The sequence below is a fragment of the Tachypleus tridentatus genome, chromosome 13 (assembly GCF_004210375.1).
Source record: "Tachypleus tridentatus isolate NWPU-2018 chromosome 13, ASM421037v1, whole genome shotgun sequence".
Classification (NCBI taxonomy): domain Eukaryota; kingdom Metazoa; phylum Arthropoda; class Merostomata; order Xiphosura; family Limulidae; genus Tachypleus; species Tachypleus tridentatus.
In genome coordinates this window covers 175,727,897-175,872,075 of record NC_134837.1, presented here as the reverse complement: position 1 = coordinate 175,872,075, position 144,179 = coordinate 175,727,897, and the positions used below count along the sequence as shown (strand labels likewise).

At 35.5% G+C, this 144,179-nt stretch overlaps 4 protein-coding genes across 11 annotated transcripts in view; 1 reads left to right on the top strand and 3 right to left on the bottom strand.

The window, feature by feature from the left end:
* Window positions 1-998, bottom strand: part of LOC143239803 (DNA-directed RNA polymerase II subunit RPB1-like) — a 16,252-nt gene extending 15,254 nt beyond the window's left edge. For 2 of the 3 annotated variants that reach the window (XM_076481324.1, XM_076481325.1), the window contains exon 1: window positions 688-998. The gene's annotated coding sequence lies outside the window, so the exon portion shown is untranslated. The other variant, XR_013021371.1, reaches the window with a different exon arrangement.
* Window positions 1-11,269, top strand: part of LOC143239795 (protein ABHD14A-like) — a 93,367-nt gene extending 82,098 nt beyond the window's left edge. Inside the window, exons 3-4 of the transcript XR_013021367.1 lie at window positions 6,212-6,269; window positions 11,255-11,269. The gene's annotated coding sequence lies outside the window, so the exon portion shown is untranslated. The remainder of the gene's footprint in view (window positions 1-6,211; window positions 6,270-11,254) is intronic.
* Window positions 11,270-39,795: 28,526 nt separating this feature from the next.
* Window positions 39,796-138,607, bottom strand: LOC143240943 (uncharacterized). 6 transcript variants are annotated; one of them, XM_076484221.1, is made up of 13 exons: window positions 138,136-138,607; window positions 136,087-136,212; window positions 80,865-85,965; window positions 63,822-64,070; window positions 54,903-54,942; window positions 54,229-54,321; window positions 52,370-52,834; window positions 50,828-50,935; window positions 49,480-49,646; window positions 48,243-48,388; window positions 46,638-46,721; window positions 42,482-42,632; window positions 39,796-40,747 (listed from the first exon to the last, which is right to left on the bottom strand). In XM_076484221.1, exons 3-7 carry the CDS (start codon window positions 85,944-85,946, stop codon window positions 52,458-52,460), a joined length of 5,841 nt encoding a protein of 1,946 aa, XP_076340336.1. In that variant the 5' UTR covers window positions 85,947-85,965; window positions 136,087-136,212; window positions 138,136-138,607; the 3' UTR covers window positions 39,796-40,747; window positions 42,482-42,632; window positions 46,638-46,721; window positions 48,243-48,388; window positions 49,480-49,646; window positions 50,828-50,935; window positions 52,370-52,457. The 6 variants fall into 6 exon arrangements, with proteins under 6 accessions (XP_076340336.1, XP_076340337.1, XP_076340334.1 ...); XM_076484222.1 differs by lacking the exon at window positions 136,087-136,212 and having other exon boundaries at window positions 138,025-138,607; XM_076484219.1 differs by lacking the exon at window positions 136,087-136,212.
* Window positions 40,492-50,899, bottom strand: LOC143236380 (BCL-6 corepressor-like). Its single transcript, XM_076474645.1, has 6 exons — window positions 50,828-50,899; window positions 49,480-49,646; window positions 48,243-48,388; window positions 46,638-46,721; window positions 42,482-42,632; window positions 40,492-40,747 (listed from the first exon to the last, which is right to left on the bottom strand). Exons 1-6 carry the CDS (start codon window positions 50,897-50,899, stop codon window positions 40,492-40,494), a joined length of 876 nt encoding a protein of 291 aa, XP_076330760.1.
* Window positions 138,608-144,179: the final 5,572 nt, after the last annotated feature.

The following is a 144,179-nucleotide window of genomic DNA, read 5'->3' as shown; positions in this document are numbered from 1 at the left end:
CTTTTGAAAATGGTTATTAAATACAGTATATGAAATTAATTTAAAAGAGTATATGAGAAAACTTTATAGATACTTGATGATAAAAGCTGGCCTTAAATATTTTACTTTTAAACTAATGGTTGTGATGACCTAGATAAACCAATAGGTCACTTGTCTTTACACACATACACATTGTACAACTGCAGTTGAACTCCAGTTAGCTACCTAAATGTACTTATCTCAATGAAATATATTTGGGTGTTTATCCTTCATGTTATTTTGTAATCTCAGTTTTAACTCTAAAACATAGTATTTGAATTCATAATTGCTTACTTGATTGTTTTTTGTTTTCTTTAGGTGTAACAATGAAACATTAGAACCACACATTGAAAATTTTACCTATAATTCAACTTACTTAACAACTAACCTAGTTCTCTTCTAGGTAACAATGAAAAATGTTAGCAAGCGTATGAAGATGGCATATCCAGTTATTGTATTAATTTACTAAATCAATAAACGTTTCATTGTCACAGTTACTATGTTAGGCCTATCGTCAGATCAAGTCTTACACGAGTATATACTAAAACATACATAAACTTTATAATAATTTACTCAAAAATAACATCACATATAATTCCTTAATTGGTTGTTTAACCCTACCAAATGTATTAACAAAACTGAAATTTAGATACAAAACAATTTGACTACCAAATAACATCATCATCAAACAACAAAGTGACGGGTATTCCGATTTGACATTTTGCGCCTCAGGAAGAAACACAAAGCAATCGAGGGCGCTCAGAAGACTCCTTGTCTTCGCCCTACTCGCGAAGTTAAATTTGATACTGGGCTAGTGATTAAGAGCTAAACCGAAAGAATTTTAAGTTTACGAGAATGTGCTGTAGGCTGGTGGTTTGCGACAGGTTAAATATTGCTCCCCCCCCCAATATAGATGTGGGAGGAAAACGGGAGTACCCCGAAAAAACCAACTTTCACTAACCAGATGCCTAATAATAGTGCCTGAGCTTTGAACAAAAATGATAATTAGACATAATAAACATTACTAAATTCAGTTAGAAGACATTAGTAAATTGTGTTAAGTGTATTAAAGGATGAAATGTGTGTTTGCCAAGAGGAGGGGCTGGCTAATAAATCGGTGAATTGGGCTGTAAGCGAGTTACGGTTTACTGCTTTTTTTATAAAATTCAGTGGCTAGTCGGAGTAAACGTGTTTTTACAGGTAGTATATTATAGATTTTATCTAGGTAACAGTGGGGAATTTAGCAAATGAAAGGCAGTCATGATTGCCGTGTATTGTAATGCTGGTATTTTCTTATTTAAAGAGTCGGGCATGTTACAGAATAGCATGCAACCATACTCGACCAGGGGTCGAATGTATACTCTGTATATGAACATAATGGTGTGAGGGTTACAACCTTTGTTCATACCGCTGATCCTTCGAAGAAAGGAAATGCGGTGACTAATACGTGATGCAATTGTATTAATGTGGGTTGACAAGGTTAGTTGGGAATTAAAATGAATACCTAAAAATTTAACAGATTTAGAAAAGGGGTTAAGTATCATGAATTTTGATTTACACCTTGGACATTCATTCCTTTTCGAAGCATCTATAGAATCAAATCGCTTGTGATTTGTGGGGGTTCAGTGCTACCCGCCATTTGTCACACCAGTGTGTGATGGCGTTGATGGTATTCTGGACACGATGAGCGGCTATAACGGGGTTAGTAGACGTACTCCAGACAGCTAAGTCGTCGGTGTATTGTGAAGCATGAGTGTGAATAAAAGCGGGGAAAGGAATATCATTTACAAAGAGAATGTATAATAAGGGGCTAAGTATGGAGCCTTGGGGAACTCAGCTAGTACAGGGAACGAGTGAGAGAGTTCATTATTAACTCTGGCGAAACGGTTATTTAAAAAGCTAGCTAACCAGCGGATAAAGGTATTCGGAATGTTTATGGAGAACAGATTGAAAAGGAGAGCGTTATGCCACGCAAAATCGAAGGACCGTCTGACATCGAGGAATACACCCACGGCAATCTGGTTCTAGATAAATGCTTAGAATAGGGATTCGGTAAGTCTAACAAGGTGGTCAGCAGTTTGACGTTTTCGCCGGGAGGCGTTCTGGATATTAGATAAGAGGGTTATTAGTTTCAGCGAAGAAAGTAAGTCTTTTTTGTGATGATTTTCTCTAATAATTTGCCTAAGATATTGATGAGGCTAAGAAGTCTGTAGTTTGAAGGATCAAACAGGTTACATGAGGATTTGCGGATGACAGTGAAAGTGGCTGTTTTCCAGTAATTAGGGTAGTAGCCATGCAAAATGGAATAATCGCATATAGAAAGTAGATGATTTAGAAAGTTCAGGGGTAGATGTTTGATGACGTGGTTATTTATGCCATCTTCTCCAGGAGCGCTATTGCTTTTATGTCGTTTGATGGAATTTTCGAGTTCGGCTAGCGTGATTGTGAAAGGGAATATTGTAAAAAAGCGGAATCGGGGGTCTGTGAGGGACTGACGAAAATTAAGACTAGGGTGATGGGGGGAGTTATTATGAGTTAGTTCAGCTAAAATAGTTTCATTATGGAGCTGACTTGGAGGCTTCAAAATTTTAGTATTTAAGTTAGTTTTCTAAAGGAAAGCAAAGTCTCTAGTGAGGGCAGAATGGGAGACAGAAAATTTTATAATCAGGGAGGGTGAATAAATTATTGCTATTTATTAAGGTTTCATTAATGGAGATGATGTCAGAGTTTAGGGTGTTGCAGAAGTCGAAAAGCTCAAATTTCTCAAAGTAAAGGCCATCTTGAATATTTATGTGTAAGAATGAAACCATACTACTTACTGGCCTTTCTTGCTTGAATCCAGCGATACGTGGCGCTCGGATCTGAGTTACTGATGTTTAAGAAGAACTTGGCAGAGTGGCATATCCAGGAATACAGTTGGTGGAAGGGCTCGAGTTTGTTTTCTATCACCATGGAAGCAACATTAGCAACAAAGGTGCCAAGCCGTTCGTGAAAAGCATTATCAAAATCTCTGGGTTTCTTGGGGGTAAGCTCCGATCTTGTTGATAGTTGGGTTCTGGGTTTTCAGGGCTGCTGCATAGTTGACATGCTGAGCCTGGACAGATTTAGTGTTGGCAGCAGGAAGGTTGGTGAAATCACTCGAAGGTCCAACCGAGGGTGTCGGTTTGCCAAGTTTCAAATTTTTTAGTTCTAGCACTTGTTGGTATTTAGGAAATCCGTGATAGGAGGCAGCGTGATCACCACTGCAGTTGCTGCACGTAGTTTCCTGACGGCGTTCAAGAAACGTTCTTACGACACCTTTTATAGGATATAATGAAACACGGGGTTTACAAATATGTTTTCAAGTCCAATTCGACATCCTCTGGTGGAAATGTTATGACTTCTGAAATGTAGTCATAAGACGCGTTGAAACAACTATCCTGCCTCATTGTACCAAACGTATATCGAACAGGTCTATTCCCCAAGATATAATTCAACAATTTAATTTAAAAACAAAACGTTATATTAAAATGTGGGCTACACAATATTTATTAGCGATTTACTTCATTAATTACAGTTTAAAATTTGAATAAATTGTTTCAGAAAAAATAAATTTATTCGTATTATTGGTATTCAATAGTACATTTTTGTTTGTTCGATTTCACGCAAAGCTATTCATGGGCTATCTGTACTAGCTGTCCGTAATTTTAAAATGATAGCTTAAAATATATTTTTCAGACCGAATGGTGGATTTGATCATCATTCATATATCATAAACAATAGTGATTCATAATACGGGTCACAATGACTTGCACAAAACCCTAATAGAAAGTTCTGGCAAAAAGCAACTTAAACAGTAAATATTCAGTTCAAACATGTCTCTTGAAGCCCAGTAAAAGAAGAACGTCTTATCTAAATGTTCACTGCCTTTCACCTGTACAATGTTAGAGAAAAAAGTTACAACTTCGTGTCAATACGATCATGTAAGTGCAATAAAATATATAAACACATTAGTGTTTAACCCCTCCATACCTGGGTAGGTGCAATACATCTCGAAAGCAAAAGTTCACAATTGAACTGAAACATTATAGAAAATAAACTTATAGTCGTTTTTCACACAATGGAAAAACTTTAGAATTCAAATTTTATTATTTAAAAGTTTTGTTTATTTTTAATTTTCAAAATAAAAGTTTAAAAATCAAAATTTACTGTGAAATAATCTCAACATGCTCCCAACGGAATCATCAGTGTTTGGGAATTTCCCATACTTTTTTAGGCATTACATGTCGTTAGTAGCCTACAAGTGGTAAATTAATATAATTTTGAAAAGAAAAGTGATAAACTATAACTGTAACTTAAACACTAGTATAGCTATATTACTATTTAGCAGATCACTTTATCTCATCCTCGGTTGGTATTGTGTGAAGTAATTATCTCTACTTCAGGTTTGAGATGCTCCAGACAAATGGTTTAAAAACGACATGGAAACTCTTTTTTTTTAAATTGTTTTATCTTTAAGCTGTAAAAGTCGGTAGGTCTTCTACTTCATTAGAAGTGTGAGTGAGAATCCGAAAAGAAAGTGATTTGTTTGTTTAGAATTTCGCGCAAAGCTACACGAGGACTATCTCAATTAGCCGTCTCTAATTTAGCAGTATGAGACTAGAGGAAAGGCAGCTAGTCATCACCACTGCCAAATCATGAGCTACTCTTTTACCAGCGAATAGTGGAATTTACTATCACATTATAACAGCTCCAGGGCTGAAAGGGCGAGCGTGTTTACTATGAACCATTACGAGTATAGCGCCCTAACCAAGTGGCCATGCCAAGCTAAAGAAAATGATACGTAGTTTATGAAAAACATCAGTTACAATTATTAAAGTCCAGGTTTCCTGAAAGATTTTATATAGCATTTTATGCTTCATTTAAATTATAATGTTGAAGTATGATAGGAAAATAAATGTTTTTATGTTACAAAATGAGTCAGGCTTAGTCAAAAGTATTGTGAAATATAATGCATTTACTATTATATATCTATTTTAATATCTATGTTTGTTTCAGGTTAATATATATTTAAATATGCATGCAACTTATATTATTAAATATATATTGCGAAAGTCCCGCTTATTCTTTAAATCTGTAGAAGATTCTCAAGTGTAAGAATCAACAATATATATTTTACGAAAGCACTAGCATATCTTGGAATATTGTTGCCAACTGATCTTTTGAGAATATCACCCTAAAAGTTTATGAAACGACACGCCAAGAGACAGTTATATATTAATGTTGATTTGTTACAGTCAGTATACTAATAAACCTCGAAAGCTGTAACTGTAATAAAAGCTTAATAATCGGGAAACCACAGATATTTGACCAGGAACGTTTATAGATTTCTAACATTACAAACCGTTTAACGTCAGTGAATTAATTTCGGACATTAATATCTCTACAAGGACATTAAATATTTTCGTCGGGAAAAGACTCACGTTAAAGAACTTAACTAGTTTCCCGTCAAATGAAGTATATCTGTGTGTGACCATATAATTTGTTCGCTCGTTGTGAACCGACGACAAAACTTTTCATTTTCCGACCTAATAGAAGACTCATTGTTATTTGTAAGTTCGTAACAGTTTTGTATATAAATTATTATTTTTAATAACCGTTTTTATAAATTGTTTTCTTGTTTGTGTATTAAAATATATTTGTATTAAGAAAAAAAATGTGTATCGATTTGTTAGCAAATATCATAAATTTAACACATAATGACATTTAGTTGAAATTAGCTTCTAAATTAAAATTAAAATTTCAGGCTATTTGAAATTGTAATACGCAACATAATAAATCGGAAACTCGTTCGAGATAGATTATAATACGTAACAGCAGTTAACAGTCTCAAGTTTTGTTCCCCTCATGGCTGTCGTGTCAGGCCATAAAGGTTAAACTAACTGCTTGGATACATGAAGAAGATCGCTGAAAAGAAATGTAAAAAAAAAAATGCATATAAATTCATATAGATGGAAATTAAAATTTATTACATAGATAAAGTGAAACGTGATTGACAACACTTTGAAAAAAATGGTCTTGATTATAATTTTGGTATAGTAAACAACAGTAATTTTGATCGTATACCAATGATCATAAACCAGTGAGTTGTGCATAATATAACTGATATTACTTGGTCTACGAGCCATATAAACAGAGAGCCTTTTTGTTGTAGGTATACATTCCGGAAGAATGCTGCATAACGTCTGTGTTTTTAAGAAGAAGCTACGTAGGTAAGTAAGCTTTGATAATGTTGTGTTGATTTAAAGTAGTTTAAAATTAAAATTTATTGTAAGGTAAATTACCGACAGCTGAAGTCTTCCTCAGATCTTAGTGTGTTTACCCCACATAATGGAACTTCAGATTCTTTGGCTAGCATAAAAATGGAGGAGAGAGAAATTTAGTTGCCGAAGGAAACCCCAGAATAAACAGTTTAGCATTGTTTAGCACATGGGCGTAGTAACATGGTGTAGTAAAGGGCAGATTAATAAGTGTCAAGAAACACTATTCATTTCCAAAGGAAGGGAAACTTCATAAAATATGAGTGAAATCTGAACGCCATCAAAATTGTCAAAGTGCGGTCTGGGTTTTTTTTTTTCTCAACGTAACATATGCTTTCTTAATAAAATTATGATTATACACATGTGACAAATTTACTATCATGTATCTACTTAGATATTTATGTTTAAATTAAATTTATAATTAGAAATATACGTAACTTATACTGTTAAATTTGTTTAGCGAAATTTCCGTCTATTCACTGAAATTGTTCCCCTCGGTGGGCTCAGCAGATAGCTCGATGTAGCTATGCTATAAGAAAACACACACTAAAATTGTAAAAACTTCTCGAGTGCAACAATCAACTGTATATGTGTGTACGTAAACACTAATGCATCGTCCACATTGTTGAGTAAGATTAAGTTTCGAGAAACTATCCTCATGCTTGTTTGTTTTGGAATTTCGCACAAAGCTACTCCAGGGCTATCTGTGCTAGCCGTCCCTAATTTAGCAGTGTAAGACTAGAGGGAAGGCAGCTAGTCATCACCACCCACTGCCAACTCTTGGGCTACTCTTTTACCAACGAATAGTGGGATTGACCGTCACATTATAACGCCCCCACGGCTGGGAGGGCGAGCATGTTTGGCGCGACGCGGGCGCGACCCTCGGATTACGAGTCGCACGCCTTACGCGCTAGGCCATGCCAGGCCCCTATCCTCATCGTTATAAATATAACCAACTATATTACTAATATGCTATAGTTGGCGTGCTCTGAACCTCGGAGCCTAAAACCGTGATTGTTATAACGCTTATCAATTCAGAACTTCAGATATTTGACCAGGAACGTTTATAGGTTTGGTTTGTTTTGAATTTCGCGCAAAGCTACTCGAGGGCTATCTGCAGTAGCCATCTCTAATTTAGCAGTGTAAGACTAGAGGGAAGGCAGCTAGTCATCACCACCCACCGCCAACTCTTGAGCTACTCTTTTGCCAACAAATAGTGGGAGTGACCGTCACATTATATCGCCCCCACGGCTGAAAGGGTGAGTATGTTTGGTGTGACGGAGATTCGAACCCGCGATTCTCGGATTACGAGTCGAGTGCCTTAACCACCTGGCCATGCCGAGCCTGGAACGTTTACAGACTTCAAACATTACGAACCATTTGATTTCAGCAGTTTATATCGGACATTAGCACTTTTACGAAAACATTATATAACTTCATCCGTAGATCAGTTGACGTGTGCCCGGCGAAGAATGAAGAACGCAAAGGTAGTGAGCTCCCTGTTAAGTGAATTGAATCTATATCAACTCAAAATTAATTTGCTTATCGTGAATCCTTGATAAGACATCAGGAAGTTTTAGACCAAATAGAAGCCTTAGTATTATTTGTAATTTTATAAAACTTTTGTACATAGATCATTATTTGTAATAACCGTTATTGTAAATTGTTTTATTTGTATATTAAAATATATTTGTAATTTAAAAAACGGCGTTTGTATTAATCTTGCTAGCAACATTTATTTGACTTCTGAATCAAGATTATCATTTAATTCAAGTTCAGGCTATTCTAAATTATAATATGTTACGTAATAAAGTGGGGTTTCGTCCGGGATAAATTATAATACGTAATACATATCATAAGTATTGTAATATGTACTGTGTAAATTAACTTTTCCGACGTGGTATATGTGTCAGGATTGATGTTTTGTTTATCATATCAACGTTGTAGTGGCGTAATTCTCTCATAAGTCGGTTCTTTTTAATCATTTTGTGAAGACAATTTAATGTTCATTACAAGTAACAATAGTAAGTAACTTTTTCGTCCTTCAATGTTTTTACAAACTTGAATATTTATATACTGTCGTAAATTACTATTGATTTACCTTACAAATAACGTTAAACAACATAAAATAAATCAACTTTTACAACATAATCGTGATAACTAACACACTCTATCTTGAAAATAAATTACTATATTTATAAAACAACTCACTTTCTAGCAAGTCTAATGTCACTTTACAGAATGTTATATTTATAACCAAACTTTGAATATTCTAGAAAAAAACTCATTATATCCACATATTTAGAACTTTCTAAACGTTTTGTGTTTTCTAGTAAACAAATTACAACACTAAAAATACAGCTTATATCACAACCCTTTCCAAGATTGTCAAATTCTTTGAGCCACCTTAATACTAAAAAGTTAAATGCTACACCAAATTATATATTCACCGAGTTTTTTTTTATGGATTTTTCCTTCTTATAAATGGCTGGAATGGCGTTTTATCCCTTATTTTCATTGTCCATCCTGTTACTATAGGAGTTATTTCTGTGATATGGTTGGATGAATCAACTAGTGGGTGCAACCTTACAGCATACCTACCTTTTACTTTATCATAACTCAATTTAATGTTTTCTTGGGTGAATTCATATACAACATTTTAATTTTTCACATCAAGGAAAGCTCTTCCAGCTACCAGTCTTTATGTATGTGTTTTCTTACAGCAAAGCCACATCGGGCTATCTGCTGAGCTCACCGAGAGAAATCGAACCCCTGATTTTAGCGTTGTAAATCCGTAGACATACCGCTGTACTAGCGGGGCCACCAGTCTTTAGTATTCCACAATCAACTACCAGATGTTATTATCTCCTGATATGAGTATCTCTCTTGTTGGAGGTACAACGATCATTTTTCCTCGAATGTAGTAATTGCCACGTAATTCACAGAAATTTCTTGTAAAGCTATTTGAAGCTAACTTGACATCATATCAACGTTTCCAAATGAAATCAGTTCTCAACATGAACTCTTCTTCAATGTCATTTATTCACACATCATGAGTCAAAGAGAAGCTTCTCACAGTAAAGGTAACTTCCAATTTCCTTTTTCCTTGAACTTTATATCACATCAATCTCGCTTCTTTCTTTATCTCCAGAGGCAATTTTTTCATCTTTCACTAACAAATTAGAACTAAATATTGTATCTGCGGAACCAGTATCAATAAACAAACTTCAAGGTTTTCATAATAAGCCTATCGACTTGTGAAGGAGTTTCCTCAAATAATGAATTATAATTATTTTTCTCATTTGTGGTAAGTGTAATATTTCCAGCTGAACGTCACCCTGAACAACTTTATGGGTTTTGTTTTGTTTTTATATCTCATGAGCTCTGTGTTATTCTTTTGATCTGGTTAGGCCTCGTCTTCTTGGCTTGATAACACTGTTGTTCCGTTACATTTTAGTTGTAATAGCAAGGTTTCGTATAATCATTAAAGTAATCTCCTTCTGGTATACAAAATAATTTTAGGTTGTATATATGCATTTTAAAATAACAAAAAATCATAAATTACTATATCAATAACATAAAATTCCTCTAATGTACTAGAGTTACTAACTAATCTGTACAGTGGTATATCTGCACATTTACAATGCTAGAAACCGGTTTCGATACTTGTGGTAGGCAGAGCACAGGTACCCCATTGTGTAGCTTTGTGCTTAATTCCAAACAAACAAAGAAAACCATTCCATTTTACCTTTCCTCTGTGAATTTACAATGAAAAAGATGTCTTTTTTTTTTCCGTCGAAAACAATATCCAAAGGCTTAGAAAACCACTTAGAAAATTTTCTGAGTTTTCGGTTGGTTATAAACACGTCATAAGAATGAAATAGATGCACGCGAACAAGCAGATCCAAAAAAGGAAATAGCAGGGGCCATCTTGTCCGATTTGCTAAATATAATAATATCTCAGAAAATACAAAGGACAGGATATTCGCACTTTATGTTCTAGCTTATCAATATTGGTAATTTGAGTTTATATTTCGTCACAAATTATAGACAACACAAACATCTGATTTAAACCAAAGTTGGATTTAACATAACATGTGACACATGAAAATCGATATTTAGGAATTTTGTTGTAATATATACTTTTAATATAATAAATAATTTACAATAATAAAATTTGAATTATAATCTACAATTTGATACCAAACCTATTGCCATTGTTCATAAAATAGTAGTACAATAAAATTTTGAATGTAAATTTAAAATTTAATAATATAGCATTTGAGCTCTACAAGTTGGTTCTGAGAAATGCTCTACCCTAGTGGCCCAGCGGTATGTCTCGCACTGCTGAAAACAGGATTTCAATATCTATGGTGAGCAGAGCACAGATAGCCCATTGTATAGCTTTGTGCTTAATTCTAAACAAACAAACAAAATTCTGCGAAATACGTTAACCGATGTTTTGGAATTGTACAAAGACATAGATAATGGAACACTATAAAATGGACTACATCTTTATTTACTTTTTTAAATAACAGTGTTGCAAGTCTCAGGTTGTTACAACAAACGAAATATGATATTTCATGTATAGTGACCGACTTTACTGTAACAATATAATAATCAAAATATATATGCTAAAACTGTTGACTTTACACATATAATAGTAATTAAGTGTTTATTATTCTCATAAGAAATGTTGGCTTACATCTTTATTTTATTTTTTTTATATTTGTTCTCTAGTAGGTAGTATCTAAACTACTTTGCCAATGAGAATATTGCTGTAATTATTATATTGTATATAACAGGTTAATAACAGCAGTGCTCGTCATTGGGCAAATAGATGATATCAATAGGTTACAATCTTTATTTTGTTGTAAGAAAATGGCCAGATATGTGGTAATGCTCCAATTTCTGACAAATCTGACGTATTCTATTAGTTTAGAGCAATGAAGAAAAATCAGTCTACTTGGTCCATGCAATACGTCAACGGAAGACTTCTCAAGAGACAAAGTTTGTTGGCTGACAACGATGCTCTGAAAAGTAACTGTCCAGTGTCTACGCAAATATTTACACTGTTTTTGCTTTGCATCCAGTAAAGGCTGTGTTTCAATTAACCTCACATGCCAAGTCTGTTTATTTTCTTAGCTCAAACTCAGTCTTTGTTAAGTTAAAGTTAGATAGATAATAATTTTCTTGTTTATCTAATGATCGTGAAGAAACCTTTCACCTGACAACGTCATAATGGGCGTGGCACATATGAGCCAAAAACTTCAAGACCTTTACCAAGTTAACGTCTAATGTTTGCCAGGGAATTTTTTTTTTAAATTTACTTTCTATTTTGGAAGACTTCTAAAGCTTAGTTTAAAGACACTAAAAATAATGCCTGAATCAAGCACAACTCGAACAATGGTTAAGAAAGAGAATGAACTCATGAAATTTCATAACCTAAAAGTGGCTTCTTCAGGCATCACCAAGACAGTTAAACAACAGCGTTTCACTTTCTGTACTAATTAACTTATGATGACAACTTACATTTTCCAGCACTCAAATTACTTTAATAATACTAATCGAAATTACGTATAGACGATTTGATTACTGTCGTTAATGTGATCAGTATTATTTAGCCTTATTGTCTTAATTAAACTGTATATACCTTATTCCTGGCCCGGCATGGCCAGGTGGGTTAAGGCGTTCGACTCGTAATCTGAGAGTTGTGGGTTCAAATCCCCGTCACATCAAACATGCTCGTCCTTTCAGTCACGGAAGCGTTATAATGTTACGGTCAATCCCACTATTCGTTAGTAAAAGAGTAGCTCAAGAGTTGGCGGTGGGTGTTGATGACTAGCTGCCTTCCCTTTAGTCTTACACTGTTAAATTAGGGACAGCTAGCGCAGATAGCCCTCATGTAGCTTTGCGCCAGATTCAAAAATAAACCAAAACAAACAAAACCAAACCTTATTCCTGCATGCCTAGCTTCTCACCCTTTTATCTTGTCAATATGTATGTGCAGTATATGCCTTACATACATAAGTTTTTGTTTGGTTTGCTCGGAATTAAACACAAAGCTACACAATAGACTATCTGTGCTCTGCCCACCACGGGTATCAAAACCCTTTTCCTAGACTGCCACTAGGGGCTACATATTAAGAGTTCTGTTGTTGCTGTTTTTTACCTTATCTAAATTGTGTTACGGGCTATGAAAAATAAAATCAATAAAAAAGTTTAAGCCTTTAAAGCTGTTTTATTTATTTTTGTAAATTACTTAGTTCTTTGTTCGTCACGTTGATTCCTGATTATCGGACCAGAATATTAGCAGAAAATACATCGTTTTTTCTTAAAATTATCTAGACTAATAATATTATTTACAAATATAATTTAGATATTATTTGGGAAAAACAGAAAAATGAAATAAATATTCCATTGGGAGGTTAGAAACTCCAAACAAAAGCGTTTGTTCGTCCCCAGAGTATTTCTCTTATTGTTAAACTGACTACTATGCTGCAAACAAAACCTGTATTCATTCTGTCTCCGATGTGAGAGAATGAAAAACACATCATCTTCAAGCAGTAACCATTATACATGTTCAATGATGGCTTGTTTCAGGCACCTGATGGGTCAGCGGTGCGTTTCCGGTCCTACAAGTTATAATACAGAGTTTGATTCCCTGCGGTATATAGAGTGCAGCTAGCCCATTAAAAACAAACACAGCGGTCATTAACCCTAACATATTCCGAAGACCGTGCAGATAATAGTAGTTGTTTATAAGCCTGTAACAAATATATATAAATATATATCGTTTCCTTGAAATAATGAAATTATTTCATAAATCATCCAATAATAATCAGCATTTGAGGTGATTTTTTTATACCTGCTGTATCCAACGCAGATAATCGAGCCCCGGATTTTAGCGTTACGAGTCAGCAAACTTACCGCTGACCAGCCGGAGAACAGAAGTTACTCACAAAATATTTTTCTGTTCAACGACAAGTACAATGTATGTGGAGAATATTTATGGAATTCTTTAATATTTGCTGAAACGCTAATATGTTACTCTACTAGTTGTATTATATCTTGTTCAGAAATAGTAATATAATATAAGTTTGAAAATATTGTATATTTTCCACTATACATGTAAAAACGACTGGTATTGGTAAAGAAAGCACAATGCAGAGGAGCAAACAACGTTTCGACCTTCGGTCATCGTCAGGTTCGCAAAGTAAGAAAGAGGTCGAAACGTTGTTCGTTCATCTACATAGTGCTTTCTCTACCCATATCAGCCGTTTTTACATATATAATTTTCTCTACATGTGGGTTTTCTCGTCATCACTTATTATTGTATATTTTCCAATATATGTATATCTATCATAGTAAGTAAACTGTGTGTCCGGAAAAGTATTTGTTTGTGTATTTTTCTTATAGCAAAGCCAAATCGAGCTATCTGCTGAGTCCAGCGAGGGGAATCAAGCCCCTCATTTTAGCGTTGTAAATCCGTATACTTACTGTTATTCTAGCGGAGGGCATGTCCAGAAAAAATACATGGTCGTATATCTATCATTTGATATCTATTCCTCATTCGTTTCCACGTTTCTTGATCAATCAGCACCAAACTTAACACAGTGATACAGGATGACATGAAGAAGGTCATGTGGGTTTGTAACGGACTTACTATTATATATTTATTTTAATATCGATGTTTGTTTCAGTTACATATATATATTTATTAAGAAATGTGTGTAACTTATACGGTTAAATGTGTATTGCGAGATTCCCACCTTTTCACCAAAGATGTAGAAGATTCTCGAGTGTGAGAATCAATAATGTACTAATGTGTTTATGTAAATAGTAGTGACTGCCAGCATTTTTATCAACTGAAGTTTCGATAACCTCGCCTAATGATTATAAATTGTTGGTTTGCTACAGTTAGTATACTATAAACCTCAGAAGCTATAGCTGTGATTAACACTTATTAAACTACGGATATTTGACGAGAAACATTTATAGATTTCGAACATTACAAACCATTTAACTTCAGCAGATTGCAATCGGACGTTGGTATTTCTACGAAAACATTAGATACCTTCAGCGGCAATAAAATCACGCGTGATCTTTTAAAGAGCTAGCAGACTATGCATTAAGAGAATTGTACCAATATCAACTCGAAATTACCGTATTTTCCGACGTCAAAGATGCTATTTTTTACCCAAAATAAGTCTCAGAAATTTACTGTGCATCTTCAAGGACGAATATTACGTGTTCATAGGCCTAAACCTAAGCCTAGAGGAAGCGTTTTGATACTAGACAGTGATCCAAGCCCATCTATATGACCCAGAATGAAATGTACAAGTTATTTAGTATTAAATAAATAAACAAACAAGAAGTCACCGGACATATGGTGCTCTAACACCGGCACTCTTTTTAACTACCCAGGCTTAGAATAACGTTATTAGAGGTAATAATAGAGATATTCCAGTGATAATATAAGATATACATACACTTTGAAAGATAGATATGATAAGCATATAGCTCACAAAAAACGAGAAGTGGACAAGATGATTTTTGTACCGTAAGTCACTAAACAATCCACGATTGGTAAGATTGGTGGAAGTGTTGTGACCTTATTCTTATGTTTTCTTTATCTTTTCTCTTTTTCAAAATTTAGCTAATCAAAATGGGAAATACGGTAGTTCGTTCATCATGAACCGTCGATATAATATTTAGTTCTAGACCAGATAGAAGATGTTTGTTTGTTTTTTGAATTTCGCACAAAGTTACTCGAGGGCTATCTGTGCTAGCCGTCCCTAATTTAGCAGTGTAAGACTAGAGAGAAGGCAGCTAGTCATCACCACCCACCGCCAACTCTTGGACTACTCTTTTACCAACGAATAGTGGGATTGACCGTCACATTATAACGCCCCCACGGCTGAAAGGGCGAGCATGTTTGGCGTGAAGGGGATGCGAACCCGCGACCCTCAGATTACGAGTCGCACGCCTTAACACGCTTGGCCATGCCGGGCCTCCAGATAGAAGACTCGATCTTGTTTGTAAAACTCTTTTATGTAAATCATTATTTCAAATAATTGTTATTATAAATTGTATTATTGTTTTATATTAAAATATATTTGTCTTAAGGAAGAAAACTGTGTATATCAATCTTGTTGGCAAACATCATAAGTTTGATACAACCCGACATTGCATTAATTTCTAACTTTATAATACAATTTAACTCAGTTTTAGGCTATCTGAAATCGTAATATGTAACATAATAAATTGGAGGCTCGTCCAAGATAAATTGTAATGCGTAACTCAATAAACTGTGAAATTGTTTCCGAGATCCAAATCAGAGACTGTATGTTCGTGTGTGTTTTCTTATAGCAAAGCCACATCAGGCTATCTGTTGAGCCCACCGAGGGAGACCGAACCCCTGAGGTTAGCATTGTAAATTCGCAGACTTACCGCTGTACCAGTGGGGGACAAATCAGAGACAAAATTCGATCTGAATTAAAATTCAAATCTTAATTTAATTTATATTTATCAGTACCATCAAGATCTGATCATCGAGATTTTCTTGAATCACTCTCCCTCGAACAACTAGAAAGATATAACAAAAGTAAATTGCTAAAAATTGCCAAAGTTTTAGAATTAGAGGTTACAACATCAATGAGAAAAAAATGAACTAAAAAAGTGCATTGTCAAATACCAGTCGGTGATAATTTGTTGTCTGAGGAAGCAATAGCGGAATACTCTAGATTCTTCACTAGCCAATCATAGTTGAGTGATAAAGATAAGTTAGAAATTCAGGTAAGTCTTAAAAAATCGAGCTGAAACAAGCCCATACAGAAGCCGAGAAAGAACGAACTCGTATTAAAGCCGTAAAGGAGAATGAATAAGCTTGTATCGAAGGCTAAAAAGAAAAAGATATTAGGCTAAAAGAAATGGAAATTAAACTCAACTCCGCTTGATCAGGACAAAATGACATATCTGAACTCAATTTATATACGTAAATATCAACATTCAATGAAAATGAAGTTGATATATATTTCTAACATTTTAAGAAAGTTGTTCAAAGCATGAAATGGCCCACCTAAAATGGTTATTATTATTATTACAAAGTGTTTAAAATGGAAAAACACAAGAAGTTTATCCTGTTTTCTCTCCAGAAGACCCTACGTATTAGATGAGGTTGAAGCAGCTATTCTCAAAGCTTACGAGTTAGTACCGTAGGCTTATCGCCAAAAGTTTCGAAGTTATCGCAAGCAAAATAATCGAAGTCGTATGGAATTCGCCCATGAAAAAGATGTTTATATTGATAGATGGTACAATTTTATGTATACTGGCAACCATTTGGACAAAATAAACCAATTATGTCTAGTTGACGAATTTAAACGTTTTGTAAATAATGACCTAAAAAAATGGATGAAAACAAAGATAAAACACCACAGGAAGCAGCTGCAGAAATTTATACCATCTTAGCAAAATCCTATATCTGTTCAACCCACTAAAGGTGAGGATTCTTCTAAGAAATTAAACTTCTACAGCTCGAAATCTTCTTACACGTGGGATAAAACTTCATCAAAACCATCAAGGTCTGTCTGTCATTTTTATAAAAATCCTGGTCATGTTATGTCCGTTGGTGTTTGAATAAGAAAAAAAGAAAATGAGGCAACGTCTAGTGCATTTGTATCCACATATGAACGTTGTGCCCACATATGGACGTTATTTCATCAGATCACCCAGTGTTGTTGGTTTGGCCATTGATGTAAAGGCTGATGTAATCAGGAAGAAGTTTATACCTTTTGTATTTGTTGGTTCTGTGTCTTTAACAAATGACACTGCTAGTACCATACCCATACGTATTCTATGTGATACTGAGGCAACTCAATCATTGTTGTTAGAAGGTATACTGTTTTTAGATGTGAGATCTGCCATTGATGAGTCGGTTACTGCACAGAGGTTAAGAGTGGCTTTGTTAATATTCCTCTTCATAACTTCAATTAGCATCAGACCTAGTTTCGAGAACAGTTATGGGTGGAGTAAGACCTATTCTGCCAATTAATGGTGTATCACTAAAACTGGGAAATGATTTGGCTAAGGAAAACGTTGTAGCTGATCTCAAAATGGTTAGCGAATTAATTACTGTTTCATCTAAGGATGATATTTCTTTTCAGGAAAATACGAATGTATTTGTAAGTACATTTTGAATTTCCATAAAAACATAAAGTTGAAATGCTATAAAAGCATAAAAGCTGAGAATTAGCATTGTTTATATTTTAATGGCCTGTCGAAGAAAAACAGGAGTCAAAACATCTACAAACAAATAGAAATCATATTATGTTCTGTTCGCCACGGGTATCGAAATCTGTCGTTTAGCATTGTAAGTCTGTAGACATACTGCTGTGCCACTGGAGACTGAATGTTTAAAGAAAATAAGTTTATGAACTTAATATAACTTTAAAATATCAGTTGTTTATAATTAAGCACAAAACTATACAATGGGCTATTTGTGCTCTGCCCACCACGGGTATCGAAACCCAGTTTCTAGTAGTCATCATGTATAATAATAGAAACGCCACTATATTTTACCAAATACTAGTCTACTTAAACACAGCCAAGACAAGTCACTTTGTAAAAACTAAAGGTCAGTTTTATATTATTAGATATGATAATACGAACGCACTTGCACTGCGTCAATGCAAATTTTGTTCACAATAATATTTCATTTTTGTGTGTAGTTTTTTACTACAAATATGTTTTTGTTTTGTGTTTTTAATTTCACGCAAAGCTACTCGAAGGCTATCTGCGCTAGCCATCCTTAATTTAGCGGCGTAAGACTAGGAGAAGGCAGCCTAGTCATCACCACCTTTCGCCAACTCTTGGGCTACTCTTTTACCAACGAATAGTGGGATTGACCATCACGTTATAACGTTCTCATGGCTGGAAAGGCGGGCATGTTTGGTGTGACGGGGATTCGAACTTGGGACTTTCAGATTACGAGTCGAGCGTTTTAACCACCTGGCCATGCCGGGAAGTTTGAAACAATCGATGCTACTTATGTAGTACTTGAATGCTTTTGGTGTGCGGTTGAGGTGGTCTAATACAATGTCCCAAGGATAAGTTTAGTTTCACAGGTGATTCACGCGCTTCTCTGAATACTGAAATATTTTTATGCATACTAGACAATCGATTATTATGGGCATTATAATGCACCTTTAATCAGATAACTGTGAAAAATTTAATGCAGTAATGAATTCGATAAAACTGTTTACTACAAAACGTTCTACAATTATTGTACAGACTCAAGTGATTTAAGTTCTTATTTTAGGACAATTTGAACAATCAACAGACACTTAACCGTCAAAGTGGACGAAATTTACTCCAAACTATATAGCTAGTAAAGTTGTCAGCTGAAGACAAATATCACCAACTTATGATCTTTCCAGTTTCACAGACATTCATAAAGCCAGCTTATTTGGTGAAATACAGGTGTCATGAAAGAACTTTTCCTGCATGTTGTTAATTTGTAAGGTTATATATACCTACTGAAATACACACACAAGGGAAAAACAATAGATGACTAAAACTAAAAACAACCCTAGTTGTACCGTAGATCATTGAAGAAACGCAAACCATAGGTAACTTACATGAAGTACAGGCACAATCCCCACAGGGTTTGCATACAACTAATTCTAATAGCCTTTCAAAGTGATTAGGAAGTCAAGAACAGTCCAAAACGTAATTATTCCCTTCAGTTCGTATTGTTTATTTTTATTGTCAATTTCCTTATTCAGTTTATTGTCACCCTTGCTTAATGGCTCAGCTGTAGGATTTAGTGCTCAAAACGGTAAAAATCGAAGTTCTATTCTCAAAATGAGCACAGCAGAGATTGTCAATTTTACAGCTGAAACAAACAGTATCTGATTTCTTATGTTGATACCAAACAGAAATTTCTAGACCATTTTCTATCATGGCTTTTAATCATCTGTTATTGAAATGATTCACTTACTTTCACTGATGCAAGTTCTCAAATAAATATTTTTATTTTAACTAATACTATTGTATATAGCCATGCACACTTATGGAAGATGAGAGATCTTGCTTCGGTGTTTTCTTCTAGGAGCAAACACTACCATCAATAGTGTCGTTCCCCTACCATACACAGAAGAATGCTTATACATTATACACAGTGAAAAGTGTCCAGCTGCTGGGTTTTAGGAGGTCAAGGCAGGCAGAAGTAATCACCCTAAGATAGTCTTTATTAGTACTGTGGACTCTATGAATTCAAAGTTCGACATCTGACTATTGCATTGCAATGTCTAAAATTTATCCAAAGGAAAAATTACTTTTCAAAGCCTCCTGCGTTTATGAAAGATGTAAGCATTGCTTCAATTTTTGTTTGAAATATTAATAATTTAAATCGGCTATCTTCGGTTATTTTCTACAAAAAATATGAAGTATTGTTTTTCCTCACGAAACCTCGACAGATATCTTTTGAGTCGATTTTTGAGAGAGCAACAAATGTTGATTGCAACAGAAAAACAACAGAATGTTCATTAAATAATTGCTATGATCAACTACTAAAAAAATAGATTAAAGTACCCTAAGCTATGCTTCATGCATAGGCGATTTGTTTCAAAAATCCAATGCTTTTGTCTTTCCAGTAATTAAGATACTTGAATTAGGTATCTCCTGTTGAGTAAGCATATACTTGAGAAACTATGTATTGTTCATGTAACATCACCAGCCCTGGCGTAACTCAACCAGATTCATTTCAGCTAAGATGTAGATATTAGTAACATAAGATAGGAGCAAGCCTTTTCAAAGATTAGAATCAGGGTTACAATACAGTTGCTTAAGTCATTAGCATTCTGAGACACTTTCAAATGAATCACTTCAATAACACTAAAGAGATTGTGAGAGTATTTTTCCTCACTTATCACTAATATAATTGCTGACGTGGTCAAAACGCCATTTCATCAAGTTAAATATGATCACCAAAATGTAACAGACCTTTTCATCGACACCATCACACTCCCAACACGATCACAGCCAGTTGATGTTGGTATTATTGGTTAAAATCCATCTTATCTAGGTCTAAATTAGATTACAGTTAGGGTTAATGTTTTGTTTTGATGCGTAAATACTTCTGCAAGAAAGGAATGAAAAAAATGTATAAATATTTTACAAGATTAAAATTTTTATCAAAATGAAATTAACTTTGAAAATTTATTTTGCATGCGAAATCTTGTAATAGTTTTCTTTATTTTGAATTTCGCGCAAAGCTACACGAGAGATATCTGCGCTAGCCGTCCCTAATTTAGTAGTGTAAAACTAGATGGAAGACAACTAATCATCACCACCCACCTCCAACTCTTGGGCTACTCCTTACTAACGAATAGGAAGATGGACGGTCACATTATAACGGCTGAGAAGGTGAGCATGTTTGGTGAGACGGGGATTCGAACCCGGACCTTCAGATTATGCCATTAATTGAAAGTATCAAACTGCTCAGCTTAAACTGAGTTAGCCTACGTTTGGTGATTAGAAGGCATCTGTTATTGACTATATACCTCTAGAAATTTCCAATTTTACAAAAGTAAAGTTGTGTGTATAAACCAAGTGAAACCATATATGGTCAAAGAACAACCCAAACCCTGGATGCTAACACGAGACGAAGAAAACCTCTGAGAGAAAAATGTAAATTCTAAATGGGTCTTGCCAGGCATAAACACTAATGAAAAACTAGATGAAGAAATCAAAGAAGGATAACACAACATGAACTTGATTTTTTTAAAAACAAATGCGACGCCAAGACTCACGTGAAGAGGCCAAATAAATCTTGTGTGGCAGAAGAGGTTGGGCTGCTGCCGAATTTAAAGTACGCCATCTAGAGAGAAAGAAAAGCATCACTCATAGTGCTGGTGAAAAGTTGCTCGTTAAATTTAAGGGGACTGGCAGTGTTAACATTCACGGTGATGCGAATATGTTTTGAAATGTTCACAGAGAGTGGAAATACTGTCTCTAAACATACAAGGACAGCATGTGAAACAGATCCCGTAAAATTTGTTGAAGTCCTTATTGTTCTCAACTTTTCGAACACTCTGTACGTGGTGAAGAAATTACTTAAAAATATTTTTATTTAACCATCTCACGAATGCTTCTGTTCAACCTCATATTAATTACACTTCTTCTGGTTGTCTCTCAGTGGGACAGCGGTAAGTCTACGGACTTACAACGATTTTATCTAACGTTCTATTCCCCATAGAAGACACAGCAAATAGCTCAATTGTCTAAAACATACAAACAAATCTTTCTGGTTAAAACAGAGAAAGCAAAGTTCTACCATAGCCTCATAGTATGAGTTCTTAGCAGTTATAATCTATTCTTGATGACGAGAAACCCACTTGAAATAAAAAATGTGTCTCAGAACGGCTGGCGTGGGGGCGTTATAAAGTGACGGTCAATCCCACTATTCGTTGGTAAAAGAGGAGCCCAAGAGTTGGCGGTGGGTGGTGATGACTAGCTGCCTTCCCTCTACTCTTACACTGCTAAATTAGGGACGGCTAGCACAGATAGCCCTCGAGTAGCTTTGTGCGAAATTCCCAAACAAACAAACAGAACGGCTGGTATGGGTATTTAGATTTTTACTAATAAAGCAGTGTGCAACGTTTCGACCTTCTAATACCATCTTCAGGTTAACAAAACCTGTTGTTAATTTATTTCTAATGCTTGTGGGGTCCTCCGATGGGACAGAAGTAAGTCTACAGATTTAGGCGCTAAAATAAGGGGTTCGAATCCCCTCACTGGCCTTAGTAAATAACCCAATGTGTCTCTGCTATAAGAAAACGCAAAACTTACTTTTTGTGATGAGGATCATTCTCTGTTTGTTTTGTTGTTGTTTTTGTGATTACAGTGAAATTTTCATTCATATTATTTAAAGCCATCATACGCGTTGTTAAGTAATTAACATATTACCAAGAACAGACCATTGATACAGCATACTCTCTGTCCAGTACCATCATAGTTCTTTCATAGTCTTCCTTCCCTAGCGGTAGCATAGTGGTAAGTCTATAAAATACATGTAACCCTAAAAACCAGATTTCAGTACCCGTAGTGGGCGCACGACAGTTAGCTCATTGTACAGCTTTGTGTTTATCTACAAAGGAACAAACAAAATAGAAAGTCAACAAGTATTTGAGTCTGAGCTCTGTGGCGTAACACTACTCTGGTTTTAACTTAATATTTTTAGCTCACTTCATACCTGAGACAGATAGCTTATGTAATCAATCCACGTAGGACATCAGCCTTAAAGGTAAATTTTCAATAAATTTAATAATTGCTTTAGAAACTGTACTTTGGTTAGGTATAATTCCTGTGTGGTTTCCATATTTTTAAACACTTTAGATTTTGAGTAAAAAATGAAACAAAATATGCGGGTCCTCGAACTCAAGTTCCTCTCGGTCGTTTGGCTGCTTCCGTGACGTTTTACAACTATGACGTAATAGTTGCCAACATGCTTCGTTGCGCGCCGACCATTTTGTACCTTTCAGTGCTGGTGTTTTATGTAAATCGGTGCTTTTTTCGGATTACATACTTTGTGAGACTATCTTTTGTCTTGATATTGCTACTTTATGTTTGTTTTATGATAACATAGTTTACTGCGTTGCTTATGTTTGTAAAAACGGTTCGGCATCGGGCAAAAGCTTCTTTTCGTTTCCGTGCAAGGAGAAGGAACCGGCAAGGTGGCGACAATGGGTGTGGATGGTCAATAGAAAGAACTGGCTCCTTCACACCATGCAAAGCTTTATCAAGATCACTTTGAACGCTCATGTTTTGTATCGGATCCCACTGTTTTGGATTCCGTGGGTTTCAAGCCAGGCAAGTTGAGACTGAAAAAAACCATCGGCACAAGACAGGATCGTGTAGAGCTGAGGAATGATCTCAGCCTGCAGCGTACAGGTTCCACCCCTCTGAAGCCATCCCTTGCCATCACGAAAAGAACAAACTTAAAGGTATGTGTGCAGTATAAAGCGATAAACAATAACTAGTATAATATAATAAGTTAAAAAGTACAAGTTTTTGAAGAATGTAACTAGACATACACATTTCACATTCATGAGCGTGTTTTGTATTTGTGACACCTGAAAGTCAGTGAAACCTTGATTTCCTAGTCTAGGCAGTGGACAAATCTATCCCAAATAGAGTATATTCCAAGTTTAAAAGCTGGTAGATCATTCTGTAGATGTTTTTGTATCATTTTTACATATAGAAAAGTTTGAAGAATACCATTTTTCAAATTTAACATTTCAAGATAAATGAAATAAGACTATGTCTTGAACATGTTGAAGTAATAAAGTACATGTCATGTATTTAAAAAAAAAAACATTGTAGACTTGTAAACAATCAAATATAAACTCCATAACATATTTCCATGACTCATCATAATAAAATTAATCTTAACACAGCACTTTGACATTGTCATATTAAATGTAAATCTCATAAAGCATGTTGTTTTTATATATAATCTTATTTCTATAGTATCACTCACAGTTCCGCTACTCTCGCTCGTGGAACTGTCCTCATCACTAGAACTTGTCTAGTGTCAAAAGTAACTGTTCTAGGTTCGTTCAGAGTAGGTTCGAATTGATATGGCGCTACTCAACACTGTTCAGAACACAAAGTCAAAACAGACTCCTCCTCTGTTTCTCCGTATGCACTGGCCATGTTTATTTACATTCAACGCGCTGGCGTTGGCGGTTTGTTTGGCAACTATTACGTCACAGTACTTTTCCTAGCGGCAAACGTAAAAACTAAAACGTTCGGATTGCCACTTGGAAAGGGCTCTTTCTGCACCAAGTTCTATGTTTCATTTATTAGCACATATGTTTTATAAAAAAATGTAAACCTGCAAAATTAATCAGTATGAGTAGTTCTTTTGACTGCAAAGTTTTCTTTTATCTGTAAAATTCACCTTTAAATCTGGATCAGTTCTCGTATGTTTTATTAAGCCATCATCACTATTTTGCATGTGATTGATGTTTGACATTTGGTACAAGCGCGACACCTACCTTCATCCCCAGTGGCACAGCAATATGTCTGCGGACTCACATCGCTAGAAACCGGGTTTCGATACCTGTGGTGGGCAGATCACTGATAGCCCACTGTATAGCTTTCTGCTTAATTCCAAACAAACACAAGCTTGGCGTTTTGTTTCAGATCTGTGTTCAATATTACCTCTGAAGCATGGTTAAACAATATGTTATAATCTCTACCGCTTTAGGCTTAGTCTATAGAGATTGTATATTGAGGGCCTTCCATTTTTTTCTTTTGTCTGCAATTAATCGAACTTCCTATACTTTCGTTTTTAACATACTTCATAAGCCTATTAAGAGCTAGGTTCTGTAATCCTACGTTATTTGTTTTGCTGAACAGTAGGACACCATCAGTCCATGTCAAACATTGCCATTACACCGCATTTTGGTTTAGTTAAAATAATGGCTTTGTCGTTTTTCATAAAGTAGTTGGTGCTTGATTAGCCTTAAAGATATATCTTAGATCGTGTAGAACTTACTTTGTTTACCAGGAGCTGTCTTTTATCGATTGTCCTCACTCAGTTCAACCTGTCAGCTTTCAGAATCAATAATTATGGAGCTGAACTACCATATACCTGTCTTTAATAAAGAAAATATGTCCTTCTGAGTTGTCGTATTAAACCTAACTCTAACCATGGATGGGTTGTTAAGGATTATTTTGCCCTGATGACGATTTGCTCAGGGTGAATGTTATGTTGTTTGTGCATCAACACTATTATACCAGGGCTAACTAAACAAATTTCCTGAAGTTAGTTTTCTGCCAATTAAATCTGTTAAGCACACTTTAATATTAGTTCCATATGCTTCTGTCACTTTTCAGTATCTAAATTGCATTTTAGTCACTCTATCAGACGCTGTATATGATCAGAAGGACAGAGAGTAGGATTTTAAACGTTAATAAATATTGTCACATCGAATGTATCTTGATCGGGCTATTGTTACTTTGACTGGGCAATAATCTAACAGCATTAGAAGAAGTGATTTAATCTCTACTGACGTCAGTGCTTTAATACTGGCTGTCGTAATCAACAATTCTGCAGTTTGACTCTTGACTTTTTGGTTGATTGTTATTTTACCTGGACTGACTTTCAAAACTCATGAATCACAATTTATATTTATTGTGATACCAGGAAGGAAGATGGTAGTTACATTTGGCTCTTCCAGAGCTTAGAAAAACTAATAGCTAATTTTGCTCTGAACCGGAGATTATTAACATCCAATCCCTGATCTACTCCTACCTCTAATACACTCATGGCTAATCACAGGTTAGAAACTAGAAGTACAGTATTTCATTAGTCCAAGACTGAGTCAAACTTTCATTCTATCTTTATGTAAATCCAATCTTATTGACTGTGATAACACTTTGGTTGTTAGTGCCTGAGATCTGATGTAATTAACTGATGTCCTTTGTTTATTAATTAATGTCAGTAGATGTTTACGTATATTCATATATATAAGGCACAGAAGTCTGTGTTTCTGTCTTTTTGTTCTTTATCTATCAACTTCAAGGTTGTTGGACTACTCTCAAGCAAACTATATGAGATTATAATTTGAAACAAGGAGCATGTTACTGGGGGGTTAACAACCCTCTACATCCCCTTCCGTTGTTGTTATTTAGCATATATTATCTTTAACATTTATGGATAGCGCCACGACCTTACGTCAAGCAAATATTAAATTTTCAATAACCCAACATCCACAAAGTATGGGGAGGGAAACATCGTATGTATATATATCTCAAGAAGTGCCCTAGCGCTCCCCGTCACACCAAACATGCTCGTCCTTTCAGCCGTAAAGGTGTTATAAGGCTACGGTCAATCCTGTTGCTCGTTGGTAAAAGAGTAGCCTAAGAGTTGGCGGTGGGTGATGATTACTAGTTGTCTTTGCTAAATTAGGGATGGCTAGCCCTCGTGTAGCTTTGCGCGAAATTCAAAAACAAATAAACGTTACCACTCTCTACGGATGAATGCAATGAAACAATGGCCGCCACTATTGCAATAATATAAACACTCAACTGAAGTTTCTACCCCAATAGCCACCATAAAGTTGACATGAAGGGACGTTTCTTAATTTATACCCACTTCCTACTTTAACCAATGACATCTGAACATCGACCCTTAAAACACTTCTGCTGTCAATAACCGTTAATTAATTAATCACATTATACACTGTGAAAGGACATCAAGAGCTAGGTGTTGACATCGGGTAACAGAAAGTTCCCCAGATACTGCTTAATACAAAGTCGGCCTGACCATTGCACAATGTATAAGATGTTTTAAGTATATACATAATGAGTTTTTTAAACCATGTGCAAAACGTTTGGTGAATAAATTATGTAATAAAATGTTATAAATAAATTTTGTGAAAGTTAGTAGTTGTGGATTATTTATCATGACATTTACTCCCACATTTATTTAGTTTAAGTTCATAACCTGAACAAATGACAGGTACTTATATAAATTTATTTCACATAGACGACGGTTCTTTTATTTCATTGTTTTGGTTAAATCAAATTTAAGTACTATCTCAAGCGTTTTGATGGTGGTCTAAATAAAGCCTACAGTAGATCCTCTTTCTTTTTTCACATATAAGTTTTATCCACAAAAACAATCTTTTACTAAATAAAATTTTAACTCCATACTTAAAAGATATCCGATAAGACTATTAAAAAATAACACTATGTAAGACAAATTTTGTTCCTGGGTAGTACGTGTTATTTCTTAATTGCTTATGTTGTAAAAGTGCATAAAATGACCATTATTCCCTTTAAACTTTGCTTTTTGATCTGGATAATGTAATTTAGAAATTTACATATTTTCTATGTAAAACGGGCAAATCTACACATTTTCATTTACATAAGGTCTGAATAAAACAACGTATGAATCAAGATTTATATGTATTTATGCTAAAGCTATACAAAAATGTTTAGAAGTGAGTAGTTTTTGAGATTTGCGACTCTAATGTAAATCACTTTCACGTATAAGTCCCCAAATATAGCCTCTCGTCACGTTTTCGATATACGCTCTTTGGTAGCAGCATTCCATAGTCCAGTATATCTTGGTGGAAGCGCTCGCCTTGCTCCTCTGAGTATGCTCCCATGTTCTCCTTGAATTTATCAAGATGAGCGTCAAGGATATGGACTTTCGGGGACATCCTGCAGCCCATTTTGATGTAGTTCTTCACCAGAGCCTCATAATTTTCGGCCTTGTGAACCACTACGACAAAGCTACCACAAGCTTTTTTTTCCTTCCTACTGAGCTTCTTAGGGAATTCTGTGCACTCCAGGATCTTTTTTATTTGTGGTCCAACGTAAACACCAGTTTGACCTTTACCTCAGACAGCTTAGCGAAGAAGTCTCGAAGGTACTTAAAGACTGCAGACTCCTTATCAAGAGCTGTGAGAAATTGTTCCATGAAACCCAATTTTATGTGCAATGGTGGAAACAACACCTTCTGAAGATCTACTAGTGGCTCACACATTCGGTCCATTGTGGCCAGTGCGTCCTGTTATAGTGCGCTGCGGTGTCCCTGCTGTCCCAAAGGCAAAGATAGCAGGGAAACTTGGTAAAGCCTCCTTGGGGACCCAACAGAAATGCCACCATTTTGAAGTTTCCGATAACCTCCCAGCTATACTCATCATACTTCAAGGCTACTAGCAAGGTCTTGACGCTGTTGTATTCCTCTTTGAGGTGCACCGAATAAGCCGGTGGAAGAGTAGGATACTTATTCCAATTATGGAACAGCACAGTTTTGAGGCTTCTGCATGAGCTATCAAGGAAAAGGCGCCACTCGTTTGGGGTACAGGCAATTTCAATTGCTTCGCACAGACCGGATACATTGTGGCAGAAGCAGAGCCCATCTTGACGAGTGAAAAAGCTTGAAAAATGTCGGTGACGCTTCCTCTGACTTCCGACTTGCACACTTTTATTCTCGAGAATTCTTGTAAGTTCTACAACATTCTAGAAAGTTCTTGAAAATTCTTGTAAATTCGAGAAAAATTCTCTATCAGCTACTCAACACTGAATCTACCTGGAATGTTCTGGAAAATGGATAAATTTGAAAATTTCATTACCTGGGTCACAGAAGCAAAGTTTGAAGAGAAAATAGGTGTTTTCCATTTACTTTAGGCATAAGCAATTGGGAAATAACACTTTATGCCCAGGAACAAGAAAACGTAAAAATTTTGTTACATAGTGTAATATAACCACTGTAGATCCATTCTTTTTTTCTAAATTCGGCCATGGTCTTACATTTCTCAGTTACTTGTTTATTTTTCATTTGGAAATAAAAACCTTTTCTTGCATGTGTCCGAAAACTTGCATGGCCAAGTGGTTAAGGCGCTCGACTCTTACTCCGAGCGTAGTGGGTTCGAATCCCCGTCACACCAAACATGCTCGCCCTTTCACCAGTGGGGGCGTTATAATATTATGGTCAATCCCACTATTCGTTGGTAAAAGAGTAGCCCAAGAGTTGGCGGTGGATGATGATGACTAGCTGCCTTTCCTCTAGTTTTACATTGCTAAATTAGGGACGGCTAGTGCAGATAGCCCTCGTGTAGATTTGTGCAAAATTCAAAACAAACATAAAAGTTTATCAAGCTCCCCCCTCTATCTCTCTCTTGGTTTGGACTTTTGTTCAACTATTTTTAATATTTTCATAATCAACATTTATTTGTAATTTTCATTCAGTCCGTCATTGTGGTGTATTCAGCTCAGAGGGCCAACACTGCACAGGAATAGGTGTGTGTGTTCTACTTATTTAGTCATATAGTTTCGTTCTATGAATTTTTTAATGCATGTCTTATATTATGCACTTCAACCATCTAAGAGTGTGACATGTTGTGCAGATTTGTACGCCACCTACATGGACAACATCATATTCCTGATCACCTTTCATGGACTTTCAACATAACCAAGAGATCTACTGGATATAAAATATCACAAAACACAGCCTATTGTTCTGATATGGAATCATATTGTCACAAATGAAATGTCCATATTAAAAGGAACCTTGTTCTTGGGAATACTCATTTCTGGAGTCTATTTTCCCAAGTTGATTTTAGAAAGTAATACACGGCATTGTAAGTTGTATATTTGTACTTTATGGGATTAATAATCAAATTTTGGTGGGTAATGTAAAGTAGCTCAGAACCAGGTCTTTCGTTACCATCTACAGAATCTAACAACATATTGACTGTCCAGAATATACAACAACCATACTCCCGGCTATACCCTAAATACAGGTTAAGATGAGATGATTGGTATGCAGACAGAAACTTCACCGTGTTTGCAAAACAAGCAGTTGCCGTCCATTCTACAAAGTTTCATCATGAATACACTACCTAAACAATCTATCAAAAATGAAGTAATAGTTATTTTTATAAAACAATAAAACTGGAAGGGTAAACATGTAGAGTTGTATCGCCAACCAGATATATTGTTGGTTAAACTCTTGAGACTGACGATACAAAATATATTCTTCTAAACGTGGAGGAACTTCATACATTATTTACCGAAACTATGATGGCCTTTCATTATCCACCACATTTTTAATATTTTATATAAAACTGTGGAATAACTGGTACAAGGATAAAACTGACAATGAACAGACAGTGGTATGAAATGTTCGTTGTTAGGCACAAAGCTACAAAATGGGTTATCCGTTCTGTGTCCACCATGGTTATCGAAACCGAGGTTTTTAGTGTCATAAGCTTTCAGATTTACCACTAAGCTACTGAGGAATGTGGTATGCATAAACTATATATATTTATAAAGTTAGATAGGAAGATCCACGCTTCCTTTTTGTTGTTGTTCGGGTAACGTGTGAAGTAAACTGTTACCGCTGTTCACAACATATATTCGGACTCAAATGTTTGGGACCCAGCTTAACGATACGTAAGAAACTACAAAGTTGATCGCAGATTAAGAAACCGTTCATTTCAGAGCAACAAATTTCCAAAAGTAATTAACATTATCTACAAGGTTGTTTGTTTGTTTTTATAAACAACGTAAAATAAAAACAAGTGTTATTGAGAGTTTCAAAATTCCACTGAAGTGAGCAAAGTATATGCAATAAGAAATGGACAAAAATATATCGTATAACTACAAAATATTTTCAGGGTTACTGATAAATAGTGGAATTCTACGAAACTAGTACAACCCAATAACACTTTAACCAAATTGCAGATTGCACTGGACCTTCCTTAAACCTAGACTTCGAAATTAAACAATTTTCGGAATACTAAGTTAATTCACTAACAAAATATGAATTATACATCTAAACGAATATTTATGTCTACAGATCAAACATAATTTGCAATAACGGGTGAAAAGAAGCATTTAATACCACTATTAATATGAAGTAGATAGGCATGGATCAAAGTTTAAAGTTATTCTCCAACTACAGTTAATGCCTTCTTTATTAGTAACCTCCATAATATGGGAATGACCATTTTTTGTTACGGTAACTGTTAAGGATTGAGTTGATGTCTGTAGAGAACTATAATGTTTAAATGCGTCTTAAAAATTCTCAGTTAGATTGAGGTCCCGTACATGTGCTGGCAAAGTAAGGTAGCTGGAACCATTTTCTTGCTCTTTGAATCAATTTCAGACAATAAGACTGTGCCAGGTTTTGTATGTATTATTGTGACGACGAAATCATTGTCCACTAGGGTAAAAACAATGCAGCATATATAGGGTAAATTTATTCGGTTCAAATGTTTAGATACACTGTGGATGTTACACACATCCAAAGCACATCATACTTTTCCAGTTGTTCATCATGCACACCCCACTTTCTGAGCTCTGCTGTGACTTTGTTATTCTGTTTGCACCTTTGAGATAGGAACTTTTTAGGCTGGCTGCGACAAACGAATAACGTATTTTGTTACATTCTTCGCAGTAGATGTTTAGAAAGTGTTAAACTGGTCTAGTAAATCTGTCAGTCGAGAAGCAGCCTCATGTCATATTAGTTTTATATTGCCACTGTTTATAGAATACTGCTACGTATGCCAGTCAAAGAAACAGTATTTGACTAGATGTACCTATACAAGTCCTCAAAAGTGTTTTCTTCCAAGAGTGATTATAAACCAAAATTAATAGTAAAAAATGTAGTTAAGTTGTCTTGGTCACTGAACTATATTGTAATGTAACACTCATGTTTTAGGAAACTGTTTCAGAAACTCCGTTATTTTTTGTTTTGAATTTCGCGCAAAGCTACACGATGGGTATCTATGCTAGCCGCCTCTAATTTAGCAGTATAAGACCAGAAGGAAGGCAGCTAGTCATCACCACCCATCGCCAACTCTTGGGCTGCTCTTTTACCAACGATTAGTGGGATTGACCATTACATTATAAAACTCTCACAGCTGAAAGTGTAAACATGTGTGGTGTGACTGGATTCGAGCCCTCGACCCTCATATTACGAGTCCAGTGCCTTAACTACCTGGCCATGCCGGGTCATTTTTGTTGTTGTTGATGTTGTTTTTCTGGGAGGTTAGAAGATCACAAAATCAACTCCACCGATATAAATAACTTTACCTATTAGCAATGAATCAAAAATTAGTCCATCACTATACACTTACTAATTAAGCATAACATATTTATATACACAATCAAAATAATTAGTTGTACTTCTGAAGTTTTTCCGAAAGTGTTCTGTTTCAAGATTAAATAAAACGAAAATTAAAAGTAACAAATATTTTTCTTTTTTTCTTTTGAAGTTCATGTGTCATGTTGTGTTATAGCCTACAGGATGCATAATTCTTCTCGTGATTCGTGGCATGCGCACGTTTTACTCACGGCACAACAGTACAAATTGCAACATTTGACATCGTTTTTAGGGTATACTGGCAGACAACACACTACTGTATAATGATAGGAGTGGTTAAAACAGGTAATCCCTACAGATGACCTTCAGCATATACGGATTAAAGGTATGTTTTACAAATATATGTAGGAAGATCTTTATAAAGGTGTCTGTCTGATGCCTCATTGTTGTTCTGCTGAAATATATAAATAATTTGTTTTAAAGTATTTATTTTCATGGCATCCACAACTATTTTCTGGTATTATTACAGAGAATTTTTGTTCTATTTCTATTTCTCAAAAGCGATAACTCACATACACTGTGAAACATCCGAGTCCAATTTCCTAATGTTATTCAAAGGAATTTTAGAAATATTCCAAAATGGTTTAATATTTGACCAGTATCCTTCCTGTAGATTCAGTCAATTTCTGTCACATTCTTATATAAAAAAAAAGATAATTCAGACTCAGATTTATAAATCTTTATTATTAGTCCGCCGTGTAATATTTTATGGAATGTAAGCACGTGTGTTGAAAACTTTGTCTTTTCCAGATACGAGCATTTCATATTTATGTTATTTTAATTTCATCTCATGTTACTGAGTAATTCATATGTTTAAAATTAAGTTTTCGTCGACAGTTATTAACAGTTTCGGTTATCTTGTGGTATTTATTAAGATGACAATTTTTCAAATTACGTTCACAAAAAATATTCAATGTTTATTTCTAGTATAAGTACCATTCGAATCGTTCAAACACATGTGTATGTATGGCGTCAAGGGTAATAAATTAGAAAACCAAACTGGGCAACAGGATAGATAGGTTTGTTTAACCTTTCGAGTCATATCGTTGTGACGTCATTCAACATACTTTGACAAACACGGTTTGAATAAGTTATTAACACTTATGAATAAATTAAAACGTACGACACGAAATAACTGTAGCTATCGGTGCTGTGTACGATTAAGTAGTGTGCTGGATAGTGTACTTGAATTCTACTGTAATATAAATACTTTCCAAGCAGCGCAACAGAACGTCACAGATTATCCCCAGACTTTCGAATCTGACGTACCTCTATCCAAATTCACCACAATGTTGGACTAAAAATAAATATTTTTGCGTGTTTTATCTAAACAATTATTTTTAACGGTGTTCGCTTGTCCTTTTCACTCTATTTTATTTTGTTTTTTATGAATTAATTTTATCTTAGTTTTACCCTTTCATTTCTTCTCAGAATATATTACCACATTTAGAGAAACACTGATCCAGTCATTATTTTGCGTCAACAAGCTTATTTCTTGTAACTACGAGTGTTTTAAAAAAAATTCTTTATTACTTCTGATTCGATATATATATACACATTAGTCAAAGGTTTGAATTTGCTGTTTTGAACGCGGTCCTTCCTTTTGATTTTGTTTACTTAACTTTATCAGTTTTAAGTTTCTCTGTTATATATATATGTGTGTGAGTATGTGTACAAATTTCTGTCTTAAAGTAACTTCATCAAAGGATCCTATACATAAAGACCTAATGTGAACTTATTAAAATTAGCATCTTTTATTATCCTTCAAAATCCACATATTTTAAAACAACATCTATATTTAGCTTAAGTTACAAAATATTAAGTGAGGCTGTAACTCAAAATCTACAAAAACTAAAGTTTGAACGCGACGGCTCCCTAAAATCATCAGCATGTTGACATTTGAGAGTTTACAAAAGTAACGGTGAGTCTAGCCTCCGGGGAATCGCGTATCCTTGAATATAACGCGTCTTTAAAACGCGGCGAAGTTAAACAATTATTCGAGGGACTAGAAGTTATTTCTTGTTGTTCAATGATCTGAGAAACTCAGCTTTCGATCCCAACGCAACAAGGTCTTTCAGTTTGCACCTTTTCTTCTCTTATGTACCTTTGTTTGCTAGCAACTGGTAACCAAACATTATTCCAACATTTTCCGGAAATATTGACATTTCACGTGTACGATTCGTGAATGATACGCAAAGTCATTCGCGAAATCATAGACACGAAATGTGTCAACACTTCTCTTACTTAGTATGGCATTAAGGAAAGCTAATCAGAAACTATTTCCGATTATTTTAATTTATAAAATCTCATTGGGGACCACCATCTCATTGTTTCAATTGTTTTATATATTTTCTAATTAAATATTCATAAACGGTTTCCATGTACTCGTCTGACTTTCTTGACTGATAAGCCCAAAACTGTAGGATGGGCTTTTTGTGGTGTACCCATTAAGAGATAGAACTGCAATTTTTAGCTCTTAATCATTTAAGTTTATCGCTGAGCTACCGAGTGCCAGTGAGTTGTTTTTACACAAAAGTAGTACCTCTCATGGTGTTTACAAAATGAACATCTTATTGCGGTTAGTCCTTGTGGCATTATTTAAAACAATGAAAAAAGATGTATATGAACCATAATAGTTGTTTTCTAATGTTTGAAGTTATTCTTTCGAAACCATTTATATCATTTTTGCTTCAAGCAAGCCGTAAGTTTCTAATACAAACCTTGGCATTAATTAGAATGCCTATAATTATGTTTCGGTACCAAAAAGCGACCGTGAATTTCCAGTTTTGCTCCCCGGACGACACTGTCTGGAGCTCTAGTAACAGCTAGAAGCTCTTGGCATTTCTTCAAGGCTGTCGTCGTGATGTCATGAACTCGAATTTGGAATGACTTCTTTTCTATGTGCACGTGAGATTAACCCAGACTTTCCAAGGAGCACAGAGCCTACGCACGTGAAATGAATGATTCTCTCGTGGCTATAGCCCACCTGCAGGTTTGAGAGTAATATTATGGGGAAGAAACTGCCCAAGTTGAACCAAGACGAGGCAGTCTTATGGCATTGAACGTAGGCGTTTCAACTTTTCATAGATATTTAATAGTAGCTTAAGTTCATACAGCCATGACTGTCAATGATTGTTGTCTGGTTTATTTGTTCCAGTTATAATATTTTTCACCAACAGTTTTAATACCAAGCAGCAAGTACAATGTATTGTTTGGAAGATAAACAGCTGAAGATATAATTAAAATATCTTATTATATTTATATACATTGTAAATGAAATGTGCAAAGAAGAAAATAGTGGCTCTATTATTTTTCCAAAAATAGATGAGAGAAAATAATGTTCATAATACGAAAAATAATTCACTACACTTCTAAGTGTTACAGACGACATAGAGAACCCTAACTTTATTCATAGAGCCTACTGCTGAGTTCATGTGAAAATACTTGCATGTTTTGTGTGTATATATATATACACAGCTATTCAAAATTAACATGATAATATTCTGATGAAAATAACGAGACAAGTATTATATTCCATCGCTACATCGGAGAAATCAGGGGCACATCAACAATGGGTTACCCTAAATTTTTGCGAGTTTCCTCTTCTACTTGATTTTATAATTACAAAAAAAGAAGAAAAAAAAAAGGATATTTTAGCCGAAAATAAAACATGGGAGAGAAGTGAAAGTTAAAAGTAAATGAAGTTCGTAAGATCGCCCCAGTAGTATATCTGTGGACCACTATTAGAAAACGGGTTTCGATACTTGTGAGGTGGGGTGAGGCAGAGTGCAGATAGCCCATTGTATAGTTTGTGCTCAACTCAAACAAACAAGTTTGTAAGAGATATTATCAAGAGTGTAAAATTTTGCAAGACATATCTGTTGGTTTCCAAATGTCTAAAATATGGCGCCAAAATCTTTATGGTCTTCGGGTTTTTTGTTGTTTTTTCATTTTTCATCACCGTTATACGAAACATACACGTCCCTGTAATCTCGAATTTACGAGAAGCAAGATATATAAGTTGGGCCTATTGTAAAAGGTCGAACTTCCGATTGTAAAGGTAAGGCGTGGTTGATTGATTGTACAATCTGTTTAATTAATAACTTACGTGAACAAACACGTTATCAACTATGCCAGTGCTCATTATACAAATGACTAAAATTTACAAATGTTAGACTGACAAAGTAATTATAAAGCAATATTTCTTTTATATATCATCTTGTTCAGAAGGTACGAGTTCATTGCCGAGTACTGTTGTTTTATTTGCTATTTGTAACATACACTTCGGGCGTGTACCAGCGGTGAATGAGTTTAATAATTATAGATATTAACAGTGGATAAGTTTCGTAATTAGAGATGATATAGACAGTAGATGAGTGTCATAATTAGAGATGATATTGACAGTAGATGAGTGTCATAATTAGAGATGATATAGACAGTAGATGAGTGTCATAATTAGAGATGATATAGACAGTAGATGAGTGTCATAATTAAAGATGATATAGACAGTAGATGAGTGTCATAATTAAAGATGATATTGACAGTAGATGAGTGTCATAATTAAAGATGATATTGACAGTAGATGAGTGTCATAATTAAATATGATATAGACAGTAGATGAGTGTCATAATTAAAGATGATATAGACAGTAGATGAGTGTCATAATTAAAGATGATATAGACAGTAGATGAGTGTCATAATTAAATATGATATAGACAGTAGATGAGTGTCATAATTAAATATGATATTGACAGTAGATGAGTGTCATAATTAAATATGATATTGACAGTAGATGAGTGTCATAATTAAATATATTAACAGTAGATGAGTGTCATAATTAAATATGATATTGACAGTAGATGAGTGTCATAATTAAAGATGATATAGACAGTAGATGAGTGTCATAATTAAATATGATATAGACAGTAGATGAGTGTCATAATTAAATATGATATAGACAGTAGATGAGTGTCATAATTAAATATGATATTGACAGTAGATGAGTGTCATAATTAAATATGATATTGACAGTAGATGAGTGTCATAATTAAATATGATATTGACAGTAGATGAGTGTCATAATTAAAGATGATATAGACAGTAGATGAGTGTCATAATTAAATATGATATAGACAGTAGATGAGTGTCATAATTAAGGATAATACTGACAGCGTATAAGTTTCATATTAGAGATAATATTAATAAATATAAAAATATATCGAAATTGCTTTAATTGCGATTTTTTTTAGAAATATGTATATATATATATATATATTTGAAGCTATTTGAAATTAGACCAAACACAACTGAAAGATTTAGTGTTAACGTGGGTGCAGCCTATTAATTCTTATTGATGAAGCCAAAATGAATTTATTTTTTATCTTGGGTTCAGAGAGTTTTATTATTGATCTGTAGACCATGATATTGTGAAAATACTCAAACAAATCGAAGTTGGTTTTCTTTGAAATGAAAAACACGCGTAAACAAGTTAAGTGATATTATGCGTGTGTGTGTGTGTTTTTATTACTGCAAAGCCACATCGGTCTATCTCCTGAGTCCACCAATAAGTGATATTGACAAACTGCTAGTTAAACTCAACTTTATTGTTTAGAAGTTACCTAAAAGATGGCGGTGTTTTAATATTAGAATATACCGTATTTTGTATCTTTTTACATTATTTATAGGGGTTTTAGTGATACGTTAATTATGTCTACACGGTTTAGTACAGAAATGCATCTCTAGGGGATTTCTCCTACCATAGTAATGGGGTTTTGATACGCTAATTCATATAGTAACAAAGATGATGGATACCATGATAAAATATATCTTGCTCTTTCAATCGGGTATGGTATCTCAATGGATATGACATCCAATTGTAATAGCGCTTCCACTCTAGTGCTTTGACTAATTTTTTTACAAAACCAAAAAAAGTACTTGTCACGACGGCCATCTTCGATATGCAATCTCACTAGTCAAAAGGGTGTGGAATCTATACATATGAACAGAATGAGCATCCAGCCATTCACAGTTGGAGATTTATTGTATTAACATATAAATTCAGATAGAGGGCTTTGTATCTACTAATTCAAGTACGTGGAAACATAATTGCAAAAAGACTCAAATCCTTGCTTGTAACTCTGTGTACGACCCTTCATTTATTGACTCTTGCTTTCTCTAACCTAAATTAAACCATGGACTTTCCAGAATAGTGTTCTGAGGTTTCCATAATCAATAGTGTTTACATGTAATATAAAAATAATCTTGATTAATAAGTTGTGGTATTATAATTTAGTGTGCAGAGAGTACAAATAGAGGAATTGCGAAATAACTTTTACGGTTAAATCGACCTCGTAATGACGCAATACAAAGTTCGCCGTATCCTATCATATTATCTATCAGTTTAATCTTTATCAGAAGAGTTCTTTCATATTTCCGCAGCTTATCTACCGGTTAAAATAATCACTTTTCTAATTATTCCGTGTACATTGGGATACATACAGGTGAGACAAGAAACTCACAGTGCAATCAGTAGGCCGAACCTCCATGAGTATATATAGATACATGAGTGAGCATTAAAGACTCATTTCATGCCCTGAACGCAAAGGCGTAAACGTAATCAATAAAATATATTTACGACCTATTGTACATTTGTCGAACTTTCTGGAGTATATTATACACCTATCTGTATGAGTACTAAGTTACAAACCAGTGTATCGTTGGTCTTCTTTTTTACTGAAGACCATTTTATTTACGATTTTTATACGACATCAACAAAATGATCATCCCTATGAACTTTACATTACTCTAGTTTCCTTTTTTAACATGTTCTCACTACATTTCAAAATTCGACCAATCAAGGTTTACGCTCCGGTAGCAGATGACAAATGTCATTATACCTTCTGGTGTCGTGTAATTAACAAGTCGCTCAATAGAAAGTTTTCTTACATGCTTGTTCAACGTGTGTTTAAGGAAATGCGAGTTAAGTGTATTAAGTTTGCCAGAATGTGAACGGAAATTGTGGAGCATGTCCTACCCTCCCACTATAAGTACACTTATAATTTTAAAGATAAGCATTTTAAGAAACGATTTTTTTTTACCTTTATCTTTTCGACTCACTATCTACAGTTACTAAATTCATTATTCATTTTAAATATTTTTCTGTTCATAGTGTAATGATTTAGTATTTCGAAAAAAAAAACGTATTTCAGGATGGGGAAGTCACAAGTTATGAAAAATTAATGAGGGGGCCGAAATAGGCACTGGCCTCTCATGTACTGGAAGAAACTGAAAACCTTGGCACCCCTTATTCCGGCACCTATGATTTTATTCCTCAAAGTCTGTCTGGTATCCAGAAAAGAAAAGGGAAAAAAAAAGCTGGTAATATATAATTTACTGTAAAAGTAAATAATTGAATAAAAAGCAACTGTAATAATTGAATAAAAAGCAACTGTGTAATTCGTAACTCCATTTGAAACAAATGTAGCTTCCTTCCCTATTGTTTTTCTAAGAAATATGGTTTATTGAGTTGTTTTCTTGAAACTAATCTACAATGGACTAACTTTGGTGCGTACGCAGTCATCTAGGCTGGAAAACGATATAAAAAATCTTCACTGTACTTCTATGTTAACTTTCTTTACAAATTTGAAATATTTACCATCTGAAATATTTTGAGTGAAAATAGTGTTTGGTGAAACGGAATACTTAAGTATTCGCTTCCGTAATTAATCAAGTTAAAACTTATCGAAAGAAAGTTTTATAATGGCCACTCCAAACAAGTCTCATGTATATGAAAACGACTTTTAATGTAGCACAACCAACGAGAAAAGAATGTCGTAAATTATCATTATTCAGGGAACATGATAACATATAGGTTTTTTTCTAACTCTTATTTACATATGTACATCCAAACTCAATGTAATGCCACCTAACAAATGGTGTGAATAAATCTCCATATCCTTCTTAATTAATTATACCTATAAAGCAAAACAAAACTAAAACCTTCCTTTGCTTTTCACAACAATGACATAATCGGTCGCATTCCGTATTAAAGATTTAAGAAAAAGTCTGATATCACGGGAGGAAGGGTCTAAATTGACCACATATGGAGCACAAAAGACAACAACAACCAGTCAGTGAAAATGACATATAATTACTATATGTCTAGGGGACTCGCATTTTCCAGACAATTATATCGTCAGCTGTCCAAGTGTTCGCATAGGCATAATCTAACACGCAGTGCCCATGGCAACTTAAATAAATTTGTAGTTACTACTATAACGTGACATGCGCAGTTAGTCGCTTCTTCTTCTAGCATCACTTCTTCGTATACCTGGCTTCATTCCAAGAAACATACTATATGCAATATTTAATAAAGGTGTCACATTCCAAAACCCACATTGAGCACCAGCAGAAACAAATAACGCCCTGTTCCATGCCAAGATAAGTTTTAAATTACTCTGTCCGCCATTTCCTGGCAGTGCGCTACCTAAGGGTTACTAGCTCGATTCCAAGAACTTCCCTTATATCATTGTTCAAGCTGAGAACATCGATTGTGGCTTTCCCGTTATCCTCGGAGACCAGTTTCGTGCCAGCCATGAACTGCCTGCAGGTGGCGCTTCCATCAAATTCGTGCCTGGGGATTGAAAAGATCTTAATATTGCGGTAGAACTGAACGAATTCGTCCTTGGTAAGTCCGATTCGTCGAAGCACATCGTTAAGACGTAAGCAATTCGAAAGTCTGTTGGGATAAAACAAATATTTAAGTTAGGTATTTCTTTCACACTGAATAGCTGCCACGAAAATATTTTAAAAATAACACCCTTGTAAGTTATAAATGTTTCTTTATGGCTATCATGGAAAAATATTTTAATACATATTACCAATACTCTGTTGAAATATGTTTGTATTAACGTGTCTAATTATGCCTACAAATTGTTGTGGCTCATATATACAAATTGATTTCCATAAGACAATACCTACAAAATAGACCTCTTTTAGACAAATGATAAAACACCACAAAGATGGAAAAAGAACTATGTGATCTTTTATTACTCTGATCTGATATTGTTAGGTTAAAAAATATATTTCAGAAGAAAAAAATGCAACTGAACTATAATAATATTTAAAGATTATCACATTCCACTTACTGTTTTTTTTTTGTTGTTGTTTTTCGCAAAGAACTACCATAAGAGAGAAAATATTTTCTACAAAAATTGAAACGTAAGAGCTAAATATCGTGTGGCAAGTGGAAACATCTTAAGCATTTCTTTCAATGGGGTAAAGTACCAATTCAATAACCTTTCGACATCCCTTGATACGCTCTCTTCCAGAATGTAGCAGTAATGATAACATTCCACGAAATCACTTAAGCCTAATTTGATTTTTAAAACGAATCAAAACAACACATTTATCGGAAAACTGAATGACAATAAACGTAAGTTCTTGATTTTGTTTGTAGTTTGAGTTTTGGATTAATTAAAAATCGTTTTATTTGCATTTGAAGAGATATTCATGACTTTGCTTTTGCATCTAAAATTTGTACAAGTCATTACAGTGTGAAAGGAAATCGTATACTCAAGCCTACCTCAATAATAAGACCAAATACGCAAAAACAATATCAAATACACAAACTAACTGTAACCAAGAAAATAAAAACACGCAAATTCACTGTAATAAAGAATATATAAATATTTAAACCTACTATAACTAACAAAATCAAATACATTACTCCTTCGAGTTATAATAATACGAAATATACAAACCAACCGTAACCAAGGAAATAGAAGAGTAAAGTTTACTGTGACAAAAATTATATGAACACGAACAGTGAGTGACGAAATGGAAAACAACAATTTTCGCAGTATTTGTGTATTATAAACGATCCCCTCACTTGTAGTATATAAAAACTCGGAATACCCTTTTAATGCAGATCAATGGGATGGAAGCAACCAAAATTAATCCACAGCGGACCACTCGTGCAGCCCTCAAGGGGTCGCTACACGCTTTTTAGCAATTATAAGCCAAACACATACACACGTGTGTGTGTGTGTGTGTGTGTGTGTGTGTGTAGCTCTTTTTTAACTCAAAAATGCCTGAATCAACAGACTATTTATCACAAGAACGGATTCAGAAGAAAAAAAATGGATTTTATATTGACGTATGTAAAAATCTAAAAACCTCGTACATACATACATACCACAATAGTAACTATAATAATTTATCTCAGTTTAGTAATCGAATCCCGAAAACGTCATATAGTTTCAATATAAAAGTTATTTAGACTAGGCTACGAGGCTTTTGCGACTTAGGAAATTGAAGATCATATTATGATTAACTGCTACAGATCGTCAGAGACTTCCCCGGTTAAGAGCATGCGCAATTCTTGTCCTCTGCTGACCCCGACTATAATATATACAGCGAAGATAAACAAAATTTAACAAACAAATCACGTGCCCTGCGTGAGCACACTTACACCTTATTGTCGTTGCCAGGCAACTGAAGGCGGAAAGTTGGGAGATGGGGTGTGTCGCTAACCTCGAACAGGAAGTCGTCCTTGTCTTTATCCTCGCTCTCAGACTCTAACGGAAGGCCTTCCCAGATATCGTAGCCAACTTCTTCCAAGTCTGTATGGGGTAGAAAAAAAACAAACACTGTTTAACATTACGTAAAGTGGCTCCGATTTCTACATATAGCACGTGCCCAAGGATAAATTTATTCCGTATATCTTTCGATGTAAATAAACCAATTGCCAAGGGGCTGTTAAGAACGAACATCATGTAACACTGTTTATTTTTGCAAAAGAAAAACCTCTTGTGTTTTATACAAGTACTGATCATTATTAAGTTGATGGGTAATCTAGCTTAATCCATCATCTATATACAGTTTTATCCATTAATCTGTCATCCGTTACTTGAGACCTAGTAATTATAAAAGAACACCAACACCGTGAACAAAATCCCGCAATTTCTTGCACGGAAATCCCGTTATTCCTGGCCTTCAGTGTGAATATCGCTAAATTGTAAAGATCACACATCACCGCTTCTGCTAACAATTTTGTGCTGTATAAATATTTTACACAGAAGCTTAAAACCCTAAGTATCCAAAACATGGACGAAATCTTCAACGGCGCAAAATTAATGATAGCAAATATATTAATAACTCATATCTTCATGAAAACACAGAATAATGGAGGATAGGGTGTGGGGCGTAAACAAACATTTACTCTTGTTTGTTTCATCCCCAAACAACATGAAGTTCAATTATTTGTATTATTGTGCTTCCCCCAAAAGAAATAAAAAAGATACAAGACAGATTACCAAACTATTGACAATTCACAAAGTACAACTAAGCCAAACCATGAAAACAGATTAATAAACGAGGCTAACGATGAGTGGTCAAAGCAGAGTTCCAAATCACTAGTTAGAGCAATTCGTGTGCTTAGATCAAAACTGAACATAAACCTGTATATCATTTGGGCTAATTAAATGTACTTCTCTTATACTTCTTGTTATAAAAAAAATAGACTGCGTTACTTCCTCAGTACCGCATTTTCGGCTTTTATCCCAAAACATACCTAACAAGATTCAGCCAGCTGAGGGGTTTATGTTAGCCCTAAATACGTGTATATTAAGCTAACAATGTCAAACATTCTCTGTAATAAAAGTATAACTTTAAAAATAGAAAATAATGACATTTGGTGTATTAAATTGCATAATCAGTACTGTTAATAGAAGTAACAATACTTACGGAACACAAAAATACACACAAGCTGAGAGCTTGAACTAACGTCATAAAAGTATATTTCATTAAAAAACGCACCTTGGTATAACATGCCCGATTGTTCACAAACCTCTCTAACACGTTTTTCGATGAAAGAACTTAGTAAACCATACCTACTGTCTAACAGCAGAGAACAATAATAAACATATGGTGACCCATTATTGCTTAAATTGTGTCCAGTTAATAAAAATAATTTTCCCTACCATACGACCAAAAACTAATGCTAACAAAGAAACAAAATAATAAAAATAAGAATAACGCCAGAACTGTCTGTCACAAAATAAGATTGTTTGATTGGTTTGAATTTCGCGCAAATTTACACGAGGGCTATCTGCGTAACCCATCCATAAATTAGCAGTGTAAGACTAGAGGGAAGGCAAGTAGTCATCACCACCCACCGCCAACTCTTGGGCTACTCTTTTACCAACGAATAGTGGGATTGACCGTTACATTATAACGCCCCCACGGCTGAAATGGCAAGCATGTTTGGTGTGACGGGGATACGAACCCGCGACCCTCAGATTACAAGTCGAACGCCTTAACCCACGTGGCCATGCCGGGCTACATGACAACGAATTAAATGAAAGACTCCTTGGCAATGCGATGTAGATAACCCACGCAACTGTTTCTGAATTTTCCACAATTTCTCAGAGTTGAAGTAATGAAATTTGTCCTATCTGGACGAAAAAGGCCACATTTTTAAAATACCATTTACTAAACACGTGCACACATACTTTAATTTCTGAAATAACTTTCTTTAAATAAATTATAAAAGAAAACACTGAAGGTAAAGAACAAAACGTTAGACTGAAACACAGTTTTTTTTCTTTGAAAAAATTGTTGAGCTTCACCAGTACGGTGTACGTCAGTACTCCATTTTTTCATGTACATTTGGACAAATAGTTGGCCCGGCATGACCACGTGGGTTAAGGCGTTTGACTCCAAATCTGAATGTCGCGGGTTCAAATCCCCATCGCACCAAACATGCTCGCCCTTTCAGCCGTGGGGGCGTTATAATGTTACGGTCAATCCCACTATTTGTTGGTAAAAGAGTAGCTCAAGAGTTGGCGGTGGGTGGTGATGACTAGCTGCCTTCTCTCTAGTCTTACACTGTTAAATTAGGGACGGCTAGCGCAGGTAGCCCTCGTGTAGCTTTGCGCGAAATTCAAAAACAAATAAATAGTCTCATCAACTGTCAAGTACTCTCAGTTTAAAATGTTCGAACTGATACACTTACCAGAGAATTTTTGAATAGAAATATTTTTGAAAGGAACTGCTTGTCAGGTAAACATATTAATGAAAACACACAAACATACAACATTTACATTGCATGCTAAACCCACACACTACTAAACGTTGAAAGAATATCAGTTAATAAGCTTTCGGTTTTTACCACGTCAATTGTTTTTCATAACATTATTAAAGTATTTTCAAATATTCTGAATAAATTCGCAATCAAACAAATCCCCACTTTATTGGAAATAATAAAATAAACATATCTTAACTGTAGAAATTATTATTATATACAAACATACAAATAAATACACAACGTGTAAAATGTTTTAACTAAATAACCAGTACCAATAACAGTCATCATCAGGTGTATATCGTAAATCATAGTTCATTAATAGACAATTTTAAATAAGTAATAACGTTAAATCGTTTGACAACCAACATTCATTTTTATACTACCGGATAAAAACACAAACTGATTTAATAACACAATAAAAGAAAAAATATAGTGAAAAAAAATTGGCTGTTTCTGCTTTTTCTTTAACACAATTATTCATGAGCTTGGTGCCGAGGCTAAGAAAAATTAGGTGATGCGCATATACAAATAGTACAGAAAAGATAATTTTACGTAACGACACTTACTATAGAAACAAATAATATTTAGTTACGTTACTTAATGTATTTATTGTTAGAGTGCTCTTTGATCAGTTTATTGTTATGTACAAAGCTAAAGAAAGGGATATCTGTGCTACGCTTATCGTTGGTGTCGAAACCCGGTGCATAGCATTTTCAGCCGAGCTAATGGGAAAGGGCAGCAATGACCTGGTGGTAGGGGGCTTGACTCGCAATCTGCGAGTCAAGAGTTCGAATCTTGTCCTCTGAAATTGCTCGCCTTTTAAGCACGTGTAAGCGTCAATCGACGACGCTTAATGGTGGTAAAACAGTAACGCAAAATTTGCGGTGGTTGATGTTGATTAACTGCCTTCCATCTGACGTATCATTCCAAAAGTAGAGACGGCTAGTGCAGATGGCCCTTGAGTAGCTTTGTGCGAAATTCAAACACAAGACAAAATCAAAATCCGCGTAGAGGTTGATTAGAGACAACATAAAACACGAAAGGTAAACAGCACAAACACACGACACATTTTTGACTTTTTTATTTCGAAAACACGATTTAATGAACAGGCTTGGAGAATTTAAAGTATTTGGATTCACTGAAGAATACGTATTTTTAACGTAATTTTTAAAATTAAATTGCAGAATCAAATCTACAGTAACTATTTTAACAAAACGCTGCTTTCCGGGTGTGTGCATTGATTACTCAGTTTTTATTTGTATACCTCAGGCATTGTTAGGCTTAGGTCATTCCTTAAAAGTAAGGAAAAATATTTTCAAATTGTATAAACTACACCTTACAAACTTTACTGAAAATATACAGTTCTTAACACTTCGCTTAAAAATTTCTTAAGTTCTATAAACGTTACTAATTATGTTTTTTATAATAAAATTAACTGGCAATTTATTACTTTCGTAACGATAATTCATAGAATTTAGACATCGTTAGATGAGCAAGATATTTGTGGACTGAATGAATTGGAAACGCTGAAGAGACTCACCGAGACACACCGCTGATCCTAGAAATTGCCATTTCCTGGTGCAGCCGTTGAACGAAGTCTCTCCGGTAACATCACTCATATAATCTGCAAAATGTTTCGAAGTACTCAGTAAACTAGTTTTACCCTTAATACAAACACGTTTTACACTAAACTTGGTCTGTCGTGGCATTAACACACACATTTATTTTCAATAGGAAATTTTACCAATTCCAACGTAAAAGCCACTGTTTAAAACACTACAGGATTTTGGATTCTGTGAATTTTCAAACTCCAAAATCCCTTTTTAATACTGCTTCTGTCCTTTACTGTAATGACACCAGTAACATAAAGTACGTTTACGCAAGTTAAAAACTAAAAGATTATTTACTTTTTATTACGAGGGTGAAACAAAGGTTTATTGCAAGGGTGAGGGGAATAATTATTAGATGGGTGACGAGCACCATAATTAAAAGAAACATGTAAAAGATTATGGAAAAAGGTATCAGACATCCTACCTCACAAATGTCTGGACATATATCGTACAAAATATACATAAAACAGTGGTTCACCCTCTGAAGTTTGAAGACTATGTGTTTTTGACTAACAAAAATTAAAAGATAGTTCTCGTTTGGCTATATTTATAAAGAGTGTATATATTATGTTACAAATGATAATTAGTATTTTATTTTAGAAAATTAATATTTTATGTAGATGGCGTATCAACAATTAGGTCAATTTAATTTCGTGATTCAAAATAACTAATTTGGAAATGGACTCCTAGTTATACGCTAACTGTAAAATTTAGACTTTGAAAGAAGTCGAAGAAACTAAGATGTTTTATTTGTAAAACTTTGATAAACACATGTGAAACATTTCAGTTACGACTCAAGTAGGTCCAAAACTACCACGTGTACTTAGTACTAAACATCAACCTAAACCCGTCGCTCATTTAAATGAGTGAAACTTTTATTTTTAACTTTATTTATCTAACAGTTACTTTTTTACGCTCTCTTCCAGTTTATTACCTATCATTTCTCTATCTCCTCCATCAGCGTCTCTTGTCTTGTTAACTTTACTAGCTCTTGTACTGTAACATGAAATTCCTACTTTCACAGCCAACGCCTCGTGGTGTTTTATATTAATATAAAACTAAAGACCAAGGATTAATTTCTGGGAATTATTTTTTTATTGATTCACTTAATCTTGTTTATGTGAATTTGAATTCACGCTTAATGCAAAATATATCACTTCAACATTAAAAATAACACTGTTAACGATCTAAGTAGCAACATACTAACTAAACTGCTGCTAGCCTTCTCGCTTTATTACTTTAAAAAACAACAAAAAACTCAGGTGGATTTCAAATGATTCCTGTTCCCCTCAGACTTTGTTTTTGGTATGCAGAGAATCCTCGTGAAAAAATAAATCCATAACATTATAACGTTTGTTATATATCGTTTTCGCTGTTTGTTCTGAACGTAGGAAAAAGAAACAGTGAGGAAATGAACTCGGGTGTTTCACTTTATGTTTCAGTGAGGAATGAACTCAGGTGTTTCACTTTATGTTTCAGTCCAAATTACTAGGGTGTTTTTTTTTGTTTTTTTGCTTTTTATTAAGTTCACACACCTTTCAATAATTCTTCCATAAGAGCTGACTTGGAGAGTTTGATGGGCGTTAGGCCTGAATAAGTGGCTATAAAGGGGTCTGCACCATGCGACAAGAGCAGTCTAACGATTTCCAACTGGTCATGTTCCACTGCGTCATGAAGCGGCCTAACCAAAAAGTGAAAATAAGTAAAACACAAGCCAAAGTCAGTAGTTTCTTTTGTATGCTTTTTTATGTATCTATAAACGTCCAGGCACATCTCGAATAATAATTCCCTTTTTTTACGTCTCAAAGAAACTCGGGCTTTCTGGGATGTTAAAACACATCGTACTAACAAACAATGTACAAATTCCTTTATAATAATGATGACATATACAATAGTACAACAACGTATCAATCACTTGTTTGTTATCCTGGTACATCGTAATGATTAAGAAAGAGCTGGTACATTGTTGTACTACTATATGTCATCATTCGTAAGAATGATACATTGTTGTACTATGTATGACATGTAATCATTCGTAAGAATGATGGAATATAGTAGTACAACAATATACCAGCTCTTTCTTAATCATTACGATATAACATGACAACAAACAATGCGTATCATAACAACCACCAATGTTTCAGTTTCTTCTTAATCATAACGTTATATAATAGTGCAACAAACGAGGCGTATCATAGCAACAACAAATGAGTTTCCTCTGACCATTATCGTGCATAATATCTCTACTTCGAGACGTAAAACTGTGTTGTATGTTATTTCCAAAGTACAAATGCAGATACCAAAACAATTCTGTATTCAACCTAGCAACATTTATTCATCTTAAATATTTCAGTTTTAGCGTTAACGTACGCTCTCACTATCTTTATAGAATTTCTTGCTGAATAACATTGATATTCATCAATAAAAATAAATAAAATTTATTGACTTAATTTATATAATTATTCACAATAGATCTATCAAAAAATATTCCATATGAATGGTTATACAAGCAAACAAATTATCAAAACAAAGACTTCACACAGTCGATATTTCGGAAAATCAAATTACTCAAAGCTATTGGAACGACAGGTTTCAAACAAAATACCCATTTTGTTTTTGTCTTAAAAGAGTTTAGTTTCGAAGACACCGGAAAAATCTGTCACCCTATACTGACTGACAAGTTTCATGCTGTGCCTGTTACAATTGAAAAAATATTAATACTGCCTTAGATTTCATTCTAGTGGGTAAGAAAACAAACGGGCGTACAAGTACCTTATTCCTCCTACTGCACTCGCACTGACGTCACCGCCGAACTGAACAAGTGCGTTTGCTATCTCAAGGTTTCCACGCGAACAGCACTCGTGTAGAGGCGTGTAACCGGCGTTGTCACGAGAGTTGACATCACAGTAGTTTGTTTCAAGGCAATATAACACAACTTCCTGTCAATTACACATAAAAGTTACACTACGCAACAATTTGAGTAAGGTAACTAATGTTACGAAGTTTTAGAGTAATTGTTGGTTATTTAAAGGGAAATAACCATCTTGGTATAGAAAACATCAAACCGCTCTGCTTATGTAAAGGAAATGAAAACATTTTATAGCAAATGCAAAGACTTTTTTTCGTCGACCGTTCCTTGTTTAACACACACACACAAAAGTGAAATCCTCAATAGCCGTGGTTCACACACACACACACAAAAGTGAAATCCTCAATAGCCGTGGTTCACACACACACACACACACAAAAGTGAAATCCTCAATAGCCGTGGTTCACACACACATACACAAAAGTGAAATCCTCAATAGCCGTGGTTCACACACACAAACACAAAAGTGAAATCCTCAATAGCCGTGGTTCTCACACAAACACAAAAGTGAAATCATCAATAGCCGTGGTTCACACACACATACACAAAAGTGAAATCATCAATAGCCGTGGTTCACACACACATACACAAAAGTGAAATCCTCAATAGCCGTGGTTCACACACACACACACACAAAAGTGAAATCCTCAATAGCCGTGGTTCACACACACATACACAAAAGTGAAATCCTCAATAGCCGTGGTTCACACACTCATACACAAAAGTGAAATCCTCAATAGCCGTGGTTCACACACACATACACAAAAGTGAAATCCTCAATAGCCGTTGCACTTGAAATTATTTTAGGCAAGATTAAACTAATTTCCTGTAACTTTTTAAAGTTTTTATTAGCTATATTTTTCTGCACCAAAAATAACAAATGTGGAGCGAGTGCATTTCCCAGTTCAATTTTATTACTCATCAAGATCTCTACAAGCCTACTATCAAATTCAAATTATTTTAGACAAGATTACAGTAAATTAACCTATGAGACTTTAGACATGATCATATACATCAATAGAAATGGTTTGAACGTATGAGTTTAAAACTGTAATTAGAACTAAAATTGGTCAAGAGATGACGGAGCTATGAGCTAAAAGTTTGTCCTTAAAAAAAAGTCAGGGTCGACCTACGAGCCACTTTGCCGCGGCTAAAAGAGAGAGAGAGAGAAGCAAAATAAATACAGTGAAGTAGATTTCTCAGTCTTATATCACAGAACCAATGGGATCAATACGAAGAATTCCTACTTACCACATAGCCAAGCCTGGCAGCTCGATGAAGAATAGTTTCCCCCAGAGCCTTGTTCACCACTAACCGTTTCATTTCGGGTGGGGCGCCGTTTGGAAAATCGAAGGAGAACTAGGATGTACAAGAGAGAGAGAAGAAATGAAAGGTTAAAAAATAAAGTATTTATATCTAAACATTTCTAACTGCACTGTTAATATTAGTTAATGTGAGAATGCAAAGTCGGGAAATGTTAATGCAATATACAGTTTATCACTGCCTGTTTTTACAATTCATTAAAGTTCCATATGGTTCTCTATCATTCGAACTTTGCAACGTGAACGGCACTTCAAGCGTAAGATACAGAGTCGATTCCGTTATCCATATCACTTAGGTACGGCAATCCTAATTACTAACCAGAAGGAAGGTAGTCACCCAGAATGCTCATCTTTCTGTGAGGGTTCGAGAAACGCTTCTTAAACAGATATTGTAACAAAATAAGTTTGTGGGTATTATAAAAACTCAGCTTGACGTAGCTATATGAGATTGATTGTTAAGCATTGTTGAATGCCTCATATAAACTCGCCTTGACGTTTATCTGTTTAGAATTAAGCACCAAGTTACAAAATGGGCTATCTGTGCTCTGCCTACCACGGGTATCGAAGCACGGTGTTTAGCGATGCGAGTTCGCAGATATTGTGCTGTGCCACTGAGGGGCCAGTTGACGTAGGTATATGACATTGATTGTTAACTGTTGTTTAATGCGTTATATAAAAAAAAACACTGAGTTTGACGTAGGTATATGACATTGATTGTTAACTGTTGTTTAATGTGTTATATAAAAAAACACTCAGTTTGACGTGGGTATATGACATTGAATCTATTCATACAGATTCCTAGAACTCCTGTTAGCCTTAAACGTTTCCAGGTAAGCTAATCCAGCCTTGACCACAGTACAAACAACTTGTTTCTTTACGGAAAACAAAGTAATGAGAATGGGAAAGCAAAGACGGGGTCAAATATTTATTATACGATAGGACATTGGCTTATTTCAGATTTAAAAACAAGTTCAAAAAGATATGTTCTCCTTTAGCAACACGTTTAACAACTCGCCTCTACAAATATAAGGTTGATACATAACTAGGTACAGACTTACAAGGTTCAACTTAACTCCAAATTTCTGTTTGAATCGCGCAAAATTACTCAAAGGCCATTCGTTTTAGTTGTCCCTAATTTCAAACTAAGAGGAAGGCGCCCAGTTAACAGCACTCAACGCCAACATCTGGGTTAAAGTAGAGTTAATCGTTACCCTTATAACTCACTCATGGCCCCAAATTGCGGGAGGGAAGGAAAAGGTAACGAGAAACAAGGTCGGGATTCGCAGATTCATAATTCGGCATGCTTATCACAGGGTCCCATTCTATTATAGAATAACAGAACTGAACATTTATAATTCATTATTTGACCGTTAAACTAGAAGAGGTAGAGTTTATAAAAAAAAAAAACCCAACAACATCTGTATATATATATATATATATATTTTACTGTTACTTAGAGTCTAGAACTCACCTTATTATAGTTATATTTTTTTCCCTTGTTTTTCACTGGAGTACTAGATATCTCACGTTCGTCGCTCGCTCCTTTGTTTATTGGTTGCTTAAGCTTTACTAATTTTGTTTTCCTTTTTTTTGTACGGCTTTGGTATCATATCGAGTCCTGATTTTAATCGTTTTCTTCGAACCACGTGGCGACCTGTCTGTTTATTTTGTCTGGAATGCCATGTTGACGGTCTTCGAAAATTGTGTGTGCTTTCTTTGGTGACTTTAGCTCCTAACTTGGAATTCTCGTCCAAAGGTTTTTTCGCTGTAGTTTCCTCTTCAGAGCTGTTCTCCTCCTTGTATACCCTCGCCAGCAGATGGTTTCGGAGCCTTCTGTCAGTTTTAGCCCCGTGTAATACTTTATTGTCTCGTTTTCTTGTATTGACAGACTTATTACTGTTTCTGTGATTTCTAAACGTTAGGTTTCCGTTTCGCCCTAACAGAAAAAAAAGAAAGAAACGTTAAATATTTCTTACTTACTAACTACGCACAACGTAAACTATAAAAACATCGATAGTTGTTTGGTTTCATGAATTTTCCCCCAAAACTACTCAAGAGCTACTTGCACGAGCCATATTTAATTTTGAAGTGATAGACTAGAGGGAAGACAGCTAGTCAACACCACCCACAGCCAACTCTTCGTGCTACTCTTTACCAAAGAATGGGACCTAAATGTCTCATTATAGCCCCTGATGGGTTAATGAGCGAGAATGTGAAGCGGCGGCGGGTTTCGATCCCGTAACACTCAGATTGTGAGTCGAGAGCCTAATTGCTAGACCCAAGGAAAATTGAATAGACCTATTTATACTACATATCATGTAGCAAGATTCGACATAATCAAATAAGAAGTGATAAGCTGCATCTAAAAAGTTTTAGACCAGAATGTACATCTTATATCAATGTTAATTTATTTCATAAAATCATAAATCCATCAAAACTAATCAAATTTATTGTTAACTATATAATCAACTACCAGTGTATTACAAGTGTATTTCGTAATTTACAAAATGATCATAATTTATTCAGTTATTTTAACTACTACTGACCCCGTATTCCTGTTTTAACAGGTTGATTTTATAATTTGAAAAAAAATTGGGGGGATTACAATTTATAACTTTATTCAAACTAATCGTAAAGTAAACCTTAGCGATTAGCATAGCCTAATATATACCTACTGCTTTCGTTAAGTGTAGGTATAAGCTTCTTTTAACGTACCATTTGTGATACATTTATGCGTAATATGACGGTCATGCACTTTTTTACAGTTATGTTATTAAATCTACTGGTAGCAAAATGCGATCTACAATTAGCTGTAAGGAGTGTATGTGTGTTTTCTATCTGCTTTGCCTACCGAGGGGAAGTTTCAAGGAAAAGAATTGAGCATGTCTGTAGATTTAGGCCCACCTAACTAAATCTTCAAAAACCACTTTACAACAACACAAAAACATTGAATAAAAACAGGTAATATGGATTGTAGTGTCATCTGTACAAAGAGTAGATATTACAAATATCACGTAAAAAACACTCATTGCCAAACCATCTAAATTAGTAGTGAAAAGAGCACAAAAAGTAAACGAACATAAAGAGTTTATTACAAGATAACTGTAAAAAATAAAGTGTTGATTACGAAATAAGCCACTGTATAAACATCCGTACCTGGTATTTTCTATATACAAGTTCGCCACTATGTCAGTTTCGCGTAAAGTAGACAAAAAATACAATCTTAAGTACAGACAAATTTTCTCTTAGTTAGAAAGTTTTCAATTTAAGCTAAAAAATCACTGGACAGCATATATTACAAATATAAAAAGGAATTATCACATTTCTAACCGGTTTGGGTTCTGGTTCTAGCTCCTAATACTCGTGGTTGAAAATCTACGAACTGGTTTCGATGATGCTGGGCCCTGGTGTTCACGTGTTTATCTGAAGAATAGAACGTGCACAGACAAAAGTTAAATGACAATCTTTGAAAGTTTATAATACAACGTGAGAATTGTACGGTTGGTTATGTTTGAATAACAAAATATGTGTATAGTTACATAACAAAAATGCAAGTTAGGCAATGATAAGGTTGATAATAGAACGTGATAAAAATGTTTGCAAAATGAGTACATATAATTCCTGAAAGGGTTCCTAGTATGTAAGACAAAACATTTATAAAAGTCCCAGAAAAAGTACAATGTTATTAAAAATAAATCATTTTTAGTTGTCTTATTATTTTAACACGTATTTCAAGACTGCAATTTCATGTTTATGTTATAGTGGCGAATTTTTAAACGTGTCGCAATTGTTGTTCACATACACGACTCATTATGTTCAAAAACATGAAATCGATTTCTGTTCTCTTGAAAAATACTCTGTTTATTTATAACAATCTTTAGAGAAAAAAAAAATTGTTACTGATTTTTACAGCGCCATCTATTTAGATTTAATATTACGTAACTAACTACACAAGAGTGTCAAATAGAATCGTTATTTGGAATATACTACGAAGAGTGACCTACTTTTTGTTAATGAATCCACGTTTGTTAAACCTGAGAATTCCTACGGAAAAAAGAAAGATAGCATTTAGTTATAGAAATGTGTTTATATTATTTCTTACAAAATATACCGAAATTCACATTGAACATCAGTCATCAAGTGTGATATTTAAATTCAGTAAATACATCTTTTAGCATATGATATTTTGTCGACAAGAGGGAGCTTCACTAATTTCAATGAATGCTTATATAATACTAAAATAGAATAAATATCCACAATATTTCAACAAACAATAATGTGTGCTGTCTCAAACGGGGGTTTCATCACAATTCAACAATTATTATTGTTAACTTACTCAAAAGCAACCTTCACAGTATTTAACACAGTAGTTTGATTCTGATTGAAACTCTCACGATAACAGATAATTTTCATACTGTACAATTTAAAATCTATTTAACTCTAAATGTCCTAATATATTATATATAAAAAGAGAGAGAGAATTTGTCATAAAGAAAAATCAAAAACGCTGCACTAATCGATAAGATACCCAAGTTACAGGCTACAACGTGGGATAACAGTTTACCCTAGGTTTCAGGGGTGACTGAAGAAGTAGGGCTCTCATTGCAGTGGGGATACACCGTCTATCAGTTTTAACTTCCATTTGCCAGTCTCACAAAATGAATAATTAAATAATAAATAATCAAAGGAATAGAAATAGAAATTAGAAGAGCGAGATATGGGTGCTCAAGCTCACAACGTCACACATCTATATCACCTTCCACTTCCTGCAGACAGTTGTAGAAAGATGGCTGTTCTCCAAAGTAAAGAATAAGAAAATAAAAAACAAATAAAATGGCATTACCACTTGGGGATAAGTAAGTTAAATATAAACTTACCTTCTGAAGTTGAAATTCCAGCCTCCATTATGGAGATAAAGCAGTAATTAGTAGCCCAGTGGAGAGCCAAACCAGTTATCAAAACTAACTAGTATAATTCCCAAACACCATCCATTAAGTCCACTATAACTACTAATTCTCAGATTTAAACAAGCTTTTATATACAATAAGGTATTAATCCGCATAAAATAGTGCCAAGTTGTTCAAATTACTTTATTAACAACTAAAAATAATTACTACACACTTTTCATCAAATTTTCTTAATTTTTACTTCTCTATATTTATTTAAACATTCTTATATATAGCTGAAACTCTCTCTTTTCACCCTCTTTCCCTGGATAGCACAGACTCGGTTCCCAGCATACTGATTTTACTCTTTACCATGGTCATATTTCATTACCTACGTAGGTCTGACGAAGTAGAAAGGAAATTTCACAAAATGTGATCCGAAAAATTGAAACTTTTTAAAACTGCACGGTAAAAACAGCCTTTCGGTTTCTAAGTAAAACAGCCTAATCCAATTTACGATAAACATATTACGTAATCAAGTCCACCATAAAGATACAGAAAAAGGGTGAGCTTGTCTTGCTAAACTAACTTCGCTTGAACTGATGCACAATAAATATATTTCTTCTCAACTATTACCTCGTCCTTAAAAATATATGAGAAAGATGTTACAACAGTTATCTGTATATTTTTGAGTATAAACAGAAACACATACACCAGTAAATATCGTACAATACTTTTGAATCCTTCATCATCACAACAGTTCTAGCTCAAATAACAGGGAATCCTTCATCATCATAACAGTTCTAGCTCAAATAACAGGGAATTCTTCATTATCACAACAGTTCTAGCTCAAATAACGAGTAATCCATCATCATCACAACAGTTCTAGCTCAAATAACGGGGAATCCATCATTATCACAACAATTCTAGCTCAAATAACAAGAAATCCATCATTATCATAACAGTTCTAGCTCAAATAACAGGGAATCCATCATCATCATAACAGTTCTAGCTCAAATAACGGGGAATCCATCATCATCATAACAGTTCTAGCTCAAATAACGGGGAATCCTTCATCATCATAACAGTTCTAGCTCAAATAACGGGGAATCCATCATCATCACAACAGTTCTAGCTCAAATAACGGGAATCCATCATTATCACAACAGTTCTAGCTCAAATAACAAGGAATCCATCATCATCACAACAGTTCTAGCTCAAATAACGGGGAATCCATCATCATCACAACAGTTCTAGCTCAAATAACGGGAATCCATCATCATCACAACAGTTCTAGCTCAAATAACAGGGAATCCTTCATCATCACAACAGTTCTAGCTCAAATAACAGGGAATCCTTCATCATCACCACAGTTCTAGTTCAAATAACGGGAATCCTTCATCATCACAACAGTTCTAGCTCAAATAACGGGGAATCCTTCATCATCACAACAATTATAGCTCAAATAACGGGGAATCCTTAATCATCACAACAGTTCTAACACATATAACACAGATTTCTTAACATTGCTACAATTATAGTTCGAAAAATTGGGTATCTTTTATCTTAGAACAACAGTTCTAGTTCAAATAACGGGAAATCCTTCATCACAACAGTTCTAGCTCAAATAACAGGGAATCCTTCATCATCACCACAGTTCTAGCTCAAATAACGGGGAATCCATCATCATCACAACAGTTCTAGCTCAAATAACGGGAAATCCTTGATCATCACAACAGTTCTAGCTCAAATAACAGGGAATCCTTGATCATCACAACAGTTCTAGCTCAAATAACAGGGAATCCTTCATCATCAACAGTTCTAGCTCAAATAACAGGGAATCCTTCATCATCACCACAGTTCTAGTTCAAATAACGGGAAATCCTTCATCATCACAACAGTTCTAGCTCAAATAACGGGAAATCCTTCATCATCACAACAATTCTAGCTCAAATAACGGGAAATCCTTCATCATCACAACAATTCTAGCTCAAATAACGGGAAATCCTTCATCATCACAACAGTTCTAGCTCAAATAACGGGGAATCCTTCATCATCACAACAATTATAGCTTAAATAACGGGGAATCCTTCATCATCACAACAATTATAGCTCAAATAACGGGGAATCCTTAATCATCACAACAGTTCTAATACATATAACACAGTTTTCTTAACATTGCTACAAATATAGTTCGAAAAATTGGGTATCTTTTATCTTAGAACAACAGTTCTAGCTCAAATAACGGGGAATCCATCATCATCACAACAGTTCTAGCTCAAATAACGGGAAATCCTTGATCATCACAACAGTTCTAGCTCAAATAACAGGGAATCCTTGATCATCACAACAGTTCTAGCTCAAATAACAGGTAATCCTTCATCATCATAACAGTTCTAGCTCAAATAACAGGGAATCCTTCATCATCACCACAGTTCTAGTTCAAATAACGGGAAATCCTTCATCATCACAACAGTTCTAGCTCAAATAACGGGAAATCCTTCATCATCACAACAATTCTAGCTCAAATAACGGGAAATCCTTCATCATCACAACAGTTCTAGCTCAAATAACGGGGAATCCTTCATCATCACAACAATTATAGCTTAAATAACGGGGAATCCTTCATCATCACAACAATTATAGCTCAAATAACGGGAAATCCTTAATCATCACAACAGTTCTAATACATATAACACAGTTTTCTTAACATTGCTAAAAATTGGGTATCTTTTATCTTAGAACAACAGTTCTAGTTCAAAAATTGGGTATCTTTTATCTCCTTCATCACAACAGTTCTAGCTCAAATAACGGGAAATCCTTCATCATCACAACAGTTCTAGCTCAAATAACGGGAATCCTTCATCATCAGTTCTAGCTCAAATAACGGGAATCCTTCATCCTTAATAACAATCACAACAGTTCTAATACATATAACACAGTTTTCTTAACATTGCTACAATTCTAGTTCGAAAAATTGGGTATCTTTTATCTTAGAACAACAGTTCTAGCTCAAATAACGGGGAATCCTTCATCATCACCACAGCTCTAGCTCAAATAAAGGGGAATCCTTCAACATCACAACAGTTCTAGCTCAAATAACGGGAAATCCTTCATCACAACAGTTCTAGCTCAAATAACGGGGAATCCTTCGTCATCACAACAATTCTAACACATATAACATAGATTTCTTAACATTGCTACAATTATAGCTTGAATAATTAGGTATTTTTTATCTTAGAACAATAGTTCTAGCTCAAATAAGGGGAATCCATCATCACAACAATTCTAACACATATAGCACAGATTTCTTAAGATTGCTACAATTATAGTTCGAATAATTGGGTATCCTTTATCTTACTTTTTACTTCTGACATGAAAGGTCAGATTGTATTGGCACTATCCTGTCCAACGTTTCTCAGACACGTGGTTTCAATACAAGTTTCTCGACGTTAAAGATGAAGAAGCATGTTTCTTTTCTTCATTCAATTACGATTCTTACTGAAGCGTTGTTTCAGACTACACTTAATCGGCGAGTATATCGATAAGGGTTATAAACATTTCATTAACTCTTTCATTATCAACACGTGTATAGTATAAACAACTCTCATATTGGGTCATAAGTTTTCACTGAATATACCGTACTTCTTGATTATAAGAACCAATTAGAAATTGACCGTTAGGGTTGTTGTTGTTTTTTTTATCACATACCATAGATACGATACAAAAAAAACAGCAATCAGTAACCGTACTAAAAAAACTGGCTAAATACGTCTGACATATTGGCAGTTTGGGTTTGTTTAGAATTTCACGCAAAACTACCTGGGGCTATCAGTGCTAGCCGTACCTAATTTAGCAGTGTAAGATCAGAAGGAAGGCAACTGGTCACCACCATCCAACGCCAACTCTTGAGCTGCTCTTTTATCAACGAATAGTGGGATTGATCATCACATTATAATGCTCCCACGGCTGAAAGAGCGAGCATGTTTGGTGTGAGGGGGATTCGAACTCGCGACCATCAGATTACGAGTCGAGTGCCTTAACCAATTGGCCATGCCGGGCAAGGCTACTCTTTTTCTAATAGCTTGCGAGCTGAGTGTCCTAATCACCAGCCCATACCAGGACAGAGGTGAACCTTATATTACAATGAAAGCTTTATTCATGCCTAATGACCTACGTTATGCGGGTTTGCAAAGATGGAAGATTAGACTGGAAATTAATACTCTTTCATTGTCCAATGAGAATGTATATTTCATACAACCTAAACGTTTCTTGGGGGTCACACTTTTACGATTGATAAACACCTTACTTACACTTTCTTTATATTTGCACAAGAAATTTGAAAACTCTTTGAACGGTTACCAAGAACATAGGTTTTTTGTTATTGGTGTTTGTTTTTTTACAATGTTAAAAGTGGTCATGTATCTATCAATACCAGAATTTCTTCTCACATAATTATAATAATTACATTATAAAGTGCTTTAAAGTAACTACACGTCGAGCATCCTCAACCACCTGGCCATAGCACGACTGGCAGCATAGTAGTTAATTAACTACACGTCGAGTATCCTCAACCACCTGGCCATAGCACGACTGGTAGCATAGTAGTTAAGTAAGTGCACGTCGAGCATCCCCAACCACTTGGCCACAGCACGACTGGCAGCATAGCAGTTAAGTAAGTGCACGTCGAGCATCCTCAACCACCTGGCCATAGCACGACTGGCAGCATAACAGTTAAGGAAGTGCACGTCGAGCATCCTCAACCATCTGGCCATAGCACGACTGGCAGCATAACAGTTAAGGAACTACACGTCGAGCATCCTTAACCACCTGGCCATAGCACGACTGGTAGCATAGTAGTTAAGTAAGTGCACGTCGAGCATCCCCAACCACTTGGCCACAGCACGACTGGCAGCATAGCAGTTAAGTAAGTGCACGTCGAGCATCCTCAACCACCTGGCCATAGCACGACTGGCAGCATAACAGTTAAGGAACTACACGTCGAGCATCCTTAACCACCTGGCCATAGCACGACTGGCAGCATAGCAGTTAAGTTTTGAATCTTCATTTTATTCTGCAACATAATTTTTAAAAAATCCAAAATACAACACCATTAAAACTAACCTATTCAAATCTGGTTGAGATAACTAAGAAACTATTCGCTAATAAATGCAGTTTTGATTAGTTTCAAACTGACTTTTAACAGAGATGCCATCTATTTCAAATGACTGAGCGTAATGATTGTAGACAAAGCCCTTTATTATTTGCGGCTACTATGCCTAACCAATGTCTCTAAGCTGTTTATTATTATATTATTATTATAACTATTATTATTTATCACTGCTATAGATTGCTAATTTATGACTGTGTTTTGTGTATTTAATAAATAAATTTAAACAAAATATTTTCAACTTCTTTTTCATATTCTGAATTCTTACTCATAAATGTCGTTATCTGCATCGTGTTTGTCTTCGACTCAGCCTTTTGTTGATGAGATGCTGATTTTGTTTGTCTGGAACAATCGTTTATCCCGTCATGCGCCGCAGAAAAATCGATGTGACAAACTGTGCAAAACGCATGACTGTCACTGACTTTTGATGCAATGACCGGATATTTTGCACTATACTCTTTCCTAAATTTTTGATTCACAGTTTTAGCCCTTTTAGATTTGCCAGAAACAAGACAATCTGGTGAACGAGGCCTCTTTTCTTCCATCTTGTGAACAAACGCGTTGGTGTTTCTATGCCGCTTAGAAAACGAGAAATACTCATCTACGCGAGCGCTGATTGGCTGACAAGCACTGATGACGTAACTATGAATTCCCCACGTACCCACGTCGGAGATACAAATATTTTTTTATTATTTCAAGCACAAACATGATTATCGCAAGTAGCTATTTGGACTATGTCTTATTTATTATCAACATTTATTTGTATCTCACTAGAAATTTTCTTTTCACTCCTTTCCAGCCCTGGGGGAACAATTTATCACTTTATTGTATAGGCCTATATAATATATAATAATTTGGGAGTTGCAACAAGTCGTGATACTTTTCTGTATGAGCGTACAGTCGTAATGTATACACCAAAATCGTAATGATTACGATCAAATCGTAATGGTTGGCATCTCTGTTTTAGGTGGGATACAACCCTTGTCTCCTCAGTTACGAAATAAAAATCTTCAAATTTAGAAATAATAACGAAAGGTACTGAAAGCCCGTGTTTAATAAAAACAGCGGTAAAAATAATTACTTAACCTTTTCTCAACAGCGCATTCCTAAAAAGTTTGGAAAACTGAGAAAACATTTGTTTTTAAAAAATAATTAATTTTATATATTACTGATTAATAGAAATAAAAATAGCTGGGATCAGATGTACATCCCTTTGGTAATAAATGGGTTAAAGTTATACTCAAAGAAATAGATATAATTCAACATGTAAGGCATCCCTCATAAAATGTGCCCCCCTCCCCAATTGCAGAGCATACCGCTGGAGACTCACACCGCTCGAAACCGGATTTCGATACCCGTAGTGGGCAGAACACAAATAGCCCATTATGTAGTTTTGTGCTCAGTTCCAAACAAACCTAAAACGTGCAGTAATTTTTTCTCAATATATCTACTTAAATTCTACTTCCCTCTTATCTCAACTTGAAATTTCACACGGTACATGTTTCAATGTGTGAAAACATGGCTTTATGAAGACAAATACTGGAACTTTGTTGCTTCTTATTTTCACTGTGTGTCCTCACGCTACTATTTCAAAGTGAATACATCAAATATAGCAAAACAATATATAATTGAATGGTGTTTGACATTCCTCGCTAGACGTTTTTCAGTTCTCAGAGTTTACTTTGTGTTATAATTAAAATAAAAAGAAAGATTCATACTTGCATGTTTCATCTATCGTCGAATTACAATGGCATAGTTTCCTACGATACAGAAATACCCGATTTTACAAAACTAAATCCAACTTTATCCAGCTGTTTCATTTACCACAATGAGCCACAAAAATGTCAGGTGCTCACGTGACGATTTTAATCGGTTTTCCGTTTACTACGCTAAAACAACAAGATACATCATCTTTGTTCATTACAAAAAGAAACGCCAACACCGCCATACAACTAAGTAGCAGCATTTTGATTCCTAAATATTACGTCATTTTATTTGCTAAATTCACAAATAAACTACAAGCTCACGTCCATCGCACGTAGCTTCTGACTATAATTATAAGGATTATTGAACTTTTAAAAGTCAAGAGGCGTGATACCGTCAGTAGACGATGAAAAATATTATAATTAGTGTTAATGATTAATAATTCTTACTACTGGATTTAATCCAATATTTCTAACTAAATAAATCATTCTATCAGTTCAAGTTACGTTTTCGTACACCAAGACGCACACTAAAGATCAATAATGGTTGACAAACATATAACGAAGGCAAAGTTCGAGCATCTTGGTCACGTGCTTGAGAAACAACAACAACTGTACAATAGCAATTATCATTCCTAAAACCGACCCTAAGAGTTATGTTAAATTCGTCTTTTAGCACAAGTAACAACAAACGGACTTAAATGAGTCAACACATAAACCGGAACCTTTTTAAAACCACCTCAGCACTGACTTAGAACATATTAAGAGAAACGTTCACACCCGACACAAAAGGAATATCGTAGTTGAATGTATTATTACCTCTCTTCACAATACCACTGTTAACACATTGCCGGTGTGAACCTGGATCACGAACTCATTAAAAGGGGTTTATGACAAATGATTACGTGCGTACTATTACTGCAATTTAGAGTTCTTTGTTTAAAAATAGTTCACTGATTCGTAATTACTTCTTAGACGTATTTACGACGACGGTCATTCCACTCACTACTATACAAAACGTAAAGAGCCACTTGTGAAGTTTTTAAAGTGCGCCAAACATATATTTAAAGAAAATTGTCTATTTAAAAAAATTAGCTACTTTTCTAATTACAACTGAAAATCAATAATTATTATATAAGTTTAAAAATATATTAATGCTCTTACCTCTTTTTTCCTCGTAACTCTTCGAATGTCTTGTTTAGGCCTAATAGTGGACTGCACTGGCTGATGCTCTTCTTTTGATTTAACACTGTGTTTCACTGACTGATGCTGTGATTTAAGTTTAACAGTCGGTTGTACTGTTTTGCGCTCCTGTTTTGATTTAACAATGGGTTGAACTGACTGATGTTGAAATTTAGGCTTAGCAGAGGGTTGTACTGATTGATTCTGCTTCTTTACCAGTTCAGTCTTACGCTAGAAGCAAAATAGTTAACAACAAACGAGATGTATATTTCTATATGTTGATATAAATGAACGATTATTATATTTACTTATATTCTACAGAGCTTAAATCAAGTGTAGATTGCAAATGACGCTTCACAGAATAAAATAAAAGTAATATATATGTTTGTTCAAAAACATTTCAGGATCATTACTTTATAAATAAATTAAAAATATTACAAAAACGCATTAAAACAGTACTGGACTACAGTGAAATATACAGCTATATTAAAACAACTTTGCATGTGCAAAACAAAAATTGACGTAGACACTCACAGTTGATATAAGGCTTCAATGGAATATCATACATAAAAACAACATTTTGAAATTGTTTGGCTTTTCATAAGTGTTTTGTTGTTGTTGTTGTTGTTTTTTGTTGTTTTTTTGGGGAGTGATGGACTATAGCAATCAGCACTACCCTCCGTCAACCCTTGAGCTACTCTTTAATAAAGAAAAATAAAGTTTAGCGTTACCTTATAACGCCCCCAAGGCTAAAAGGCTGAATTTGGAAGAGTTTGTTTTGAATTTCGGGCAAAGCTACTCAAGGACTATCTGCGCTAGCCGTCCCTAATTTAACAGTGTAAGACTAGAGATCACCAATGTAAGACCACCCACCTCCAACTCTTAAGCTACTCTTTTACCAACGAATAGTGGGATTGACCGTCACATTATAACGCCCCCTCGGCTGAAAGGGCGAGCATGTTTGGTGCAACGGGAATTCGAACCCGCCTCAACACACCTGGCCATGCCGGGCCTAAAAGGCTGAGCATGTTCAAGGAAGGGATTCGAACCCGCACACCTCAGATTGCGAATCAAGTGTCTTAATCACCAGGCTATACTAAGCGTATACTCATATTATAAAGCTATGTTCAGATCGAGTACTTTTTAAGACAGTGATACCGCTTATACTGAATAGCATTGGAAAACAAAGGAATATAACCAGTTTGGGGCACCGGGACCAACCAGAAAGAGACATGCAATTAATCGTATCTCAGTAAAAGTAAAAAAAAAAAAAATGTGACGACTTGCAACAAGCCAGAATCCACAACTACAAACATCATGGCAAAAATTGCTCACGTGCCATAGGCAACAGCAAACCATGTAATCACAAAGAATCTCCGTGAGAACAGAGTATGCAAATTATCAAAATGTTTACGCATGATGTTCAAGTGAAAGTCTCTTAATAAAAAACATATGTACAAACACATGATGTCACAGTTGATTGATGGTTTATTTTCTGGGCAACGTGAAAAATTACGTGAAAGCTACCTCTGATCTGACAGACTAGAGAGAAGCTGGTTGGCAAACATCACTAAGTGCCAACTTTTCTGCTCATTCTGATCGAATAGTGCGATTTGACCATCGCGAAATAGCGGCCCTAGGATTTAAGAATCCGGCATGTAAATCACTGGGCCACACCCGGCCCCTCACAGTTGAATGTGCGCAATATGATCAGGGACATAAAGCGGTTGGAGTATTGAACCTCATGATTCATATATTCTGGTACACTAACCTTTAAGCCACTAGTGACTAAAGTCATCCCCCCCCCGTCTTAATAATTGTTCACATTTCCGGGGAGGTCTGTGTGTGTGTGTGTGTGTATTTAAAATGTTCTTTCAACAGAGAAGCAAATCATGCATCTGTTTCAGACTAGGTATCAATGATATGTTTAAAATAGTCTTAAATAAGTCATTTTTTTCCTCCAGTTATACAGGCGAATAAATTTTAAAAGGAATAATGCCAAATTAAGGGTCATAAAAATATTTGCGAGTAAATAACACCATTCAACAAATACCAGTAAGTAACATACAAATACAAATATTTTAAATGGGGTTTGAAACAACTTTCCTTTAATGACGTTACGCCAGCTGTGAAGGATAAATGTTTCCGAAAAAAAAAAAAAATTCTATTTTTGATAAGTATTTTTCACCCCCACCGCATGCGAAACGACAGGCGATGTCAAAGCCTCCTCAGAACGATGCCAGGATGACACAGGACCGATGTCTGAAAAAAATTGATTCTGTATATGTCGTAGATATTATTGAACCCTAATTGTTTCTGAGAATTTTCGCGCGACAACTTACGGACCGAACAATCAGCGAACACCTTTAGTGCACGTGGTAACCAAGGTTTAAGGAATATCAAAAATGCAAATAGAAGAAAAGATTATAACTGAAAATCTCAACTGTACGACAAAATCATCACAACTACATACATCCACCTAACAAAAATCATATGGAAATCCATTTCAGATGAACTGGGTTTGCCTTAGATGCAAGTTATAACTATAGCTATAAATATGTCGGAAAATGCTCTTAGTCCTCTGTGTCAGCCAATTTCAAATTATGTCAGCATACATCATCAAGTATTTGGCAGTTTTCCCAAACAGTCGGATCTCAAGTGAATTGCCACTGGTATGAATAATAATTTTTCTACCGAAATATCGCGTCGGTCTAGGTAAAAATAGCGTAGCGTCCAATGTATAGACCTCAAATAGCAAAGTAGTTGTATCATGTGGAATTAGAAATTGAAAAAAACAAAAAGAAACAAACAAGTTACCGCATAAAATGTATATAATAATATGTAAAACTCACTTATTTTAAAAACGAATTCCACAGATCGGAAGGTTTTCAATTAAATGACATTCTATGTATTCCTAAGAACTCAAAACTTTACCATTTTCTCGTCTATGTGACTTTTTAACAATATTATTAAAATTATTAGAAATAATGATGAAGTAAAAACCAAAACACGAAGTCTTATTACTCTTTCAGAAAAGTAATATTTTTAACCAGCTAATGGTTTATTTCCAGAAATTCCAAGCACTCTCTCAAAGTATCCAGAAATGTAGTCACAAAGACTGGTGTCAGCAACCACTTTTCTCGATATAGCGAAACACTGTTGAACAAGTGGTCATATTCAATGAGACATACTACCAATTAATAGGTTCCAAGAAATATCTGATGTAGTTTGTCTACTAAGCTGGTTCTAAAATGCGAGAATTTTGTTTAAATTTAATTTGATGGTAAAGGGACTCGAACCACAGAAGCTCAGCTCCACAATCCGTCACGCTAACTACTTATGGCGCTGTTACTCGATCTGAAAAAGGGACACGGGCATACAGAACAGAGAATATCACCCTGCTGGAATAAAAAAAATTCCTAAAGGTGCTCATTAATTTACTTTAGTATCCGTCAGAATTAAAATACAAGGTCTCAGATTCAATGAAAAACAAAACATTCAGCCATCATTCGAAACGGAATAAAGAGGAAGACAACATTCTATAAAATTCGCGCCGAGTTATACAATCAGAGACGAGCATTCACGATGTGTGTGTGTGTGTGTGTTATAGTTTGAATATCCCGATTCTTTCGCATGCATAAACAGCACATTGCACTGACCTCGCATGTAATATCTGTTAATATGTGGACCACATTGGATGCACTAAATTTACAGAACCAGCAAAGCTTACTTTGTCCTCTCTCTCTCTCCTTCACGTGCGTACTCTAAGACGTTTCATAGTATCTTGGCCACATTTCAATACCACATACTGTCTTTTGAGGCTTACCACACTACTTATGCTCAATGAATATTATTATAGAACTTATTGAGCGGTTCGCAGCACATGTAATGGATGTCTAGATGTGTCTGTCTGTCTATCTGTGTGTCGTATGCTGTATTCATGAGCTTCAATACTCTTCAAACCAGTAAGGTCAGTATTGTTACATACTATTATAAAACAACAAAACTGAGAGTGAATACATCTGAAAGTTCCCTCTTGTTCTGAATAAAAAGCCCCATTTATTACGACAGAGTTCACTGGGAAGCAACTGATAACGGTAAACATTCCTTATATAATACAATTTTAACTACTTGTTAAAGTTAATTCTTTCATAATCTGCCCAGAGTGAAAAGTCAAAGGTTATGTATACAGTTCAGGAACAGAAACTTCAACAAACATCTCATTCTGCTGATCTGACAGATAATCAGATACTTTGTTGTTGTTGTTCTTTTTTAACCAATAGCATTTTACTACCGAAAATACGTAACTTTCAATAAGTAGTTTGTTGGATACATTTGTACAGATATTGTGACCACGTGATTCTCCGTTCCCCAAGTCATCACTCAAATTTTGCAACGATAAACAGTTTCCAGCCTCTTCTTCCGGCCGGATGGCTACCACCTGACTGTAGTTGTGAAAAGAAACTCGATATTTGGAAGGTTGTGTTGTATACTACGTTTCATTCATTTGAAACCAACTCTATTTGAGGCAAAGTAATCGCAAACTTTTGTGCCATTCTTTTTTGTATTCTAATATTTCCTGTTTTAAAATATTAATTAATACCGTGTTATGAAAATGTCAAATGTGCTTATAAGCTACTAAATATTTAATGAAATCAACTCAAAAGTTTTTCTGTATTATTTGAAAATTCAAAGTCAAACGTGTATTCGCCACCTCATCGTTCAGTGACGTAGAACATCATGTGCTTGTTACTCGTCCACGATTAAAAATGAGAAACTACAAAGATACTTATTTCCGGTCGTCAGTTCATAAACGGGAAAACAGTCAGTTCATGACAAATTGTCATATCCTATGGATGATTCCAAACAACTAAGACTGTTTATGTATTGATGACCATCAAACTGATAGGATTTAACCTAATTTTCCTGTCAAGTAGTGCAATAATTATTATTAGTATTTTTTATTTTATTTTATGAAAATAGCTTACACTTCAGTACGTGGTTATTGAGAGGAACCTGCCGTTTACTTAATAGGCCTACTATTTAGGCAAAGTCCATGTAACGATCCCTAAATATATCAACCCGCCTGATTAGACGTATAAAAATTAGTTTGCTTAAAAATAAGTATGGTCATCAGTATGATATGCTCTTACCTAAAAATCACCGAATCCAATTCACTGTATGCCATACAGCTAGATACAACTAAAACGAATATGAAGTCACAAGCTTAAAGTTTTCAGATAAATTTATCAAGATGGCCGCGAAGTACTGTTGTTTTACACTGATGAATGAGATTCCCGAGGCGAAATTGGCATATAATTTGGTAGAACATTTTTGGGTTGTTCAGCTGAAGAAATGGATACAATCACGAGATTCAAAGACAAGTGGAAATCGAAACGTATTAATTTCAGCATAAGTAAAATTAAAGCATTAGTTTTTATCCACAAACTGGAATTATGATGAAATCGATCGAACGTTTTCAGATGAATGGCGTCCCCGCTGGTACAGCGGTAAGTCTACGGACTTACAACGCTAAAATTAGGGGTTCGATTCTGCTCGGTAGACTCGGCAGATAGTCCCATGTGGCTTTGCTATAAAAAAATACACACAGAGGTGAACGGCATGAATAGAAGTTTTTAAAGTTCACTAAGGACGAAACATATATAAGATTGAATAATTCACAACTTGGTGATATTTGTGACACGTTGTAATGCTCTACAACTACAATTTAAATCCCGGCATTTTTGTTGCCTACTCTAACCTCATCAAACATGGCGCTTAGGTTTGGTGATCTGCAACTTATCTGTTTCTATAAATATATATTTATTTTAGTTTCAAAATTTTTATATCTTAAGTATGTTGATCACGTAGCACTGCTGTTTTTTGTTTTCTCTCTTTCTCTCTACATGTCGTAATGACTTGGTATGTTAACACTAAAACTATTATATCAAATATCTTAGGTTTCGTATTTAGAAGAAAAAAAAGTTGTGTGTATTATATACCAGAGGTCAATACAATAAATAATAATTATTTTAACGATAATAATTTAATCCGGAATAATGATTGTAAAATAAATAAGGTAAAATATCAAACGTTTCCATACGTATGCAACCTATATATTTCTGGAGTTTGTCCTAAAAAACATGGCGCCCATGCAAAATTTCTGGGTAAATTACTTCATATCTGTTTATAGTCATACAAGTAATACTTAGGTTGCGCTAGTAGCATCATGATTTCTAATTAATCCTGCCGTTTTTAGATTATAACATGGAACAACTGACAACGATTGCAGTACATTTACACGATAAGACTTACTTTAGCATAAAATGAATGGTTATATTCAAAACGGTCATTACGTTAGTGGGGTCACGAATCAAGGAACAATTTGCCTACACAGTCATGTCAGCAAAATGAGACAAAGTGCTCAAATCTAAGTTCTTACCAACCTTATAACTGTAGGTCCAGTGCCCAAGGCAAGTTTACTAACGAATGCACTCTCTAACTAGAGCGTTTTTATACCCTAACGAAAGTAAGATAATAATTATGACCACTTCACTTACAAAACATAAAACTGCATCATTCATACCTATATTACAACAACACCGCATTTATTATGTTAGATAAATTTATTGCATATATTCCTTCAACGTTTCTAAATTATAGCTCTTGGTTTTGGTTCCAGTTAATTTTTTTGAGATTCGCAAGTATTTCTCGTATGCTGCTTTTCACACAACGAGTTTACTGGGATTAGTGTAAAATGTCCAAACCAAAAATGATAAATAGCTTAAATAAACGTATTTTGCACTTATTATTCAAAACGTACCCCTAGTGAGGAGTTTTTAATTAAAACAAACCCATTTTTATTGGTAAGGAGAGAACAACGTTTCGACCTTTCTAGGTCATCTTTAGGTTAAGAAAGAGAAAGTTTGCAAGTGGCCTTTGTCGACACGTCTTAGGGACGCCCGTATAAATGGGTAAGGGATTGTAGGGGGCGTTGCAGTTGGATGTTAGGTTATTTATTAGTATAGTTTTAAAGGTATTATTTATACTGGTTTACTTTTGGTTTTAATTGCTGTATAAGTAGAGCTTCTTTGATTTTGCGTTTGCTTATATTTGTTTCCCTACTTAATATCTGGGTGTTTTCTATGGTTATGTTGTGTTTATTTGATTTGCAGTGTTAAAAAAAAAAACATCTTCACACGTTTTTGTTATTTGAATCTAGTTTCCATTTATCTGCTTGTTTCTCCAATATGGAAGTCGTGGCAGTTGTTGCATTGTACTTTATAAATTATGTTGGTGTTGTGTTTGTCCGTGTAGTTTTTACATAATATGGGCTTTGGTTTTGTACCTTGTTTTTGAATAAGCTTAGTGTTTACTGGAATGTTCTGTTTTGTTATAAGTTTTTTTCCAGATATTGGCAATTTTTTCGCTGATGTCAGGAACATCTGGTATGGAGCAGTATAAGGTTTCGTTGTTTGTTTGTTGTTGGTCTAGGTGTGTGCGTATAATTTTTTTCCACGGTTATTTTTGAGGAAATTTGTTGATGAAGTTTAGTTTTATTTTGTTAAACTCGAAATGATATATAGGACTAAATGACCTGCAGAAACAAAAAAAATGAATCTAGACTATCAACTGAACTTGTGCATTCATCCAGATATTTATGGACTCATACAACGCAGCATCAACAAACTCAATAGTAAGAACGGCAAGGAAAAGAAGGCCCGCCACAACAAGAAACTAGATAAACTAAGGTGCCAACAACAAAAAAGATGCCAACATGACGAACCAACAACAAACCTCGTAATTAATAGATCAGACCGAAAATTAAGCATTGAAAAAATACATCTACTCAACAAAGGACTCAACTTCACAGTAACACCTAGAAATATTCCATCCATCGAAATGAAAGCCTGCCTGGAAGACCTAGCTAGAAGATTAGTGATCCACTCTATACAAACTGAAAACAACGAAACACAAGCACCAGAAAGAAGACAACTTCGACAACAATTCCAGCGACAACCAACAACCTATCTTTCCAACTAGAACTGAAAACCTCTATTTACCTGAAACACCTACAAACAGTATTTTAAAACAAGCTTTTCAAAGAATTTTCACACTAAACTATCAACATAATTTCACAGAAAAGAAATCTAAAAAAACAACCTCACACAAAAAGATATTAATTCTATAAACAACTTAAGATAACACCACCAAAATTCTAAAGTAGATAAAGGCAATGCTATAGTTATAATGAACACAAATGAATAGATTTAAAAAAAATGAACATCTTATCAGATACAAACAAAATTAAACTACTAAACACAAATCCAACAAAAACACATGAAAACCAATTAAACAAAATACTACTATAAATGAAAAAACCAACACAATTTCAGAAAAGATTTATTCTTACCTACGAAAGACCGACTCACGCACACCACAACTATACGACACCCCCAAATCTCACAAACCCGATTGTCTACTACGACCCATAATGTCGACCTATGTATTATTTAACTACAACCTTGGTAAATTAGAGAGTGGACATTTCTAAATATGTAACATCACCCGGCTCCTTTTTCAGATACTCTTTCAACTTTAAATATATTCCTAAATCAACTAAATAGTGTTATGCCACAAAGCTGACAGTACTTAAACTTTATTAACAACAATTTTGTTCATGCAGCTGGTTGCTATACTGGCGACTTACATACTTCAAATCCTGTCTCTGTGCCTTCCTCAACACCAGACGTTTGTTGTTTCCTGAGCAAACGAGAGTACGTGAACTACGTAAGTACTCGGAGGAAGGGGGGGACAACAAAAAACATCGCATCATCTAACTTATTTATCCAAAAACACTGCGTCAGGTAGACACATGCGAAGGCAGAAAGCAAATGAAATGTTGTATTTGAAAATGGAGGTGAAGTAGGCCTAACGCTAATTTGGTTCGTCAATCAGTTCACTCTAGTCTCTCAGCGTGTCAAAGACCCTACAATGCCAAGAGAGTAAGTCCACTCAGCCCGAGACGTGTAATCAGAATAACAGCAACGCTCCAAGCGGCAGGTTTGACAGAAAACAGCTGCTGCTCAAATAGGTTACCGATAAGGAAACTTTTCGTGCATACACATATAATACACTGGTTATTTATACCAGAACAATACCTGACAGGGTTGTAACAAGCGTGATACACATTCCAATTAGCCATATAGCGTATAATAAAACATTGTCGTTCTCTCAATTTTGTTTTCCAAAAAAGGTTTATATGTTTAATAGCAAAACTAATTATCGATTACAATAAGTTTTTCCTCGTTTGAAATCATGTTCCTTCCCAACACTGGTTAAATATACTTTACTTTCTCGTCAGTTCATTACCTGAACGACAATTATCTATCAAGAAACAGCATGGTAGTTCAATTTTAACACAGAAATATACATGCACTATCAACAGGGACAGGTTATTTAACTTTCACAATAGCCACTCAGACGGAGTTCTAGCTTCACTGGTGTTTTCCGTCCGTCAAATGTTCATTTGCAAAACTTCGAATGTGTTATTACCTAGCCACTGTCTATGCGAAAGTCGGTTTGCAACACTCCTTACAAACAATTAATTATTCACTGTGTGTGTTTATGTTTGATAAACATGATGATATGTCTGGATATTTTATAAAGTTAAGCAAAAACAAAACTTCTAACCTAATGTGGAATAACACGCGATATGTTTCTTGTTTGTTTACTGTAAGCGGGATTCAAAATGCGAATTATAATTTCTTAAGACAGTTAAATATGGCCACTACTGATGATCCTGTGGTCAGGGCGTTCGAATCCTATCACCGAACGTTCCCGCCCTTTCAACCGTAAGAGCGTACAATGTGACTGTCAACACCTTTATTCGATTAAACCAACAAGCCTTGGCGGTGAATGTTGCTGCTTTTCTTCTAGCATGTCGCTTCTGAACAATTCATACGAGATGTTGAATAATACACAAACATATTTTCCAACCAGAAGGAAAACATTTCTAATTGTAGGCTATAAAGTCCCAAACATCTTATAAACTGTGTGGTTTGGCCAAATCTATCAAATCAACTGCCATGTGGTGTGGTTCAACTTTACACTTTTACAGACATGGTCCGCTTAATCTTAGCGAAAAGCCAAATAATATGTTCAGAGAATTGAACTTCGAGTTTTAACACTGTAAATCTTTAAACGTACATCTGACTCGTTTTTTTTTTTTTTTTTTAGGGGGGCGTAAATCTACAGAATGAGTCACCTTAAAGATATACAAGTTTTTGAGGAAGTCATATTCGGGGTCGCTTAACAATAAAGAGTTTAAGCTTGCTGTTAAAACTACCGATAACTTTTTATTAAATACCCTAAATTATCAGAGTAGTTCAACCTAAATACAAGTTCTTTAAAGTGGTTAAACCAGTGGCGGTTATAGTCCTAACTCAATTCTGCTATTGGAAAAGACATCATTGGGATCTATGAAACACAAAGGCAACCGGAAACTTATTCAGCATGGTACTAACCCGACTTTTCTTTGCGTCACAGCCGCCATGTTCAACTTAATTTATCGGCAAGCAAGATACAAAAACAAAAAGAAAAAAATTATGACGACATATCCGGCTGTCAGCCAACAAGATTCTCATGTTTGAGGCTTGTGTTCAAGTGTATCAGACTTCCCTGTACTAGACCAATTGCAAAATAATAAATTTTAGGTTAATGCGTAGACTTCCGGTACAGAATGAAATAATAATAATAATCAAGATTGCAATCATACAGAACACACACCAAAAATGTTCCCTTTAATATTTCCAATCTATGTGCAGAATGAATTTTTCATGTGCACCAGCATGTGTGGATGTCCTCTACCCTTTTTATGGGGGAGAGGAGGGAATGGGAAGGATAAGGGATAAACCAACCCTACTGAATCATTAGGTCGTTTTGCAAAGATACCAGTTGGTCATTTGAGCTTTAGGCGTATCGATTGCTAGGGTCATTAAGGCCGTCAACGTGTTGAGACTCCTCGCCAATACCGAGTATATGCGCGACATTTGATTGGTTGTTGAGCAGCCGCGCTGCTGTAGAGAGGGTAAAACTGTACACCACAAACCATATGTGCTCGCACATATTCTACCAAGTTTGATGATCATCTCTTGTCCACCAATAAACAAATACGATTAAACAGTAACCTAAAGTTTTATTTCAAACTTAATCACCTATAATATGTCGTACTATAATATGTAGCTACTATCTACATTCCACAATTTTCATATCCTTTTACTTTGGTTGAGGGTGGTGGTTAACACAGATCTTACGGCTGTTACATTCCGAAAAGGATAAACTGGTAAAAAAATGAAAATATCCGTTTAGGACAAGCTGTTAATACAAAATAGAAATGTAACTAGTTATAAAAATTATATTACTATAGGAAAGCAAATACTTATTGGGGATTCGATGTAATGTTACTTGCCTCTTGAGTGTGGAACCAAGGATTCATGGTTTACGACCCCTGCTGCCAAAACGTACATCGTACTTTAGGACCTTGGGTGCATTACAATAGTGACCCTCAAACCCCACCATTTGATCAGACATGAGTTAGTGTTAGTTATCTTCAGTCTGTCAGTTCAAAGTTAGGGACGGCTATACACAGGTAGCTATTCCGTAGCTTGGAGCGAAATTCTTAAGAAACAAGCAATACTTTCAAACATCTGATAAGTTTCATTGTTAACAATTTTAAAAGGTGTACGAAGCCTTTTCAGTCATTTGCTTTGCTCGGTTCTCAATCATATAACTGACTAATATTACTTGGAAACACTACAGTAATAGACGAAATATTAACAAAATGTTACAGATGACGAGTAACATCATATTATAACAAAACTGGATTTTGTAATATCTGCATGAACAAGAATCTTGTAAAATAAGTTCTCATACGGACTCTGGATAAATAAAATGGAATAACTGCTAACTGTAGATTTGAATCAAAAGTGTGTATCCGCAAATGAGCACCATGTCAGATTACAAGACAGTAAGAAGGAGACTGAAGATGACCAACCTGAATGTCAAACGTTCAAGATATGCATTGTCTTCAAAGCAAAGGACAATATAATAATGTCAAGATTATGTCCAGTGGATCAAAGATACACGAAACAATATTACTAAAGCTGACGCAGTTTTTACACAATATTAGAGATAGAAGGCATATCATGTTGGTGGGATTGAATATGGTTTGGTTCGGGGAATAAAACCCCGGGTTTTAACATTGTAATTCCATAGACTTTCCGTTGTAAGACAGAATTGGGAGAGAACAGACACAGCAGATAAGCCAATGAGGCTTTGCTCTAAATTAAATAAATGCATAGGAGTGATGGAAGTATACAATGTGAGAAAGTTCGGCTATTGGCGGACATACCAACTTCTATGTCTTCCAAAATGGTGCCGTTAAAGTGTCACATTATAGGAACAACATCAAACAGTTAGTTATGTGTCATATCGAGTATAACTTTTATTCCCACGGAATACACATTTACCTAACTTCGGTCTCGCTGACCATGCACAGGATAGTTTTGGTAGACATGTTACGCTGTACATCCTGTCATTGCTCTAGACATGCAAAATGCAATAGAATTTTTTTTTAAAAAGATGGGATCCAACCAACACCCCCTTCTAAAAATGCAACATTTACAAGCATAAGCTCAATAACCAATCATTTACCATTCACTTCATAGGAAGCATCAGCGTTTTGACAGAAGAGGAGTGATTATTTGCAAACTTGTGAACATTTTTGTATAGTTTGTTCATTTCTTTCTTCTGCACATTTAAACATGAAACTAGGAAAGTCGTGATACATTTCAATGTTGTTTTTTACGTTGTGAAAAAAATTGTATCAATAAAAAAAAAAGAGACAAATTTTCAATTACCAAAAACCAAGTCGGCTGAAAATTATGGGCACTAATTACTACCGCCATATTCACTTTCTTTAACATTTGCTTTAATTAGATCTCTAAAGATATAAATGATATTTTCATAAAACTTTTTAATGTACAATAAATAAAAATGTTTAATTCAAAAAGGGAAATAGAAATCTTCAAAAAGTATAGAAATAAGTTGAATTAAAACACAAAGATTATATTTTCAAACCTACAACTAGGGGCCTTAAAAAAAATAAACAACAAGGGCGGAACTAGTGTCTACATTACTTTATCAAGCTATAAATCCCTATTTTAACTCCATGTCTGCAGTTTATCAATTTTAGTAGGTATATGTATATATTCGGAGCAATATAGATAGGCTGCCTCATATAGTAGTTGCTCCATACGAACAAAAAAAGTGTGGCACCTGCCTTTTTATGCTAGAAGAACACAGACAAGTCAAACCCTAAATGGCACATTTTCGTGGCCGAACTTTGTTGAGAGGTGAGTTCTTTTGGCATTTAAGTTTGTTTGTTGGTTTTTGGCTAAGAGATCGAGGCATGTATCAAAGTTTTGGTTATGATTTGCCGTGACACCCCTTTATAACTCACCTGATCCCATAATTTATTCTCATCAATTCGAATAATAATTATTAAACACAATATAGGCTATTCTAACCTGCTATAGCAGGTTATAGAAACCTGAATTTTGGCGTTATAAATCCTCAAGTTTACATCGGAGTAACGAACAACACCTGTCATAGTAATACTGATACTAAAAATAAGTTGAACTTCGTTAACTTTACAGACTTACAACGCTAAAATCTATGGTTCAATATCCCTTTGTTTGTTAAGCACAAAGCTAACCATGGGCTAGTTATACTGCGCCCATCACGAGTATCGAAACTAGGTTTTTAGCGTGTGTCATCAGAGGAACTCCTATAGTGTAGCTCGGCGCTTAAAAACAAACGAACAAACTTAACTTTATTACGTTTGAGTTGCAATCGTACGTTGTAGAACAAATATAGTGATGAAAATATTATCAGGGTTATGAAATTGTATTACAAACAAACTCGTAGCTGCGTGTTATATGTAATAAATATTTCTGTTTAGTGCTACGTAATGAAACTGACAACGGCGTTGTTGATCGCTGTCATGGGATTAACGATATATACCAAAACACACCGAAAACAAATGTTTCTCTACGCAATAATTCACACACACATTAGCGCGTACAACTGCTACAAACATTGCAAATTTTACAGTTGAAACCCTATTACCAGTTATTTTTCAAACAGTATTTTGCTAAATTTATATAAAATTCACGAGATAAATTTAATGTCAGTAACTTGTTTTTACTGTCACCATGTCCCTGTGAAAGAACATAGTACCAAGTTTACATTAAAATGAAAGGGAGGAATTCCAAACCTTGCATATGCCCACCCCACATCTTTCCACTATCACCCCTATGTATCATTTCCTTCCTCCTTCATGTTGTTCACTGTACGTCACTTGCTACCATCAAATTGAATTTTATATCGAGAGTTTATCATTTTACCGAAATGAATATAATATGGATTTGACCTAGAAATATCAACAATGTTAGGATAGCTTTATGGGCATCAGTTAGGCCTTGCTAATAGATATTTGTATGATTTTTAGTAATTATTCCTCTCCATAGTATATGATCATAAATAATAAAGAACATATAAAGGTTCAATTTGAAACGTTATTACAAATATAGACGGCGAATTAAGTAAGTTCCATGAATCGTTACAATGTACCAAAATAGACTGACATATCCTTCTGTGGCACCACTGAAAAAACACGACAGTCACTATTCCATAAAGTTCACCAAGACACACAGTGAATGAAACGTCACGAAACAAATAGGTGTACGTCAAATTTATTTTATATCCTATTTATAAATTTTTATAGATGCATATAACTTATATAGTTATGGATTTTACTAATATTTCAATCTATATCTAGTATAACTGTTATGCATTACGATACATTAGGAACTTATTAATAAATTAAGTTTCCGTATTCTTGTTTGTTTGTTGTTTTAATTTCGCGCAAAGCTACACAATAGCTATCTGTGCTAGCCGTCCCTAATTTAACAGTGGAAGAATAGAGGGAAGGCAGCTAGTCATCACCACCCACCGCCAACCCTGAGGCTACTCTTTCAACAACGAATGGTGGGATTGACCGTCACATTATAACGCCCCCACGACTGATAGGGCGATCATGTTTAGTGTGACTGGGATTCGAACCCGCGACCCTCAGATTACGAGTCGAGTGCCTTAACCACCTGGCCAAGCCGGGCCTTCGGTATTCTTTCGTTTACGTTTTGTCTCCACCGCTTAAAAAAAGGTGAAGGTAAGAAGTTATAAAAATCCTACTTTTGTGGGGATTTTTTGACACACGATAAGTAGTAAATGGTTTTAATTTCCCTACCCACCATTTTCCAATCGTAGCTGTAAATCAAGATAATATTTTTTTATAAACGGTAATTTTTAACAAAAATCATAGTCAGTCGTTAGAACTAGTTAAGGTTTTTTTCAGTCAGTTCGTTCATTACAAAAAGTTAGTCAGACTGACAATGATGGTTTGAAAATACAGAACCTTCTACAAGTTTAATAATTTGAACGTTAGAGCATTACATTGTAATAACCTGTTTCAAGCTTTTTATTCAGTTACATTAAAAGTGAAATAAGCGAGAAATCCGCGAACGTTTTTCTCAAATATTATAAACAAATTGACATCACACAAAACACTCAATTCAAGTTCGTTTCTGCCCCCACCTTCCACCAATTCAATATACTTGATGTTAGAAATAAATTCACTCCTTTATTCATACACACTAATGCAATAAGCGAGTAAAAGCCATGAATGCCACTCTGTCTAATGTAACACGTACACATTTAATAAAATCGCAAAATTTCTCATGACAAACATGCGACTTCTGCAAAGAATGTTACTAGTAGTGTGTCTAATTAATTAAGAGCTGGCCAAACATAAGCTTTAATATGGAGAAACTTCAGTGTACAAAGTTTGAAAAAAATAATGTGGGGTAATAGAGTTTTTTGTTGTTTTTTTCTGTATAAATAAAGTTCAAGCAATTTGAAGAGACAACATACTTAAACCGCTCGACAGCCTGCACGCGCTATACAAGTCTCCATTGATTTCCGATGCGTGACGTACATGTGGTTTGGCTCATGATGCGATTTACACCTTGTCAGGTACGGTACAAACAGAAACCATACTGCTACACCGTACTGCTCACAAACATTAAAAGTAACATTTGCACCAGAGTGTTTTAAACGTATATGATGATGTACATTCTTAAAAAACAACAGAGTGATTCAATTCCATAAGACAATGTGGATGAAGCATATAGAGAAAATATCAAAAGTCAACACAGAACTGGGTGGGTCTTTCGACTTATTTTACTTTGCAAGAGCAAAAGGCATACTAAAAGTTATAGCGTTTGAAAGCTGAAATAGATTATTTGAACTAAAAGAGATAAAGTTTATTGTATATCCTCATATGTTTCAAATATTTACTTAATTGGATAAGACCTTCCAAGCGATACATTATGAATTAATAAAAAAGACAATTTTTTGTTACACTTTATGGCAAAGTTAGAATTACACTTTAAATAGTAAGTCAAACTATAACAATATCAGTTCTTACGGTCAGTGTTTGTTCTGTTTTTAACTTCATTTATATAACGTACTTTTAACAAGCCTTACAATCCCAGTATCATTGCAATGTACACTTCATTGGAAACCTTAACTAACATAACGATTTTTTTTCAATGCAAACAACAACACGCAAACAAATTAATATTTTTCTTTCACATTCGATCAAAATTACAACAGTTTATGTATCGTACATTTTGAGGATGTTATATAAGATTCTATTCTTAGAGTAACAAAAATTCAAATAATTATAACGCTCATATTCGGGGCGAAAATTTATACATACGGCTGAGTGTAGACAGGTCAACGTACAGCTTTGCGTTCACAAAACATGTAATTTATTAAGTATTACTATACATAGTTTAGTCATTTGACAATATTTAATTAATCGCTATCCCTCCAACCTACCTTTGGAACGCGTCTGTCTTGGCATCCCTCTTTGGTGGAATCCTGCATCATCGGCCGCTTTCTACAAATTTCTCGGCGCCACTTGATTCTATCGCTACCTTTGCTGTTCTTAATTTTGAGTGGTGATTGGCCAATGTTAGGTCCTCTCTTGCAGTTGATATGGCTAATAGACACTGGAAGACTATTGTCTGGAAGGTGAGATTGTGACGGTGAACTGGACAACAACTTATGAAGGACAGTGCTGTTTAACAAAGTTTTGGCGTTAGTGTTATCGACAGTGTAATTGTTTGATACTGACGAGCTGTTGGCTTTTATAGTTTCCAAGTTGTCATTCTGATAACTACCATCAGTTTTTAATTGACCCTGAACAGTTAAAGATAAATTGTCCGTTTCGGCGGTGCTGACATCTTCGTTAGTCCGATCTTCTGAAGATTCGATAGATGCTTTAGCAAGATCTTTTGCAACAGTATAATTTTGGTTTCCATCTGCAGATCCGTTTGCAGTCGTAAATATTACTGGTATGCTTGTAGTAACAGTAGATGCTGTTAGAGTATCCGACAGGGCAACACCCATTTTACTTGTTTCTAGTGCTGCCTTCTTAAGCCCTGAAGAAGGATGACTGGTGGTAATTGTAGATTGTGTGTCTCCTGATGCGACTGTACAGCTTGCCTGTGATCCTTGAAGTTTGTTGTCCTTTGAAAATGTAGAAACAAAGTCGTTACTTGTGTTGTGATACATAAATTTTCCATATACTTTGTTTTTCATGTCGTTAGTTTGGTTTTCGATGGATTTCCAAACAGGCACGTTTTCACTTCTAGAGTTTAAATCCCGATACCGACTACTAGGTGTGTTAGTATTTCCATTAGGTGAAGGTTTATTAAAATAACCATTGTTTAAAACTGGGGCACAACTGGATTGTGGATGGAGAAAATTCTGATGAACTACATGATTTAACAAAGAAACACTTTTATCTTCTTTGTTTGGAATTTTACAAAACGAATTGGTTATTTTAATATTCCTGCTAGATTCAGTACCAGCAATCTGACCATTTTTCTTATTTAACAAGAACTTTTTATTAGTCTGATCACTTAAGTCATGATTAGAGCTTCTTGACAAAACTGTTGTATTGATTTCATTGCATGTTAGTTGACGAGATTCACTGGCCCAAACACAATGTCCTTGATAGGAGACATTGTTTAACAAGGTTGATTTGTTGGTATCAATACGTGTGTCCTGATGTACGGTATTGTCTAACATAGGCTGTCTGTTTGCCTGAGTGAATGCAAACTTATAAGGTGTATTAAACGAATCTGTCCTGTGCGCCTCAGTATGCTGGACGTCATGATAATTGGTATTTGCCATTGGTGATACACGTGCTTCGTTACGTTGGATTTGTAGAGAAGTGGAATTTTGCAACACTGTTCTGGCAGGGTCAGTATCTGGAACTTGATAAAATGTATGTTTTGACTCAGGTGTTGTATCCGAGACATTACGTTGCATCTCTTGAGACGAGGTAATTGACAGAGATGTTCTGTTGATTTTGGCTAATTGGACTTGGTGAGACATATTTGTTAATGGAGTCATATTTGTCTCATTATGTTGGATCTGGTGAGATGAGACATTCGGCAAAAGTGTTCTGATGTTTTTGGTACATTGGACTTGATGCGACATATTATTTGCCAATGGTGTCATAATTCTCTCATTGTGTTGCATCTGATGAGATGAAACATTCGACAAAGGTGTTCTGGTGGTTTCAGTACATGGGACTTGGTGTGATGTATTTACCAGTGGTGTCATATTTATCGCATTATGTTGGATCTGATGAGATGAAGCGTTTGCCACATGTGTTCTGGGGGTTTCGGTATTTGAGACACGGTGTGATACATTATTTGCTAATGGTGTTATATTTGCCTCATTACGTTGAATGTGATGCGATGAGATGTTCGACAAAGGTCTCCTTCTGGCCTCAGTACTAGGATCTCGGTGTGGTATATTATTTGCCAAAGGCGTCATATTTGTATCGTTACGTTGAATCCGGTAGGATGAGACATTGGAGAAAGGTGCTCTAGAGGTATCGGTAATTGACGCTTGATGTGATGTGTTCTTCATGTGTAATATTTCGCTGTCATCTTTATACAAGACTGGATAAGATGTGTTACCAAATGACTGTTTCCCGCTTCTCTCAACATTTTGAGTTTGTATATTTTTGTTATTAAAAAAAGGTCTCCTGTTGGTAACACAGGTTGGTGGTTGATGAGACACACTGTTGAATACAGGTATATTGGTTGTTTCGACGTGTAGGGCTTGAGATGATGAACTAAACACTGGTACACTATTAGCTTCTATTCTCGTAACTCGATGCAACGCTACATTTTGTTCATGAAGTCTACTTGTTTCAGCACGTGAAACGTTACAATATGTCGGTTGTAAAAATGGCCAGCTATTTGCACTAGTGTGTACGATTTGACGATGGGTAGAAGTTGAAAGTGCGTTGCTTTCTTCACAACATGGAACTTGATGATGAGCACGATTTATAAATCCACCGTTTGTGTCTGTATGCAGCATCTGATGAGACACAGGATTCAATAAAGGTCCATTATTTTCCTCAGTCTGGGAGATCATATGATAATCAGTTCTTATCATAGATTCTAAAGATTTATCAACTTGAGGCAAAGGATTTAATAAAGACCTATTATTTGTTTTCATATGATGGGCTTCATGAAATTCGAGTTTTGCTTTGTTACAATAAACCTGATGCTGGTCAAGGCTTAATAGAGGTTCACTCTTTGTTTCATTGGCAGTGACCTTATGATGGATAGGGTTTATGGGGTGCAAGACCTGATGAGATACAGGATTAAATAAAGATTTGTCTTTTGAGTCTGAACAAAATACCTGATGCGAATAAGCATTTTTTGGATACATTTCTTTCTTGTCAGTATATGGTTTATTATGAGGTGATAATACCTTGTTTGGTACATTTGAGAGGTTGGTGTGAGAAATTTGCCTATGTGAATTGTTAAATACTGATCCATCTTTTAAGTTATTTGTTTTGCACGGGACTTGGGGGGAACAACTATACACTGGTATTTTACTACTGACCTCAGTTTGTGTGATTGAAGAGGATACACTACTTGAAAATGATACTTCATGTCCCTTGTAACAGGGATTCTGTTGAGTCAAACTGTTTGTCTGATAACAAATACCAATTTCAGTAGCTCTTTGTTGGGGTGTAGGGGTGGTCACATTACTCAAAGGTGATATACCATCAACTTCAGTATAAGATACTTGATGCGATTTCTTACCTAAAGATGTTCCCTTAACTTCTGAACCTGAAGGTTGATTAGATATAGAGTAAAACTTTTGATCTACACTATTAACGTGCGAGATGTTATTTGCTAACAGATTTCTTTCCACCACTGATGGCGTTGATGCATTTCTATCTTCTAAAACTTCTTGAAAGCTCTTACTTTCTCGCCTTGTATTATGAACAATGTCTGAAGTCAATGATTTAAAAGTGGTAGTGACATTTATATTCTGATATGGTTGTTTCTGAGAAATATTATTTAGATTAAAAGTTGGTTCTCCCTGTTCTTTGGCCTCATACATTACAGTCTTTGATAAAGAAAAACAATTCGAATCTCTACTCAAACAGTTTTCAACACCTTCTTTCTTTGCTTGATGAACAGCTGCCACCTTCGATGAAGAACTATGGGTCGTAGCATTGAACATTCCTGTCTGCGTCGTGGTTGCTATAGTTACTACAGCAGCTGTTAACGTTGGGGGATCAGGGTAAAGTACAAGATTTGTTTGACTGTCACTTTCATATGATTTATTTCCATGGAATGGTACCAAACGTGGCATTTTGGTAGCTGGGACACTAGCTTCATTATCTTCAATGCTGTATGGACGTTTGGTTGGTAGCAAGTGATGTCCACTGTTAGTCACATGAGATGGTACATCTCCGGACTCGTACTTTACTCGATTTTCCTGAATAGAAACACGTGGAGGCTGAGGATCGTCATCAATAACAATTACTTCATTAGTTATATTTTTGCTGCTCTTTGAACGAAATGTGCTGTTTAAATCTGGTGGCACATTCTTTCGAGTGCTAAGACTTTCGTTATTTTTATCATAAGTACCACTGTATAGCTGTTCTCTATACGTTTCACGTAGCGATGGTTGGTACAGCTGACTGGATCTTGAATCCATGTCTTCTTCTAATCTAGCCAATCCTCCCAAACTAGAGTAATAAGACTTCATAGTTAGTCCAACTGGATGGTTTTCTACAGATGCGCAGTTCCTTTCCTTTGTCCAACTAATCCAAGAATCTTGAGCTCTCGAGAGTGACGAAGAAGTTGAAGTTTGGTTTGTTCTCAAAACAGATGAGGTATCAGATGTAGCTGAACACTTCATGCGCCAACGAAACTGGGATTCATCAAGAGATGAATTGGACACGGACAGGGTGTCTCTTCCCGTTGTTGTAGCTGAGAAATCTTCTCTTTTCTCGTACACCGCTGGCGACAATACGTTCATAAAACGGTTCGGTGCTTGTCTGTAGAGAGAACTCGTGCCTAATTGCGTGTCTGTTGGAATCAATCTTTGCACGGAAGTAGGCGTGTGTGGATCTATATAGGGTGGTGCAAGTGCAGCTGAACATGGTTCGCCATTTTCCCGAAATTGGACTTTCCCAGCAGTGGAATATCTTCCTGGTGACGCAGGTTGAGGCCTTTCTTGGGTCGGAGGTACTGAATGTTTTCTAGAACACAGTGACGTAGCGGTGGGCATAATGTTAACTGAGCTATTTGTTGTATACCCTTCTCCGTACGGTTTGGGGTCTAAATGAAAAATGGAAGGGTCAATTACAGATCTAGATGCCACTGTATGGCTTAACCCCGATGCACGCAAGGCAGCTAATTTCTGCTGCTCGAAAAGCATAAAGTTCTCGGGGCGTGACGGTTGCTTCACAGAGAGGTCAAGGGGGATTTCTCGTTCTCGTCCTGTAGTTACCATAGATACATCCAACGAAGTAACTGGTCGAGATTCATAGGGATGAGCAGATGAGACGAAACTTTGATAGTACATGTCAACAGGATCAGTTGACCTAAAAAAGAAATTAAAATTATATATATTATATTGGTTACTTAGCAATAAATTAACTTCAAGTTAATGTGCAAGTAAAATGTGTATATTTATATATATATATATATATACACACGTTTCACGTCATGCATAAAAGAGAGGCATAACATAAGCTTATAAGGAAACTTTCTTCGTTTCTTCTAAAATTATAACGTGCTCCCTCACCCTGAATATATATTTAAAAAACAGTTTAGTTTTAGTGTACAAATATTTCATGAATGACTGTCACTCTTTTTATCTGAGTAGGTTTTTATTACTTGGTGCTAAACTCACGTTTTAGACTAATGGTATTTAATTATTGAATTTTGAAGCTAGAGCTACATTCTTGTGTAGACACTTTCGATATAACAAAAGATTTAAAAATCAACCAGCAGAGATCCACAAAACCGTTGTGGTCAAATCAGTATTTTTTACTACACGTCTTTTTTTTTCTTTTTTTTTTACACAAGATTTCTAGAATACTACAAAAGACTTCTGATTGGAGGTACTGAAATCCACAAGTATACTTGTCTTAGGCCAAACACCAATTAATCTTTTATTACATACGACCTCTAATTAGTAAAGATATAAATTAACAGTGCAACTTGTTTACATTTTCAACTTTGGTTTGGACTAAACTTCGGTACTTAATACCACCAACAAATAAATTCTACGACCGAATATTAGACATTAAAAAACCAAAAAAGATAAGCTTTTAATTAAAATATGGTGTACAAAATGTCTACTATATATATCCTGTTTGGCTGTTTACAATACTGTGTAAAAGTATTGGGACAATAGAATATTTTGTCATTGTTTTCATTTCGTGGGGCTAATTCTTCCATGCCATTGTAGAATGTAAATGTCAGCTTTATAGTTGTGTTCCACTGATTCATGTTGACAATTAACTGATCCAGGGTGAGAGTACTTATCCTATAGAATTACCATACGGTATACCAAGAGCATGTTATAATGGATCTACTGGAATTAACACAATGATTAAACTTAGGGTCTGAAATAACTGTCGTATAGGAAAGAAAGAGGCAGAACACCTAAACTTAATGATACTGATGTTAACTCGAGTCTTTTTGATACTGTAGATCTTGACACTTTCCTATAACTTGATCATGAGCACTTAAAACACTTTACTTCGATCTCCAACTATTGTCAAGAGACTGAAATATGCTAAAAAGTACAAAAACTGGTCTGTTGATGATTAGAAAAAGTGTTATGGACGGATAAGCGTAGATTGTTCATCTGACAGAAGAAAGGTAAAAGATACTTGCCTCAAGGAATATCACCTGTCATGAAACGTTGGGAAAGCAGTGTGATGGTTGGGAGGGGGGGGGGGTTCTGCTGAGCCGACAGGATATATTTGTAAAACAGATGAATAACCGACCAGTGAAAGTACCATCAGATACTGATCCGTTATGGTATACCCTTTGGTTTGTGTATTATTGGTTAAGAAATTTACTACTAAAAAGGCAATGATCCCAAACAGTCATTAATATTTGCATAAATTACTTGAGTAAGAAAGAAAGAAGCTGTTGGAGTCATTGAAATGATGGAATGCCCCCTACAGAACTCCGATTTTAACCCAATTGAGCAGATCTGAGATTTGATAGATCAAACACTCGGCAAATCAAAAACTATTTCTAAATAAACTTTATCGAAGCGTATTAAAGACATTTGGAGTAAAATCCTAAAGGAAGCTTTCATTAAATATGTTGCAACAATGTTTGAAAGAGAAAATATTAACTGTTTGCTGAACTCAAGCACTTCTAACGAGTTCCTGTTGTACTTAATATAAAGATTGATAAAGTTTTGATGTGTTTTACCTTCCACTGTTTTTTTTTGAAAGCCGCCTAAAACATAATTTTGACTTTGTATCAACATTTTTGCATAGAACTGTACATCCGTTGAAATAAAATGCACGCGCATTTTCAGTATTATTATAAAGAGATAACGGATAGTTAGGAAAACTTTCGAGAGTTTTTCTAATTTTTGTTTTCGCTGAAGGAACTCTTCGTAATCTGTCTAAATGTCGCTAAAGTAGAGTATTGATTACAAAAGAAATATTTAGCTTAACGAATTTAATTAACTATTGTTGACTGGGACTTTTGAGTACCGACTGCATCGATACATGAACACGTGCATACTTGTAACGAAATGTTTTACCGCAAATGTAACACGAGTAAAAAGGTGTTTGAGTTATTCTAAACCAATTTCGATCCCACCCAATGAAAATGAGAACAATGACATGTAAAGACGTGTTTGTTTTACACAGTCCTTTAAACAAAATTAAAACGTAAAGAATGTGGCCTGTAAAAAGGTGTTTGAGTCATTCTAAACCAATGTCAATCCCACCCAATGAAAATAAGAACAATGACATGTAAAGACGTGTTTGTTTTACACAGTCCTTTAAACAAAAATAAAACAAAGAATGTGGCCTGTAAAAAGGTATTTGAGTCATTTTAAATTAATGTCACTGTCATTTCGTTTATTTATTATGAGTTATTTGTGTTCTGCCCACCAAGAATATCGAAACACGGTTTCTAGCATTGTAAGAACGCAGACATTCATACCGCCGTGTCACTAGAGTGGCGGAAAATCAGAGGTTGCAAGCTTTGTTTGTTTGTTTGCTTGATGATAAACACAAAGCTACACAATGGGCTACGTGTGCTCTGCCCACCACGGATATCGAAACCAGGTTTCTAGCGTTAGACAAACTGATATATTAAGAAGCTGTGGAAAACACTCACCATGAATACTCTAGCCTAGACAGGTGTTTGGAAAAATGAAATAACTGAAAATTGTTTTACCAATACCACATCTTATTATTAAAGTTTACATATTAGGGCCTATTCAAAGAACAATAAGTTGTCGCCGCTTGTTCAACCAGTCAACACACCCGTGTATCGATTCCGTCACTATGCGCTCTTAAAATAATTTGTAATCACAGACGCTATCGTTATTGACTATAACGTTGTATCGCTGGCAAAAATATTAATGCTTCGAAAAATATTGTCACCCCTTCCCGATAATATATTATTTTTCTGTGAGCACATGTTGGTTTAAGATTGCTCAACATCAGACATCAAGGCCATTCTTGTGGTCGATAATACACATTAAAAATTTTGTGTTTGTTTGTAGTTAGGCGCAAAGCTACCCAATGAGCTATCTCTGCTGTCTTCACCACAGGTATCGAAACTCATTTCTAGCGTTATAAGAAGTTAGAGTTACCTCTGAGCCACTGGGAAGGGGACGTTGTTTCACATGCTCTGCAGTAGTTTAACACAACACAGTCGATACCCTTATCCCAACAAGAGTAAACTTTTTTCTCTCAAAATCTTTCACAGTACGATGGATGTGCCGCCTTTAATATTTATACATAAAAAACATGCGTTAGCTTACATATCTATATTTGAACAACCCTTCTAAAATTATAGTGATCTTCTTAGACCAATTTTGAAAGAAAGATTAGTTGTCAGCCAAGCATAGACTAAAAACATCTTTATCATAATACTACAAAGGTCAACGTTCAGTACGGTTCAATGACTCCGTCAAAGGAATCTTGTTATTGATTGTCCAAATGTTAATGGTCTATCTTCTGAAGAGAAACCAAACCTCGAGTTAAGATTCCACTAACTCCTACATGTAGAGGAGTTTATCTGTATACACATTCCATAGTGGAGAGCCAGCAAATGACTAGGTGTTTTCAGTAGCGCCTACTTATAAATTCGTTTCTAGGTGCATATGGGATACATTTCAAAACCAAATACTACCCTACAGACCGTCATGAAGTTCGGCAAACGCTGGTTCAAAACACCAATTACGTACCCATTTCTCCTTAACAAGTTTATTCTTCTTTCAATTTTTGAACTGAGTGATATTTTGGCCTTCTTCAATACTTTTGCTAATGAAATAAAGAGTTCATATCCCGGAACCAGAGTTTCTTGCAACCAACAAGAGAAACAAAACACTAGCACGTGGTCAGAATTACGAATTAATTACCAACATAATGAAGTGCGGCCGAGTGGGATCTTTGACACTGGAAAATTAGCTTTGTTTACTTTGAAATAAATTTATCGAATATTCTATTACTTACTAAATATGCGAGGTTTAAAAAATTAAACTAAATTACACAGTGACGGTCACGTCCCATTATTCTATGACCCAACAGCAATCCAGGAGTTGGCGGTGAATGCTGTTTAGTTGCATTTCCCCTCTAGTGTAGATTAAAATGAAATGGAGTAGGATATGCATAAGTAACCCTTGTGTAGTATTGCTCGAAAATTCTAAACCGAATTAAATATATATAAGATGTAGACGTTTATGTTCCATCTCATCCGCCATTTTTACGAGTTTGTATTAATGTAACAAAGACACCAACCAAAACGAACAAACTTGGCTTAATATTAAAGACGTTTCATCATCATGATGAATACCTTAATATTTAGTTTTAGATACGAAACGGCAGAACCCCTAGCTTTCTCGAACCATTTATTTGCATCCGTAACAGAACACAGTTGTTTGTCCTCGAAAATTCAGTTTAAACATGAATACACAAACACACTAGAAGAAAATTAAAACAATGCTAGCCAGTTAAAGAAACCATTGGATAAAGATTAGAAGACTTGCTGGCACCCCCAGTGGCTCAGTATGTCTGCGGACTTACAACGCTAAAAACCGGGTTTTGATACTCGTTGTGGACAAAGCACAAAGCTAGTCAACAACGACTTGCTGGCCAATTATGAATGCCATATACAACCCTGTTAAGTTCTTCAAGCCTGAAAATACAAATCTCTAGAAAATTATGAAAGAAAGATTAGAACTTTTCATTACATTAATCTTGTATGACAAAATCTTTTAATGCAAAACAATCAATGAATTCGTTAGGTCAACAATAACTGCACCTAAATCTTTCATTTGTTATAAACTAGCTGTTCATTAGCCTTACAACAGAGTATTAAACTCTTTAGTACTATGCACATCTTCCAGAACCACTTGATAAAACACTTAAACCAGTTATGGGCAAAACAGAGTCTGGTGACATTTGTCTCTGTATTCCGTACGTAGTTAAGAGGTAAAAATTAGGGCCAGGCGTGTCTACTTGGTTAGTTTGCCTGGACTGTGATTCCAAGGATTTAAAATTCGTATTCAATAACTTGCTCCGGACATTGGAACCGTAAATGCGTTACAAGAGTGGCTGTCAAATCCCCTATTTGGTGAAATAAGAGTAGTCCAATAGTTAGCGATAGATGTTGGAAATCCGCTGCCTTCTCTCTAGTCTTTCAGGTAAAACAGGAGACGGCCACATGCAGAGAGAGCCCTAGTGTAATTACGTACAGAATTAAAAAAAAAAACTACATATTTGTGATTTGAACCCATTACTCCGAAAAATTAGACCCGGCCTGGCCAGGTGGTTAAGGCACTCGACTCGTAATATGAGTGTCGCGGATTCGAATCCCCGTCACACCAAACATGTTCGCCCTTTCAGCAGTGCGGGCGTTATAATGTGACGATCAATTCCACAATTATTTGGTAAAAGAGCAGCCTATGCGATAGTGGTGGGTAGTGATGAATAGCTGCGTTGCCTCTTGTCTTACACCTGTAAATTAGGGACGGCTAGTGCAGATAGTCCTCGTGTAGCTTCGCGCGAAATTCAAAATAAACCAAACCGAAAAATTAATATTCCGTCTTTGCCAAACAAAATTATGCGAAACTTGCGGAAAGCGATTCGAGTTACTTTCGCAGAGCAGGGCACTGATAATAATATCTTATAGAAAACATTGATTGTACTTATTACGCTTAACGCTCTAATTTTACATGTTATGATAAAGTACGATTACGCCCGAGTCTGAATTTTTGTTGGGAAGGTAGGTGCTAAAACAACTATCGTATGATTCGTCCAAGCTGTCTTCTTATGGTAGCAGGTATAAGAATGACTACACAGGTTTGAGACCTTACAATAAATAATAAACGACAGGCGGAAGTATATCAAATAAAACTACACTCAGTCTTTATTGGTAGATGAGTTCATTTACAAATGTTTGAACGCTCTTCTTGATTCCTTTTATCCTTAATTGCATAAAAATTATATTTTTTCAGGCCTTGATAATTTCACTACTGGTTTATCAATATTATCGGACGGAGGAAAAGTGCAGGGGTGAGATTCTTTGAAGATAATATTTCTTCAGCGTAGTGAGGCAGAGCGAAAATATTTTTTAATGTTCAATGACCTCGAAGCGTTATAACTGAAGGTCAGATTACAACATCAGAAGGTTTTTAACATGGCTGGTTCAACCAATTCTGAGATGCGATGCTAACGTTATTTGAGAACTGAAATCATTGGAATCTGCTCCTTTCGGAAGTGCAATGCAGATATGTATTATTGACAATTATACAAGATTCGCAGTTGTTTTTATGCCGTAATCCACTGTGATAACTTGTAGATAATACTAATACTCTACACGAAGACAAACACAAGAATACACTTTCTGTTAGGGTGTATACTTTAATACATGTGCTGTTAAACAAAAATGAAGTACCAAGAAACGTAGGGTTTTTTGCACCTAATACGTAGACTAATAGAATAAACATACAAACAAGTTATCGAGAAAAACAAATGTAATCTACAATATATTTACCTTTTTCAGCTACCCACAATTGAATATCCACCAAATGCACCGATATAACAAAATAGTAGTTATATCTTATTCAGATATCACTGAACAAAAAAAAAAAATCTAATTCAAGCAATTTCTTCATTAGCTTCCACCGATGATGAACTTCGATAATCAATGCTGTTTGGTATATCGTCATGTGGCTCATCTCGTAATACATCTGTGTACACTATAAGGTTTCTTTCCTCATTCAGTTAAATGTTCGTGTATTTTGTACCTTGTGATTCTGTTTCCAATTTAAACACCAACTGACTCATTAGTGTGTATTGATAAAAACATATTCTGACGTCACTACAAGATTACTGGTCGCGTGATGTCATTCAAGAATCAAGCAGAAAGGAAACTTGGCAAACGAGGTCAATCATACGGCCATCACTCCAATTGAACTACCTACCCTTTACTTGACCTTATTTATTCCTAACTGCCGATTCAGATTCTAAAGCTACTTTGAGCTTACATTTTCAAATTAATTTATTACGTATAGTGGACAACTACTGGGTTGAAAAACTCATTTGTTGTTATCACGCTCTCTTTTTAAAGTCGCCACACACCTACTCACACTGTCAAAATAATTCTCCATATCTAACTAATTCATCTGTTAAATCATAAAATTACTTTGAGACAAGCAAAGCAATATGCTTAACTCAGCTTTCTAACACCATACAAGGAATAAAAACAAAACGCGAATCGATTCTGATATATTTTTTGAGACTAGACCACGTATGTGCTTAGTTGGACAAATAGGTGAGCCAATGAACTGTATATTACAGCATGAAGAAAACGACGTCTATATCAAAGATTGGATACTACAAAAGAACAATTTTTCGTGCTAAAAAACTATTCATGTAAAACTGGAACACGAATTAAGATAAACAGGTTATAAAACTGGGAAGGACACGATACAAAAGTTTAAAACGATCAAATAAGTACTATTGCAAAACCAAATCATAAATGCATTGTTTCTTCTTGTAAAAAATCTAAATTCTTATTGTTTCAGTGGTTGGTTTTGAAAAGTACTACTTCTGTGAATACTTCTCTCACATTTCTCTGAGGCACTCGGGCTATACATAAATTGGTGACTTATTGTTTTACACGTCAAGTCCATCTCAGTTTAACTACAACAGATAATACTTCCCTTAACAGATTTACATTTTTAGTGCCTTCGCTTGTTTCTGTATAGATTTCTTTTTTTGCATGTGACATATATTCTTGATTGTGTATTGCGCAAGTCACGCCTGTTCTCGAAATTTGTAGAAGATTATTGAGAATAAGAATCAACAATTTTTTTTGCGAAAAGGAGAACATTACTGAAATTTCTAGAGGCTCGCGTAATTGGTATATAAAAACCGACGCGCCGAGAAACAAATACTTAGTTTAGTATTGTTTAGCTACAGCCAGTGTGCTATAGGTCTTGGAAGCTATTAACGCCTATTAATCGGAAAACTACAGAATTAGACTTGGAACGTTTATAGATTTTGAACATTACAAACCGTTCAACTTCAGCGAGTAAGTTCGGATGTTAGAATTTCTATGAGGACATGAACTATCTCTTTCGCTAAAAGTCAGCTCATAAATTGTATTAAGCCAACTAACCTATCTCGCTTAAGGGAGGTGTGACAGTCTCAATTCAGAATTAATTTGTTCGTTGTGGACCTGAACCATGGATACAAATATTCAGTTCTAGACCAGATAGTATGTAAAACTCTTGTACATAAACCATCATTTGTAACAACTATTAGTAATAGCATTGCATTGTTTTTACGTTTATATATTAAAATATATTTGGTTAAAAAAGGAAACTGCGTGTATCAATCTTGTTAGCAAATAACAAATTTGATACATAAACATTTTCATTAACTTCTAAATTCAAAGTTCCGGCTACTTGAAATAGTAATACGTCCGAAATAAATAACATGCAACAACAGCAAAAATGTTTTCTCGTATCGACGTTTTTTGTTGTTTTTATATATATATATATATAAATATATATCAGAGAAACGCTCACAGAATTCAGAAAATTATATTATTACTCGGTATACTGCATTACTCGTAATCAGAGAGTAACAGTACTGATAAAACAAAATTGGTTCGACTAATATATGACACGGGACATATATCACCCAGCGCTATTCAAACAACCCTAAAATTACCACTAAGAACTTTTTAAAACACGTTTTACTAAATAATTTACGCTCTGAAGTCTCCGAGGGCTCATGACTCTAATATGAACCCTAAGAACACTAATCCAGAAGTCACAGAACACAAACTTACTCAATAATGAACTGTCATTAAAAGGTCGAAAAGCTGAAAGTTAAGGCATAAAGAACGCCATAAAATGCTGTCTAAAACACAACTAAAATGTTATATGTCAAAGTGAACAATGGATGTACATAATATACACAACTTTCCGCACAGCTCTCGATAATGAAAGAATAGGTAAAACAAAGTAAACATTGTACCATAATTCCATAAAGTACAACACTAAAAAAAATATATTAAAACTGCAGACAAAGAACCAGAAACTGTGAACTGAAGTACATGAGCTTTGGAGCCCTGAGAGACAGCTTAACTGGACAATAAGATGAGTATACTCAACACATTTAGAGAAACCAAAAAACGGGATCAACGAGTACAACGCGTTATCTTCAGAAACCGAACAACGGGGTGAACACACACAAAGCTAGATAGCTTTGGAAACCTAAACATCGGACTACCACAATCAGCAAAATTCGGGATAAATTCAGAAAAATCAATGTGAAAACCATAGTACAAAGTAGATTAATAAATGTGTACATGTGGAAAGTATGCTTTATCACGATATCAGCTAGCTTAAGACTGAACAATGGGAAGAACGTATCCAACACAATGTGGTACAAGTACAGAAACTGATCAATGAAAATAATATAACCCACCTCAAAACAGATTTAGAAAATGAGCATTGAACGAAACATACCCAACATAGCACCATATGCTTTCGAAAACTGAACAAAGGAGAGAACACAATAAACACCGTGTGATATAGATTAAAAACTAAACAATGGTGAGAATACACTCAATGTACTGAAAAGATAACACTTTATAAACATAATAAAAAAAAATCGTCATAGAATACAAGGCTGTCTAGACTTTTACTTCAGTAAGTTAAACATCTTCCATTTCTCTGTTGCAACTTCAATGGCAAGGAGCCAAGTTTAAAGCGACTGTGTAAAGTTTATAGGCTTCTTAATACAAAAATACAGTTAGCGTTATATAGGCCTGAAATCAAATTGATTGGTAACACGCGTTTATGTATTCACAAGTCTCGTACGTTAAAGCAGTGACGATCATTAAAAAAATTAATAGAATTGTATACAAGTTTCATTGAATAGCTAAATACATCGCAATTAGTTGGCTTGACAAATAATCTTATAATAGGAAGAGAAACGGCGATTTGAATTTGATAAGCAAGAGAAATTAGGTGAATTATGATGGATTGAATTCCCTCCATTTTCTTTTATTTTTATAGCGTCAGAGTTAAATAAATTTATATCACAAAACCTACGTATCCTTCTTTTCTATTTTGAAAATTAAATTACTTTGCTGGAAAGATAAAATATTTAAGAAGTGGAAGTTTTACATAAAATTAAAGAAAAATTCGGTGGATATTTAATGCTGTAAAAATCTGGCGGCGTCGCTTCAAAGTCTTTAAACTTTTCTTAAAGAAACGAATGGGACTCCAGCTTTTCAAACTCTTTCCTTCTCTTTTGTTGCGTGTTTCATTGCAATCAACAATTGTTTAAGCACAAAGTTACATAACTGTGCTCAAACCATAAATCGAGTCCCGAATTTTAGCATTAAGTTCTCAAGTTTACTGGTAACCAACTGGAAGGGTCTCCTTTATTAAGTAGTATATAACAATAGGGCAAAATGCTGAAAAACCTAGAATATATAGTGCTGTTGTATTTCAGTGAGAATAGCTGCTAAGTGCTACATGTTTCACAGCCCCTCATACCATCAAATTCATTTTTATCTGTGAAACAAAAATCTCGAATAAAAAATCAAATCAAATTGATTTATTGACATTTATTTAAACAAAACTGGATAAAATATTATACTTATTGTACCGGCTCAAAAATTAAAACTACAGAAATCCACCTTTACTTCCATTCATTAAAGCGAAATCGAAAACTGCTTATTTTCAGTGCAATTTCATGCTCAATCGATTTCGTTCCTTGCCTTGCGTTAAACTGTTTAATTTTGAGAGAAGCCTCTTTCCTACAGCTACAAAGGGGGAACGAGCAAAGTAAGTTGAATTTATAGTTGGTCAATGATGTTTAGAAACGACGATGTTAATTTATTCTCGTACGTATTTATTCAAATATATATTTCGGAATTATTTTATTCACTTTCAGTTAGAGGGCTCGCACAGTTTCGTTGGACTTAGATCAGTTGCCTCGCCACTTGATAAGCAGATTTCGAAAGTTACACAATGTTTCACAGCAAGCAAATTCCTTTGACTTATTTTCAACAAGTTGATAGTAAAGAAAAATGAACTTTGTTCCTCTACTTCTCTTCCAGATCCAACGGTTATGCGGATAGTTTTATTTGAGAAATTTATCTCAAAATTAGTTGATGGTCAAGAATATGTTTCTACAACTGTAATTTCAAATCTACGCATTTTGTTTTTCATAGATCGACTTGTTGTTTTCGTGAAACGTTCAAAAAAAATTCTTTTTTTTCTTTTTTGCAAACTCCCTTTTGTTTTTTAAGTTGTGAAATAACTCAGAACTCCATATCTCTTTAAACCTTTAAGAAATTTTGTGATAACCCTTTCTTTTGCAAACCTTTTTTTTTTAATTTGTGAAATAACCTGAAACTCCCTTTCTTTTGCAAATTCCTTTTTTCGAAGTTGTGGAACAACTTAAGGCATGACAAGATCACTCACTATTTTACAGACGTTTGCCCGATAGGTTGATCTCTTGCAACAAGTCGTGCCATATGAGAAGATTAGCCACAAGCTTGAAACACGGTGTCTTGGTAGTCATTGTTTTTGCTTTTGAACGCGACTTTGTGTTACTAGCTGCTCCGATGGGGTATTCTTCTGCATACAACGTTCTAGTCCCATATTCCAGCTGGAATTAGAGTGCACAAACAGCTTCAATTCTACTTTACATAATGTGTCATTCAACAGATCCACAGTGAAATATGCTGCAGAACTACTTTTCAAAGTAGCAAAAGAGTAGACATATATGCATTAAATCATATTGAAGAGTGTCACTTCCTCGGTGTAACAGCTAGATGCATCCTACAATAAGAGATACAAATGTGTTTGTATACTGCATAAATGAAAAACTGTTGGATTTAAAATATAATATAATATATATATATATATATATACACATACAGGCATTCTTTTAAGACGAACGTGTGCGTGTTTTCTTGTATCAAAACCACATCGGCTCTCTCCTGAGTCCACCGAGGGGAATCGAGCCCCTAATTTTAGCGTTGTAAATCAGTAGACTTATCGCTGTACCAGCGGGGAACTTTAACACGAATGATTTTACATTATATTTTGGCTGCAGTGTCACATTCTAAACATCTTAACATTTTCAAGGACTCCACCACTTAATAGTTTGCTCAGAATACCTTCAATCGTACCTGCACAACTTTACATCTTTCACCGGAAATACTCTTTAATATTTACCTCAAATTCTTCAGTCTCAGATGCCTTATTAGCTGGGACAAAACGTATGATCATTGGAATTTTTCTTCGTAGCTTATAGCTTCACTATAGTCGGGCACGATCAAATCATTTGATTTTGTTAACAGCTGTCAACACTCGTGTAGATCACCTAGAAACAGAATCTGTTCATTTACGAATTCCTGATCAAACTCTGCCAAATATTAAGACAAAGTATTTTCCCTTTCCGTGTGTAAAGAGCTTCTACGAGTAGAAATGTTTTGTGTTCCACAAAATTCATGCGCAAATTGTGAATGTTCGAAATCTTGTGTAATCAGGTGGTACAGATTAGCCATATCGATTGTTCGATTCGTTTTTAGTCAAGATTATACTCATTTTCACTCTCAATGCCATCAAATGACTCCTTGACTCCTATGTCCAGTAAGAGTAATGAATTTTCTTTTTCTATATATCTTTCAGTTTTATTTGGTAACAATGCAAAATTAACTACACCGAAAATCTTGGTTAGAAAACAAAATCCTTTATCATCTGTGACGTCATATTGGAGTCATTATCCTGGTACATCGACTGGCCGTTGTTATACTTTGTTGTTAAATTCATTCCCTTGTCACGTGTCCACACCTACCCTAATCCCACTTTAACCAACGACTGTCGCACCTTTCTGTCGACTTTCGGCCAAATACATGTGCACTTTTGTTTGCCTTACCTATCCTTTGTCATGATAACTGATATATTAATATCTGAAATAACGCAAGTCACAGAAACTGCGTTTTTTGTTGTTCATCTTTTCAGCAGCAACATTTTCACGATTCATTCTAACGGTACGTTATCGCCTTTCTTCCGATATTTTGCGTTGAACAAATCTTGAAAACAAACTCTCAGTGTTCCCATATCTGCTTTTCTTTTTCAGTCATTAAGTACCAATACCACTTCGTTCTCTAACGTTAACTCTAACCTTTTTTGAGTTACCGTCGTTTCCACAGCCACTTTTACCTCTCTTTCAGTTTTACAAACTTTAACATAATTCTGTGTGCGTGCGTAGAGGGAGACACTTGAATTTTTTTTCTTTAAACTTGCAAATTTCTGCTTCGTTAAACTACGTACAATGAAAGTCTGCGTGTGCGTTGTTCACTCGTGAAAACGGATTTCGGTTTCAAGCCTTTCTTTTGACACTTGGTATTTCATATGCTATGAACAAACATGCATGTATGGTGTATTTAGTTTGGTTGTTTAGCGCAAAGATATTCTCTGTGCTCTCTCCACAGAGTATTGAAACCTATTTTAGCGTTGCAAGTCAAAGACTCGTCACTGAGCCAATGAAAACATGGCTCGTTAAGTAAATTAGTAATGCATCCCAAATCCAAAATTTAAATCTGAAAAGTTTCGCTTAAAAATTTTGAGAAGGGGAAATCACAATATAAAATTAAACCCTACGTAAACTAGGATGATTTCCGGTAAATCCTTCGTCGTACACATGTATAGTGAAGCGCTCTCACGTCACAACTCCTTCCTACACTAATACTTTAACATCGTAATTAACAACTTACGGGGCCATAAAGTTTAATAAGTAGGAAATTTAAAATCATTTTTCCCATGTTTCAATCTATAAAGATTTTGTCAAGAAGAAAATTTGAACAATATATTTGAACAACAATATAAAAAGCCAAAATCTTAAACAACCAATACTTAAAAATGATAATTATACAGAAAAATGTTCCTGTGAAATATCAGAAACAGGATAGTCATTCTGCAAATACAAGTTGTAACTAGATTAACTAATTTTTAAAAAACGTGTTCGTAAAAAGTGTGTTTAGATAGAATTTTCAGAAGAAAAATTGATTATTGTTTGCCATCATTTGATGGGCATTCAGCTCGTAATAAAACCAAATTAGGACTAATATTAAATATTACATACCTTCAAGCTAGTCAGTTTGTACACGATGGTTCAGTTACACATAATGCAGTAAACCACCCCAAGGCTAAATTTTGTTCGATATTATTCATTAGAGAGGACAAATCGTTCACATAATTTAATTCCATTCTATATGATATAATCTAGTACAAGCATAACTGTAAGTCAAATAAAAGATGTATAACGCATACAAATTCAAGTACTAAACAAGGCCAAAACTCTTTTCATATTTTATTGTTTATTCCACTTCAAATTAAGAAAATATATAATCAGATGCTCTGATTAGCTTTCAATATACATAGGTAAACGCGAAAACAACGAGCACTGATTTCGAGGAACATAGTTACTTGTTCGTTTGCAATCTTTCTCAATATTCCTAAAAGCCGGATGGTGAAGGGTGCGCGTGGAAATGAGTCTACGAACACCAAACTTTCAACTTTTGTGTGGAAGTGTATAAACGGTAATTTATTTTGCATTATCACATGCTGACCGAAAATACTGTCCACCGGACAACGAATGTCCTATGAAGTCTTAAGACCTGGACCTACTGGCTAAAGGCACTTTCTTTGTGTAGCATAAACTGGGTTAATCGACGGTTAATGCACCTAAGATTATAATTATTAACAGTATCATTCATGATTTTTTTTTAACAATGGTTCACTCCTATTGTACGTTCCAACAATACCTACTACAATGGCCAGATTGTCTGTTAGGGTATTAAACAACAAAGTAACTCAACTTCATATGACTATTTCAGACTGCCAATAAAGTAGCGTTTCACCACAGGTACGAACCATGATGCCACAATTTGTTTTGAATTTCGCGCAAAGCTACACAAGGGCTATCTGCACTAGTTCTTTCTAATTTAGCAGTGTAAGACTAGAGGAAAGAAAAGTAGTCACCAATTACCATCCACCGTTAATTTTTAGGCTACTCTTACCAACGAACAGTGTAACTGACTGTCGTATTATAACGTCCCCACAACTGAAAGAGCGAGAGTGTTTCGTGAGACTGGAATTCGAGCCTCCCTTAATTCATCTATATTTGGTTTACAACGAATTCCTGACCAATCGAGAACACAGTCATTACAGCTGGAAAGGCATTAGAAACCCCTTTCAGTGAAGAGATACTATAACACAGTGAAATTATTAAAAGGTTGAAAAAGGATACAGCGTATTGAAAAGGAAAACATTTAATTTTCTCCACGGAATCTTTGTGAGAGCAACACCCTCAACCGCAAAGCGATTATGACAAAATGTATATAAGGAGCTGTACAACCGTAAAAAGCCATAGAAAATGACTGACAGTCAGCAATATGACGTGAAACGACGAAAACCAAAAGTTCGAAATCTTCTAGCCACACCTTGTAAGCAACGGTCGTTTTTACAAGAGATGTGATAAAAAAAATGCCATCACAGTAGTTTTATTCAACTAAATATATAAAATCATTCGATGCAGCTCTAGACGTCGCTGTATTTTTCATTTATTTTTTGATTTTCCTAAAAATCAGTGTTCACGTAATGCGAAATATCTGAAAATAATGTCAATATGAGAAGTCGTTAAAGCTGACATCAACACCATTGTTATAGTTAAGTTGCATAATGATGTGCAATCACGTCTATCAGTCTGACCTCGCTCAAAAATAGTACCAAAATAAAAACATCGCCATTGTTAACCTTAATACGAACTGTAACTAACCGTGAAAGCTCACACTAAATCGCGACTTGCATCATGGATAACCTACACCAATCATTACCAAGCTATCAATACAAATAAATACTGTTCATGAAAATAAAAATAGCTGTCACTAACTAACACGGCCAGGTCGGGGCAGTTAAGCCATTCGACTCGTAATCCAAGGGTCATGGGTTCGAATCCAAGTCACCACGAAACATGCCCGCCCTTTCAGCCGTGGGGGCGCTATAATGTGACGGTCAATCCAACTATTCGTTGGTAAAAGAGTAGCCCAAGAGTTGCTGATGAGTGGTGATGACTAGCTGCCTTCCCTCTAGGCTTACACTACTAAATTAGGGAGGGCTAGCGCAAATAGCCCTCGTGTAGCTTTGCGTGAAATTTAAAATAAACGAAACAAAGTAGCACCCGTGTTAAGCAAGCGTGACTTCTATAAGCACCATACGAAGAAGAAGCCATCAAAGTTTACTAATATTAATAAAAATCACATTAATTAAACTATTAATGACACAGTAGATAAAATGGCCCGATAGCTAACGACAATACCACAGCAGTTTATAGACTTTCTCTTCCGAAAATGTGAAAACATAAAATATGACTGGTTTAGAAAATTCAAATTTAAAACGGATAATCCATAGTGTTTCACACTTACGTTTTCTGATATGTTAACAAAATAAAACGCACCCATATCAAAGAACGTTGGTAAGTTATACCTGCTTGCTAACTAGCACAAGCAAAAAAAAAAAGTCACTTGATTTTGAGAAAGAAATTTTCACTGACTATGGAACTGTAAATAAAGTTATGAAACTAGTATTATAGCAACGAAAACTGCGCCGTTTAGCTCTTATTAACATAAAGAGTGAAAACAAACAGCGACTTTTAACTACTATCGGCTGATGGGCAGTAAACAATGTTAGAACAGGCAAGCTGCTAACAATAAGGAAGATCACCAAACCTTATGCACTCAGACATCAAAACTAGCTCCTGGTAGCACGCGATTTAAGAAAGACACTTAATCATTCTATTATTGTTCGTGCATTGTGAAGTGCAATGCTACATAATGGGTTACCCAAGTTGTATTCACCACGAGTATCGAAACCACGATTTTAGCGTTATAAGCCCTTCAGGCTTTACGTTAAGCTACTGGAAGGGGGAGGGGGGGGTCAGAATACCATTGATACCACAGAAAAACGTTACTTTCCGAAAACGTTCAGGATAAAAGATGGCACTGTGTGTGTGTGTGTGTGTGTGTGTGTGTGTGTGTGTTTCTTAGAGCAAAGCCACATCGGGCTATCTGCTGAGGACAAGAGGAATCGAACCTTTGATTTTAGCGTTGTAAAACCGTAGACTTACCGCTGTCCTAGCGGGGAGCGATGGCAATGTGAATCACAGGTGGTATTGAGTTGATGCGAATAACTTTCTGAACGTGCTCACGTTATGATGTGTTTATTGTACTGCGATTCATAGATATGCGGTATTCCTGGTTTACAGAATAATTAGCACACGGGTAAGTTAACTCAGAAAAATAGGTCGTTCAAAAGATTTCAGGTATGGAATGTAGTTTAATATCAAATGCAGAAAAGTGAACTTACTTCTTAATTTTGTTTCTTTTTTTGACATAAAGCCTAAAACACAAAAATGGACAAAAATGGATAAATAGAGAATATACCAAAAAAGTTCACATGTAGAAATAAATGTAAAAAAAAGGAGCAAATGATAACTGAAATTTACGAAAAATAAATCTGAGCCTAAATTTCGACACCCTGAACTAACTAACCAGATAAATCAATAAACAGATGAAAGTTTTCTCTGGATCGATGTCCTCTCCTAGATCACAAGGTCAGAATTGCTAGAAACTTTCCACATCGACCAAAAAGTTGACCAAACATATACATAGGTAATCATAGATTGCGACAACTCCCATCTTCCCTACAGAAACGTTGGGTCAGTAACCTCGAAAGACCAGTTTGGTGGTCACCAACATCGGTAGATCAATAAGACGACAGAAACTGTTCAGAGTTGCAACAACTATGGAGGTGACGAACGCTAAGGCCATGGTTATGAATCGACAATAGCAAATTTACCATTTCAATTAGAAACACGTGAAATTTACTGAAGGAATACTTAATTTTGAAAATATTAAAGTTTATTTTATGCTACAAGCATAACAACGAATTTATTTAGAAACAATTTTTTTTTATCGGCAAGTTTATAGCAACCATTAAATATTTTTTTCTTGTCATTCAGCGACGTATATTAAGATGCTTAGATTGTTGTTTTGAATTTCTATTTAAATAATTTTGAGGACGTAACGTGAATTTGTTCCTCAGCTAAAGATATGATCGTTAAGTTTATAAATACAAAAATGATAGCCCTTTCGTGTTTTACTTACCTCCTTTTTATACGTATCCTTCCGAGTGATGTAAAGCTAAAAACTTAAGAATTTTATAACTGAAGAGCGATCAGATTCTTAAGTTGACCACGGTATTCGTAGTTTATCTTATATAGGGATGGATATTGCAGCTCGGAGTAAGTGTCCACACATTTCTGTGTTGTTTTTGTTTGTTTGTTTGTTTAATATTATACGTCAATGATTGTGAGGTACAACATTACAAAAATGAGAGGAAAATAGACTTTAGGTGAGCTATGACCATGTTGGATATAGATATACGTGATTAATTAAACTTATGCAACATATTGAACTTACGATAAATAGCATTTGAATGTCTAACTTTAGTCATTTCTCAAATTTGGTAATAAGAATAAAAAGAAATCTAAGATCAACGTTTGCCAGATCGTAATTTCATATCACCTATAAAGAAAGACTGGAATATTTATGCCACAAAGTTCAAAGCAGTGATGTCATTGGTAATGAGTTTACAGTTAATTATTCGTATATAAAACAATTAATACAAAAAACTATTTTACAGGCTATTCTAATCAAATAATGGGACTTAACCGTCATTCTTATAAAGCACCCACGACCCCTAAGAGTATAGCACGATTTTGCGGCAGCCAAGTACAAACGACTTAGCCACACCTGGCCCACAACAAAAATGACTTGACAAGGATACATTATATAATATTTCGTTACATTCATACGAATTCAAAAAACTTGATGTTATTACGAAATATTTCTTAACTTAATTATACAACACACACACAAAGCTACTTAAATTATGACGACAATTGTTGAAACATATGTACATAACACACACATACAGCTGCAGGAACCACTCTTTTCGTACGTATTTAAAAAAAAAAAAAAAACGTTTGTAGTCTTAACTAAAAACCCTGTAAGCACTAGAAGTACATTTTCACTCAGGTTATTATGCTGAGTAATACACTATCAGTTGAGTACAAATTTAAAACGTTAACTACCACATTTAATTTCGTTCGGGCTGACAAAAAATTAGCCACCAAGCTCAAGCCCAATAAAACATATTCCTTTCTAAGCCTAATTCTTTCTCTCTTTCTAGGTTTATATTCTTAATTATTTTTATATGCTATCCAATATTCGGCAAAAAGTTAAAATAATCATTTAATTATATAACAATCTCCTTTCTAAGCCTAATTCTCTCCGTTTTAGGGCTTATATTCTTTATTGTTTCCATATCCAGATTCCACAAAGGAGGCTAAAATAATATGACGATTAGCCATTAAAATTCCCTGAAATGATAAATGAGATTTATATTCAAATGGGTGTTTCTGCTTTTATCCTGCGAGTCAATTACCAGTAATGGTATAATTTGGTTTAACGGTGTATTATAACGTTTTTTGTTGTTTTTTAAACAGGTTTTAACTGTGGCAACTCTATGATACATGATTACTCTCTTTAATCTCATTGCAAGAACGGATAAAATATACTTAGTTCAAACTTACGTTTCAGCATTGAACAGCTGAAAAGCCCAAACAACATAAAAATTAACGTCATATATGTATTTAACACACAATGAGTCTTTTCTTGAAGATTATTGGTGTAACTTATGAATACTTGCACAAAAACAGAAAATTTTTTTGGGTAAACATTTTTTGTCGTGTGTATGTTTCCTTGACTTTTAATAAATGCAGAGTGACTATTTTCCAAGCGACATCAATTTAAGTTCAACATAAAACCATCAATGACAGTTATTTATAAACACCAAAATAGTAGAGCAAAAAGTAATATCCTTGCTACACTTGTTAGGTGAAACAATAAAAATTATTCTATTTTCTTTGTATTACTTTTAGGCTTATTTATCTGTGAGGAGCAATGTATATCTACAAGAAATCAAACACAACTGTTAGCCAAGTCGGTTTATAATTGGCCAACTACAATAGAAGTTTCATCCCTGTAGATCCAATTTTAAAATGTCGAATTTTTAAAATACCTATTATATATATTACTATGTAGCGTAATCTCAAGTAAAAATAATCAAAGCGTGACAATAAGATATTTTGTTTTTCAATCATTTTCTAAAAGATTCAAAAACGTGTAAATTTAGAGCATAATCTCTAAAACCCGAAAATCTTTGAAATGTTAAGTGGCGAGATTTAACCATTATTCGCTTTATAAATATGGTCGTATACAACGCTTGTTTGTTGTTAAGCGCAAAGCTACACAATACACCAATTGTGTTCTTACCATTGCGGGTATTGAAAGCCGATTTTTTGCATTTTAAGCCCTTAGGCTTATCGCTGAACCACCGAGAAACGAAAGTTGTTCAATATAAAAACTACTACTTATTCACGGTGCGAGATAAAAAACAAAACGATTTTAGCCCTAAAAGGACGTAAACTCGTAAAGCTGTTATCGATCAGCACAAACGACATTTCTCCCACAAACGAAACATACTGCAAGTGTTAAGAAATATTTTCATTTGATATATACAAACTAAAGCTCAATGCTACAAAATGAGTAAATTAACTAATTCGATTTAACACGTGCCGTTACTCCAAAAAATTCTCCCAAAATTACGTCTACATTTTGGCTTACCTCTTGCATGTTTATTTGTACAATCGACAGATTCTTAGGCCTACAGCAGCGTGTTCTTTGAGCGAATATTTCCTCTTGTTTTTCCTTGTGCCTGAAATTTGTATAATCCATCTCGTTGAAAATAGCCGTTTTGTTATTCCGTTTTATTTTATAGCCTGTTGTTTTGTTATTTTCTTTTCGTTCCCTAATAGTACAAACACAAAGTGAAAACGTTACAAGTGAAGGACCTACCGTTTCTTAGCTCGATACATACTCCCCCCTCCTTTTTTGTACGTGATGGAACGGCACGTGACAGTGGGAAAAATCGATACTTCCAATTTTCTGATTACGAACACTTTGAAAACGACACAAAGATATCTTATAATGGTTAATGTTAAAATACGATATTGCTCCGATATCCAGCGCTATTGAACAACATGGAGTTTGAAAAGGACGTCATGTTGCTTATTATGCGTTCTGATTTCGCACATTCCTAAACAGGAAAGTTGTGCATTATTCCACCCAACTTCTCATTTACAGTTAAGCACAATGAAAAGTTTCTTTCCGAATTAATCTTGAATTTTACAAGAATTATGTACATATAAAAGGAAAGCAAGAGACTGTCAACAGTGACTTTCTAAAATACGTTTTCGAAAAAAAAAAAAAAATCTTCCACCAGAATCTATAAAATAAACACCCAGTCATCTCGTATTAAATTTAGTAATTTGTTCATGAGTATGCACCTAGACGTGTTAAAACTTGGCTTCAGATATTCCATCCCAGGGGCGTTTTTAAAAATTAACATATAAATTATTCAGTGGGTTAAACTCCAGTATCAGATAGAGTTACTACATACCCATCTATGTTTTTCCTTCTCACCTCTATTAACTATTATGAAACTGTCACCAGTAAGAGACTATTGAACAAAACAGTTCTATTATTTCCTTAAGTACGACTTGCTTTATTACTTTCCTTTAGAATTATAACGCTTAGGCTACTTATGGGATTGGATCGTCGTAACAAAAACACGTTTCTATTCCTCGTTAATTTGTGCCCCACAAAAACAGAAATACGCGCATGGTAACGAGAATGGTTTACAGCACTTTAAACAGGTAACATGAACTGAAGTCATCCAGACACGCATCTGGCAACAAGAAGATCAACAGAAATCTAGAGACCAGGTTGAAATACACCACATTGAAAGCAGACAACAACGTTGGAACCTGTCGCACTCAACTCAGCCAAATAATATTATGTTAAAAAAATTCGTTCAAAATACGACTGAACCCGCACACACGTGTGTGACAATAAGGTATTCTGTAATACTAAAAATGCGAACAAAACAAGATCAAAGAGAGACGTTAAAACAACACAACGTTTACAGTTCAACCAAGTTATACACCAACATGATAACGAGAAAAGGTTGAACCATACGCTGTTTCAGCACCAGACTGCAACAGTTTCCTACTTATACTAACTTTAGCACTCTTATATGTAAAGATGTATTTTGAGTATCAAAACTAAAATGGTAAATATTTATACGTTGTCATAAATCAACTACAGTACTTTTTCTTTTTGTTTGTTTGTTTGTTTTTGAATTACGCGCAAAGCTACACGAGGGCTATCTGTGGTAACCGTTCCTAATTCGGTGGTGTAAAACCAGATGGAAGGTAACTGGTCATCACCACCCACCGCCAATTCCTGGGCTACTCTTTTACCAATGAATAGTGGGATTGACAATAACACACCTACGGCTTAAAGGGCGAGCATATTTGATGTGACGGGGATTCGAGCCCGCGACCCTCAGATTACGAGTCGAGCGTCGTTAACCACCTGGCCATGCCGGGCCAGTAGTTTTAAGCACAGACACACGCACGCACGCACAGATCATTCCACTGGTCAATCCAAAGGTCGGCGCGAGGAGAGGATAATATTTTTCATTCCTTTCGGTAAAAATACGTTTCCCAATTACTAGACTGGACATGTAAATGAAAATTACTATTTGAAGCAAAGGATCCATGTATATTAACTAGTCCAAAACGCACAGAAAAACAAAAGCTAAGATGACAAATGAACGGTTACATAAACAAATACTAGTTACCAGAATGAAGCAGTACTGGTTGAGACAATAATAAGAAAGAATGACTTCTTAACCTAAGTGGGTCCATGACCATTGATTAAAAGGTCCCTAATAACAAACGAGTTTTACAAAATAAAGAACGATACCGACAATATTGCATTTATTCCGATTAACTTCTGCTGGGTCTTCCAGCGTATTTTAAACGGAAGACAACTGATTTCACCCATTTTTTATTTAGATCTTTTCATATTAGAGAAAATAAGTGAAAACACTAATTACGCACAGATCCTACTAGCAAAGTGATGGTTGGTTCCTAGATATGCAGTCTCATAATATACTCTTCAAAAAAAGAAACGCAAAAGGGATATTTTTGTTATTTTAAAGAGAAATATATGTAATAACGTTACAAGCTCAGAGTATGTGATGTTACACGTGTTAAGGCACTGACTGTCAGACCAAAATGACAATAAAAGTTGTGCACTTTGAAAACGGAGGAAAACATCGGATTTTTCGCCAAAACGCATTCGTGTCCAATAAATTTGTTTGAGAGATCTGCATGTTCTGCAAGTGCAACACGTGCAAAATCCCTATAAAAGTGACGGGTTCTCAGTTTCCATAGCTCAGTGTTAAGCCACCGACACGCAATACAGTTACGCCAAGACTGACTGAGGCACAACGCAACAACGCCATTTGTCACTTGGAAGCAGGCAAATCTCGATCAGATGTTGCCAGAGCTGTGAATGTTCACCCAAGCATCATCACAAGGCTATGGAATCGTCACCAACAACATGGATCAACTTGTGACCGTCCACGGTCTGGCAGACCTCGTGTAACCACGCCAGCACAAGATCGCTACATCCGGTTACGTCACCTTCGGGATAGGACCACCACTGCGACGTCTACTTCCTAAACCATAACAGGGCTGCGTACGAGTTCCGATCAGACCGTACGCAACCGTCGACGAGATTCTTAGGCCCCATGTACAACCCCATCATGGTGAACGTCAACGACGTTTTTCAACATGACAACGCCCGTCCTCACACAGCCCGACTCACCACTGTCTTCTTGAGACACCACAACAACGTTCTTCCCCTGGCCCTCCAGATCACCAGATTTAAACCCCATCGAACATCTTTGGGACAAGTTGGACCGACGTCTGCGACGGCGACAACCTCAACCGCAGACTCTACCTCAGCTTGCAGCAGCTTTGCAGGCTGAGTGGACAGCCATTCCACAGGATGTGATTCGTCATCTCATCACTTCCATGGGCAGGAGATGCCAAGCAGTTATTGATGCTCACGGGGGGTATACTCGTTATTGACATTGAGTGACGTTAAACTTCACCTAGTGAGCGTGGACTTCGCCTTTGCAGACTTTGGATGTTCAGCAGTGAATGTGCAAAGTTTCACACATGTCATACAGAACTACCCGGAATAAACTTGTTAACAATATGTCTCAAATTTTGCCTTTCTTTTTTTGAAGAGTATATTACGTGAATAACATTCAAGTTTAGGCTTAAAACAAGTAATTAGATTTCTAGAATTGGTCGCTGGATATCGCTGCCCGTTGGTTAATTCAACTTGATATCTACGCACTTCCATGTGAAAATCTTAGTTATAAGTTGTGATACACATTTATTGGGATGATAATAAATACGTTTCTCCAAGTGTTTAAATAAAGAATTTTTAGGTCTCCATTGCTTCAGCTTTACACAAGTTTCGAACTTTGATGAGTAGCGTTATTTTTTAGTTTCAGCTGATCACATATTCCTTGTAGGATCACAGAATGCCAAAGTTCATGTCTGGTTATGCAAACATTACGCTATTTTTAAGGATCGAGCCAATGTAAAATGGTACCTTCTCGATAATATTGTTAAGTTTCAAAGGAAAAAACAAAGTTAATTGCATCATATTTATGGCCTAAATGTGCCATAATAAGTTAACGTACATTAGAAAAGTAAAATACTTCGCGATAGGTTAACGAACACGATGAATATTCGAGTTACAATTGCTCAGAAACATTGGCGATGGGTAAGCCTTTTTTTATTATTTTTTAATCACAGAGTTATTATTTGGTTAGAATTTTATGCATATGTCGTACTAAATATTCGAAACTGACCGTTTTAAGCTATTTTTAAACGTAAAAAAATCTATTACAACGAAAAATATGGAAATTTTGTGAAAAGCCTCATTCCTCCTGTATGTACCCGAAATCAATCGCGAAGCTAAGTGTTTAGAAAACTAACTGTGATTATTATTTGATATAATTATATGACGTCAGAATCTGAGCATTAGGACAGATTCAGTTAGGTTTCCTCTTTAAGAAAAATGAAATAAGGAAATATTCAATTTGTTTTAAATACATAATAAATATATTCATTAACTACAAAACGGGTGTGGCAGTTGACCCCAGAATAGCCAATGAAACTTTGATTTTAGCTTATTCGTATTACGAGGAATTGGCACTCTAATATCGAGTATAATTCTCTTCAACCACAATAAGCTGAAAGCTTGCACACATTAAGAAGTGTAGGAACAAAACTTACTTCGACTCCAGAATATTAAACACTCCAAACGACAAAGGGAAATATCTGTTTCTGCGCAATCTGTACCATGCTCAAAGCGCAAGTTCTCGCATGTGTTAACCGGGGTACGTATATCTCATATTTAGGTCAGCGAAGAAAGCCATTTCTCCCGGCAGTAGAACTCTGCCAAAACACGAAAAAGAAAACTGATTTGCATCGTTCACAAGCTGTGACGGTTACTCACTAAACAGGGCAGACGATTTTACTACAGGAGGAATATTCTTAAGGTTACTACTGTCGTCTTCACTGAAATAATACTAAGAAAGAAACTACAAACTTTTGGTACTCTTTTTCAAGTGCGAAAGAAAAGCAAATTATGTTTCTCAAATACATTTGACCTTTTAGGTTACTGGAAAATAAACATACGAACTAGTTTACGATTAATAATGTTAAAGAGTGACGTATGTACAAACGTAGAATCTACATGTCATTTATTACACTGTTCACTTATAGATAATTAAAACTGAACTTTAAATCTATTCCTGGAATTGCGTACTGAAAACTACCAAAACATACACAAGTAAACCTATATAAAATTAACAAACATGCACCCGACAACTGTAGTAGTGGCGAATCGTTCTACAAAACAAGCTCTGTGAAACTAACTACATTTTCACGCGCTGGAATGGTGTTAAACAAAAACATATTTTACACAAACTAAATATCCTTGAATGTTGAGCCCGGTCCTTACTGTAGGGAAGAAGTTTCTCTTGAGCTTATTGAAACAATTAAGTTACACAAAAAGAAGGACCTAGTTTCAATTATATGGCTTGGTCACTGCCGTTTAGAGGCGGGTCTTCGGGTGCGAACATACCACCCCTTCCCTTATTTTGAACCTCCACTGCATTTTGATGGTCACGGGAGATGAAAGGTAGCGCTGTAAACGACTGTTGAATGTGACGTTATAATTTCATGTACATAACTTCTTTCGCTACTAATGTGTTTCTTTGATGTGACGCGAGCCAAGTAACTGCACTTATACAGCCTCGATGATTACTTGGACCTACACGTGTTATTTCTTAAACGACCACCCCTCTTCTGAAAATCTTGTGACGCCCATGATAAAAAACAATAACACTGTCCTCTCTCACATTCACACACACTTTTATACATTCATTATTATACGAGGAATTAAATGCATCTGAAAATTTTACTGTAAAAATGTATTTCTGACCCCCTGCCCGACTTCTGTGATGAATAGTTAAATATTTTCATTGTTGAAGAGGCAGCAAATTTGAGTAAGTTTAAAAGAAAGCTTTATAAATATATGAATGATAAAGGCTGGCTTTAAATTATTTATTTGTTTAATAGTTTCAGTTTGGCTTAGAGGACTGGACAACAGAGAATGACCAACAAGTCCCTTTTTGACCCTAAGAATTATGATGTTAATCCTGGTTTAAAATAAACTGGGTGAAAGTAATAATTAACAGCTTTAACTGGTATAATTGGGGTTTATTTGATTTGTTGGAAGGCTTTTATACTCTTCTCTTAAGAGTCCTGTAAATAACAAAATCAACCCCACAAACAACTTGGTACATAAATATTACCCCACCCCATGGCAGGTGTTAGGAGAAAATCGGTAAAAATCGGGTTTCGATACCTGCGGTGGACAGAGTACAGATAACCAAATGTAAATGTGTAACTTTGTGTTTAACCAACAAAAGAAGGCAAATCAAATATTATCATGAAAATGTGTTTACAAAGTAGTTCGGTGGCTTCTAGATCGCTAGTAATTCTGCCATTAGTATAACTTCGCTCTTTTGTATAGTTATTATTTCATGGAATTCAATGCTACGAAATAACAAATGAAAATAATAAGTAATTACACTTTCAACTGTGCGAAAGTTAATTCAAAATTCACTTCGATACTTAACTAGCAATTCGAGCTTCTTTAATACTAGTGTTGTTACACATTTCTACTATGCTCTTCCAACCATGGCTGTTAGTTTGATTCTGTAGTCTGAATATCTATTCGTGGATAACAGATTTAAATATTAATACGAAACACTGACCTAATGCAAGGGGACCATTCTCGCCCAAATTGTGGTGCTGAGCTGTCTATCATAGCTCAGAATTTGTCAGTCAGTACGAAGAAACATTTATCAAGGCCACATCTTATCAAAAACAAATCAGTTTTAGAAATACGTTCGATGGCAATATCTCGAATTAACCAGCCATGATTTTGTAGAGTTTAGAAGAACACAGCGTGTTAACACAACATTGTCACAGTGTCAAAGACTACGGTATATCACATGCAGTATTACTAAATCTATATACGAGAAAGAAGGTCATGTCGTCGAGTGCTGGCATCTTGCCAACCTTCACGTCCGTTTAATTTTTTGGTTAAGCAGTGGGCTTAGTATATGCTCTAGGCATTAACTTCAATTCAGGACGCAAGATAAAAGCTTTTTACTTTAAGCAACACGAATATCACGTGAGACAGTTCTTAAATAGATATAAGATCACATGGTTACACCTGCATAAATTACTTGAAAAACACATGTAAAAAGAGTTATCAACTTCCCAGAATTCGGTAATCAAAAGTTTTGTTTTGGACACAGTACAAATTAAGTGAAATAAATTATTCATATTCACAGAAAGTGTTCTTACAAAACAGTAATTTTATTTTTTAATTACGTATTAATTGCGCAATTTTACTCGGATATTTAGTGTTTAAAATGAACATACTTTGATGCAATATGAACTTACGTCATTATTGTCACATCTACTGACATTGGGTTTTACTGCGTATTTTCGCACCACTTTTAAACTATTGCGATAATTACAGACTAAAATTAGGTAAAATCACGATTAAATACTGTCTAATTTCGAAAAACATTTCTGTTACATCTTGAATGTCAAGCTTTTTGTCACACTTGGAGAAAGTTAATGTTGTGTTCGCGAGCGCTTTCTTATAGCAAAGCCACATTGAGCTATCTGCTGAGTCCACCGAGGGGAATCGAACCCCCTGATTTTAGTGTTGTAAATCCGAATACTTACCGCTGTACCAGCGGGGAACTGGACTACAACTTACCGCTGTACCAGCGGAGGACTGGACTACGTGAAATGGCAGTTTTTATTACAGACAAATACAGCGGTCAGATTAGGTCGAAGTATCTTTCGTGTATGACACCAAACCACTACGATGCCACATGCCCAAAGAAATAGTGTATTAAATATTACATCCTTACAATGTTTCTCTAAATTACAGATGTATAATTGTTTAACTACGCTATTAATATTCTAGTATCGTCTAATCTCACACACTGACCTACTGGTACATTGATCAATATATAATCTCATGCAAGTATCAACTATATCTACTATGTTAAAAAAACAGATTGTTCGTTAATTTAAGCCAGAGATCAACAAAAGTGACGAAACAATACATAGGAACAAAGCGTTTATATGTCACAGTTTTTGTCCACTTTCGTTAATTACAATTAGGGGACGCTTCGACTTTCACGTGTTTGGTGTATCGTATTTCACGATAACCACTACAAAAGAACTAACTATGAACAATCATCGTAGCTGTGGAATGTTCCAGTTATTTAGTGGAAATAGGGGTCGCTGTTTATCTTCACGTTCGTTCAATTGGCACCGCAGCCCTATTTTCACTCAGGGGATAAGAGAGTATGATTTCAGCTATTCTGGCAAAACTCTAAACATTGAGTTGTTTATCCTTTAAATCGCTCCCTCTACACGTCAATATACAATTGGCATCTCTGCATTTACAGTAACTTATGCATCTTTCACATGATTATCACTCTTAGTTATTTAATTCCGATTTCTGTTGTCGCTTTCTGCCACTGCTTCTTTATGTTCCTGGACACGTACATCGGTTGTCGTGTTCTACCACTGCTTCTTTATGTTCCTGGACACGTACATCGGTTGTCGTGTTCTACCACTGCTTTTTTTATGTTCCTGGACACGTACATCGGTTGTCGTGTTCTACCACTGCTTTTTGTCGTGTTCTACCACTGCTTTTTTTATGTTCCTGGACACGTACATCGGTTGTCGTGTTCTACCACTGCTTTTTTTATGTTCCTGGACACGTACATCGGTTGTCGTGTTCTACCACTGCTTTTTTTATGTCCCTGGACACGTACATCGGTTGTCGTGTTCTACCACTGCTTTTTTTATGTCCCTGGACACGTACATCGGTTGTCGTGTTCTACCACTGCTTTTTTTATGTTCCTGGATGTTCCTGGACACGTACATCGGTTGTCGTGTTCTACCACTGCTTTTTTATGTTCCTGGACACGTACATCGGTTGTCGTGTTCTACCACTGCTTCTTTATGTTCCTGGACACGTACATCGGTTGTCGTGTTCTACCACTGCTTTTTTTATGTTCCTGGACACGTACATCGGTTGTCGTGTTCTACCACTGCTTTTTTTATGTTCCTGGACACGTACATCGGTTGTCGTGTTCTACCACTGCTTTTTTTATGTTCCTGGACACGTACATCGGTTGTCGTGTTCTACCACTGCTTTTTTTATGTTCCTGGACACGTACATCGGTTGTCGTGTTCTACCACTGCTTTTTTTATGTTCCTGGACACGTACATCGGTTGTCGTGTTCTACCACTGCTTTTTTTATGTTCCTGGACACGTACATCGGTTGTCGTGTTCTACCACTGCTTTTTTTTATGTTCCTGGACACGTACATCGGTTGTCGTGTTCTACCACTGCTTCTTTATGTTCCTGGACACGTACATCGGTTGTCGTGTTCTACCACTGCTTCTTTATGTTCCTGGACACGTACATCGGTTGTCGTGTTCTACCACTGCTTCTTTATGTTCCTGGACACGTACATCGGTTGTCGTGTTCTACCACTGCTTCTTTATGTTCCTGGACACGTACATCGGTTGTCGTGTTCTACCACTGCTTCTTTATGTTCCTGGACACGTACATCGGTTGTCGTGTTCTACCACTGCTTTTTTATGTTCCTGGACACGTACATCGGTTGTCGTGTTCTACCACTGCTTTTTTATGTTCCTGGACACGTACATCGGTTGTCGTGTTCTACCACTGCTTTTTTATGTCCCTGGACACGTACATCGGTTGTCGTGTTCTACCACTGCTTTTTTATGTTCCTGGACACGTACATCGGTTGTCGTGTTCTACCACTGCTTTTTTTATGTTCCTGGACACGTACATCGGTTGTCGTGTTCTACCACTGCTTTTTTTATGTTCCTGGACACGTACATCGGTTGTCGTGTTCTACCACTGCTTCTTTATGTTCCTGGACACGTACATCGGTTGTCGTGTTCTACCACTGCTTTTTTATGTTCCTGGACACGTACATCGGTTGTCGTGTTCTACCACTGCTTTTTTTATGTTCCTGGACACGTACATCGGTTGTCGTGTTCTACCACTGCTTTTTTTATGTTCCTGGACACGTACATCGGTTGTCGTGTTCTACCACTGCTTTTTTTATGTTCCTGGACACGTACATCGGTTGTCGTGTTCTACCACTGCTTTTTTTATGTTCCTGGACACGTACATCGGTTGTCGTGTTCTACCACTGCTTTTTTATGTTCCTGGACACGTACATCGGTTGTCGTGTTCTACCACTGCTTTTTTTATGTTCCTGGACACGTACATCGGTTGTCGTGTTCTACCACTGCTTTTTTTATGTTCCTGGACACGTACATCGGTTGTCGTGTTCTACCACTGCTTTTTTTATGTTCCTGGACACGTACATCGGTTGTCGTGTTCTACCACTGCTTTTTTTATGTTCCTGGACACGTACATCGGTTGTCGTGTTCTACCACTGCTTTTTTTATGTTCCTGGACACGTACATCGGTTGTCGTGTTCTACCACTGCTTTTTTATGTTCCTGGACACGTACATCGGTTGTCGTGTTCTACCACTGCTTTTTTTATGTTCCTGGACACGTACATCGGTTGTCGTGTTCTACCACTGCTTTTTTATGTTCCTGGACACGTACATCGGTTGTCGTGTTCTACCACTACTTCTTTATGTTCCTGGACACGTACATCGGTTGTCGTGTTCTACCACTGCTTCTTTATGTTCCTGGACACGTACATCGGTTGTCGTGTTCTACCACTGCTTCTTTATGTTCCTGGACACGTACATCGGTTGTCGTGTTCTACCACTGCTTCTTTATGTTCCTGGACACGTACATCGGTTGTCGTGTTCTACCACTGCTTCTTTATGTTCCTGGACACGTACATCGGTTGTCGTGTTCTACCACTACTTCTTTATGTTCCTGGACACGTACATCGGTTGTCGTGTTCTACCACTACTTCTTTATGTTCCTGGACACGTACATCGGTTGTCGTGTTCTACCACTACTTCTTTATGTTCCTGGACACGTACATCGGTTGTCGTGTTCTACCACTACTTTTTTATGTTCCTGGACACGTACATCGGTTGTCGTGTTCTACCACTACTTTTTTATGTTCCTGGACACGTACATCGGTTGTCGTGTTCTACCACTGCTTTTTTATGTTCCTGGACACGTACATCGGTTGTCGTGTTCTACCACTGCTTTTTATGTTCCTGGACACGTACATCGGTTGTCGTGTTCTACCACTGCTTCTTTATGTTCCTGGACACGTACATCGGTTGTCGTGTTCTACCACTGCTTCTTTATGTTCCTGGACACGTACATCGGTTGTCGTGTTCTACCACTACTTCTTTATGTTCCTGGACACGTACATCGGTTGTCGTGTTCTACCACTTCTTTACCTGGACACGTACATCGGTTGTCGTGTTCTACCACTACTTCATGTTCCTGGACACGTACATCGGTTGTCGTGTTCTACCACTACTTCTTTATGTTCCTGGACACGTACATCGGTTGTCGTGTTCTACCACTACTTCTTTATGTTCCTGGACACGTACATCGGTTGTCGTGTTCTACCACTACTTCTTTATGTTCCTGGACACGTACATCGGTTGTCGTGTTCTACCACTGCTTTTTTATGTTCCTGGACACGTACATCGGTTGTCGTGTTCTACCACTGCTTTTTTTATGTTCCTGGACACGTACATCGGTTGTCGTGTTCTACCACTGCTTCTTTATGTTCCTGGACACGTACATCGGTTGTCATGTTCTTCAGTTTTTTTGTCATGCTTTTCTTTATGGTTCTTTGTGTCATTATTTCAATATCACTAAAATTTACTTTAAATTGCAAACGTTTTATAACTACAGTTTTACATGTATGCATTTTCAATTTTTAATCCTATTCCTCGTAAAAGAAAAAAAACATGGGGATATTCATTTCAAAATATTGAGTTGCAAGTTTGTCAAAAACAATAAGAAAGTAATAAACAACTGCACAATTGTTCATAAATTTATAGAACAAGGAACGCAAGTTTTACTTCTTCGCGAATACAATAAACAGGGAAGCTGTTTTAATACGAATATATGCGTACTAATGTTATAGACAGTAATCAATGGACTGCCTGTTTTGAAGAACTCCCAACAAATTGAAAAGGCTAATAATTGATTATCAAATATCTACAACATGATTTCTAAGATTAACCTTTAGAAGTACTTACGAATTACACGCTCTTTTCGTAGGGTCGCTTGTGTCGCCCAATTGTAATAGTTTAGAACATTCAAAAGAGATTTTCAATTTAAACATCCTAAAGCGTGAAATTATGATGAACTTAAGCGACATTTTTCAATTTCTTATAAGATTTAAAAGTTCGAAAAACAACAACCTTTCCAGTTTCTGCAAACCAAAGATAGCATGTTTTATATTTAAAAAAACAAACTGGAAAATATGTTTGGACAACCTCCCTTGGAACGTGAATGCATGTGCCAAGTATGGGTCCGCTAGCTTTCAAATACAGGCATCGAAAGTTCCAAAAATGACACCCCTCAAAATCCAAAGTGAGGCCAGAAACACAAAATTTATTACCAGATTTAAGTTGCGCGACCATGCAAATATTATCCTAGACGTTGGCAACCTACTGGGTAAGACTTACCCCCTCTCCCCAAGCTATAGCGATTCTGCCCGCTGAGTTTGGACTTGCTAACTCTAAAAATATGAGAGGAATTTGATCACAAACGAATTCACAAACAAACATCTTAATATACGATACATTTAGGCCCGGCATGGGCAGGTGGTTAAGGCAGTCGACTCCTAATCCGAGGGTTGCGGGTTCGAATCCCCGTCACACCAAACATGCTCGCCCTTTCAGCCGTGAGGACGTTATAATGTGACGGCCAATCCCACCATTCGTTGGTAAAAAAAAGTAGCCCGAGAGTTGGCGGTGGGTGGTGGAGACTAGCTACCTTTAGTCTTACACTGCTAAATTAGGGACGGCTAGCGCAGATAGCCCTGATGCAACTTTGCGCGAAATTCAAAACAAACGATATATTTACATTTGAAAGGGGGGGTAAGATATCGGAATGGCTTGCCACAACTGCTAATCTTCTTTTCAAAGAATGTAACAGCTTTTAAAGCGTACACCTCATAACAGATTCAATTCGAGACTATTTCCTAAACCTTAATGGCCTAATAATCTTATGATTTTGAATAAAATCTGTCAAACCGTTTCAGAACTACAGTTAAACACTAAAGCATGAACTCAACGTTTACGCAATAAAGCGAAAATAATTACGTACTATGATATATGCAGAAGAAAATTAAAAAGAAACTGGAAAACTGGTCTGAAGAACTGAAACTGGTTCCAAGTCTGAAAAATTACACTTTTTACAGTGAGCATTGAGTAACAGTACGACGAAAGAAAATTTTATTAAAATGAAAGATTAAAATCCTCAAGATACTGTTTGAAAAAAATAAACTTGTATATAAATAATAAATATAATTGCGCAAACTAACGTGCAAGAATTTCCTCTGGAGCACAACTTGAGCGGGTAATAAACAGAAAAATCGTTCTTCTATTGTATTATGAACACGTGTGAATTATATCAGTCACATATACTGACACTGAAAAACGAAAATAGCTTTAAAATTACGTTTATTGAAAACTCAGTATGACAAGACTAAAATGCAAAAGTAAAAACACTCACACAAGTGTATAAGCAATGTTTATGTGAAGTGCATCACACATTGCCACACACTTGCAAAATCTGGCATAGTTTGATGATTTTCAGCGCTCGACTCAGCGAGCCCGGGATCGAAATTTGTCACACAACACACTCGCTTTCTTAGTCACCCAACACACTCGCTCTTTTAGTCACCCAACACACTCGCTCTTTTAGTCACCCAACACACTCTCTCTCTTAGTCAGTGGGGAATTATAATATCGCAGTGAATCTAACTATTCGTTGGCAAGGATTAGTCCTAGAGTTGGCGGTGGGTGATAGCCTTCGAGTACTCTATGTGAAAGTAGGCAAACACACCTTATATGATTTATTATTTTCTTTTGCTGAACTTCCATCATCTCATCATTATAATCTGTGTGTAAATTACCACTTTTTACGACGAATTTGATCGTAATCATTGTTCAGTGTTTTAAAATGCTTAAAATTCGTATGATGTAAATAAAAGTTCGGTATTCTTTACATTCGGACATGCGTACTGAAGTGAAGCTGAGATTTAATATTTTATATTGTCAGACGGGTGAGGCTGACAGTACATCGAACGTATTAAAAAGAAATGTCTACAACGACAAGAAACCGAATACACTCCATTCACCCTATTGGACGTCTACACAAACTAGTTCAGCAAGCTTACATTAGTTCAACTTAATTAACTTCGACAACTAACCAGCAGTTACACGTCCCACTTTAGCTAGCTCACACGAAACGGTCTCCCCATTCAACTTCGACAACTAACCAGCTACACGTCCCACTTTAGCTAGCTTACACGAAACGGTCTCCATTCAACTTAACTTCAACAACCAACCAGCTACACGTCCTACTTTAACTTGCTTACACGAGCAAATCTTTTTCTTCCGTTTTTAGTCATCCATACACTTAATTTTAACTGTTCAACTGTACCTAGTAAATGTTGTTAAAAAATACTTACTTTAAAAACTTCCAAGTCGACAAAATTTCAAGTAGTCAAAGACACTAAGAACACTTTCGCAATGTTTCGCCAAATTGTTTTGCCGGAATACAAACATTTAACCACAAAAGCTTTATAAAGTATTTAGCAAGTAATGAATAAAACGTATTGAAATAGCTCAACTGGAAATACCTTTCGTTGTTTTTTTTATCATCATAATGCCGAGCTTGGCCTACAGTTTAACGTGTCCAGAATATGGATCCGTAGGTTCTTGGTTCCAGTCCCGTTAAGTCAAAACTCACTTTGCACTTTGAAGCTGTGGGTGAGAGTAGCTGTGCCTCTGCTCTATCGCCAGACAGCTTCTGTGTGACAGCTTTGCGTCAATATTCTGAACCAGCAGTTTAATATTTGTGGTTTGTGGACACCTACCGGTTCATTGAGCTCCCTTTTCTTCGTATAAAGGTTGTTTAGTTACGGTAAGGAAACAATAGCATAGTTTATAGATCCCTTTGTATTCAACAATATCAAAACAACGTTTGTTTATGAACTAGATAAAGTTGAAACCCGCGGAAATTTTTCCCAACATATTTTCAATTGGAAAAAACACAGATCAAAAACTAAATTCGTCGAGCAAAAGACAAAACAATGTGGCCATAAAAACTTTTGTTTTACTTCATCCAGTTTTATGTCCTCAGCGTAAGTTAAACTAGGTCATATTGGTTTTCGGGAGTTTTGTTTTTCAATTTCATATTGTGTCATGCTCCTTTGTTTTTAACTTAAGGAGAAAATGAGTTTTAGAGAACTATATTTTCTATACATCAAAATGTTTCACCACTTTGAAATAAACACAAATTTTATTAGCTAATTGTAATTCGGTACAATGAGTTATATATTAAACCCCAAATATCAGACCTGAAGAAACAGTTACAGCCAAGTTATAAATAAGTAACTGAAGTTCTAAAGAAAATGAAAACGTCTTTAACCAGTCAGTCAAGCATTATTCTTCATTTCACTAATAAGCCTTAATAAAGGCACGCATTAAACGAAGGGCGTTTTAATGTATAAGAGCTCATTTTTATACCTTAGTATCTATACGGTGTCACGTGTAGAAAGTGATATGTGGAAAGAATAACTTCAACTTAGTATCTTATAATTGCTGCACTGACACAAGTACCATTACAGAAAAGCATGAATTAGACATACGCTGCCAAATATTTTTATTTCTTTGCAATCTATCACTGATACATGAACTATAAGCCATAATGACCAATTAGCAGTCATTAACGTATCAATATGCCCCTGAAAAATAAATAAACTATAAAGTAATGTAATGGAATAAAATATATTTTAATAAAAGGTTTACTTGTTGTTAAGAGCAAAGCTATACAATGATGTGCACACATGAGTATCGAAACACGGTTTTTAGCGTTAAAAAAGTCTTCAGACTTTACCGATTGACTGGGGGCACAAAAAACAAAACAAAACTCAGGAGTATTACAGTTTTGCTTATTATAACTTGCTTTTAACTGTTACGAACAAAAAATAAAAGAAAAACGTGTGATTCAATGCAACATTTAACATAAATGACAAAATATTACGCAGTGCTAATTTTCTACTATGCAAAGTAATATCCGTAAGATGACATTACACGCAACCTTAAGCAAAGTTACCAGCTTCCAGTTGTTGGAGATACTCCGAACGAGTCAAAAACATCCACTGAAGAGCCCCAAAGGGTAACATCCCCCGCCGGACAATCATTAAAAAATATTGCTTGCTAATCATCAGATGTGGTAAAACCCCTGTGACACACGAAGAATTAACCATAAATGGACAGCGACTTAGAAAGTAGGCTAAAATAGAACAAGTTATCTCAAAGCTCAAAGCAGACTCAAAAAAGACCTTGTTCTTTCTCTAAAACTGCAACAACTTTTGATATGTTGAAGATAGAAAACGTTGTATGCAGTAGTGATTCCCCAACTGCCTATCTTCTTCTCATAATTGAACACACAAAATAAAATATTGAATACTATAGCGAAAATGCTTCAATAGTATCTCATTGAGCACGAGTTTAAAAATATTGCCTACGTATTCAGACGGGCAGCGAATTGGAAAGGTTTGTATACCTCTGGTGTATAAACAAATTAAAAGCTTGGTATCGATTAGATATTTTAACAGTAATGATTAAACAATGTTCTTTCGTTAACGATTTTTTAAAAATGCTTTAAACTCCATCCCACGTAACGATAACAAACTAATCTATTTCTTCCTAAACATTTTCACAACCTTAAAAACACCATAGCAAATTGTTGGTTACGTTTACAGTCAGACTAACTGCCACACTAACGTAAAAATAAATTTATTTGTACAAGTTCATGGCTGATCGATCAAGTAACTCAAAGTAGACGAAACAAAAACTCCTTAAATGATTCATACTGAGTAGAAACAATTCAACTCTACGCTTTACTCACTTTGTATTTGTGAGTTACTCCTTGAATTTACTAGAAAATAACTCTTTTAGAACTTTCTAGGCATCACTATTCAACTTTCGAGTTGAACATTATGCGCTCTCCAGTCAACATCTAAATTAGAAAATTAAAAATATATCTTATAAAAGATACACATACACTAATATGAACATCAAAAATTCCCATAAAATTATTTTAGGAAATCAATGGAAACTGTTAGAAATGCACATTTTCAGATGTTTCTCACTCGTAAACAAACCTGTCTCCTTTTTGCGTTCCCTCCCTTATGTAAATATGAAGTAATTAAGAAATTTATCTACTGTTCCGTTTAACATAAGATTATATCGGTATAGCTGTAAAACATAGTTTCAGAAGGAACAGAGGACTCTTTTTGTGTATGTGTGTGTTGTTACTCACAAAGCTCATTCTAAAGTTGATGATTCAAACACACAGATCACCTACTGGACAATATTACAGTAGTATGACTTATCCACCAATTCCAAATAGCAACGGCCAGGTAATTAAGGCACTCGACTCCTAATCTGAGGGTCGCAGGTTCGAATCCCCGTCACACCAAACATGTCCGCCTTTTTAGCCATGGGGGTGTTATAATGTAACGATCAATCCCACCATTCGTTGGTAAAATAGTAGCCCAAGAGTTGGCGGTGGGTGGTGATGACTAGCTGACTTCCTTCTAGTCTTACACTGCAAAATTAGGGACGCCTAGTGCAGATAGTTCTCGTGCGCGAAATTTAAAACAAACCAAACCATTCCAAATAGCAAAAGTTGACAATTCGAACACACAGATCACTGATTGGACAATATTACTGTTGTGACTTAGCTACCAATCCCTATTAGGAAAATAAAGTAGACCTAACAACTCTGATCATAAGATATAATATAATAAATTATATTACATATACAAATTGATAGAAACGACGCGTAAAAAAAAAAAAACAGCTTTACGATTTTCGTATCATGCGTCAAGTCCGACATTATATGTTGACACCTTTAACCGTAAGAGACTTAAGTCAAGCTGTTACAAAACTTCAACACGTTTTAAAAAACTTCCAAGAGTAATAACTTCCCAACTGAAACCGAACGTAAGAGAGATCCTGTTCTCGACGTAGGTTTGCACTAGTTGCATATTTAAAGTATTCTGCAATAAGACCCAGTTACGAGTTGTTAGTTGCTACATCTCTAGTTTTCTTCTTCATTAAGTAAATTCTGTTATGCATCTTGAATTAAAGACACAACAGTTCAATATCAACCCTCAAACAGGCGCATGTAAAACAAAAACAACTTAAAATCAGAACATCCTCAACTGCGATGCAAACCACAGCTGAAAGCCTCGTCCCCTTTTCTCCCCGATGTAATTTCACAGTCAGGCGTTCGTTCTACAAGTGTACGTCACGGAATGTCATGATTAAGAAAATGGACGCGCCACAGAATTAGCAGATGTTTAACTGAAACATTGTGTTTTAATACTAACCCAACGACGAATTAGCAGATGTTTAACTGAAACATTGTGTTTTAATACTAACCCAACGACGAATTAGCAGATGTTTAACTGAAACATTGTGTTTTAATACTAACCCAAGGACGAATTAGCAGAGGTTTAACTGATACCTTGTGTTTTAATACTAACCCAACGACGAATTAGCAGAGGTTTAACTCAAACATTGTGTTTTAATACTAACCCAACGACGAATTAGCAGAGGTTTAACTCAAACATTGTGTTTTAATACTAACCCAACGACGAATTAGCAGAGGTTTAACTCAAACATTGTGTTTTAATACTAACCTAACGACGAATTAGCAGAGGTTTAACTCAAACATTGTGTTTTAATACTAACCTAACGACGAATTAGCAGAGGTTTAACTCAAACATTGTGTTTTAATACTAACCTAACGACGAATTAGCAGAGGTTTAACTGAAACATTGTGTTTTAATACTAACCTAACGACGAATTAGCAGAGGTTTAACTCAAACATTGTGTTTTAATACTAACCTAACGACGAATTAGCAGAGGTTTAACTCAAACATTGTGTTTTAATACTAACCTAACGACGAATTAGCAGATTTTTAACTGAAACATTGTGTTTTAATACTAACCTAACGACGAATTAGCAGATTTTTAACTGAAACATTGTGTTTTAATACTAACCTAACGACGAATTAGCAGAGGTTTAACTCAAACATTGTGTTTTAATACTAACCTAACGACGAATTAGCAGAGGTTTAACTGAAACATTGTGTTTTCATATTAACCTAACGACGTTTCGCAATAATCTGATATTGAAATATATAAAACAAATGGCTTTCAAACATAACACCCAAAATGTCTTTCGTACGCGGAATATTTTCATATCTATCATATTGCCACTTTTACTCATTCGATTGCCAAGCAGGCTTCAATATGACTGTGTTACACTTAGGTACGTGTTACACCATCGATTACCTTTTATGTACGTAATAAGAGCTACAAACAAATTATAAGCATACAAACTGTATAAATTCATAGGAAAATGAGAAATAGAATAAAAGTATTATATCATACTATTCATGTTTGATTGGAACCTTTGCAACACTAGGTAATTTCATGACAATACAAAAAAATACACTGGCAATTCTTTCATTAAAAAAAGACTTAGCAAATTGCATTAATTCAGTTAACTACAACAAATACTTTTAACGTTTCTTTATGTTTATAGGAATTATTTCTACTGATTGAGAATGTGTGTGCAATTTTTCCGTCTTTTTTATTATTATACACCTGTATGTTTTTATATTATTTATTTCTGCTAGCTTTGCTTTCCAAGCTAAATCTACACTAACTTGTGAGCAGACTTGAAGAGAAACGACAACTGAGTCATCCTTCTGTGTGCGCACACAAACAAACATACACACGCACGGCGTTCGACCACCAGTGAGGGTTCCAGACATTCCTGGGCTTGCGACAGTTTCCCGTTAAGCTAAGCTGCGCTTTCGCAAGGCAGCAACAACTAGACTATATATGCTCAAGCCCGACGTACAGCGAACTGCCATTTTATCTATTATTTCCAGCGAAGAAACGTTTTGATGGTTCATTCACACCTTAACGTAATACACTTTAAAAAAAACCAATTGCTCCTTTTGCATTATTTTGATTTCTGATAACCTTGTTTACTTCCTAGTAAACAAAAACAGAGAGAAGTTTATATGCATAGATGATATAATATATCACGTATACATATACATAGGTAAGATTTTCGTTATTTAATGTAGTGAAGCACGAAAAATATTTCGCTTGAACAACGAGTAAAATACAAAACGTCAATTTCAACCTATGTCGTAGTAGATTTTTGTATTTAAGAGGACGTCATTTTCAACCGATGTCGTAGTAGAGTTTTCATTTAAGAGGACGTCATTTTCAACCTATGTCATAGTAGAGTTTTTTTTTTATTTAAGAGGACATTAGTTTCAACCTATGTCATAGTAGAGTTTTTAATTTAAGAGGACGTCATTTTCAACCTATGTCGTAGTAGAGTTTTCTATTTAAGAGGACGTCAGTTTCAACCTATGTCATAGTAGAGTTTTCTATTTAAGAGGATGTCAGTTTCAACCTTTGTCATAGTAGAGTTTTTTATTTAAGAGGACGTCAGTTTCAACCTTTGTCATAGTAGAGTTTTTTATTTAAGAGGACGTCAGTTTCAACCTATGTCATAGTAGAGTTTTTTATTTAAGAGGACGTCAGTATCAACCTATGTCATAGTAGAATTTTCTATTTAAGAGGACGTCATTTTCAACTTTTGTCATAGTAGAGTTTTCTATTTAAGAGGACGTCATTTTCAACTTTTGTCATAGTAGAGTTTTCTTTTATATACAAAAACGGCTCGTTTGGGTTGAGAAAATATTTTACATGGAAGAGCGAACAACGTTTCGACCTTCTTCGGTCATCGTCAGGTTCACAAAGAAAGAGGTAACTGACCGGAAGCTGACCACATGTTTGAAAGGGGTTGTGTAACTGAGTGTCGGAATGTAGAGGGCGGTGTTAGATGTTTGAATATATAATTTTATTTATTTTATTATTTTAATATAGGTATAAAGGCATTCCTTTATATTGGTTTATTTTGGGTTTAAGTTGTTGTATAAGTAAGGCTTCTTTAATTTTGCGTTTGTTTATGTTTGTTTCTTTATTTGGTATTTGAGTGTTTTCTATGGTTATGTTGTGTTTATTTGACTTGCAATGTTCGAAAACGTGTGAAGGTGACTTTTTATGTTCTTTGAATCTGGTTTCCATTTTTCTACTTGTTTCTCCAATATAGAAGTCGTGGCAGTTATCACATTGTATTTTGTAAATAATGTTGGTGTGGTGTTTGTCAGTGTAGTTTTTACATAGTATAGACCTCAGTTTTGTGCCTGGTTTTTGAATAAAATTGGTATTAACTGGAATGTAATATTTTGTTACTAAGTTTTGCCAAATGTTGGTTATTTTTCTGCTGATGTCAGGAATATATGGTATACAGCAGCATATGGTTTCGTGATTTTTTGATTCGTGAGATATATTTACTTTAGTTGGTTGATTTTGCTTTCTGTCTAGGTGTGTGCGTATAATGTTTTCTACGGTTTGTGGAGGAAACTTATTGATGTTGATGAAGTATTGTTTTATTTTGTCTAATTCATCGTTAATTTTATCTGGTGAGCATAGTTTTATGGCTGTGTTTATTTGGTTTCTTAGTGTGTTGAGTTTTTGTTTTGTTTCATTTGCTGAGTCCCAAGGAAAGTAGAGTTTTCTATTTAAGAGGACGTTAGTTTCAACCTATGTCATAATCGAGTTTGTTATTTAAGAAGACGTCAGTTTTAACCTATGTCATACTAGTTTTCTATTTAAGAGGACGTCAGTTTCAACCTATGTCATACTAGAGTTTTCTACTTAAGAAGAAAAAACGGTATTATTTTTCTGTAAACAAACATGAGAAATAGCCGAAGACTAGGGCAACAATATAAACAATTGCCGGCATTCTAATAAAGTTAGGCGGCAAAATATATTAATAATGTTTTAACAATGCCGTATTTCTATTTACAAACAGTGTCGGAAAATGCTAGCAATACAAAGACAACAATTTTTGCATTCAACCCTTGTCTCTTAGATTTACGGGTATAAGACGCTACACTTGGTATGGTTTAAAATTTGAACAGTACTTTTAATTTAGGGAAATGAAAATGTTGCTTTTAATCTTCGTATCGTATAAATATAAGGTATATAAATTCCAAGGAATCACACTGTACATTTATTAAGATTTCTACGAATTAATTCACTTAACACCTAAAATAAACACTGATATAACACGAATAAAAGAACACATTTCCACACTACTGACCACGAGGTTAATGTACGAGGAATCTACGTGTCAATGATTTTTATTATTGTCCAAAATCTTACTTACGTTTTAATATTTGATAACAGAAACTTCAACGTAACCACATGCGTTGTATTGAGTTTACGAGCGTTGATAACATGTAAAATATGTGTTTCAATGCGATACATGCAGTTTCCAGATAAAATGAAATCACTGGTCCGTAGAGCGAAGGTCCACCTTTCAAATCGCTCGAGTTCGGTATACCGTATGTTAGCTGTAATTCTGAAATTATGTACTATAAAGACAGATGATCACTCTACACATACCTGTTTGTATATTTGTAATATTTAAAGTGAATAATTAAATCATTAAGCCGTAGCTAAAAACACGAGTTGTTCTTCCGACATATATTTTATCATGCCCACGCATGTACTTAAAATGCGTGTACGATATTTAGTTAAACCTCTCAAAATAGTTATTTTATAAACTCGATTCACTTCACGCGAAGAATTGTCATCAAACGGAAAGCAAATAAATCTGTTGGAATGGTTTTGTTTGTTTGTTGATGAGCCAGCTACACAATGATTTAATTGTGCTTTGTCCATGGCGGGTATCGAACTCGTAATTTTAGCGTTATAAGTCTCTAGCTTACCTCTAAGCCGTCTGGAGTATAAAAATATCGATTTTTTTTAATGTGATTCCGTATGCTGGCTTAAGTTATAAATAAAACTGGAGATATAGTACTGGAATAGTGGTTCTTAAACTGTTGTTCTGGGACAAGTGATGGTTCATGTATTGATTGACTAATTACGGCAAATACGTAGCAACATAGTATAAAGACACTACTGTGGTACTCGATTTAAATAAATAAAAAAATATGTAATCCGCGAACACAGTTTGAGAATTAATGGGTTTGTTTGTCATCGAATTTCGTACGAACAAAAATATCTGTTCAAGGGATATCTGTATTTGCCGTTCCTGCTTTTGAAATTATAGACGAAAGGAAAGGTTTATAGTGAACACCACTCAACGCCAAGTCTTAGGTTAATCTTGAGCAACGAACAGTATGATTAATTGGAACATTATAAACACCTTCACGGCTTAAATGAACGAGCATGCTCGCTGTAGATTCCGAGTTGAGCGCCCTAATCATTAGGCCCTTGAACCACTGGGCTAAATGGAGTAGCTTACAAAAACAAAAAAACCTAAACGTCGACATCCGGATGTGTCGAGATTAGACTTTTTAGAGGAGATCGACAGAATTACCTCGTGAATAACGTGGGAGGAGGGAAAGAGAGGGAAACAAAAAAAAAACGATTTAAGTTTAAAATCACTTTGGAGATCAGCACTGACTTCTAATGAAAATCATAAAATTTATGACAGTTTTCTTTATTTAAAACTCTGCGAGAGGGATATGAAAAAGTCTAAATACTTCAAACTGTGTAAACTTTAAGAAGGTATAGTTTAGCTTTCTGCTCGATGTATATAACACGATGATGTAACCAAGCTGTGATCGCTTTAGACTGTTACACTTCAAACATCCTACACCACAATGGTTAAAATTGGTATCAGACCATTGTTGCGACAGCTACTGTGCAAGTCTAATGCATATGACTTAACTTGTCTTCCGTACGGTCCGAGAAACAGGCTTACGCCTGGTATTACATAGTCGGAATGATACGTTCATTCTATCAACAAACACTATTTAACGATAATAGAAAGCAAAGCGAAACTATTAGAACTGCTCTTAGCATTTTGTCACGCACGTGGAAAACTATTTGGCTTAAATGTCCACCCGTATGCATATTGTGGAACCTCATTAAAAAAAAAAAGTATTTTGTGGGTAGCCACTATTTCTTGTTGCGTTCTGCAGATACCGTGATTCAAACGTTCAATGGAAGGTTGTAGGGCTTGGAAAACTAAGATGTTACATTCCGCTACATACATAAATACTCGTTAGATTTTCACGAAACGCACGTGACAATTTTTACACTGCAGGTTAAGCTCCATTGTGAAGTGGAACCTTTCAAATACTGTTAAGCCTTACTTCATGTTTACGACAACAAACTTACAACACACAGGGAGCTTATTCTGTTCCAAACCCCTTAAATCAAATACATTCGTTCTATACAATTTTGCCCCCCGCTAGTACAGCGGTAAGTCTACGGATTTGCAACGCTAAAATCAGAAGTTCTATTCCCCTCGGTGGGCTCGGCAGATAGCCCAATGTGGCTTTGCTATAAGAAAGGACATACATACTATACAATTTTTGGATGAAGTTCAGAGATGGTCAGTGACCTAACTGCGAGTCCGTCATATGATAGTTCCCAATCCAAATACCCATTTAATTAAACATTTCCGACCACCCGTCGACTATGGATTTGTGCAAACATACGTAGAGCTGTTTCTGTTATGCAGAGCTACAAAATGAGCAATTTCTATTCTACCACGGAGAATAAAGCCCCAGATCTTAGCGTTGTGAGTCCGTAAATTTACCCATGATTTAGCAGAGTGACAATATATATTTATAAAAAACAAGGATGTGGTTAGTCCTACAAAAGTAAATAAGATATATAGTATTCTAGTTTTACGAATATTTTACACCAGTGAATAAATGTACTCACAAATACGTGGGAATAGCTGGGGAACGTCACATTCTTGTCATGTAGAAATAAAAACAAAACACTGTTATAAAAAATATATCTAATTTTTATAAACATTCGTTGGGCATATCTAACATGGTTTTGAATTACCGTTAGATGGCGTAATACCTCTCAACCAAAGTTGTTGTTTCAGCACGTAACCATTTGATCTGTATGCTGTTAACGTGTGTTTAAAACACGTGCGTGTCCAACGATCGTCTGGATCGCTATAAGTAACCTATAGAGGGGTATATGCAATAAATATGAAAATAATGGTTAACCCACTACGGTTATCCTTTCACTAGTAATTGTTTTTATAAACTTTCTATCAGGTTATAAGGGTGTGTGGTTTCATTAATAAAATGGCATTAGGTACAAATAACATAAAAGAAACGAGAAACTCCAGAGCTGCCTGCCGAAACCAAAACGTCTGAAGGATTTTGGAAACAGAGAATAACTACCAGAAATAAAATGTTTCGTGGATGAGAGATGTTGTTACGGTCTCAAAGAACTAAACCTCAAGCTAAACCAATGAATAATAAAGTAAGAAACCTGACAGAAATTATATTAAAAATGTAATATAAATCAATGACTAATTGCTTCTAACATCTATTTAACTACCGGTTACTTGCAGTTATATAAAAAGTTGTTTGTGTGGTATAATTTTCTTTTATAGCATACATGCACACGCTTAGTATCAAACACATTGTCTGTGTGTGCGTGTTTTCTTATAGAAAAGCCACATCAGGCTATCTGTTGCGTCCATCGAGATAAATCAAACCCCCGACTTTTCCAGTGTAAATCCGATTACTTGCTGTGGTCCCAGCAGGAGATTACATTGCGAATGGTCGTTTTTGTCACAGGATCTATTATAGCAAGGATACAGAACGAGAACACGTGGGAGCAAGTTTCATAATTTTCTGTTACTTTGAGTCCTTTACCTACCTGCACCAGATGATTTGGTTTGTTTTGAATTTCGCGCAAAGCTACACGAGAACTATCTGAGTGAGCCGTCCCTAATCTAGCTGTGATAGAATAGAGGGAAAGCAGCTAGTTATAACCACCCACCGCCAAATCTTGAGCTACTCTTTCACCAACAAATAATGAGATTGACAGTCACATTATAATGCCCTCATGGCTGAAAGGATGAGCATGTTCGGTGATGGGGGTTCAAACCCGTGACCCTCAAATTGCGAGTCGAGCGTCCTGACCATCAGGCCATGTAGACCTGTCCGCAACCAACCTGGATATATGACGAATTTCATCAAATGCTGAAACAATCGTGGCAATTAGCAATTACTTTTATGTGGCACGTTTTGGAGACAGTAAAATTCCCTTCACTATAATTAATTTGTACTTGTAAGAACTAATATTTCATGAACTACTTACGACATATTACAAACTATGTTTTGCACCTTGATTTTGCTACACTCTTCAAGTATATCAAACAGGATAAAAATATTTTTATTGTTCTATCTTTACAAGCCGTTAAGGAATGGCATTTGAGTCACTAACTTAGCAAAGCAATCTGATCAGATTAGATACGTTCACACATTCGGTTGTCGCCCGAAAATCAGGGCATGGCGCCATGTTCACTATCCACATATCTCGTATACAGCGGATTCCCCACCGTTTAACAGCAATGATAAACTTATGACTGGAGGCGTTTGTTACAGACCTCTCGAAAAAGTTTGTTTGTTTGTTTTTGAATTTCGCACAAAGCTACATTAGGACTATCCGCGCTACCCGTTCCTAATTTATCAGTGTAAGATTAGAGGAAAGGCAGCAGTCTCCACCACCTACCGCCAACTCTTGGGCTACTCTTTTACCAACGAATAGTGGGATTGGTCGACACATTATAACGTACCCACGGATGAAAGGGCGAGCATGTTTGGTGCGACAGAGATTCGAACCAGCGACCCTCAGATTACTAGTCGAACGCCTTAACCCACCTGACCATACCGGGCCTCTCCAAAGAGAAAACAATTACATGCGAAGCGAAGGATCGGAGAACTTTTCTTACGAAATTTTATTAACCTTTACACTTCTACGTTCGCGAGTTACAAGTTTTTATGCACTACAAAAACAGTTGTGTCCATATAGGGCCCTTAAATGTCAATTTTCTCATGTTTCGATATGTTTCAACATTCACAAATTAGAAGATAAGATTATTTAGAAATACGTACAGTCCAAATGCCTCCTAGTGTTTAATATGTATTTCACTTTTTTTTTCACTCATTCTAAGGGATAAATTGAAAACGCTACCTTTCTCAGCTATGCGTGTCACACACACACACTTGAAATAGAATAAAGGGCAAATTCCTGAGTTATCCAACCCAGTTACTGGGTGGGCTTTGTTTCTGTAAATTATATGCTCATTTCCCTGCTGTCAGTAGCCATCGTTCTCAGAGTCACCACTAGGGTTGGTTACACAAACTATAACAAAGCGCATGCTTCCAGTAAAAGATGCATCTTTTACCTCTCTTTATTTAAATACGCTGTTCAGACTTCGTATTATCAGTAACCGCGATAAACATACAGTTAATTGGTTGTAAATGTTAGATATATGTTATATCAGTGTTCGTTTAATGTTTGTTTTTTTAAAATATTTCGATACACAGATTCTAATCTGTGGTCGTGCGCTGCCCATTAGCGAAACTTTTTTCTTCTCGCTATTAATTATTTCATATTAATTCCATATAAATTGTAGCAGTCTTGTTTCTTATTTTATTTACTTATCTGTAGTAGTGTGTACAAAAGCACAGCCACTAACAGCCCTGTTTCTTATGTTTATTTACTTACCTGTAGTAGTGTGTACAAAAGCACAGTCACTAACAGCCCTGTTTCTTATGTTTATTTACTTACCTGTAGTAGTGTGTACAAAAGCACAGCCACTAACAGCCCTGTTTCTTATGTTTATTTACTTACCTGTAGTAGTGTGTACGAAAGCACAGCCACTAACAGCCCTGTTTCTTATGTTTATTTACTTACCTGTAGTAGTGTGTACAAAAGCACAGCCACTAACAGCCCTGTTTCTTTATGTTTATTTACTTATCTGTAGTAGTGTGTACAAAAGCACAGCCACTAACAGCCCTGTTTCTTATGTTTATTTACTTATCTGTAGTAGTGTGTACAAAAGCACAGCCACTAACATCCCTGTTTCTTATGTTTATTTACTTATCTGTAGTAGTGTGTACAAAAACACAGCCACTAACATCCCTGTTTCTTATGTTTATTTACTTACCTGTAGTAGTGTGTACAAAAGCACAGCCACTAACAGCCCTGTTTCTTTATGTTTATTTACTTATCTGTAGTAGTGTGTACAAAAGCACAGCCACTAACAGCCCTGTTTCTTTATGTTTATTTACTTATCTGTAGTAGTGTGTACAAAAGCACAGCCACTAACATCCCTGTTTCTTATGTTTATTTACTTATCTGTAGTAGTGTGTACAAAAGCACAGCCACAAACTGAACTGTGGATTTCACTGTTCGCACTTTATTGTAAATTTTCCTGTCAGGGGCGATTTTACACTGCAAGCGCAGTATACCGTATCATATATTCGTTATCAAATTATACATATTAAATACGATGCTGTAGTACAGGTTTTTCTCTAGTTACGAAGTTGTTTTATTGTAACATGTCTTTAAAAATGGCAGGGATGAGTTCAGAAATGTGCAGATTCGTCCTGCAGGTACAATAAACATTTAAAAAAGTAACCCTTGCTTTCAATGGCATACCTCTTAGTATAACACTAGACGTGCGAAGAATTTCATTATAAATTAATTTTTGCTTTGGTTTTAAAGTTTTTAACGAGTGTATTTTTGCAAACAAACAAGAAAACATGTAAATTCCATTACATAAATGACTTAGGTTGGTAATTATCTCAAATGCAGATATATCACAGTATAAAGTATTCCAATAATTTGATTTTTTTTTTTTCTTTATGAGTTCTAAGACCGCTTACGACCATTGAAATACCTTAGATGCGATTCTCGGCCATACTTTACTTGATGGCGTCCTTCTCAACAGGCCTTTATTAAACACTTAAAGACGAGAGCGAAGGCAAGTAGTCAACACTACCCATCGCCAACTCTTAAGCTACTCTTACCTACGAATAGTGGGATTGACCGTAACTTATAACGCTCCCACGGCTGAAAGGGCCTTGTTCGGCAACGGAGATTCAACTCCATGAATTGCGAGTCGAACGTCCTAACTTCTAGGGCACACCAAGCAACTTAATAATAAATATATGGAAAATAACATCTGGTTAGACACTCCAACAAAAAGTATGATATTTATCAGTTTACAGGTTTCGAAAGGCTTTAAATAAATATCTCAAGTTAAGCTTTTCTACTGGCACGTTCACGCTACCCAGGTAAGACAGCAAGCGCGATATACCAATACAGTATTAATATGAAACGATAGTCATATAAAGATATGAAGAGCTCCAATGGTATCGCTAATAACTGTCAAAAATCGATATGTCCAAGTTAAAAATAAAATGGGGTAATGATGCCACAATTACTGAATTAGCTTACTTGTTAGTCAGTGAGAAACCCATCTATTGTTACTGTTAGAGTTGAGAGCCGTAAGTCCTAACATGTATTTAACCCTAAACATAAATTATAATGCAAAACAACTCCCTTTGGCTAAACGATAAACATATCCAGGCTAATCGTAGTTCAATAGAGAGTAGCATAATTTAAATGTGTTCTTCGAATTAAATACTTCTAACGTGTAATACATTTAATTTAAAACTATCTTTTGTTTTTAAAATGCGAGATTTCCACAATGAATAAATAACAGAAAAAACGTGGCACCGTTTTTGATGGTGTGAATTTGTTAAGCCTAATAAAGTCTAGCTAGCTTAAGCCTAATGAAAAATCTTTTCTAAGCGAATAAAGAATAGGAAAAGTAAATATGAAAAAAAGAGTTTTAAATAACGTAACGATTAATCACAAAGTAAACCTGATTTTTCAAACCGCTTTCATTATAAAATGCATAAATTAATTTTTCACTGCACGAAGCAGTGTGAAAATAAAAATAATAACAAGTGTAATTTAGAGAACAGATTACATCGGTAATCAACCTATATTAATTACTATTATACTAATAAGCTCTTAGTTTAAATGGATAGGAGTAAGACAAAATAACCACATTTCTTAGAATGCTTTTGAAAAAAAAAAACATGTTAGTAATAACAAGTATAAGACATATTAACGTCAAAAGTATTTTCTTAAAATGTATCATAAGTTATATGCACCAACTTGACTTCACACTGAATTCATTTAATCATAACAGTAAGTTGAAAAAGAGAATATTTTAACTAAAAGGAACCTTTTCTTATTCAACTTCTTTAAACTACGTCACAAACTTTTCTCAGTATTATGGTATGGCGAAATATCCCCTCACAACGTCTGAATACGTCAAGATGCTATCATTAATGTTATTAAATGGTTTTCCTCAACTTTTCTGGAGACCAATGACTATTTTCTTCCGGATATTTACTTATACATGAAAAAAAAGTATTAAGTATCTACCATGCACGAGCTAAAGGAAAACCTATTATTCAAATTAAACACGTGAATAATCAGAATATCTCACAGTAGCTTTTAATTTTTTGGCGTATCTATCCTTACTACATATATACCGATAGCAGCATCCTGGTTACAACCAGTAACTCTTTCGGTTTTCTTTTAAGTTGCAAATTATACGCTCTTTTCAACAATAATAACGCATGAAGATCTTAAGTTTGTGTTAAATGTGGCTTATTAATTAAGTACAAGTCCGCAGAAAGTAAAGAAATAATCACGACATTATAACAATCTTAAATTTATTCGAAGACTATGATATAGTCTTCATGATTCAAGATAGTGAGACTGCTATATTTTATTAAATAATTAATCATTCTTTACTTCTTTAGAGCTAAACCCTAAGGTCACGTTTATTTTCTGTAACTTTAAGTGGAGCATGATATGGCACCGATAGCATAACGAAAAACCAACTCAAAAACAAATGTTCTTTCTACAAATTTGTCGAAACCTACCTTTCTTACAAGGTTGTGTAATCATATAAAATTAATACAACTGACATTGGAAACACGTGGAATATGTTACATTATCAAATGCTTTGCAGAAAATGAAACGTCGGAACACACCTTCAATTACACAGACCTCGTGATTTGGCGTTAAGATACTCGTTGAAATAGAAACACTCTAAATCAGTGACCATGACAACTGGGAAGATTTTCTTCAATGCATATCCCAACGTTTTAATCCATAAATCACAGTTTTTGTGTGTGGATTATCCACTTTTCAAGCACATAAGACAAACCACATTAACCCTTTTCCTCCTTTAGTTTTCCAATCAACATTCGTTTCATATAAGAGCTAAAGAAAGTTATGCGTTAACACAGAATAACTTGAATATTGGCATCCCACGTAGCGCGTAGATAAAATAACGGGTATTTATATTCTGAATGTAACTCCTAGATTCAGGTGATATTTATAAGGGTAAGGTAGGTAGCGATACAGCTTTCGATTCCACGTCTGTTCACTTTTTACCTTCACTGTACGACTGCGCCAAACCTACGCTGCCGGCCTCACTGCCCCTACACGCAGATTACTGTCCTTACGGATATACAGGGGTGCGTGTCTCGTAGACGAGTATATTCTAGCAGAGGGTAAGAAACTGTAGTTAGAAGCTTGTGGGATGGGTGCGCATATTATAGTTGTTTGCAATTTTGCATCCGTTTGTAGTAGCTTATCCCCGTGAATTTCGGTTGCATTAACTGAACGAGCTACATCTTAGTATTTCTTTTGACGTTTTCTCTCTCTCCATCTATCGACTTTTTTTTTGTTTTGTATCTGATAGAAGCTAGCGAGCGACCTTGTGAAGTCTGAGGAGAGTTGTACGAAAAGAGGGCGTGCTTTCCGTGTTGTGGAGATCTCTGAATACCGCTAGATCTGACGACGAAGGTCGTTGTTGCTAGAGGCATCAACTGGGAGTTGTTTTAGTTGTTTCTCAAGCCCATAGCGTTGTCATCAGTCGCAATGCATAGTTAACCGAAAGTGGTTCCTGTTTACAAGTAGACAACTCATCAGAAATTAAACGGGTTTCTAAAACTGTACTGTACTAACAAAAATAATACAGATTTCTACCAGTAATCACTGAAATAGACTCAGTGAGGTCATCGAATAAACCCAGGCGTATATACCAAAAGTGGTACGAATCGTCTATATCTTTTTGATAATTCCAATATACCCTAACGACGTCTGTCTGTACTTACACCATATAATTCTGCTTGTTTGATAGTAAGGTTACTTACCTGATACTTAATTTCAGCTTAGTTTAATGAAGACGTCTTAAAACATCAAGTTGGGCGTAATATTATTAACACAGTTAAGCAGAACTTAAATAATGCCATGACCGTAACCCAAGCAACAAAGCATAGAAGAAGTTCTGTGGTCTTTCAACCTAAGTGACGTAATTATCATATTAATAAACAAATTCTACTAGCTAACGATTGGGAGAATTGCCTTACGCTATACTGATGGGTGGTAGTTAAGTGTTGCTTCAAGGAAAGAATAAGATATATAACTCATAATAGGAACGATAAACTTAGTAACGGTGAGTTATTCATTTGTTATGGTCGTAAATAAACGAGCTTTCAAAGAGGAACGGGTCCTTTTTTCATTGGTATATCTCTTTCAACATTCATGGCGAAAGAACTAATAACGTAGCTGATGTCCAAACATAATCTTGCTAGTAAAGTACACACACAAGTATTTTTGTTTTGGAATTTCGCACAAAGCTACTCGAGGGCTATCTGTGCTAGCCGTCCCTAATTTAGCAGTGTAAGACTAGAGGGAAGGCAGCTAGTCATCACCACCCACCGCCAACTCTTGGGCTACTCTTTTACCAACGAATAGTGGGATTGACCGTCACATTATACACCCCTACGGCTGAGAGGGCGAGCATGTTTAGCGCGACGCGGGCGCGAACCCGCGACCCTCGGATTACGAGTCGCATGCCTTACGCGCTTGGCCATGCCAGGCCATACACAAGTATTACGAAAATAAGTATGGGTTTCAGAGAAATGTCTAATATCCTTCCCTGTGGTTCCACGGAACAGCTGTGACAATCTTTATTTCAAAATTCACTTACAGTTCATGTGAACCTCGGCATATGTGTATTATGATGGCCTGTTATAGACTTTCTCAGACGCGAATACAGCAATGCCTTTCCTTGTTTCTTTATTTTTTAAGCTCAAAGCTGCATAACTGACTATATGTGCTATGTCTTCCACGGGGATCGAACCCAGAAACGTAGCGTTATATGCCCTCACACTTGCTAATGACTCACCCATAAGGGATGCCTAAGTATGAATGGCTTTGCCCAGAAGGTTAATTTTGATATAAACAACAACGTTTTATCATATTCACCCAGCGGCATCAGGCAAACACTAGTCATAATATTCATCAAAATGGTTTTATCCTTACAAAACTGCAAACCTTAATTGCATATTGTACAACCTGCATAAATAATCCTGTACTGCTTTGAGCAGTCAAATGTTACAACAAATTTTGTTGTGTGTTTCAAATACGTGCACAACGATATCTTAGGTGGAACTATGGTTGTTGTTGTTGCTTTTGTTTTCATTTCTTTTTGTTATTGCCACATTTTGCTTCTGGGTAGTTAGACTATTGAATGATATTTTTTTAAAAGTTCAGGATTTTGAAATGCTTCAAAACACACGATAATTAGACTAATTATAGCTCAATTAATTGATTTAATTAACTGTATCATCGTGTTGTTGTTTTTCGTTTAAATGCTGAAACGATTTTGTCGTAACCTATTATTTGCCATTATTTATGGGAGTGGGCGATGTTTTTAATATTTTGTTTTCTCACTTTGTTATGAAAGGTGTTTTATTTTCCTCATTGCTCCGTTTTTGTTTTTGCAATCAGAAAAGTGCACACATTTTATTTGTATTTTTTAAATTCAAACTTCACTTTTACGTGTAATATAAACAATGGTAAACGTTGGTGTATCAAAAGATAGGAAAGCTGGACAGGTATGTTCACAAAAGAAAGATCTTTAAAGTCCACGAGGCCCGGCATGGCCAGGTGGTTAAGGCAATCGAGTCGTAATCTGAGGGTCACAGTTGGAATCCCCGTCACACCAAACATTCTCGCCCTTTCAGCCGTGTGTGTGTGTGTGTGGGGGGGGGTTATAATGCGACGATCAATCCATTATTCGTTTGTAAAAAGAGAAAAGAGTAGCCCAAGAGTTGACGGTGGGTGGTGATGACTAGCTGTCTTCCCTTTAGTCTTACACTTCTAAATTAGGGATGGCTAGCTCAGATAGCCCTCGTGTATCTTTGCGCGAAATTTTGAACCAAACTAGTTGTGTATCGCTTATTATACATTAAAGTCCTACATTAACAATGAGTAAACGTGTATAGCGAATTTGAAGGTTTCGCAAACTCATCAAAGATATATATATATATATATACCACCATCAGGAAGCACAACTTTCACGCATTTGAAATAAAAAAGGAAATTCATTTTTAATTGTATGCTCACACAAGCCTTTCTGTTTATTCAAATATTCACGATTGTTAACTAAATTCCGTTCATTTTGTGAACGTGATCCAGTAGTTTCCGTTTATAGACTATGTTATTATGTTAAGTCAGCTATCTGAACGCAACGTCTATGCTCTTGCTAAGTAAGAGGATGTGATCTGTTAAGTCTTTCATTCACGTTTTTCCTTTGTTGTTATAATTCAGTTTTACATGTAAAGTAATAATAATAATTAAAGAAACGCACAGGTGATACATGCACAGGAGTTAAATACAGCAAGCAATTACAACACGATGACCAATTAATCATTAGGCCGTACATTATTAAAAATACACAATGAAAGCTAATGCATCGTACAAAGCATTAGCATTTTGTATTTGTTTTAACCATAGCCGTACACCTCGTCATTATGCTACTATAAACTTGTCACTTTATAATTACGAAATATCGTTCAAAATGTCACGTATTATTTCCCACAATTCAATTAAGTTGAAAGGTTGGCGTTTGACCTTCTCAGTTTTTTAAGCCCGGCATGGGCAGGCGGTTAGGACGTTTGACTCACAGCCTAAGGTTTGCGGGCTCGAATCTTCGTCACACTGAGCATGCTCGCCCTTTCAGACATGGGGGTGTTATAATATTACGGTCAATCCCATTATTCGTTGGTAAGCGGGCAGCCCAAGAGTTGGCAGTAGGTGGTGATGAGTAGTTGCCTTTCCTCCAGTCTTACACTGTTAAATTAGGGATGGGTAGCGCAGATAGCCTTGGTGTAGCTTTGCGCGAAATTCAAAAACAAACAAGGAAAGAACCAATAAATGAGTAAATTATCCAGCAGTTGGTCACGGGACTCCGCCAGAATCAGATAGTGCACAACTTCTGCAAGGAATGTTAAATATGGATGTAAACACTTTGTACCATTGTTTCAACAATGACAACTATCTGATTCCAAAGGATTTTCCGTCCCCCCACTATAAACAAGGAAAAAGAAGATAGTTTGATGGAAGTAATTATTGGATGACTTAATGAAATATATAGTATTATAATAGTAAATTAGGGGAGGCTAGCGCAGCTAATCCTCATGTAGCTTTGTGCGAAATTCAAAAAAACGAATTTTCAGTTTTCATATAAGACTACATATCTTTAGTAATATCCATATCTGGAAGTAATGTAGGTCAAGTTCTAGGTTCAAATGCTCCATCGAGCCTCCTTTTTTTATCTTGTACTCCAAATATCATTTCACCACAAAAATTGTTGAAAGCTTCAGATCACTGTCTTACTGAAAGATGAATACCTTCTAAAATATATCGTTCCTGACGAAATGAAATGATGGGTAAGAATCTGTCTATACCAATCAACAGTGAGGATACCATCAATTGTGAGTAGATCTTCAACACAATTAGGTGTGAAACAGCCAACATTCGTGTTGATCCTTCAGTGTGCTTCACTGTAAAAGTTGTAAATAAACCATTATCCTTTGTGAAAGTGAACAAACTATATTTGATAGTTTCTAAACAATTTGAATTTCAATTATTCTGTAAAGAACATCGTCTTGCATCATGAGTTATTTCATTATTTGAAGCCTCATGCTCATTTCAGCATTTTCGTTTGGTTTTCTCTCTTAAACAGTTAGTTCTAAACAGTTACACAGTCACTGAGATCGCTTAATAATAATTATTAATAAGAATCGCAGAATTAAAATGAAAAAAGTATATAATAATATGTGAATTATATTATATCTGGTAACATTTACAGGTGTAGTTAGTGATACATTATGTGCAAGGATTCTACTGGATTGTCGTGTGTCACATAAAGAACATAATATGAGTCATAAAATACGGCTTCTGAAGAGTTTCAGATTTCTCTCTCTACCGCTTATATCATTAACAGTAATAGTTTATTGTTCTTTCTACATAGTTTTCATACAGCTGACAATGAATTATTAAAGTTTGCCTTGATCCATCCAATGGAGTAATTTTCGCCAGGCAAAACGTCAAATTCTACACGTTTGTTATGTACTTGTTTCTATCCTCGGAGTCATGAGTGCATTCACCACATTACTACTGGGAATGGTAAGACTACCTACATATTTTGTAGGCATTACGCTTGACATAGTTGGATTACTATATCTTGCATTTTTATACAATACATTCAGCGAAGGTAAGTTCACATATTGATATATGGTTAGGTCTTTTCCCGTTTAGATTAAATAATTCTTATGAGAATTTACAGCGGAGAAGTTAGCTACATGAATGCTCAAGATAAACCTTTATGGTGGTCTGTTATCCCATTAAACCTCAGCGGATTCTCGTTGCAGTCGTTAGGCAATGATACACGTTCAGAGAGAACCATGTAGCTGAAGTGTATATCTTTGATCCTGTCGCTATTAAAATGTGTTTACCATCTTTTTGGCAGTTGGGGATGGAACCAGAATAGGTGGAATTAGGTTTTCCACCACGTCATAAAGCGTATTCACTTTCTTTATTAAGTATAAGGGTGTTCTTATTAATAGTTTTGATCCACTGGAGAAGAATGTGGAAATCGTGAACGCCCTGGACAGTATTTTATTCTAACCTTATAAAATATCTGAAACAAAACAAAAAAATTGTTGGATTACAGTGT

Bases quoted from the DNA above. Each gene is read 5' to 3' on its own strand.
- LOC143236380 (XM_076474645.1), bottom strand. From the start codon at position 50,899: ATGAAACGGTTAGTGGTGAACAAGGCTCTGGGGGAAACTATTCTTCAT. The intron at 49,647-50,827 runs GTAAGTAGGAAT...TGTAATTGACAG, and splicing joins CTGCCAGGCTTGGCTATGTG to GAAGTTGTGTTATATTGCCT. The intron at 42,633-46,637 runs GTGAGTCTCTTC...TACCCCATACAG, and splicing joins AGGATCAGCGGTGTGTCTCG to ACTTGGAAGAAGTTGGCTAC.
- LOC143240943 (XM_076484217.1), bottom strand. From the start codon at position 113,635: ATGATAGACAGCTCAGCACCACAATTTGGGCGAGAATGGTCCCCTTGC. The intron at 54,943-63,821 runs GTAAGAGCATTA...TTTTTTCCGTAG, and splicing joins GAGTTACGAGGAAAAAAGAG to GAATTCTCAGGTTTAACAAA. The intron at 52,835-54,228 runs GTTAGAAATGTG...TTTTTCTGTTAG, and splicing joins TAGAACCAGAACCCAAACCG to GGCGAAACGGAAACCTAACG.